General features: G+C 46.4%; 1 protein-coding gene across 3 annotated transcripts; it reads right to left on the reverse strand.

Annotated features, from left to right (window-relative positions):
* Positions 1-29,116: 29,116 nt before the first annotated feature.
* On the reverse strand, positions 29,117-85,224 carry C11H15orf40 (chromosome 11 C15orf40 homolog). Of its 3 annotated transcripts, none has more exons than XM_069624984.1 (4): positions 84,743-85,224; positions 50,593-50,719; positions 33,849-33,976; positions 29,117-29,992 (listed from the first exon to the last, which is right to left on the reverse strand). In XM_069624984.1, the coding sequence occupies exons 1-4, from the start codon at positions 84,764-84,766 to the stop codon at positions 29,894-29,896; spliced, it is 378 nt and encodes a 125-aa protein (XP_069481085.1). In that variant the 5' UTR covers positions 84,767-85,224; the 3' UTR covers positions 29,117-29,893. The 3 variants fall into 3 exon arrangements, with proteins under 3 accessions (XP_069481085.1, XP_069481084.1, XP_069481083.1); XM_069624983.1 differs by lacking the exon at positions 84,743-85,224 and adding an exon at positions 81,960-82,011; XM_069624982.1 differs by lacking the exon at positions 84,743-85,224 and adding an exon at positions 52,196-52,264.
* Between the last annotated feature and the right edge of the window lie 58,955 nt (positions 85,225-144,179).

Here is a 144,179-nt window from a genome sequence, read left to right on the forward strand (position 1 = left end):
CATTTAAGAACACTGGAAATGTTTATTCAAGTTTTCTGAATCAAATCTCAAAACTGGGCTTCCTTTCCCAGCATGACCAAAATACTGGGACGAGGAAGAGGAACCAAGCAATGCAGAGTGAAGGACGCAACAAGCCCACCAAGCACTCTAGTGGTTGCTGACATGCACCTGTGCCCGGGAAGTTTAATAGGCATGTGAAGTAGGGAATCAATGTCTGCTGCTTTCGGGTGAGAGCTGTGTCTCTCCGTGAGGTTGAAGAAATCGAAAGGCAATTACCAGCATGGTGGAGCCAGGCTGCTCACCAACGAACAAGGAAGAGGTTGCTGCATGAGAAGGACATGTTGTGGGAACACCAAGAGCTGATGAGACTCCTGGGCTTGTTTGTTTGTCTTCTGTCCTCCTCCACGGGTCCTTCTCCTTGTCCCAGGACAAGGGATGTCTTTTCTTTTAAAGGAATAATCCGTTTCCTGCTGGCAATAACACATGCTGGTATTATCTTCATACATTTCTTTACTGGATGTTTTTGAAGAGGTACTGATGGAATGTTTAAGGTGTTCCTCGCAGGAGTGGGAGTGATTGCCCAAAAGGGGGGTCGGGGGAGGCATCTCTCCCGGTGAGGTCACACTTGCCACGACCCCTGAGGAGGGGGTTGCAGAGCAGGCTCACCTGCCTAGACTCACAGAAGGAGGGGGGTGTGGCCTGCTCCTGCTGATCCTGCATGATCCGCCCGTGTACACGGAATATTAATGATGCACATGCCGAAATAACGAGTTGACAGATGTGCGAATATGGAACCTGGGTGGTGAGCCGGGCCTGGAGCCAATGGAAGGAACGACAAGGGAGAAATTGATGTATGAAAACGCAGTGAGGACCGCAAGAAATGGGGCAAGATGACGGCAGTCCCTGAACAATGGGCAGCGCTGGTTGGCCACAGTCGAGCACCTCAGATATTGGGGGACACACACACTACGGCAGCTACCCACAGTGATCTGCGAGAGTATACGAAGCCTGGACAATTACAAGTCTTTCCGCGTGCCCCAATAGATATAGGACCCAGGCAAAAGCGCTAGAAGCCTGGGAGACGTGCCGGGAGGAGGCAAAGGACCGGAGCTGGAACTTCGTCCCAAGCAGGGTATGGCCGCCGGGGAAGCTTATAGCCCACAGTCAACACCAATGGAGTGGGCAGGTGCCAGAGCAGGCACAAGTAATGAAGGGCACGGAGTCAAGATACCAAGCCAGAGATGAGGGACAGCAACAGGCAATGCAACAGATGGTGGTGCGGCTGATGAGACTCACGGTGTCACTGTGCCAGGAAGTTTTGGCGAACCGAGGACTCCACGGACGTAGCTGACGGCACTTGTCAAATACATTTGGCTGGCGACATAGTAACAGCGCCACTACTGGAAGAGCGTACCCAGATCAAACGCCTTGGGCAAGGGATACATGTATCCACTGAACAATAGCAGAGTTTACAAATGAGGAATTGGCCGGGCCTCGGACCACAGACGGCACAAGGACCCAGCAGCCAGCAAGCAACGGCAGCATATGTAACCCGCACAATAGAAGGCCAGATAAGACGTGGGGATCGAGGCGACCTACTGTACATGAACATTCAGCTTTAAAAGACACTCCAAGGACACGAGGCGAACCAGGTGAAGTGAGGCAGTGCCGGTGCCCAGGGGAAAGAGGCCTGTCAAACAGGAAGTGTGATAACACAATTAAGGACAAAAGAGGGCCCAAGGCAACATAGCCCTGCCATAGCAATTTCGGAGCCCTGGAGGATGAAGGGAGTTGAGGGCATGATTGGTAGGGTAAGGGCCACCCAGCTCCCTTGGTGAGGGGCTTTAACTAAGACCTGGACCACAGCTCATGAAGGCAACTGGAGAGTGTCCTGGACTAAGGTTAAAGGAAGAAGTCAGCCCGGCAATGCAAAAACCTTCGTGACTTGGGAACGAAGAACCAAGGCCAAACAACACTGTTACATGTGCCCAGTGAGATGGTAGGAACAAAGTGGTGCACAATGACCACATCAATCGGCCCACACACGGATGCAATAATTGGAGGCACTAGATCAGGGCCAAAAGACAAAAGAGCAAAACCAGACACTTACCAGGCCACAAGAAGACAAGCCTTGTATACGGAGTAGGAAGCTGTAACATGGCTGTAGCAGAACACATGGCATCCAAAACAAACTCAAGGGGAAGCAACCACCGATTGACATATTTATGAAATCGCCCCACGCAGGAGAGATGGCAAAACATCTAGAGCGCAATAAGCCGGAGGAAATCACACCTACGAGAGATGACCGACGGATCCTGGACGCGATTGTGGATTTGAAAGTGACGTGGGAATCCAACCTGGGATCTGCCATAGCAGACTTAAAGTCTTCTCTAGAAGGTAAAATAGACGCAGTCAGCATAGATGTGAAACTTGAGACAGGACGTGAGAGGCTTAGCCGAACACACAGGTAAACTGGAAGCTGAAGTAAAGACAAACACCAGCAGCTGCATCACCAGTGCCAAGGAGATCGCAACGCTCCAACAACAAGTGCGCAACCTGGAAAACAGGGCGGATGAAGCGGAAAGGATGGGCTCGTAGAAACAATGTCCTTATTGTCGATCTACCAGAGGGAACAGAAAATCCGGACCCGATCAATTACATTGAGAACCTACTGCTGCAAGAGATCGGAGTGGGCTTGCTCATACAAGGGTTCATAGTAGAGAGAGCACACATAGCCCAGACGAGGAAACAACCACCTGGAGCTCCCCCGAGACTGATCATTGCCACGATCCTAAACTATAAAGATAGAGAGAAAATCCTCGAATATTTCCACAAAGGAGGCACTATCAGTCGAGCATCGGCAACTATAACGGCATATCCAGACTACACTTTCCAAGTACAGAGGCAACATTTAAGCTACGTGGTGATCAAGAGACGGTTACTTGAATCCAGCCTGAAATACATGCTGATGTACCCAGCAAGATTGAAAGTGCTGCACAAGGATAAAGCACTTTTCTTTGAGTCTCCAGAGGATCCAACGAATTGGATGGACGCGCACAATTGCCCAGCGACAGAAGGGATGATCAGAAGGGAGGCTGCGGCGATAAGTGAACTTCCGGTTCATTTACCGTAACTATGTTGGGGACAGAGCTCAATTTTATACGTGTAAATGGGAGGGGGCAGTTGGATTAAACCAGACGAGCTCCTGTAATATGGACTTGCACTAAGCAAAGTGGGAGCTAAGATCCGAACTCTTGGTCTATAGTATAATTGCCTGAGAGGTGCGAGTAGTGCAGTGCTTAGAACACATGAACGGATAACATAGTGTGGCTTAAATGCAAGAGAAATGGAGGAGATGCATCCTCACCCCCAGTAGTTAGTTTAGTTGGGGATATTAGTAGTATAGTATCCCCCTGCTGGGTTCCGAGTATCGCCTAGGCCGCAGAAAAGGACTATATGCGTGGTAGCCTGAGATCCAGGGATGGAGCTGGGCAACTGTTTGGGGAGTTGAGAGGGAGGGGGGGTTGGGGTAGTTGAGGTTATAAACGAGGAAGAGAGGAGGGATGTTAGGAGTAACGGGAGGGGAAGAGCCTGCGATCACAAGCCAGTCCACAAGAAGAAGAGAGCAGAAGGGGCGTTGGGGGGGGGATGGGGTATGGCTGACATGGGGGACCTGAAGATAGTGACCTGTAATGTAAGGGGGTTAAATAGTTACATCAAACAAAATAAGGTTATGATGTACTTGAGAAGACAGAAAATAGACATTGCATTGCTACAAGAAACGAACCTAACTAAGGATAAGCTAGAAGTGCTGAAGAGGAAATGGAAAGCGACCACAATAGGTGCGATGTACTCTAGGTATACCAGAGGGGTTATCACGTGGATAGCACCACATGTTCCGTTCAAATTGTTACAACAGGTAGAGACAGATGACAGGATGATCCTACTGAAGGGTCTGGTGGGAAACAAGGAGGTGAATATTATCAACATTTATGCCCCGAATAATGATACCACAGTATATTTCAGGAACCTGTATGCTAAGATCATCCCATATATAGATGGAGCGGCTATCATGGGGGGGTTCAACTGTACAATAGACCCCAAGCTCGACAGATCAGAAAGTAGCGAAGCCTAATCCGGTGGCGAAAACCCTGAGAGCACTCGTGAACGATTTCCACGTGGTTGATGTGTGAGGAGACTTCACCCACAAAACAGAGAATACTCACATTACTCAGCTCCACACAACCTGTACACCAGGTTAGATTACATATTTGTAGACAATACAGTGGTTGAAAACATAATAAATGCAGAGTACAAGGCAGCAGTCCTCTCGGACCATGCACCATTGATAGGTCCACAGTCCCGACATGGAAGCTCAGAGGTGAAGCGCTGACGGACACGATATTCAGAGAGGACCTGAGGAAGATTATAAATAAATACTTTGAACATAATACGGGGAGTGTAAGGTCAGCCGGCACGCTGTGGGAAGCATTCAAGGTGGTAGTGAGAGGAGAAGCAATCTCGAAATCTAAAGGATTACAGGGTGGTATAGTGCGGGAACTGCTCGATGCAGAAAAAGAGATAAAAGCTAAAATGCAGCAAGGGGCGGATTCCCCGGGAGAGGCTGAGGCCATACATCAACTACAAAAGAATTGCAGAGCCCTCTGGGAAAGACCAAGTAACTTAAATGATAGGAAATACATAGAAAGGCAGCATGCAGAGGGCGATGAACCAGGCAGATTGCTAGCCTGGTTGTGCAAGATTGATGCCCCCAGACAGGCAATCATAGAAATACAAAGGGGGGTACGGGTTGGTGGAGGACACTCGGGAAGGGGTGAATTAAATGCTTCCATGGATATTATCAAGAATTATATGCAAACAAGATTGAATAGGAAATTGACATATGGGACACACTGGCGGAGATCAATCTACCTAAGCTTGGGGACACTGATAGGGAGGAATTAGAGGCCCCACTCACGGTGGAAGAACACTACCGACTAATAAGGCTCCGGGGGCAGATGGTCTCCCAAGTGAGTGCTATAAAATATATAAGGCGGACATACTACCACCGATGTTAGCCATGTTGAATGAAGAGTTTGACAAGGGCAGGCTGCCAGAGGCCCTTAGGTAAGCGATTATTGTCAGGCTCCTCAAGCCAGAAAAACCGAGCACGGACTGCGGATCTTACAGGCCGCTGTCGATGCTCAACCAGGATAGCTAGATACTCACTGCAGTGATAGCAAATAGACTGAAGCCAGTGATACATAAACTTATACATTATGACCGACAGGGTATGTCCCACGTAGGTGTATCTCTGACAACTTTAGGAGGCTTCACCACATCATAGACCAGACAGAGGGGAGCTCCCAAGAAAAAGCAATAGTCTCCCTGGACGCAGTAAAAGCCTTCAACTCAGTCAAATGGCTGTGGTTGAAGTCGGTCTTGGAGGAATGTGGGATAGGGCCAGTGTACCTGAAATGGGCTCAATTGCTGTAGATTGAGCCAGTGGCATGAGTCCGGACAGGACCAATCACTCCGGAACGATGGGCTCTAAGTAGAGGCACCAGGCAAGGGTGCCCCTGGTCCCCGATGCTCTTTATCCTGGCACTGGAACCTTTGGAAATATACCTAAGACAACAATATAGTAAAGTGGGAATCAGCATGAAAGGGGGACGGCATCTGATATCACTATATGCAGATGATATGTTGCTATATCTGCAATACCCTGAAGAAAACCTGCAATATATTCTAGAAGTGATGAAACTAAATGCAATACTCTCCGGCATAACGATTAATCCTAAAAAATCCACCATATTCCCCCTGGGCAGATATATGGGAATACCACGGCACGAACTACCAGTGCTACAGATAGGATGGACAACTGACACTTTCAGGTATCTGGGAGTGGATATATATCACAAAGTTGAAGATGAACATAAGCATAACACGGAAAAGGCGGTGGGATAAATCGAACAAAGCATGATATTCTGGGCCCGGCTACCCCTCACTATGATGGGCAGAGCAGCACTGCTGAAGATGATAGTGCTACCGAGGCTACTGCACTACTTCGCAAATGTCCCGTACATGATACACAAGCCGTTCTTTGCTAGGATGCAGAGCATATGCAGGGTGTTCATCTGGCACAGCTCCAGGAACAGGATAGCATTGTGGAAATTGCAGAACTCGTATTATTGAGCAGGGATTAGGCTGCCCAATTTCGAGGTATATTACCTGGCTAGCAATCCGGGGACCCCACACCGGAATCTAAACTGCTGAAGGCAGGGTGCACACCTCATTTCCTGAACGAATGGATGTGGTTGGCGGAGCCCCTGGGGGGAAAGGGGTCGGCATTACTGGACACGGGCAGGAAAATCTGGCGTAGAGCCTGCCAGGTGATGGGAAATCCTCTTTCGTGCTCCCCACAGGTTCCATTGGTGGCACTGAGGGGTGTGGATGAGCAATTAAGGAAGACTATTAGATATCACTGGGAACCAGTGGGGTTATCAATCATGGGAGATGTGTGGCAGGAGGGAGAGAGGATAGAATTTGATACACTGAGAGAAGATACAGGTTTACATAGTGGGCAATATATTACATACGCTAGGCTGGTGATAATGGTAAAGAAAACGTGGTCTGAGGTGGAGCTGACCCAGCAATCGGGTGCTGCCATAGAAACGTTTTAGGCGGTATCCGACGGGGGTCGTGAGGTCTCCCAAATCTACAAAATAATAATCTCCAAAGTTGTGGAGGAGGTGGTTCAGTTGAGGAGGGACTGGGAAGAAGACGGAAGGGAAACAATAGGCGACGGGTTGTGGGTGAGAATGCAAAGATATATTAAGAAGGTGTCAAGAAATGTGAGACTGCAACAAATTCAGTTATATGTCACCCATAGAGCATGTATGACCCCTAAGAAAATTGCTAACTTCACGAGCACCAATGCACAGAAATGCCGAGGTGTGGAGAGGTTGATGTGGGGATGGTACACATGTTTTGGACATGCCCGGAAATAGCTAGATATTGGGAGGAACTAGCACACCACCTGGCAGGCAAAGGGATCAAATTGGAAGTGGACTCTATGTGGGCGTGTATGGTGGGTGGATTCCCAAAAGCGTGTAAACTCAAACATGTGAGCAAACTTAAAGACCTGCAGTTTATTTTAGCTAAACGCAGGATAGCAATGAATTGGAAGGCAAGCAAGAGACCAAACGCAGAGGTATGGTGGCGGGACCTCCTGAAATGGGCAGATGCAGAAACAGTGCTGTGGAGGGAAGCGGCGGTCAAAGGCGGAGGGGGAGGGAGAGGAAGCAAGCACACTCACAGCCTGGCTATATTTGATAGTCTAATTGACAGGGTCTGGACCGGAAAAAATGGCTGCAGATAGCTCCTCGGACAGAGAAATAAGCGTAACACCTACAAATTAGGAGGTGGAAGCTGAGATTTGCAAGGCTCTAAGGGGAGGAGAAGGGAGTTGGGGGGAAATGTTGGGGGGGTATTGTTTTTATATACCGTGTTTTGGTGCACTGTATGTTGACTATTATAAAAACCATTAAAGTATGTTAAAAATAAACAGGAGGGGAGGCGGGCTCCCCCTTGGGGAGAAGGGACCAATTCCCACATTTAGTTAAAACTTACTGAGGGCTACATGTCAGATACTGGCAGTAACCAGACTTCCATAAGGAGGGCTATTCTTCAGAGACTAGGCAGAAATCAGACACCCAGATTCAGGTGAAAAAGACAAGATTTAGGGGATGCACCATGACCCAGCAAAGAGACCAAGAATCAATTGAGCGCTACCTCCATGGAACTTATGGAACCTCAAAAGCCAGCCGAGCAATATACCTTACACACCGGCAGAGAACAGATCCAGAGAGAAAGCTAGAAGCCTGCTTAAGGCTTTATCTCAGAAAATGAAGAGGACCAGAGTCAGAAAAGGTGGAGAAAAAATAAAAATGCTTACCGAGGACCACACCCCAGATAGTGGCAGAATTATTACCTGGAAAACAGGAAAGAGTGAGCAAATACATTACAGGTGGAGATCTCAGACCCCAGCCCAGATCCGACACAATTAGAAGCTTGGAGAAAAGCTCAGCCTTGGCGAGCAATCTCTGGCTTGTTGGTTGTAAAAATACTGCCTGAAAAAAACCAAAGGCAGGGGGAAAGGAATATTTAAGTTGTGGCGAGAGAGGATAGTTGCAGCCAGTTCACAATTGTAGTGTGGTATCCTACGGTTTGAAAGCTTCATTTCATTATCAGCGGTTTTCACTTAATTTACAAAATGTATTCATTCAATCATGGGGGATTTTCTTGTTCTTAAAATGTACGTCTATTGCCGGGAATTTCAAAATATGAACTTTCGGGGATGTTTACTCGCATGTGAAGCTGCCTTTTACCCATGGTTAATAATCAATATTTTAGGAATATCAGAGTTGGAAAGATTTTCCTAGAATTAGGACAACTTTAGTTGTCAGAATCCTAAAAATAACCTGTAACCCACTGGAAAAACCTGTTCCTACTCGACAAGATTCAAGGAAATCCTAAATTGTTGCACAGTTCATAAATTGCGGCACCCTGGGTCTGGATTCCACTTGCACAAACATAATGATGTGGGGAGCAAAAGAAACTGAAACAAATAGTTTTAAAGCAGAAAAGTAGAAGGAAAATACCCTCAATCGTGCCCATGGCCTCACTGCATTTCATCGGATGTGGGTTTCTCCAGAGAATTAATGCATATTCTGAGCTTTGGGTACATGGATTTTCACTGACAAACATCCTCTTTATAGTCAACAATATGAGATGTCGAGAACAAAGAAAAGGTAAAAATTGCTGCGGCGATTGACTGTAATCATCACCTTCTAGCTCTACCTGCCACCCAGACCGCAATATCCACTTGCACATGAACCCGATCCTTCCACTAAGGAGGGCAGCCCTTCTCCAATGGCCGTAAAAGTCTATTCTGAAAGAAGGTACCAACAGCAACCCCCGGATATTTCTGCCTCCTTGGGAGTCATCAATGAGGCGCTACGGGCATACAGCTGCCTCTCTAGACACAGGGGTCCACAACTGGATGCCACTGATCTTGGGAGGAAAGCCAGGGCGAATAAAAAATGGATCAATGCAAGACACATCGTGAGAAGAACGAACAAAAGCTCAAATAGCTGGTTCTATTGGCTGTGAACCCACACAGGTGATCTTAATCCGGTTTCAGCTCTTTGTGACGTAACGGGGGGAGACCATCCATTGGCATACCAGTCTGATCACTCCTATTGGGGAATTTGAAACCCGAACTGCTCCGCAAACCTCCTGTGAGAAAGAGTACCAACCCTGGACACTTTTCAGCCTCTTTCACTCCAAACAAAACCCTAACATATGTCAATCTATAATAAGGGCACATTAGACTGGACTTTTACAACTAAAAATCGCCATCTCCCAAAGAAATTCACAACAGAAAACCATCAACCGGTTTGTGACACGTCTGTGCGATGTGAAAAAAAGCTGTGGCTAATGGCGCATGATATCAGTGTACTCACCAGCAAAGCAGAGAAACATATTCAATTATAAGTCCCGTTTAGTTTCGTTAACCATCCAGAGGTATAACCAGCCTTTACCAAGCAAAATACAGCATTGATCAAACACAGGGGTCTGCAACCTGCAGCTCTCCTGATGTTTGGACTAGAAGATTGTGTAGATGGCGGTTGCACACTCCAGAAGGTTTCTCAACCCAATGTATTGGAACCAATGAGGCTAGCTGTTAAGACGGATTTCTGAACTCTGTCCCGGAGGGGCAGAGGTTCAGAAGGCCAGCGTAGTTTCTTGGAACAGGTTAACCTCTGGACAAGCCAGACCAATCAGGGTAGGGATCGCCGCGGTCAAGACTAGGTCTCAGGAGGGGTGACGGTGACTGAAAGCCCGCAATGAGCACACAAAGCAAGGACACTTACAAATTACTCCAAGCAGGTGTTATATTAAAAATATATATACATATTTATTACAAGTCCTTTGTAACATTGACCGTAGCGAGAAATCACAATAAAACTCAAGTAAACCAACACATACTAAACCAATACAATATATATACAAATACAAACAAGTCTAACGAGTTAGATGCACGAAATGTGTAGACCACCTAGATGGGGAGGAAAACAGGCAGTGCGAATAATAATTAGACCCAGTCCTCCTTCAGAGGCACCTAACTAAAAGGAAGTCCAAGCCCTACGAAGAGTGGAGTCTTGTGCTCAAAGGTACCTGCACACGCTGGGTCGCTGAGTCGCTTCGAGGGAATCAGGCAGTTTAGTTCGGTGAACAAACGAAGATGAACAAAGCTCCGCGACTCAAGCGCAGCCTCCACTGTGGGCAGAAGCAGAGCGCGAGTACCTAAAGGTGTGCTGTTAGACACAGCTGGGAAAAGCTATGGGCTCCTGCAGGACAGGCGACCAGTTCCTAGCGATGCTACTCACCGGTCCCCGATGCAAGCAGACCCAGGCTTCTCCGCGTCAGTTTCAGTGCTGGCAGGTTCAGATACGAGCAGGGGACGTCTCGGCGTCGTGTAGATTCTGCAGCAGCAGAAGTTGAGTTGGGGATGTCCCAAACGCAGTGAACCCGCACAGTTCGTTACCACAGCAGGGCAATGGAGCGGCCGTGTGCATTTCAGCCAAATGTACACTACTCACTTCAGACCTGGGAATGCCAAGTGTACGAATCGTGTGAGAGTGACAAGGACTCGTAATACAACACAACCTGACGGCGGTTACAGAGCAAGACTCCTGGGTAGGCTGGTCATTCTGCTGGATGGCCCAGAGACACTTCCGAAGGCTTACGTGCAGGAGATGGTGAAGATGCCGAGAATAGTTGTTCCCACTATTCCAAGAGTCGAAGTACCAATACAGGCCTTCTCGTTCGATCAGAGGTAGAAAGGGTTTCACCAAGCGACCGCAGTGCAGAGGAGCAGTCCTTCAGCGGATCACCAGCGATTCCTCGGTTCAGCCTCGTGGTTGCAGGATACTTGGCTCCTGTATTCCTTCGTTCGTGAGAACTCAGGAGATCGACATGGTAGTGGTGTTTCCAGCCCCCTCTTATCCACGGTTCCCTTCGCGCCAAAACGGTGGGGACCCAATGGGAGATCTGCTCACAAAACACGCACACCATACGTGGACCTATCACGGAGGTCCCAGGCATTCACACCACCGTAGACTCTCTGGCACCCAGGATGTGTATTGGGACCAGACATCCCAGCCCACATCAAAGCCTGTAGAAGCCAGCAAAAGCATCTGTGTTTCACGGGAAAGTATATGCCCAAATAAGGAAGGCCCCGGGTCGGCTCGACCTGGGAAAGGTGAATGGGGCAAGACGGTCAGCGGACAGGACAATGAGCCTCATGGTCTGGCCATTTTGGGAGCCAGGCCACCATTTTGGGCTAAGCGTGAGAAACGTGCTTAAATGCCAAAAGGAGCTCAAAAACACAAAGACACGATCGCTGCCACCAGTCCCGTCCGTGATTCACTTGCACCGTTCATGTACAATCCAAAGAGAGTATCTAGGGCCTGTAGAGGACTAGAGACCCAAAGAGAGCAGTAACTTAGTTTACAGTGCCCTCTTGTGCCATGTTGCGCGAAAGCTGCAGCATGATAAAGAAAGTACGGAAAACAACGTTTCCCGGTACTGACTGTCTTAAGGGCATGTCAGTTTCCCCGTAAGAATGGAGCGAAAGCCCAGAGGAGTGCGGCAGAAGGCTGCACTTCTCTGGCAAAGTCTAGATCCTGGTGAAAACAACAGCAAATAGTTTAGGGGTTGCCACATGGAAGGAAAATTACCCACAATTAAGAAATCTTTCCTAACACTAGCAGAAGGTGGCAATGTGGTCCGACAGGCAAGACCAATCAATCGAGTTAGGTTACCACAAATTTAGGAATATTGAAAATGGGCAAAGACATGTCAATACACTCTCACATTTTGAAAATGTACATCATAGGGCAATATTCTTTCGAAGATAAAAAAACAAAAAAGTGGTCAATTGCTAAAATAAATACTCAAGCATGATCCAAACAAGGCGTCTGCATAAAAATCAAATTGAATAGTTTGATGAAGCTGATGAACACCTCAAGCAGGTGAGGCTCACAGGGCTTAGGAAGGAGGAAGTGACAGCTTTCCAGAAGTAAATCTTTTGGGGTGGATCCGGGGGTAAGATTGGCATTGCAATTAAAGGGTTAAGCCCTGGGAATCCTGCGGGTTTGGATAGACTGGGAGTAGAGTTCTACAAGGCCCTCAGTAGCTACATGACACAGAGCTCGAATGTGAAAAGCATGGATGAAGTTACATTACCTGGTACTATAAAGGAGGTATTGAAAGTGGCACACCTGAAGCTGGGGAAGGAGGCAACGACATGTGGAAAATATAGACTACTATTGTTAATAAATGTAGACGTTACAATTCTAGCGAAGCAGATAGCAAACAGAATAGCAGCACTTACGAGGAAGCTTGTGCACCCAGATCATGCAAGCTTTATCCCGGGAACGTCCACTACAATGAAAAGATTAGCAGACGTGGTGTCCTTGTGCAGAGGCGTTGCTAGGGGGGGGGGGGCTGAGGGAGCTATAGCCCCGGATCTTTTGGTTGTAGCCCCGGATAGAAGCTCGAGTGTTACAACCAAAATGCTAGCTAGCCCTGACATTAGCTTAGCCCCTTATCTTTTCCAGACCTAGCAACACCCCTGTCCTTGTGTAAGAACCCGGGGGAAGCTGCGATAGTAGCCACCGATGCCAAGAAGATCTATCGACTCTGTTGTAGGGCTAATTCAAAACAACTCTTGCGCCATTTGGGATTTAATGATACATTGGACTGGTCTAGTATACAGTCCTCCACGAGCCGGATTGAGAACAAATAGATTAACATCAGAGCCATTTCTATTGCAGAAGGGTGCTCAACAGGGGTGCCCGGGATCTGCCTATTTGTGTTGGCCATGGAGCCGTTGGTCGTGTAGATGTGGGATAGTCAGAGGTGGGACAGAATAACTTAAGAAGACTGAATTGTTACAATGCATCTTAAGGACCCTGGGGGGACCTGAACGGAGCCCTTGATATCCTGCATCAGTTTGGAGGTGGGCAGGCTGCGGAACAACTGGACAAAGTCAGAGTACATCCTCCTGGTGGAGGCGGCCTTAATCAGTACAGTAGAACCGTCCAGGAAGAGTGCAGAGTAGAACATCAAACACTTGGTGATCTGGATTGATAGAATAGTAAAGGTTGGAGGGTGCGGGGGGGGGGGACACCTTCTGACAGATTACAGAAATGGTGTTGGAGCTGGGAAGGTTCATCTCAATGCTGATAGCAGAGGGGGGAGCAGAATCACACTGGCTAAAATGCTCATCATCCTAAAAGTCTTCTACTTGTTTACAAATCGAGCATACCCCCCCTCCCCTCACTAGGGTCTACTTTCAGAGATGCAAAAGCCTAGTGAATCGTTTGGTTGCTAAAGGGGCCAGAATAGCATTGAGCAAATGGAGTCTAACATACGAGGAGGGCAGACTTCAGGCCCCAGATTTGCAGATATTCTCTGGCGCCACAGCTGCAGTTTGCAGTGCACTCGGGGAGACTCCTAGAATAAGGAGACCCGGGTGGGCACACAGCGGACCATGTTCTGCGCACAATGATCAGAGGAGCGCTTCAAAAAGAGAACATCTACGAATCAGGTGAAGCCACTAGGCGAGCAAGGGGCGCTGCAATGAGACTGCTGGGTGTGGAGGCACCGTCAGTTACAGAACTCCTGTTCCATTCTGGGGTTCGATCACAGGGAGGGCAGAGCGATCACTGGAGAAAATATACGGAGGGGGTTGATGAAAGAATTCAAGTAACATGTGACCTGTGCAGCGGAGGCAGGTACAAAACAACTGAAGTGATATTAGGAGAAGGCAGCAGAACAGTCAATGGGATCCCGAAATACACCCAAGTGAGAAAAGCAATTAGGAATTGCTGGGTGGCCTTTCCGATAGCTTCACCGCACCGATGTCCAATAAACTCCTGGTTGGAGGTTGTACTTAAGATATTCACCAACGGAGGGTGTACGTAAGATCGTCACCAACATTTAGGTGAATATAATGCCAAAGCAGAGGTGTTGGGAGTTCGAGATGAGTGCAGTAGTTGGGGCAAGAGACCACAGAAGAGGAGTGTCGGGCTACGCGCAGCAGAACCAATCAGGTTTCACTAAATACAAGATATAGGCCGGAGGTGGGTACAAAAGAAGAGATAGGAAATTAGGGGAAGGCAGCTGAACGGCCGATGGGACATTGAAATGTAGACAAGTGAGAGAAACTATTAGGAATTCATGGGTGGGCTTTCTAATAGATTCCGTTGGGGTGCCAACGGAATCTATTAGAAAGCCCACTGGTGTCCAATATATTCCCTGCCGGGGGTGTACATAAGAGTCACCAACATGTACCTGAATTTAATGACACAGAGAGCAGAGGGGGTAGGCAGCTTTGGGCGCAGTAGTTGGAGAAAGCGATCACAGAGGAGAGTAGTGTCTGGCTGCGTGCGGCAGAACCAAGCAGGTCTTACTAAATAGCAGATATAGGCCATTCCATTTCAGAGCATTGTCCAGATCCTCCATCACGCCCCAATGCATACGCAAGTGTGATGAAAACTAAAGTGTGTGCTTTGGGGCATGTCAAGATCCTGATGTCAAGGTGTTACACCTAATCTGGGACATTAGTGCAGTTACTGGCTTCTGGCAGAAAGGAAACATGATATAGAAGGTTTGCTGGTGTTTGGTACCCGTTTGAATGCAAAGATGATGACACAAGGAGTAGCCCCAAAGTTATCCAGAGTGAAGACGCCATTCCATGATCTAGCAACGGGAGTAGCGAATCGTAGAATTGACCTATACAGGATGAGACGATCCCTCGTTGTCGACTCCCCGCCCCCAACACATGTTGGGTGACCGATGTGGTCTCCCTGCAATGGAAGGTGAGAATGTTATAGGGGATTAGATTAGCATTCCCAAAACAGAGGCCTCTTGACATATGGGATGCCTTTGGGGCATAGATGGCTGAAAAAGTCGGAGGCCCCGACTGGGGGGAATGAGAGGCATTGAATAGGTCCCATAACGACCAAAACAGTCATTGATAATGCAAAGACTAGTGGAGGGTAGTGATAGGCAACTGGCCCAGGAGAGTTGAGGCACTTGGGTACCTCTGCATGCGGAAAGGTGATTATCGGTGGCACATTGGGTGGGTGGACAAAGTTGGGGAGGGAAGTGGGTGGGTGGAAAGGTTATTTGTTAAGCTTATTATTATTAATAGCTATGGAGGGGAAACGAAAAGGTGTTTACCACAAGAGCAATTAACAGTAAAGAGAGATAAAATGGACTTACAGATCTACCGGTTGAGATGTGAATTTGGTTGTGGTTTTAGCGGGTTTGATCCATTTTCCCTGATGCCCTGTCCCCAAGAGACAGCCTTGCCCAAACAGTGTCTTGTTGAGAACAGCACATACCTGGAAGCGATGACCGCAGCGGCTGGTGTAAGCAGCGGATTGAAGGAGCAGGCCAGAAGGTGGGACAATGTGGAGGACGAAAACAGGGGTGATGTGAGAGAAAGGTGGAGGGGCAGGGAGTGGGGTGGCTGGTGGTGATCGGATGTATACATTTTGCCAGGAGGTGTGATGGCAATATGCAGATTAGCGTTATCCTGATCTCGTTCAGATGCCTCCCTGCACGCCGCCTTCCCTAAACTCAAGCAAGCTTTACAGGGGCTCAGATTCGCAGTAACTAGGGGGTGTTTGAGAGGACTGACAGTTTGTTTGTTTATTGATTTATAAAGCGCACCACACCCTAGGGTATCTGGGCGCATTACAAGACAGCTTAGATGCAAAAATTGATACATACAATAAGGTTATAACAGTGTAAACTGGGTACATGCATAAAAGACATGAAAGAGTGGAAGTAGGCTATAAGCAAGGCAGGTTAAGCAAAATAGCAAAAGAGCATATGCATAACACAGAATTTACAGAGGTCGAGGGACAAGTGCATAATCAAGAAAGACAGATCGCGGTATCTGGGAACTCTAGACACTCTGGTGATCGGTGCCATTCATGGATAGCCGTTTTTTGGTGTTGGACCTAAAGCTTTGAAAAGTCTGAGTGGAATGCAAGTGAAGGGGGAGAGTGTTCCATGCTTGAGCAGCTAAGACAGGGAAGCTATTGCCGCCAGATCTTTTTAGGTTGAACCTTGGGACTGTGATGCAGAAGGAGTTGGCAGTCCTAGTAGGTCGAGATTTTGTCTCTTAGGTACTGTGGAGTGGCATTATTGGGGCATTTGTGCGTGATTGCGACTATTTTGAAGTGAATCCTGTCCTTGATGGAGAGCCACTTAAGATTCCTTCTACTTTCAGAAATGTGAGCTCCGCTTGGAATGCCCAAGGCTGCTCTAAGAGCATTGTTTTGTGATATTTGGAGTTTATTTAGGATTTGGTTGTTTGCACCTGCATATAGTGCATTGCAGTAAACAAGTTTAAACAGGATTAACGCTCTTGCTAGTATAATGCAGCTATTTGTCGAGAGGTAAGGTTTGCAAGCATGTATAAGCTTGCATGTAAGACGTGGCTGAGGCTGTCGCATTAACTTGTTTTCGAAGGGTCAGAGTGGAATCTAGGTAAAAACCCAGAGTTTTAGTTTCCTTGGGTGTTTTGATAATGTTACCGTCAATGTTGAAGGAAGAGTATTGGGTGTCGAGCTTATTGAGGTTTGTGGGGGCACCTAGAATTAGGATTTCGGTCTTCTCATCATTCAAGCAGAGGCTGTGAACTGCCATCCATGCCTGGAGGATGAGATACATTTTGTTTAGAAGGGCATGGTCAGAGTCATAGTTCCCTGAGAGAGGTATAAGTATCTGAGGTATAAGTATCCAAGTGTCATCTGCGTAGTTTGTGTAGATGACACCCAGATGATACAATTTATCAAACAAAGGCTTGGGAAATACGTTATACATGGTTGTGGAGATGCAAGAACCTCACGGCACTCAGCATGTAATAGGGGTCGGGTCTGCAGCCGCAGAGGGAGAGAAGACTCTCATTGATCAGTTGCTTAGAAAGGATTTGATCCAGCCAGCAGCTTCATGAGAGAAGTTTGCTGCTGTTGAGAGGTGTTCACAAAGAATGTTATGGTCTACCAAGTCAAAGGCAACTGAAGGGTCTAGTAAAAGAAGTAGAGCACATTGTCTATATCTTTCATTTGGTTTATTTGCAATTTCAGATCGATCAAAGCAGTTTCAGTTCCGTGGAGCGGCCTGAAGCCCAATTGTCTAAGCCCTAAGAGATTGTTAATCTTGAGATATTGCTGAATTTGGAGGTAAGCCGCTTTATCGATAATTTTATGAAGGAAGGGGTACGGTCATTATAGGCCTGTAATTAGCAGGGCTAGTAGGGTCTAGTGAGGCTTTCTTGAGTAGGGGCAGAACCCATGCGTCCTTGAGGTTAGTTGGAACCAGACAGGTCCTGAATGAGGCATTTATAACTTTAGTGATGAATGGGGCAAGATCTCTAGTTGCTTCTTTGATTATTTGGGCAAGGCTTTACTTTAGTGAATTGTTTTATAACTGATGTGTAAATAAATGTATATTCTTTTACTCAGAAACCTTGAGTCACTGTTTGTTTCAACCGTAGTAGCTGCTGTCCTTTGTGTAACTACTGATACTGCTCACTTTACTCAGCCATCGCTACCACTTTACTGTGTAGTACATGAGTCGCCTTGGCATCTTGACGGTTTAAGGGAGGCAATGATCTTTTCGACCTCAGCAATAGTGACTTGGGCAAATTTGAATTCTTGTAGTTGTTAAGGGCAGGGTTTTTTTGGGGACTTGTAAGTATCTGATTTGAGAAGGTTAAGCTTTTTGTCTGCAATTTTATTTTGGAGGGTGGTGATTTTATTAGGGAGAGCATTTTGGATGTCCGTGCACCATTCTTTGGTTTTTGGGCAAGAATCATCAGGGGCTATAGGTGATTCTAATTCCCTCAGGATTACAAAAAGTTACTTGTTGTTAGTACTGGCCTTCTGAATCCTTTTGTTATAAGTTTCTTGTTTAGTCCTAATGATCTCAGCTTTGTAGTTGGTGGATAGTTCATTCACCTTATCTTTGTTTTCTTTTGAAGGTAGGATTTTCCAGTAGTTTAAGGTTCTGCCCCAAGGTGGGTCCGCTGTTGATCTTGTTCCCTAAGCATTCTTCTTAAGTCTAAAACCATGTGAATTTGACGGCTAAGGTAACCCCAAGGCTTTTATGAGCCTCCTGGCTCTGATCACCAAGATGGCAGTTTTCACCAGGTATTAGTAACTCGAAGGGTGAAACCAGGTGAATCTCAGGCTTCTGCAGGAAGTTCCGGGGCTACGCTGTCAGAACTGCCACGACTGGCTAGACTTTTGGTTGCAGAACCTGAGCTTCTATCCGGGGCTACAACCAAAAGACCCAAGACTATATCCCCCCAAGAGTCCCCCTAATAACACCTCTCAGGGAGACCTTGAATTTGCCAAATTGCTACATAAGGCATAAAGCACGATGTACTCATCAGCCAACTATTAAAACGAGAGTACAAAGAATAGCACCAATTGTGCCCTCCGGTCATTAACACATACAAAGATTCCACTGGCATTTTCTAAGCAATTAGTGTGGGTGGGGGCATTAGCTCATCCATTTCCACCCTCAGTCCTGCCCTGCCCGGTCCCCATAAGCTTCTTGTTACCAATTGTATAGGCTGTCCTGCATGTCCACTCTTGCTCCTCCCACCTAGGCAGAATCCATCAAACTAAGCATATTTAGAATTTCTCCTTGGCTTTATCGTAGCAAAATTTATATTTTATATATTCTTTTAAAGTACAATTATTAGGGTATTTATTGAGCGCTGACCTAGCTTCGGAAGCAAAAGGGTCGCCTTACAATAATAGGGGGAAGAACACAAAGAGGAAGGTCAAGAAAAAGGGAGTGGGAGCTAAGAGGGGTAGGTGGGCAATTGGCAGCATGGGGGTTGGTCATTGGAGAGCAGATCACCAAGTCTCAGGTAGGGTGTGGAATGCAGGGCGTGTGGATCTAGGTGTTAAGGAGGAACCATTCCTTGAAAAGGAAGGTCTTGAGCTCTTTCTTGAACTGTAGAAGTGATGGTGCAAGCCGGATGTTGACAGAGGGAGGCTCCATAGTCTTAGAACAGGACAGAGAAGGCTGGTCTTCTGTTTTATCCTTCCTGCACTGTCGTAATTCAAGTCTTCCTTCTGGTGCACTGCAGGACTCCAAATCCTACACAATAAAAAAAACACGATTCAGTGCATAATGGTCCTGTAGCATGTATGCTTCCTAACACATCTCAAACACCTAAGGTAAACCATCATATCACATCTCCACGCTTACTCTCTTCTTTACACCACCACTCAACTAGAACACAGCGGTACTATGACACCATTCCGTGTAGCTGTTCTCATTCCATCATCTGCCTCATACTCCCCATCACCCTAATTAAACACTGCTGGTTATACACCCGCCAGCCTAGGCGTTCTCCTTAGGCCTAACGCAGCCGGAATCGGTCTGGATAAAAACCTGCCAGAACGAACACATACTCTTGATCTCTCAACCACCACATCTACCGCTAAAAAGCAGCTACCACACGAATGCCACACCAGCTGCACACATATCCGGTGCTCACACGCACCAGTGACTCCCTCTACTCTCTCTGACTTGAACTTCGGTTCCCGAGGGCGTTCAACCTACCAGCGCCTTGAGACCATACCAATGGTACATAAGGTGCTATATAAATGCAAAATAACATAACATAACATCGTCACTCAGATCTGTGACATGCCCAGTGGTTTTCCAAATGACTCAGGATACATTGTAAAATGATATAGTGCTTGCCACCCGTGCAGATAAAGCACCACCTGAAAGGTCAGGCTTATCCCCCTAGCTCTTAAAAGCAGGGCTCCCTCTACCTCAGGTTTGCGCACTAGTACATTATGGTCCACATTGTCCGTTTGCTACAGTCCGCCCTTGCAAATACTTGTGAAATTACTGAGTGGGGCAGACTCCTGTTCATTAAAGGAATCCAGTGGTCTGGACTCCGCATTCCTACCACATACCACACTCACCCGGATCGAATCCTCCAAAATGTGCCTTCTTACACAGAACCTCCGGGCCCCTCGCCCCCACCACGGAATCATGATTGGTAATACTGCAGAAGGTTATCTTTAAAAGCTCCTATAAGAGAAGATCAAAGTGACCACTAGATGCCGCTGCTGTATCAGTATACACTGTAACAGTCTAGGGAATCCAAGTTCAAGGTAGCTCCTATTTTTTGACATTACTCGACCACCATCAGGGTTGGAGCACACTAGTAGCGAGACGGACTACACTGGACACGTCAGAGTAACTTTCTTCCAAAAGCATTCATATCGATGTTGTACTGACCCTGGACCAACATCTGGACGGGGTGTTTGCATGCGATAATATTCTGGACAGTGTATTTCACACACTCTCAGTCTGTGCAGTATAGTCATTAGGAATAATGTTGTGATTTTCGGGTTGGCTGAAATACTGCAGCCACGACTTTGCCCCCAGTCATGGGTATGGCAGCTTGCATTAGAAAATGGGGGTCGCGAGCCCTCTGCCTCAGACTGCTGAATTCCTTCTTTAGAAGTGTTGACGCCCCCCATTCTTGGGAATGATTGCTCGAGGGCGAAGGACAAAGCTCTCCTGGTCAAGACCAGGTATACAGTGCTGGACTGGCCCACCGGGAAACCGGGACTTTCCCCGGTAGGCCTCAGGGCGTCGGGCCTCTTTTGTTGCTTGGGGGCTTGGAGGAAAGGATACAGAAATCATAAACGTTGAACAAACATCCACGCCGGCCTGGATGGTTTGCTATCACAGTAGCTGTTGGCTGCTGCATTTCTCTTTGCTGTCTGGGGCCAACGGGCCAGGCTTGCACCTGCGCATTGCGAGGGGGCACCGCCCGGGAAACGCACATGCGCTGCAGTCCTACTGCAGGTCAGTGTGCTCAGGCCGTGGGCCGCCAGCTCTGCCACTTCTTGACTGATTTCTGGTGCGAATCGATTACAATTACTACTAAATATGTTTGTTGTTTTTGTGCTATAAAGTCAGCTCGTGCGTGACTGATTTCAGAATGCACACCGGTAAGTAACAGAGAAGTCAACATTAAAGTATTAAGTAGTGAACGTTGGATAGTGCTTAAATGAGTGGCATCGTTTGTAAAAGTCCTGTGCTCAAATCTCAGCATCCGTGTGTGATCCTGGGCACATTGCTTAATTTCCCTTCGTTTCAATGCTGAAATCTGCCCAGATCGGGTGCATTAGCTAATTACTGTGTCACGGGATTAGCTGGAAGTTCTGGCGGTTTCCTTGTCCTATGCATAGTCACATTGCAAATGTGTCATATGCAGTCACCTGGACGTGCAGGTCCAGCTATGCGTTTATGGTAATATACCATCAGATGTATTACACCATTAGTGTTCTTACATTAAGCGCTTCATTGCACAGTGAATTTGTAAACTTGCTCGTCTTGTCTGCTGTGTAAAGAAATTAATTAAAACAGCCTCGTTTGGGGTGGGTGTACTGAAGTTTGGCTTAACCATAATTCATATATTCGGCTTTGGAGAGATACTTTTTTGAGTACCTAATATGCCAAGGCAGAACTAAATCATTAAAATGTAGAGATTGTCAAATTCAGCTCAATCTATTTTGTGACGTTGATGCTTTATTTGCTTGGGCTTTGCTGAAACCCCAGATGTCACACAAGCCCTGAATCAGTTCGAGAAATGGGCAGAAGAGCAGCACAGTGGCAGTATCTAAAATGGTGCCCTCTCGACTGCTGCCCATAATTCAGGGCGTTCCCACATTAGTAACTGAGGGTGACTTCCAATGCAGATTATCGCATGAGGAGGGGGGATTGTCGCTCCTGATTGTAGACTTCACTATTCACCTGCACTCCTGCAATACGTTGCACTATGGATCGGGTAACGCCACTTACAGGGGCAACACTCGTGCCTCAAACTATTGCATACCCCCAACTGAGCAACTGCCAGTGAAAGTACAAGCGTTTCCTTAAATCTGTCATAAAAGCGGCAGAATCGAAGGGCACAAGTATATCTCGCAGGTGGCAGTATGGGGGGGTGGGATCTGTCCAATGCCCTGCACTGGCAAGCCCAGTGGCAAGGGGAACAGAACAATGTGGACAGCTAAATGAGGAGGACAGGTCTGTGAGTTTGAAAGTGCCCCTCTACCCTGGTATATGGGAAGAGCAGGTTTCCTAGTGTACGCCAAGATAGAGGCAAGTAGCCGGAGGACAGTGGGGTGTCTTGAATATTCTCCAAACACACCTATTAGGCATGAGAAGAGAGTTGTGGCACGGATACAGTCATGTATTAGAAGACAGAATGGAGCAGAGCTCAACTGTCGCAATATGTGATGCACTTTAAATGCTTGCAAGGAGCGTATCTCTAGCAGGTTATAGAGGATTTACAGTTTAGTGCTTACTGCCCTAAATGTGGCTGTCTAGGGTCCACATGTATACACATGTGCTGGGAGCGTCATCAAGTGCAAGGCAAGGCTGGTCGCTGTCGGCGACAATCAAAATGTGTCTGTTGGGCTTTATCCCCAGTAAAAGAACGAGCAGGTTGTTAATGAAATGTTTACATTTGCCAAGAGGCAGCATGCCATGAAGTGAGGGCAGTGACCGGGCTGGTTGCTAGGGAGTTGGGCCAAAGACAGGATGAAGTGGGCAACGGCCAAAAGGGATATTAGACTGAACCAGCCTGAGGTAACGGAACATGAGGGTATATACTCGGGATGGGATGAAAATCACTGCACGTGATGCAAGTCTAAGGTGGAAGACAGAAGTGGACAGTGTAAGTACTGGAAGTGATATGCCCAGGAGGAAGTGTCCATTACCTGTGATTTTAAGAATACTGCACCCCACATATGTAAAGGTCAGAAGTATTATTGCTGGGTTTTGGTCATTGGAATGCGCTGTAGATGGGATGAACCATTGATACTGTTTATCGACAGGTTATATGTTAAGGATTGTATGTCTTTTCTTTTGTAATAAAGAAATATGAAACAACAAAAACTTTTCCTGATAAACATAAGATGAAGAAAGATGGGGAAAAACGCAGGAGTGATTTCCATTTCTTTCATGAAGTGTTTTTGATCAAGTTTTGAAGCTTAGTAACAAAAAAGTGGCGGAATTAGGCACTTGGCAGCGGAGCACAGGGGCACTTATGTCCTTTTTTGAGCCTAAGAACTAGGACATTGCCACTGCACCCACAAAGCAACAGCTCTGTAAAAATAATCAAGCCTAGAGAGCTGGAAATTGTGAGTGCCAGATCCATCCTGTGGGATGCAGCACAGAAGGAAGAGGGACATTTTACTGGGGAGGACATGGAGTGGTTCACGAAGGAGTGGCACACTCATTTTCAGACATGCCGAGGTTGGCAACAATGTGTGATTGGGTGGCACCCAATAGCCAAGCTGCTGTTCAGGTAAAACTCAAATGTGGATTTCCATTAAAAATTCTGCGTTTGCTAACGGCGCAAATGGGCATGTAAAGTGTACTTTTAATGGTATGGTGGTTGGGCATATGTCTAGGGTCGGTTGTGCTGTAATTTGTGATGCAAGAATGCTCTGTCATTCATTTATCTACCCATCACCTTCCCGTAGTGGCGGCATTCTTGGTGTTTTCCTTATTGCAGGATTAATATTTTCTTGGCTGTGATGTTGAGTCAAATTGTAGGAATTCCACTAGTATTCTGTAGGATTAATCTGCACGGGGGTCATTTGTAATCCAGATCAATGGGGTAATCAGGGAGAAAGGAAGGAAGTAGTGAGTGGGAGGGTGGGGTAAGCAGATAAGAAAATCAGGCTTTGGAAGTTACAATGGAAGAAAAGTGTACGTGTGGGACGGTGGTCACAAATAAAGGGGCATTGTAATGTGGAGAACATTCAGGACAGAGTAGGATAGTTTGCAAGGAGCAGGATGGTAAGGGAGCAGTACTAATATAGAGAGAAAGAAGGAGAGGAAGAGACTAGCCATTGAGTGTGCAAGGATGGAAGGGAGGTATTAAAATGATGTTCAGAGCAGGGGAACACGTGTCAAATGAAGAGCAGAAAAACACCATCATCAATCGATGCTAAGTGTCCTAAATTTAATATGAAGAACATATGACTTTTCCGGTTGGATATGTTGCAAAACTGAGGTGAAAGGTGAAAGATGTGCAGCAAGAAAGTGAGGTGTAGGTGGTAGATACAGAAGAAAGCAAGAGGAAGGTGAGATATATGGGATGGCAGAGCGGGAAAGAAAAGGGTAGCAAGAGAACAGCATGGGAGGGAGATATGACAACAGAGGAGAGGAAAGAAGAGTTTTGTCTGGAGGGAGGGGTTGAACAGTGGATAAAAGGTTTAAGAGGAGAGTTGAGGGAACTGACAGAAGAGAAGGACTAAGGGAGGGTGGTGTGACAAAATGACGAGAAAGAATGAGTACTTACATTTTTTTTAAAAATGAGAATATGGTGGTATGACATATGTTGAGACTCAACTCATCACTCCTGTGACAGTGGTACTGCCAACAGGCTTGCCCAATGGGCGACAGAGGTGCCTCATTAAAGAGGGGAGACTGACTCTCCTTCAGTGGAATATAGGGCCACTTTTGAAAAAGATTCCAGGGACACTTTTGGTTCCCAGTCCAGCCCTGCAGGTATATGTAGGGGGGCGAGATTAAGGGGCCCTGCAATCCCTTGCCCAGGAGAGAGGGCCATGGACAGAAAGGCATCGAGATCCCTGGAGGCAGCCCCCATCCAGGGAGGCCGACAGACTCCGCAGGGCTTTCCCCGAGTTCTCGTGAGATGGTCTTATCTACAGGAAGTATGCATCAGGGTCAGGGTCCCCACGGCAGACGGGTTTGCCCTAAAATAGGGCTTGTGACGTATTTGTTATGAAGACATCAGAATAGCCAACAGATTGGATCCAGGCGCATGAGAAATGATATGAAACATGTATGGTAATCTAGGAAGTGTGCGCCCATCCTATAGAGATGGGCATGCTCGCCTCCCCAGAAATAGCACACGCGGAGCTTCGAGGATTCAAACAGAAGGGGGCCTAGGGAGTGGATGCAATGACCCGCGAGTGGCCTCAGGAGCTGGTCTATGAATTCCTTCCCGTTCCCATAATCAGGAGGCTCAAGGACAGCAGGGCGTCTGGGATTTCAGTGGTACCTTACTAGCCAAGCAGGGGTTGCTTTCCTACTCTGCTAGCCCTGCAGAGGTGGGATTTCAGTGGTACCTTACTAGCCAAGCAGGGGTTGCTTTCCTACTTTGCTAGCCCTGCAGAGGTGGGATTTCAGTGGTACCTTACTAGCCAAGCAGGGGTTGCTTTCCTACTTTGCTAGCCCTGCAGAGGTGGGATTTCAGTGGTACCTTACTAGCCAAGCAGGGGTTGCTTTCCTACTTTGCTAGCCCTGCAGAGGTGGGATTTCAGTGGTACCTTACTAGCCAAGCAGGGGTTGCTTTCCTACTTTGCTAGCCCTGCAGAGGTGGGATTTCAGTGGTACCTTACTAGCCGAGCAGGGGTTGCTTTCCTACTTTGCTAGCCCTGCAGAGGTGGGATTTCAGTGGTACCTTACTAGCCGAGCAGGGGTTGCTTTCCTACTTTGCTAGCCCTGCAGAGGTGGGATTTCAGTGGTACCTTACTAGCCGAGCAGGGGTTGCTTTCCTACTTTGCTAGCCCTGCAGAGGTGGGATTTCAGTGGTACCTTACTAGCCGAGCAGGGGTTGCTTTCCTACTTTGCTAGCCCTGCAGAGGTGGGATTTCAGTGGTACCTTACTAGCCGAGCAGGGGTTGCTTTCCTACTCTGCTAGCCCTGCAGAGGTGGGATTTCAGTGGTACCTTACTAGCCGAGCAGGGGTTGCTTTCCTACTCTGCTAGCCCTGCAGAGGTGGGATTTCAGTGGTACCTTACTAGCCGAGCAGGGGTTGCTTTCCTACTTTGCTAGCCCTGCAGAGGTGGGATTTCAGTGGTACCTTACTAGCCGAGCAGGGGTTGCTTTCCTACTTTGCTAGCCCTGCAGAGGTGGGATTTCAGTGGTACCTTACTAGCCGAGCAGGGGTTGCTTTCCTACTTTGCTAGCCCTGCAGAGGTGGGATTTCAGTGGTACCTTACTAGCCGAGCAGGGGTTGCTTTCCTACTTTGCTAGCCCTGCAGAGGTGGGATTTCAGTGGTACCTTACTAGCCAAGCAGGGGTTGCTTTCCTACTCTGCTAGCCCTGCAGAGGTGGGATTTCAGTGGTACCTTACTAGCCGAGCAGGGGTTGCTTTCCTACTTTGCTAGCCCTGCAGAGGTGGGATTTCAGTGGTACCTTACTAGCCGAGCAGGGGTTGCTTTCCTACTTTGCTAGCCCTGCAGAGGTGGGATTTCAGTGGTACCTTACTAGCCGAGCAGGGGTTGCTTTCCTACTTTGCTAGCCCTGCAGAGGTGGGATTTCAGTGGTACCTTACTAGCCAAGCAGGGGTTGCTTTCCTACTTTGCTAGCCCTGCAGAGGTGGGATTTCAGTGGTACCTTACTAGCCAAGCAGGGGTTGCTTTCCTACTTTGCTAGCCCTGCAGAGGTGGGATTTCAGTGGTACCTTACTAGCCAAGCAGGGGTTGCTTTCCTACTTTGCTAGCCCTGCAGAGGTGGGATTTCAGTGGTACCTTACTAGCCAAGCAGGGGTTGCTTTCCTACTTTGCTAGCCCTGCAGAGGTGGGATTTCAGTGGTACCTTACTAGCCAAGCAGAGGTTGCTTTCCTACTTTGCTAGCCCTGCAGAGGTGGGATTTCAGTGGTACCTTACTAGCCGAGCAGGGGTTGCTTTCCTACTTTGCTAGCCCTGCAGGGGCAGGAGGTGTGGAAAATTCCAAATTGGCCCTGCCCTTTGCAGAACAGCAAAGACCCTTGGGCCGGCAGGACTGAATAGACGGTCTGGATTCGGAAAGAAAGACGCTGTGGGAGTTTGGGGTTGCCAGATCAGGCCCCATCGCTGCGGCATAATTAAGCCACATGATGGACATTGGGCCAACAAATTTGTTGGTACAGTATGAATGACAACCCGCCTTTAGAATGCGCAATAGCTGCTATTTCTCTATTTCTTCAGGATGGGTTTCATAGAGGATTCTCTTTTTTGTCCATAAGGGCACAGTGGGCGGCTCTCACGGCTCTGCAGAGTGACCATGAAAGGAGAATTGGTGGGAAGACTCTGACGACCCCAGAACTCTGCCATCCAAGGGAGCCGCTTCTGGTGCCTCAATACCTCCAGGTGGCCGCCTTCGAGCCCGCTAAACCTATAGACATCAGCTCTTGTCCTTAAAAACAGTGTTCCTAATTGCTAGAAAATCAGCACGCAGATTTGGGCAGGTAGACCCCCTTCTTAGACTGCAAATAGGCTCTAATTCTGAGATGTGAGCCGACATTTGCACCAAAGTTGGTGCCAAAATTTCAGGGATCGCAAAGAGCGATTCTTACTGTTTTCTTTCAGAATCTGAAGTCCCTGGAGGAGGTGTGGCGCTGCAGTGCCATACGGAGAGCAGTCCTTGAATATGTGCGGGGGACTGAAAGGATCAGGGAATCGGACATGTGGGCTGTACCAACAATCAGTCAGTGGATCAAGCTGGTCATTTGCATGGCTTATGAGGCACCTAGGCGAGTCCTGCCCCAGCAGGTGCAGGAGAGGTCAATCAGGGGTATGGCAGCCACTTCGGTGGCCTCTACCGGCATACCATTGCAGGAAATGTACAGGGCCGCCACCTGGGTGGACTCAAAACCATGTATTAAACATTGCAGGCTGAATGTGGACAACCCTGAGGATGGGTCCTTTCAAGTGGTGATGCTTGCGACTAATCAGGAAGTAATTCTGTTAACCCAGAGTCATATAGGCTGTAAAAAAAATATAAAAAAAAATAAAAACAAAAAATAGATAATTGGTGAAGGAGTGCAGCAACAATGTTGGGTTTGCTGTGTGCATTATTAGTTCTCTTCACATGAAGTTGCTTGGGTATATCTCAGAGTTAAGGACTGAGGAGAGGCAGAGGTAAGTGGAGGTAACGTCTGGAGTACTTACTGGTAATCTTCCTTATTCCTTGGGCCTCGTCACAGTGCTGACATACCCCTTATGCCCCTGGGCGTGGAAGGGCACAATGATTCAGCTTGGAAAAAGCAGCAAGGGAATGTAGCTAAGTGGTGATATCATAACTCCCCTCGGTAAGGGGAGTGGGTACCTGTTGGGGTGGCGAGGCCTTAAAATTAAGTACTGTGACAAGGAAGAAGACCTAGGAGCAAGGAAGATTACCGTAACGCTCCAGACATGAATCCCTTCTATAAATGTAAGAAGCTTAGACATTCTAGACCTGTTTCTAGATGATGCTCGAAGCTCAAGTGCATTGATGTGCATCACTTGATGCGCAAACACAACCACACATCTACAGCACAACAAACCGCACAAACTTCACTACATTGCAACAACAAAACAAAAGCACACAGACTTGCACAACAGTACACGACGACTACTGGCCGCAAACACCCCGCCAACAGCACATCACTGTTCTCTTGCACTTTCCCTGCTTCCAACCACTAACTCACCCTCCCTCCCTCTTTCAGAGCCGCCAGGGCACCACTCCGGTGGCGATAGTGCACAGTACAAATGTCCTTTAAGATTAACATTAACTTCAGTGGCGTGGATCAGTCGCACTGCGTTCGGCTACGATGCCCCTTATGAGGTCATGGACGGGATATTTTGTCTTTCATTGGGTAAAACAGAAAATACTTTGTGAACGCATTCGATTTCATGAGCTTGACTGAGGTAGCAGCAGGCTTCCTGTAAATTGTCAAGTTGAAGACTAACTCGCAATTACATAACTGTACACTTTAAATGTTCACGAAATATAAAGCATTCCGGAGGAGAAAGGTTTTGCATGCGGATCCTATTGGCTTCTAGTGCCTCTATCTGTGGTAAACTGACAGCGATATATTCAAGTTATACATTGAGCATTTATACCCAAAGCAGCACTCCCTGGATTCAGAAATGCATCTGTCGATAATAGCAAGGAATACAAGCACGACAATAAGAAAATAAACTTTTATACTTTCAATATGAAAAACATGTAAAACTGATAAAGCTTGTGTTTGATACAATCCCACTACACACCTTGGGTTACATGCAATTTAGCAAAATACATTTTCTTGAAAGGTTTAACAAAAACCGTATGGATTAGGATTTCTGGGATTGAAATTTCAGTGAACAATGAATTTGGAGGCAAGTTAAAAGTAGCAACATTGGAACAGCTACTATATGTTGTAGCCCTTTCCATGACAGGTGATTACATTATTTTGGCCACTCTGTTCACTCTCCCAGGTCCATTCATCTGATCATTTCTGGAATAGGATCATGCCAAGCAATCACATTACACTTTTCTTTAGCTTCAGTAAAATATGGGTGCGACATTTTTCGGACTGAAAATTCAAATAATTTTAATAGAGCCTAGGTAAAACTCATCGTGGCTGCCAGATGCGATGATAGTTAAGTACTGCAAGAATCTCTTAAAAATGTTGCAAGGGAAATATTGTTCATGTTTTATATGTGGGTAATATGCAACGATCTAATCATTTATGATTCTAAAAATGTAAATCTATGTGAAAGGACTGATTGTAACCAAAGCACAACTAAACTGTTACAAGAACAGAAAAGGTTGATTTTGCTCCGAGCACACTATTCACAACTGAGCCGTACGTAAAATGGCGGTATAACCAGGCTTCTGTTATTCATAGACTCCCATTCATATTCATAACAGTTAGCCCTTCTTAAAATGGCGCATGAAGCCAGCTCTGCCTGGTGATGCGTTTCAACTCGTTGAAGCAGCTTCTGTCGTCAGTTTCTCCAAAATATCTTCCGGCTTCTTTGCTGCTAAAATCTTGATGATTTTTTCTCGAGATTTTCCACCCTGCAAACATTAAACATTGCTTTATTACATAGGGTAAGGTTTCATTGCTCGGCACAGTGAAGTCGTAAGTGTTGTTTGGCTGTATAACGCATGCCCGATTCAGTGCACATCCACCAGGACCAGAAGGTTATTCCAACACTAAACGCGCAGTCGACCACAAGTGATGATGGTGGACAGGACCTGGCAAAGATTCGTGGGCATTTGATCAAGCAGGTAAGACGCAGATTAACTTTTGAGGGAATTAATGACCATTATGATTTTCTCGGGGCGGGGCTCGGGGGGGGGGGTGTACTCCTATAGTCGTTGCAGGGTTAATTTCCCCTGAAAGGACTACAAAACGAAAGAAACACAAAACGACATAAGCCAAACACTCACTCAAAACTCAAACATGCGAGGGAAACGAGCAACTTTTTGGTATTGAAACAACATTTTTTGCAACCCATTTATACATTGTTTTAATCAAGGTTTGCTGTCTATACATATAGTCACAGACCATTTTATTAAACCATTTAAAACAAAATTCAGAACTAAAACAGGCTGCAGCTATATTTACATACAGGAAACTTGATAAAAACATTACATATTAAGTGTTCATGCAAAATTAGAACCAATGACCAAAATAAATGCTATGTTTCTCAAAGCACAGTTCACGAGTTAAGTGGTGGCCTCACATATGGGGCCAGCCCCCACTTCGTAATCTCGAATGCCATTGCCACGCAGACACAAGCCTTCATCTTTCAGGGGTTGATCAATCGGGTAACCATACCACCTTTGATTGTTACAGCACTGAGGAGCAGGATGGATCCTGTTTGAAGCACAATATAACAATCACGATATGTTATTCTCTGTCGAATTTCAGGATCACCAGATCGCGTCAACCTTCACCAATGTATGCATCACGCAAGGCGGTCCAAGACCAAGGACAGAGAAACGGATCCTAAAGTTCTTAAAGAGAAGCATGGTCCTAAACACTGCCTATTTAGGTAACCCTCTGCAGGAACGCTATTGGTTATCCTTGGTTTGTTCTCGCTAGAGAACTTCTGAGACCAAGAGGATGGATTAGATTGTAGCCCAAGGCTCTCAAAGGTTCTATGTGAAAAGACCTTTTTTTAAAGGTCTTAAGAGAAAAAGACCGATTTACATTGACCAATCTTTTAAAATCAGAAAACCGGCATTGTAGAGTTCTTTTTCTCTCGAGACCTTTAAAACGCGGTTCCACCCTTTTAAAAAAAAAAAAAATATTCAGCAGGTTTAACCTCCTCTCCCCCCGAGCTCCTATTGTTCCTCTCCAACCCCCACTACCCCAAACCAAAACACATGCATCGAACAAAACCCCATCTCTCAGCCCCCACACCGCCACCAGCCTAAACCAAAAACACATACATAGCAACACCCACACACTTACCCGTTCTCCAGGTCCTGCGCTTCCGGGTCCTGACTTGCCCGTCAGTCCCTTCACACACTCGTGTGCGACGCAGGGGCATGACAGTTGGTTTTAGAAAGACCACTCCATGCGGTCACAGAGCGGTCTTTAAGGGAGAAGATCTTTTTAAAAAGATCTTTTCACTTAGGACCCTCTCAAAAGACAGGCACGGTTATAAAGAGCGAACAGTTGGTTCTAGTGCGAGAACAGCGTTGTATCCGATTAAGTTCCATTCTCTAATTGCTTTCAATGTACAAGAGCATTCATCTGAAAAGAAAGGCTAACAGTTGCTAGGTTGAAAAGGATCCACTGCAACCAATCCACCATAAAAGACTAACCCACAAGCGGTTTCCTTATAGTAAGGATCTTCATCAGAGACATGCCTGTGGACCCACATCTCTGCTGTGTCAGTGAAACACAGTTACCACGTACAAAACAAGAGTATCCACGCTATGCAAAATAATAATGAACAATTCTCTAAAACAAGAACTCTTGAGCGTATACCACAGGACAGACACTCGGATTGGCACTGCAGGGATCTGTTTAGCTCCTGCTTGTACCACAGAAAAATCCACAACTGAAGGCTGATGGACGCATGGTTACGAAAACATCGTAACCATGGGCACTTCTCTGGGCAACCTTGTTCTCAGCCTGCTTTTCCAACAAAAAGGGGGAGGGACACCATATGCAAATCGGGCCTATTCCCACCCCTAATGGAGGGAATCGTCCAAAATGTCTGATTTAAAATTACAGAATGCGAAATTTGGCTGAATTTCGGCTGTTTGAGAATTTTGAATGCCGAAATGTATTCGGTGGTGGGGGTTGCAGGAGTGTCCCCTGCAGCTACCCCACCCACCCCAAAAAAAAGAAAAAAAGTGAAGGACCCTGCTGCGCCGGTTCCGGGGAACAGGCATTGCAGGGACACTGCGATCAGTGGCCGCAACGTAAGTAGGGGGGTGTGGGTAGGGGCCCAGGGGCCAAGTTGGAAATGTTCAGGGTAGAAAAGACTGAAGGTTATTTCAGAGAAATAATCTCAGTCTTTTCTCCCTCGAACATTTGGATCTCAGAACCCCGATCTTAATGGAGCAGTCATTACCGAGCTGCTATAGCACCCCCCTTCTGCACAAGCAACCCCAAACATGTTCCAGCTGCACTGGGCGCCATCAGTGCGATGTACATTAAGCATCTTGGAAAAGAAAGCATGGGGTGGCACCAGTTATGAAGAATGGTTTTTCACTTCTGTAATACCACAGCAGGCTGAAGAACAATGGCCTGGAGGGCTACCCGGAGCAACCGCAGTATTAAGAGTGCTTGGCCACTTTCCATCCATTACACCTCACCTGTAACATAGCCGATCCTGGTTAGCTTGACAGGACGAGCTGCACACAAGACTCCCCAAACCAGGTGGCTCATGCCAACATACCAATGCAGCATTAACTATGTGTGTGTGGGCATCTGTACATGGGAGCATGGGTGCACATCGAGAAGACAGCTGAAGCACAATGAGTGATAGACACATGGGGAAAAGGGGAGTGTGACCATACACTATGTACTAGCTCCTCGCTCAACAGAAGTAGCTCCTTCCTACTAGTTGTCACCAGAGATCTAGGGCCTGCTTTGGGCTCTTCTTTGTGAAATCTTTATTGAGGTCCCTGCGACAGCTTTGATAAAGTATGAAGCCTTAAAGTGAACTTAATCTGCTTCTATGAAGCAATGCGCATCAACAGGTGCTAGAAGAATACGCCCAAGAAGTTAACACATTAGGATGCAGGGCACCCAGCCCTGTGGATAAGCAGCATACCAGACACTTCTACTCCCTAAAAATAATAATGGGGGAAACCCCCACCCACCCCCAACAGCAAAATGAGGAAAAATACTTGCAGCACAAAACATACCCTTAATCGCCTGCGTGCCCAGATATAGTAGGAGAAGCAGTGCCATGAGAGCGCCTATAAGAATGATACTGCCTGACCGGAAGCCAACTCAAAAGGTAGACATTCATATTTTAATCTACAGGGAATTACTAGTTGCAAACAAGCATGGATTACAAAATGCTATCCAACCCGGTGTCAAGATACCCTCAAGGGGAAGAGGAATTAAGGAAATATAAGGTTACTCCCAACTTCAAAAAGAGGGAGTAAAACGCTCCCACTTCAACATCCTATGGAACTCTCGTCTTTCTTCTTACCATTAGGTCTGTCCGCTCACAAAAAACAGCATTATAATAGGCCCTATGCTAGCCTCGCTGTTAGCCAATGACAGCAGAGAGGCCAAGAATGTAATGAGCACAGACTCTGCCAATCCCACCACAGCCACTTCTAATCTAATGAAACAAGAACCCCCGCGCGATGCCCTCATCTATCCCAGAACATTATTGGCTGCATCAGCACTAACATGAATCGAATCAAGAGCAACCATAGGGACGGTCTTTACCTTATCCAAAACAACCTCACTCTTCTTCACTTCCAGAACCTTTGAAAGGTATCTGCACAGTTCTGCATTTGCCTCCCCCTCTGTGGGCGGCGCCGCAATCGCCACACCTACACCGTCCGTTGAAATATCTACAACAATGAGACAGGCATTTGGTTTAGTAATCTTACAAATTATTTCTCATCTACTATTTTATTTCACTAGATTAGGAGAAAGAAAAAGGCAAATTCCAACAATGATATAAAACAGTAAATAAAAGGCCTACTTGGCATATTAAGAGTTAGGTGTGGGTAGATGTATATCACATACACACATTTTACATTGGGCCATTTATAAAGTGTTTAATCATTTGTTTTTTTAAAAGTGTTCGTTTTATTTATTTACAATGGCCATAGAATGGATCACACATAAAACGATCACTTTAAGAACTTCATAGGCATGATATTGGGTAATATTCTCCCCACCAATAATATCACCATATATGTGGGCGTGGGGTAAAGCCATAGGTAATATTAGTGGGGATGATTTATGGGGTTATTTGGACCGTGGGTTGCGGGGGTGTCCCCCAGTCCATTAAAACAAATTATGGAGGTTGTAGGGGTGTCCCCCGCAAGTTCCATGGCTTAATATTGCCGCCATATTTTTGTATGGCAATATTTTTCGGGGATATTAACACATGGAACCATAGGAATACAATCGATGATCATGAAAGTTCCACCAACCTATCAGATTTGTGCTTGCAATAATGAGGTTGTTAAATGTACGTGCTTCTAAAATGCAGCATTTGTCCATTTTCTCAATTACCAGACACGCCCAGACCACGTCAACTTTACCACAGACTAGAAACAGACTACCTATGCTTTGAAGATTGGGAGACCCCAATGAAGAAAAATCTAAATGCCCATATGTGAATCTGAGGCTCCACATTTACCTGCTGGTGTGGTGAAAGTACAATAAAGAAAAAATCCTAGATACTGTAGACAAGATCAAAAGACTGATGTCAGCCAGAACATCTGGCCATATGTGAACAGAAAGTTACTTTAGATAGGAGAAAATAAAAAAATCCTACACTGTCTCTGAATTAAGAACAATTGGTCTCTGGACATCCCTAGTGACAGACTGCCAAAGAAGCTGGCCAATTCACATTGTAGACGGCCTGGGAATGACATTTGCGTGTTTGCTGGCCATTCCTGATCTACAAAGGGCAGATGTTAGTAGTCATGTTTGTCGTTACCCCATCACTTGAAAGAGTTCTTAGCCATTAAGGACACTCTGTGGGCCCAGATGGTTGTTCACCTCTGATCACAAGGGATGGGAGATCTTATATATGTGTCACTAGACGAGGCATTGGAGATATGGTGTGTTGTGATAATTTATGGGATCCCGTCACTTCCCCCAAGGGGGGGAGCCCTTCCCTCTGGAGGTTTGGGAGGTGAGGGCGCTACCTGATAGTTCCTGTAACCTGTGATAAAAAAAGTCAGAGGACCTCACAGGGAGAGACTTCCCCTATGGGGACAAGGACACCAGTTCCATGATGGAACTCCCTAATACTCTTTCTCTAAAAATTATGAAACCCTTAAAATCTGTCGAGGTTCAGGCTGACAGTACTATTGTGTAACATTGTGATACTCCTTCTCTTCTTCCTGTAAGATTATATACCTTTATTATGAATACTCAGTCTAAACAGGATTTGTACTATGAATGTACCGCAAAGAAGATCATTCACGAGTCATACAGAACACTCATGCGAAGGATACTGGGACAAGAAGATCCGAAGGAGGAAAGAGGAGTACTCCATTAAGCCAGACGACAGAATATGGCACTCGACTAGGGAGTCACTAAAAAGAGCAACAGGTGCGAAGCCTGGTCATCCCGGGAGATTCGAACTGGGAGAAAAGTTAAGACGTTGCCGGAGCAACTCCAATACAGGGAGGACACCAGCCACAGACCAGAGTCCTTCTGTGGCCGAGCAAGAGCAAACCGAACTGGAATCCGGTGGCGTGACCTCGAGGTGGTCGACCGAGTGGTCCCAGAATTATGCTGATACTGCCTGCCCAGAATCGCTGAAGTGACACAGCAGGATCAAAGAGAGAGAAGAGCCAAGTCAAACAAGGGTTGGCTGAGAACGCAGAAACCAGACATCCTAGGAAGAACCAGCAACGTGCTCCGACCAAAGTAAAGGGAATGGAAGCTACAGGAGACCCGATGGGAGAGTGGGGATGCATGAAGAATGTATCAGGAGGGATCTCCCTCGGCTCAGTCAACACATCAAGAATAAGAATTGTGAAGCCTCTGGATTGATCTCCCTCGCCCCAGTAATTGCATGAAGGATAGAAACAGCTGTTTAGAACGCCTTGGAAGGAATCTCCATTTCAGTAACTGTTCCAACAATAACCAAAGTGAACCGAGCCTCAGGAGCATTATCCCTCGTCTCAGCAAGTATAACAAGATTGTCAGAGATAAAGAGTGCGGTACATTCAAAGGAGCCTTCGGAGAGGCCTGGAGAGAACTAGAAGGGCTCATAAGACCTATTGTGAAAACCATAGAGAAGAGCATTTTGAGTCACGGTACCAGGAGGAGGCCTTCTCATGGGTTGCCTGTGCTGAAGCAGAAGCGAAATCCAAAGGTTGTAAAAGACGGTTGAACTTGTGGAGCCAGGAGAAGGGAGTCATTCTCCCGACATTCTTTTAAAGAAGAATTGAACTAAAACCAAAAAAACTCAACTTTGCCTCTAGGGCGGATCCCTAAAGAACCAAGAGACAGAAGTCATTCGCCTGGTACTATTTAGGTTTCCTTTTAGTGGCAGGGCTAGAGTAAAGGATATTTTTGGACAGAGGGACGATATTCATTTGGTCTTCCACCCTGATGACAAACACCCCAGTTATTCCTTGGTAAGGTAGGAACAGACTACCCTTCAGAACTAGGGAAAGGTAGGCGTTTTCTTCTTTGTTTGACTAAAATGATATCTAAATGCCACCTATGGCTCCGCCTCCTCACTCCAGCATGCCAGTGTACACTTAAAAGCACTTTATCCGATATCTGCTTTATAGTATTGAAATTAGGATCGAGAAACTGCAATGAATTCAGAGAAAGATGGTGCATCAGTAATGTTTATATATTGGAGATCAGCATGAACATGTAGCAGTTTTCTTTTTTTTTTTAATGGCACGCTCCACTACCTGAACCTAAAATCACAACCATTGTGTAGCTTCCCACAATATTAGCCAATTTAGAGATGGAGAAGTTGAACCTAGCAATAGTCCCAAGGGAACTAACCAATCTGAACAGGTAACCAATCAGAATTAATCTGCATCACATTACCTTAGAAAGGGGAGTGGTAAAGGTCTATCTAAAATGGCACCACATGTGTACAAAGTGGTCAGCCAGGATTACAGAAAAGGAAGTCCAATGCTACCATGGAGGTGAGACCAGGAACAGATCTCTCATGGGAAGCAGAAGCCATTTATCAAGGCCCTATCCAGATTGGAAAAAGAGCAGACGGAATCCAGTGCCTAAAAGTGGAGCTATTGTGCCTACAAGTGGATTTGGTTCTAGGAGCCCAGCTACTCTCCGTGCGTATGGCCCAAACAAGAGGGACCCAGGCTTAACTTGGGAGACCCACCAGCTTCTTGTGTGCGCCCCTATCCTGTATCCATCTACAAGAAACTACAAAGTAAGTAAACGAATGCCATTAAAAAATATTTACAAGCCACATCCCCATGTAATCTAAAATATACTGAAGGGAGCATGTGGATTAAAATAATTAAAATCAACTGCATATGGGGATTGCAGAAGCAAATATTCTAACTGAATCTGTGACCTACTGTGGCACTGATGGACAATGGAATTAAAGGTTTTAGCCCTGTGAAAACCACGGACAGATAACAATTTTAAAGGGGAGGGGGTCTGGAGGCTGGTGTCCTGAATGACCAATCGCAGTTTAGTCAATAACAGACCTGAAGCATCGGGCCACAGTGTTAGAGGAATGGGAGTCCAGTAATCCGTACATCCAGATAGAATCCCATTTAATTTTTCCCTGAGAAATTGACATTTTAAGACTACTCTTGATAATTGTTCTAAATTCTAAAGAATCACAAAATAAACGGTTTGGACAATATGTTAACAACTCAACTTAATAGTGGGAGAGTGCAGATCCTAAATACATGTGAGATTTCACAAAGGTATACGCATGTTAGGACTTCTGAAGAGTCTTTCACAGTTGCCTTTCTGGTATTTTGATTTTAAAACTTTATTTACAAGTTTCCAACGTTACAGAAATATCATGTAGAACATTGAAAAAAGCACAAAGTAGTTCTCTTTAAGCTAGAACAGATCTCAACTCAAGAGTGCAACGAGAACAGTAGGCTCACAATGTCATTGAAATAATAAGAGAAACAGCAGGATAAGTATTAAACATGTACTTCCCAAAAATAAAACCGAAAAATAAATCTATTGCAATTATTGCGCTTGCCAATTGCTGCATTATTCGAAAGAAATCATTCACATTTTGATTTAAAAAGGTAGGTATGTTTTAAATAAAGGATGCCAATTCGATTCTACATTCCTTATGCATTTTGAATGCAGAAAGCACTGTAGGTTGCACTGTTTATGCGTACATTTCACTGGGAGCTTGGATTTTCCATCAGCGTTTCAGGTGTACTTCCGTCACATTGTGAGGGAGGGGGAAATCACGAAGGAATTACATTACTCTATTTCAAATAAAATAAATATCAAAACAGCACGCTTCATAGTCAGATGTCCGGGGCTGCCTTCTCCAGCAGCAGGCGTTGCTCAGACTACTTTTAGTTTGAATCAGGTAAGCGCAGGTGTCCCTTCCAGGCCAGGGCTGCGTGAGCGTGGTGCCTGAGGACTGCCAAGCGGGCACATGAAAGATACCAGCAGACTGCAGACACTGTTTAAGCCAGGTTTGTCTATTCCAGTCCTGGGTTCTCTGGACATCGAGTCTGTGTCTTGCAGTCTTTATGATGGACCATTGTGGCTTTGATGGGCACAGTGTTACATTTCAATTGATGGAAGTTGCTCTCATTTTTCTCTCTTCTACTTTCTCGGGCTTCATGGGTGAAGGAGAGCTTTGACTTTTCCCTAACTTACACAAGGGTCATTTTCCCTGACCGGCAGAGAGCCTCCTGTGCTACAGGAAGTGTTGGTATATTTGTCTGCCTTGTAACGATCAGTGAACCATCTTGACGTTTTCTTTTATCTCATAATGAAGCAACCCAGAGTGCAGGCTTCCCTGAACATTAGTTTTTAATATATACAATCTTCCCAGTATAAAGCGGCAATCCCTTAGAAAGACCGCTCTGAGAACTGACGATTCACAGGACCTCGTCACTTCTCACCAGAGGGGAGCCCTATCCTGTGAGGCTAGGGAGGGCAGCCTGCTATGCAACATTCCCCCTAGGGGTAGTGGTCAGTGGGATCTCACAGGGAAGAAAGTCCCCTCTTGCGGACCAGGACTCCCGTTGCGTGAAGGAACTCCTTGCCCCACTTTCCCACAAAGCCCTCGTTCCATCACTGCCTCAGAAGACAACCTGAATAGACCACTGTGCGCTACTGTAATACCACTTCCAATATCGGAGGCTAATGCAAATCCACTATGAACAAAGATGGAGAAGTAATGCTGATTGCTCCTCTATTGCAAATAGGGAATACTGTGAAGAGTGGGAACTATGGGGTAACAACGATACTCCACTGCGGAGGACTCAGCCAAGATGCACAAAAACTAAAGAAGGACTTGCATTAGGGAATAGTGTTCACTGAGCAGGTGAAGCCTTAGAAGTTTGACCCGAGGTGTGAGAGAAGCCAGAGCATTCTGGGAGGTCCTCAGTCGAGAGGACGTGGATAACTAAGAGGAACCTAGGAGGTGCAGGAGCCAGCAGAAAACTGACTTGTTTGAGTGGCAAGCCTTGCCAGGTGGTGGCATGACCTCAGGGAGGTGGACGGCATGGTCCGATAATGACACCGAAACCATACAGAAGAACACACTGCAGAGCTGCGGAGACCGAACCATATAAGAAAAGGATGGCGCGGGAAGCCCTTGTAGACGGCGTGATCCTGATTGTACAGGAAGAACCAGTGATGCCAACCTGACAAACTAGAGGCAAAGGGAACGGTGGGAGACCCGGGAGGGGCCACGGGCAGGCGCTGAACAGCAGAGTATCCCGAATACTAAGAAATTCATCATACTCGGTCCTGTAACTGTAACAATAGCAAAGAGTATAACGAATACCAAGAGACTCATACTCGTCTCAGTAACGCAAAAGCAGCAAAGAGTGTAACAAAAACCGAGATACTCATACTAGTCTCATGAAAGAGAAAAGCAGTAGAGTAACAAATACAGAGAAAAATCATACTCATCCCAGTAACTGTGCAAGTCACAGAACACATAACGAATATCAAGGGAATTTATCATCCTCGTCCCAATCAGTGTGAAAGCAGCAGAGTACATATAAAAGACAGAGGGACTCCTCACTCTCATCCCAGTGATTTTAAAAGTAGAAATTACACTGAAAAAACTCAAAAGACTGTTAAGAATTGTCTCAGTGGTTGGGAAGGCCAAGAAAATAGCAAAGAGGAACAGAAGAACTTATATGGTGGTTCTGCTGAGTGGAGGTGTTTGGAAGATAGTGGTACAAGGGATCCGGGACACTGGTCTCTGTGGAATGAGAGACTAAAATAAGTATAAGTAAGAAAGATATTGAGGCAAAAGAACTTAAAGAGGCCGGTGATCCCAAGATGGCCGCGCTGCTTTAAGGTCTGCGTTGCCCGGGCTCCCGACCTGCAAGTTTTAAACTCCACTCATCGAGCGGTAACTACCCTCCGCGGCACCCGCAGCCGTCAGTGAGCATCCTTGGTGTGAATCGGAATAGCGTGGGAGAGTGGAGTGGCTCCCGGTTCCCTCTGGAGAGGTCTGGCAATCCAGCTCCGGCACTTCGGCCCTGGTGCGCCGCGACCCGCGTCGGGCTGCTCTCAAGAGTGAGCGGCTAGCAGAGCAGTGAGCCCGATGCGTGTGCCTGCGTCTTCTGGCGCCGTCCAGCTTCGGCCGACCCGGCGGGCTGGGCGCGTGGGGGCCTCATTTTCTCCCTCTTACCCCCCCAGAGAAACTGTGATGGGCAGATGTCCCCCCCGGGGGACGGAAGGTACAGAGTGTGGGGCAAGGGGAGTGGGGTGGGGTGCTTGTGTTGGGGCCTGGCTCCCCCCCCTCCCCGCCCTGGTGAGGAGCCCACCTGGAGGGGGAGCAGACCCTGCGGGGTTGAAGTGGATCTACAGTCTGGGTATCCGGGCCTGCCCCACAGCGGAAAGTGCGCTATTACTTTGAAACTGTTCGCAAAGGCGGTGGGAGCGTTCGGTTCCCGTCTTGTGCTGCACGCCTTCAGCGCTCTCGGCAGGGGGGGGGGGGGAACTAATAAAGGCACTTGAACCTTAATCTCTGGGGATGTTTCTACAGCACGCCCCCCCCCCCCCCCCGAGCACCTTGAATTATCTGGGCATCCCCCCTGGACGTTCTCTGGCTCTGCTGTAACCTTTACACCAGTCTCAGGGCATTAGCCCCCTGGCGAATTTGGGGAGGGGGGGAGGGGGTGGAGTGCCCAGCAGGGGAGGCCACGGGCTATCAATCGGGCAGCTGGCTGGTACTTCTGAAAGACTAAATTCAGCGGGAAGCGGTGTGGCCCTCTCTACGAGTGCACACTGAATTGACTTGAGTGTCCCTGCATCGGTCCCTCCCGCCCACCTTGTCCCCTCAACAACAACAAAGCCCTCACTCCATTTTAACGGCTGGGCCGCTAGATTTATCATACACTCAAAAGGACAGCTACTAGCACATAGAGCGAGGCAGCTGGGGATGTCAAGGAACAGAGGAAAAGAAGGGCCGGCCCCCTTGAAGGGCCCTAAAAACGGAATGGATGGCCCCCTTTCGAAGATGTGGGCGAAAGATCTCAAAATAACTGAAGCCCAAGAGAAGAGACCTGGGGAATGGTCCCATGAGCATCCCGCTCCCTCCGACCAGGATGAGCTGGACAGGCCTGTGTCCCAAGCTATGCTCACCCAATTTATGGGGGAGCTGGTCGACAAGATCACGGCTGCGGGAGGATGCAGATGGATAAGCTACGAGAGGATCTAGCAGAATGTCTAAGAGAGATTAAACAGGATATCAACAAAGGGGAGGAGAGAGTTGACACTAATGAGAAGGCTATCAAAGAACTCACAGAAGATGCAAGGAAAGTCGACAATCTACTGGAAACATTGGCCGCTGCTACGCAGAATCTCGAGTTACAAGTTGAAGACTTGGAGAATAGATCGCGGAGAGCGAAAATCAGAATTAAATCTCTGCCGGAGGATGTTCCGGACCTGGAGCTAAATCCAACCCTTAGATCAATTTTTGCGGACCTCCTTGAGTCTGACGCTGAATCGGAGTTGCAATTTGACAGAATTCACAGGGTGGGACCACGCAGATCGGAACCAGGGGTGAGACCGAGAGATGTTCTGGTGGCCTTTCATAATTACGCTATGAAAGAAAAAGTCCTGGAAAAGGCGAGCAAGGCTGCCTGCATCGCTTACAACGGCCACAAAATGTTCTTGTATCGAGATTTAGCACAAATAACTCTAATTAAAAGGCGGCAAATGGGCCCGGTCCTGAGCTATTTACGTTCTCATCAAGTCCGCTACAGATGATCCCACCCGTTTGGGCTGACCTTCACCTGGCAGGGTACCCATCATAAGATTACAACCTGCAATCAAGGTCTGGCCCTGTTGGGCCTGGAAGAGCAACTATCGGTTCCCCCCCGAGAGGTTGGAGGCTCACCAGGCTGCGCGCAAACCTTGGGAATGGTCTTCGGTCAGGCCTAAGAGGGCGAAGAAAAGCCAAAAAAATTCTACTCAGGAAAACTGTTAACAAATCAGTTGAGGGGCCCGTCGAGGTGGATGGGGGTACCTCCATTGCTATTTGATTATGTGAGATGTCATGGTGGTCGAAGGTTGAGGCCGGGGAGGGCACTCGCCAAAGCTGTTGTCTGTTATAGTTGAGTGGTTTACTTGAGTTTTTGTTAAGTGGCAGGGAAGGGGGGTGGGTTGGTGTCTTGGAATGGGATTGGGAAATCCTGCGTGGGGGGGTTCCGGGTTACTTATAGGGTCCGGTTCTCGTCTTAGGCTACAAGGGGGGGGGGGTCACGTACCAGCCAGATTCGCCCGGAGGGAGGGGGCGTGAGTGGTTGGGATGAGAGGGGTTTAGGGGAGCTGGGAGGTTCCAACAGCCCCAAACCAGGGGGTTTTCAGTAGCGTGTGCGGCCAGATGCGGCAACCTTCCAGGGTCGCCGAGGGGGGGGTTACCTCGCGGTGAGGCTAAAAGGATAACTTTAATCCATCTGAATGTCTAGCGCTGATTCCGTGAAGCTGCTCTCTCTAAACGTTAATGGGCTTAACTCTCAAATCAAAAGGAAAAAGGTGGAGCGGTTTCTGAGGAGAGAGCGGCCTCATATAGTTACGCTACAAGAGACCCATGTTCACTCTAAAGACATGCAGAGGATAAAATTCTGGGGGGTATTCAAGAATGGTTCAAGCTACACAACCAAGCAAAAAAGGGGGAGTTCTGATTGCTCTGCAGGATGGGTTAGACTTAGTCATCGCGGGGACACAGTAAGATGACCAAGGGAGGTACCTAGCGGTGATTCTGGAGGGAAGGGGAGAGACCTTTACGGTGGCAACCCTTTACGCACCAAACCAAGCTCAGGGCCCCTTCATTCAAAAAGCTCTCTCCCGTTTAGGGAAATTTGCCCGTGCCAACATTCTCCCAACGGGGGATTTTAACCTGGCTTGGGACCCCTCGAAAGATAGGAGCTCGAATTCTTGGGTTACTCATGGGAGACCCTCCGGGGACCTGGTTAAGAAGATGCAGGATTTGGCCATGGTTAACGCCTGGTGGGAGCTTCACGGGAATAGGGAGGGGTATACTTTTTACTCGCATGCACATAGGGTACACTCATGTATTGACTACATATGGAGAGTCACTGACTTAGAGATAGGTGCCATCTCCCTGGCTGATCACGCGCCACTTATGTTAATGTTAACTAGGGCAAGGGGTACCCCGGGTCTGTGGAGGTGGAGGTATCCGATTTCGCTCTTCAAAGATCCCATTTTAGTCAGGGAAATCGAGGAGGAAATAGTTGAGTTTTCCAACCACAACTGTTGGGACGATCCGTCCCCGCTGGTGTGTTGGGACGCCTTCAACGCAATGATCAGAGGGAGAATCATAACCATTAAGGCCAGAAGAGAGCGGGAATTAAGGCTAGAAGAGCAACAACTGAAAGTCAAACTCAAAGAAATTATGGCGCGAATGGGTTCCAAACAATCGGCAGCAATAAAAAGGGACTATAGAGCAGTCAGAGGACAGTTAAATCTCATACAAACAAGAGCGGCTGAGCGCAGTCTACTTAAGTTGCGCCAAAGACATTATATCAAAGCAAATAAATCTGATAGTCTTCTGGCCAGGCTGCTACGAAAAGAGTCAGGTGACAAATCCATTTTGAAAATCAAGGGGGTAGGAGGGCAAGTATACACAAACAATTTGGATATAGTAAGGGAATTCAGCAGTTTTTATGCATGCCTGTATACCTCTGGCGCTCCGTCTCTCCCTGAGCAGGCGGCATACCTAAATACGATACTTACCTCAGATCTCGTCCGAAGATAGAGACCTTCTGGATGCCGAGACGAAGTTAGAAAAGTCATCAATACCTTCCCGCCCAACAAGGCTCCTGGCCGGGATGGGTTCATGTCAGAGTGCTATAAAGCACATAAAGAATTCCTAATTCCCCTCCTCACTAAATTGTTTAATTTTATAGGCTCTGCCGTGGCCCTCCCCAAATCAATGGATGAAGCCAAAGTAATCCTAATTCATAAGAAAGGTAAAGAGCCGACAGATTGTGGATCCTATCGCCCCATAGCTTTAATTAATGCGTATGCTAAAATTCATGCCAAAGTTCTAGCGAATCGTCTGGTTAATATCCTTCCCAAATTGATCCACACAGACCAGTCCGGGTTCGTCAGCGGCAGGCAGACATCAGATAATGTAAAACGACTGACCCATCTCATTGAAAAGACCCAGAGGAGGGAAATACCGGCTCTCCCGCTAGCAATTGATGCCAAGAACGCATACGATAGGGTTGAGTGGGGATTCCTTTTTGCGGCTATGGCTAAGATGGGCTTTGGCCCGGGGTATGTCGACCGCATTAGGGCAAGCTAGCAACACCCTGTTATCAGATTAGCAATCAATGGCCAAACTTCTCCCCCTATTTTGATAAGCAGGGGCACTAAACAAGGCTACCCAATGACGCCTCTTCTTTATGCACTTCATCTGGAACCCTTTCTGGCAGCAGTGAGGGCAGCTGAGGATATAAAAAGGAATACCGTTTGGAGGCTCAGTTCATAAGGTGGCAGCTTTTGCTGATGACTTGATTCTTACGCTCACTCATCCCAAATCATCCTTACAGGCCGTGTCCAGGGAGCCACTTAGGTTTGGTCAGGTGGCGGGGTTAAGAGTCAACACCCACAAATCTGAAATCCTAACCCTCACAGATACCACTGTGCAAATCGTTAGTCAAAAGTATAACTATAGATGGGTCGGTAGATCCTTAAAGTATTTGGGTATATATCTGACTAAAACGGTAGAGGACCTTTACAAGGTAAATTATCTTCCTCTCCTTCAGAAGCTCAAATTAAAGTTGGTTGACTGGGGTCCCCTGGCAATATCCTGGCTGGGACGTGTTAACGTTTTAAAGATGGCGATCTTACCCAGTTTGCTTTATTGTTTTTCGACTCTTCCTGCGCCCGTCCCAGCATCCTTCTTTAAAGCGCTCCAGAAATTAACCAAGAGGTTCATCTGGTACCAGAAAAGACTGGGGGTGGCAGCTTCGTTAATGTGAGCTCTCCCAGCAGGGGGTGGCGTGGGCGAGCCAGACTTCAGGGCTTATTACTTAGCGGCACAGCTCCGCGTCATTAGGGATTGGCAGAGAGATGACAGGGAGAAGGTGTGGAGGCCGATGGACAGGGCAGTGGGAAACCTTGAGGGGATACTGTGGTTGCTGAGGCTCGATAGACCTATTCAAATGTACTGTAGTGTTATAACCGCGACAATTGGACAGGCTTGGGACCAAGCGATAAAAAGAGCGCACATCACCTCCTTCCCCTCCCCCTACACTCTCTTGCACGGCAACCCGCAGTTTACACCAGCATGTGCTTGTGAACCGGCCTTTGGTATCTGGCATCAAGGGGGTTGCAGAATGGTGAGAGATATGTTTGTCGGCGATGAGGTTAAATATTTTGAGCAGTGTAAAACCGACTTTGGCATAGGTGAGATGCAGAGGTTTTCCTACCTTCAGTTGAGACACTGGCTATCTCACCCTGTCGATCAAACATGCGGGGTCTCGCCCTCTCACCCCGTTCGAAAAAATACCTAGACACAGACTCGGGGGATAAAGGGGTTTTGGCTTCTATCTATAAACACATCAAGCTAGGAGAAGTCCCGTCGAGTAGAAGATATATGAAGAAATGGGAGGGCAACACTGGAACAGTGATCCCTGAGCCGCCTTGGTAAATATTTGGTCTCAGATTCCTAAACTTACAAGGACAATTCAAATTCAGGAAATCTGGCTGAAATTGATGTTCCAATGGCACCTGACCCCGGTCAGGTTAAATAAAATATTTCCCGATGCGTCTAGCATGTGCTGGAGGGAATGCGGGGCAGAGGGCTCCTGGGCCCATATCTGGTGGGAATGTCCAAAAATCGACAATTTCTGGGTCCAGGTTCAAAGGGCGGTTACCCAGGTCTTAGGAGTCAGGGTTGGCCAAAATAGAGGGTTGACTTGTTGGGCTTAAATGGGGTCTTAGCAGCCCTTACAGTGAAGGCAGATTGTAAGCTTTACGTGATGAGGATGATGATGATGGTGGCAGTTCTCGTTTTGGCTCGGAAATGGAAGTCTAAAGATCCGCCACAGGAACACGAATGGATGGTTAACCTCTGGTTGCTTGTAGCCTCGGAATGGCTTACCTACGCTATCTAGGGAGATCACTTGCGTTTTGTCTCAGTCTGGTCCAATTTATTGTCCTAACTAAAAGCGGGGGTCCGCCGGGCTTTGTGTCCCAAGGCTATGGAGCTCCTTGGCATAATTGCTCCGCAAGACGAATCAGACTTGTGAGGGACTGGCACAGAGGAGCCAATACCCGGACCTGTGAAGTTGATCTATTTTGCATTAGCTACGGCTGGTTTCATACGCAAAGTTGTAATCTGGGCGGCTCTTGGATGGGGGTTGGGTTGGAAGTGGGTGTGGGTGTGGGGGGGCCCTTGTTGGTTTGATGTATTTTGATTAAAACTGCTAATAAAAATGTACTTTAAAAAAAAAAAAAAAGGAAAAGAGGTCAAGACCCTGGAGAAGAGAAACAAGGAACTGTAAATAAGTCAAGACAGAGGATACCTGGGAGAAGGTGGAAGAATCTCCTTGAGGAATTAAAAGAGACGATTAACTATGTTACAAGGAACTATCTGAAGATAGATGATTAAGGCTCAGAAGGCCAGTCCAGGAGAAGGGAGTCGTTCTCCTGGAAGGCCTTTTTGTTTTGTTAGTTGATAATTAGTTGCCTTGTTAGAGTAGGGTCGTTTTTCTGGACAGAGGACTGATTATTTTGATTTGGACAACCTCACTGATGACGAGCACCCTAGTTAGATTCTGTTTGGTAGGGAAAACCACTGTTTGCTAGTGATAGATAGGCATTTTCTTTATTATTTGAATAACATTTCAGGTAGAAAGACCACCTCTTTGTCTGCCTCTTTTTCTGACCTACCACAGAACACTCTGAGCAGTCTTTCTAAAGTGAGCTGTCACAGCCCTACCAGACAAAAGTGCACGCAGGGGCTGATAGGCACGGCCAGGCCAGGCAGAAGACACTAGCCATAGATGCAGCAGGTAAGTGTGTGTGCACGTCTAATGGTGCTTCTGTGCATGTAGGTCTGTGAGGGGAGTGGAAGGTCAAGATGTGGTGGGCGGGGGAGAAAAAAGGGCTTGGGTTTAAGAGTGAGGGCATGGGTAGGTTGTAAGGGAGGGGAGCGGGGGAAATAGTGACATTTCAGAATATGGAGGCTGCACCAAAATCAACTGGAAAAAACTGTATTTTTCGTGTGTGGCCTTCAATGTTCAGAAATTTCACTTTGAGCCAACTCCCCTGGATGCCTTTATCTGCCACGCTATTGTGGATTGATCATGAGCTGGCAGAAGTACAGAACAGTACTTAAAGCTGGAGATCGCCTGGGGATCCTTCTTGAACTTACTCCAGGGTCTGCACCATGCAGTTGGTGGCTGCACTCCAAATCCTAGGGTCACCAATCCCAGCACCCGGTCCTTCACATGGGGTATTGTTACAGTTCCTCGGCCAAGAAAGCCTACATGATAGGAAGTGTTGCATGGCAAGACAATGGAAGAAACTGTAACGCTGCGCACACCATTTCTCAAATTGAAAAAAACAGATCTGTTAGCAACCCAGACATCATGCAAAGCTATTAATAGACCTAATTCCATTGCAGGGAGGTGAAGAGCACCACACAACTAGTTAAAGACACATGCTTCACTTGGTTCTTTAAATTGGTCTCCAACCTGTTACCGTCTGAAAAACCCCACCTGCAGAAGTATTGTTGCTCAAATAAAAAGGTATTACCCAAATTGACCTTTTACAATTGACCCTTTGTCCTAATTGACCTTCTGCACAATCAACCTTTATATTATTGTATATATGTATTGGGTTGGTTTTGGATTATAAATAATATAAGGGGATTGGGTGGGGGGGTTTGGATTGGGTGGGGTGTTGTGGGGTAGTTTCCCCCTGAATATATGTCCTAATTGACCTTTTAAATTAGGTTAATTCTCCCGAGGTCACTTCTCCCGAGGTCAATTAGTATACATCCAATCAAATATCTTACAAATTGCCAGCAGAAAAAAAGAAACACTAGTTTTTAAGTATTGGTTTTCATATTTAACAAGATGTACTCAGAATGGTAATGGGGCAAGTCCGTGGACAGATTCGAAGATACGGAACAGAAACATTTAGAGAGATAATTTGCATGGACAGCCCTCAGCAGGTTTTGGTATGTAGAAATGGCAGAGGGCCTGGGCGAGTTATATTCTGGTGTATGTAGCATAGTTCAGAACTTTGTTTAGGGAAAAGACAGACTAGAGGGGAGGAAGGCCAAGGAGTAGGCACGTGCTACATGCAGTTCGCTGAGCAAAAGGGTAGAGGTAAGAGTTTTAGCCAAGAATTGATTGTGGTAGGACACATCTTCCACATAGAGAGATGGTTAATTCTGGGAGCAGTGGAAGTGGCTGTAATTAATTAGGTCATTTTAAAAACTGACAATATGGTTATGATTTAAAAAAGGTAGAAATATTGGACTTGGCCAGTTCTAGTTACCAACTGAACCAAAACTTGCTATACCACCATCACTGTTCACGATGCCGCACAGCATTCCAAAAAAATTATCAGTGTTATGAATAGGATTCCTTTTTTTCAGAATACTTTACAAATACCAAGTAAACTACAGAAAATAAAGATCTGCCATTATCATCAATTCTCCATATCTGCCCATACAGGATTTAATCAAGCACCGCCATCAAAGAAAAAGTAGAACCATAATTCCTCCCTCCCCCCCTCCTTCTATTCTATTTCCCCCTTCTAATCTTCCTATTTCCAACCATGCTCGTAATCTTGGCATTCACTTTGACTCTTCCCTCTCCTTTACTCATCATATCTCCCTCGCCTCTCGGGCACGTCGCTACCATCTCATCCGTAAAATCTGTCCCTCTCTCACCTTTCATGCTACTAAACTCTTAATATCCTCCCTCTTTTTTTCCTCACCTCTTCTATTGTTCTGCTCTCTTCTTAGGTCTCCCCGCCTCCCATCTTGCCCCACTCAAATCCCTTTACCACTGCGCCATCCGCACCCTCTGTCTTCTCTCCCCTCACGACTCCATTTCCAATTCCCTTTCTCACTTAGGTTGGCTTCCTTGCCACTCCCAGCGTAAATTCCACTTCCTTTGACTTTTCTTTAAATCTCTTCACAATCTTACTCCTCCTTACCACTCCTCTCTCATTCTGCACACCCTCTCGCTCTCTTCGTTCTGCTGATCTTTTCTTACTCTCGGCCCCCCCCAACCCCATGGCCTCCTCTCGTTTCCGCTCTTTTCAGCTCCTTGCCCCCTTACATTGGAACTCCCTACCTTTTACTATACGCTCCTCCCTCACCTATTCCTCCTTCCGCTCCTCTTTGAAATCACTCCTTGATTCTTCTCCCGGACTTCCTTCCCCCCTCACACTTCTCTCCCTCCCTCCCTCTAGTACCCTTCCCTTTGTTCTCGTTATCTTTCCATTTCTCTTCTAAATTCTCCTTCCTCCTACTCTTCACTTTACTCACTACTTTCTCTCCCTCTTCCCTCCTTCCACACCCCCTTCCTTTCCTTTCCCCTTTTCTCATGCAAATTGTTCTACATGCCGATTTTCTGGTTTGGTTCACGTTTACTGTTATTGCTTCTACTGTTCCATGTTTATGTGTTCTTGTTGTTAACTGTAAAGTGCCTTGGATTAAGGCGCTATATAAAACCATAAATACAAATACAAATAATGGAAAGGATTACCAATGAATAACGTGAGAGAGGGTGGGGGCCAGGGGAACACAAAAAGAGCTATACCACACCTGTGATGCAGTTGAGTTTGGAGCCGGGTTTCGCGTGAATAGCTATGGTAACGCAACCATTTTTATCAATCCCAACAGGACCAGACACTTCAGGCTGCCCGACTGGAACTTTGCTTTTGTCTTTACCCTAAATGAAAAAACAAAGATTTAGACAATCCTAAAAAATGACAGTGTCAAGTTTGCATGTATTGCCATTTCAGGGGTGTGGTAATCCTTGAGCCCAATGACCAGGACAAGTTCTTTGTTATCATGAACAACAAGTTTACTTAAGTATTTTGTGCTCTGAATCACCAAGCCGAGAGGCACACATTCTACCAACTTCAAGTTACTTACCTCCTTTTAAGGAACGTGTAACCTCTAGTGGGTCGTTTAAGCCTACTAAAGCGTTCGGGCGTCTGTCTCGAATGCATGGCCGCAGCAACTGAGGGCATGGCCTTACCTTGCCTACTAAAGCGTTCGGGCGTCTGTCTCGAATGCATGGCCGCAGCAACTGAGGGCATGGCCTTACCTTGCCTACTAAAGCGTTCGGGCGTCTGTCTCGAATGCATGGCCGCAGCAACTGAGGGCATGGCCTTACCTTGCCTACTAAAGCGTTCGGGCGTCCGTCTCGAATGCATGGCCGCAGCAACTGAGGGCATGGCCTTACCTTGCCTACTAAAGCGTTCGGGCGTCTGTCTCGAATGCATGGCCGCAGCAACTGAGGGCATGGCCTTACCTTGCCTACTAAAGCGTTCGGGCGTCTGTCTCGAATGCATGGCCGCAGCAACTGAGGGCATGGCCTTTCTTTGAATTAGTCAAATGGTTTTGCTTCTGGGCGAGGCACGGTTGTCTGAATACGTTTTGACCAAGCCAACGTTTTTTGGATGCGACTGTCAAAAATACATATTTCTGTGTATACCATCCGGTACCCGAACTAGCAGTCACCGACATTAAAATGTTATGAAAAATGTTCGTTTCTTCAAAGCATCTTCGCGCTCTGCGTCGAACTCATGCCTCTGCTTTTTTCAGCTACAAGAGTTTTTTTACTTCCAGCACTCCGGGTCAACCCTAAGCTCGGTGTGACTCTTAATCACTCGTCCAACAGTTACAGAGATGACGTCAGACAGACACGTCAGCTAACCCAGGTTCTAAGAGCAGTAAAAATCACTGGTCGCCGTAATTTGTCAACATCGGAAGGATGATGGGCTGAGTCAGCTCAAACGGGATACCAACTTTGTAAGCGCCGGCTTGCCCTATGGCAAAAGGCAAGTACTTAACCCCAGCTATTTATTGCTGCCATATTTAATTCGGCAGCAAGGTGTAACACAGCAATCTAAGTTTGCACTCACATTAATTGCATTATCCCCTGCAAACGTGGAAACCTTTCTGCCCTCCAAACACCCTTAGCAAATCAACGGGGTGCGGCACGTTCCAACACATACTAGCCCTTTGGAGATTTTGAAGGTCTAAATGAATAACTAAATGTAATTGTGAAGGAAAAAATGGGTGCTCTTTAGGTTAAACGATTTACAATTTTACTTCGTTACAACTTTTAAAGGATTAAAAAGTCAAAAATGTAGTATAAGAAGAAATGGTGAAGCAGAGTTGTACAGTCTCATCTCACCCTGCAATTACAATCCATCAAAAAGTTAAACACTGAAAAACATCTTGTAGTCATCTGCGAACTCCTGCAGGCCATCCTGGTGGTCGTCTCTCGTTTCCCTGGTCACCCAAACAGATGTTTCTTCATTGGCAGGGCATACATTCAGCATTTCCTCCCTTTGGTCAAGGCCAGACTTGATTGAAAAAAAGCAAAATAATAATAGCACACATTTGCAGAAAGGCACTGATCAACTCTAGCACCCTTCTACCTTGCATCATTAATCTCTGTATTGGCCTGCTATTAATCTTGGATACGAAACATGCCTGAAGACAGCCTACTGCCCAAAAGTTATGCCATGACCCACACTCATCCCAAGGTGTGCATGAGCCCTACCCCATTGTTTGTCTCTACAATGAAATCATGTGAGATCGAGCAAGACTCCCATGGTGGCCATTCTGGATTGGGATCCTTAATCCTGAATTGGCTAGGTTTTATGGCGCAAAATTACATGATCTGTTTAACTCACTAAAAACAATTTACGCTGATCCTTCCAATCTTGAACCAATAAATAACCGGTTGCACTACCACTCTGCAACAAAGACCTGAATCTCATTACATTATTATACAGTGACAACAGTGGTGGAAATGGAAAAAATGTGGTGGGGGATCCCTCAAGGTCCGGGTGGGGGCGGAGTTTGGGGCGCAGTGCCAGAGGAGGCGGGTTTGGGGGCAGAGCTGGCAGTTGACCTCCGTCCAAAGGAAATGTCCAAAATAATAGTTTAAAACAGCGCAATTTCTTTATATATATTAATTCCACTTTAAACCACTTCCATGGCACTGTTGATGAGTTACTTCACTGTGCGGATAATAGTTTTGACCAGTGGTGCTGAGTAAATATTATTTAAAAGACACAATTTGCATCCTATTTTATTAAAAAAAACTCCCCATTGGGTACTATACAAACGGGGTGATTTCTGTTCGCCAGAAGCAACGTGTTATTTTACATGAACTGCATCCGCACAGCTCCTGCAGCTCCCCACTGAAACCATTTGGGTGGCTGCATGGCGTGTAATTGTTTCAATGTTAGTAGGGCTATTCATTTATTCATGCAATGTTTGAGGTTTCCTGTATATTTATTTATTTATGCAAGGTTTGTCTGATACAGGTATCAGACAAACCTTGCATAAATAAATAACCTGGGTCCATGGATCCGATAAATATTACATAAATAAACCGGGTCGTGGCCGACGACTGTAACTTCCACTGATGACCCCTCGCACAGGGTCATCAGAGGAAGTTACAGTTTGCTCGTCCTTCCTCATTGCCGCCATGAGCGCTCTGCTGTCGCGTGCGTTTTCTTTCCTTTTTTATTTAAAATTTGTTTTTTCTTGTAAGCCAGCGCAGAGCATGGGTTTGGGGTTTCTGGTTGGGTAACTCTGGCCGGATCCCGAGATCCGGCTACACATCTGGTGCCAGATCTCGGATCCGGCAAGAGCCGGCCCAATGACCAGCACTGAGTGACAACAGCTCACATGATTATCTTTTCAAGTTCCCCCATTTCAAACCCTTCTCACCGAGTGTAAGCTGCTGTATTTTCATCAACGCTACCAGCAATCAGATGCCGCTAAATTCAGACGTCCCTTCCATTTGTCATGAATACTTCACAACCACTTAGTCCCAGATGGGAACACTGAATCAAAGGATTTGAGAACCACTTAGAAGTACAACCAATTGTGAATAATAGGCTGACAGACTGTTCAACTACCTGGAAGGTGGCGAGGTGGAAGACCTTATACATTCCCTCAAGGCAAAGTCTAAAGCTTGCCTCAAAGTATATTTTAACCCTCAAAGAAATATTGACCAGAAGTGCCATACTTTTAACACTGCATGGCAAATACAGGGAATCAATAGACACATTCATCACGCGAGTACCAGCCCTGCAGATAAGGGCTGTATCAACCACTTTTACTCCCTAAATATAGGCAAATACTCCCCCCCAAAAAAAAAATACATTTAAAAAAAAGAAAATCGGAAACAGACACATAGAACCATGTGCCCTTGCTTTTCTCCCAGACAGCACCATGGATCTGTTTGGACAAGTAGTGCACGTAGTAGCACGGGAAGAAACTACTATTATTAATGCCGTATTGCCAGGAAAAGGCTGCAGTGTTGAACAATGCAGGTTCACAGGAGACGCTGCTCGATATCCACATAACACATTTGTTACGCTCGCGCTACCGAGCCTATAAAATCAGAGGTTCAGATCCTCTGCGGCAAAGCCCTCGCAGGACATGGCCGCAGTGTTGAATGACACAGGTGTTTGGCAATGTAGGTGTCTGCTGCATAGACAGCGAGTGCGGACAATTTACCTTCCTGTCTGCAGCCGAAAAGTAAGAAGTTGGGAAGTTTGCTTGCCTGCTCTTCTTAGCCCTTCCGACTGCGCCTCGTCTGATTGTGTCCCTCCCCGCCTGCTACACACGCCTGTCCCCTGTTCTTGCCTGGTGCTACCCTTCCCCTGCAAATCTTAACTTGCTGTCCCCTCCCACCCCTCCTGAGCCCCCCCTCTCGCCCTTCCTTCCTTCCTGTCCCTCGCTGTGCCCTTTGTTGCGTAGCCCCTTGCATTCCTTGTTGTGTACCCTTCCGTGCCCTCTATCCTGGCTAGTTAGGCACGTGCCCTACCCACCTCCATCCTCGCGCCTAGCCTCCCCTACCTGCGTGGCACCTCGCAATCTTCCACTGAACTGCCTGTGTGCGCGCTGCACGTCCCCCGACTGCGTGATCCCTCACAATCTTCGATTGCGCCAGCCTCCGTGCCCTCTCCTCCCCTGCCTTCATGCGCGCCCCTGACTTGCGTGGCTGCTAGAAATCCCGCGATCGTGTGTACTCTAGCGCCCCCTCCATCTTTGGCCACGCCAGTCAGTGCGTTCTTCGAACTACGTGATCGTATTGCGCGCTTCCATCCTTGGCCTCGTGCCTGAGTCCGCATGGTCCCTCGCAATCCCTGATCGCGTACTTCCTCACACTTCCTCCCTGGTTTCACTCGCAGTAGCGCGTCCGTGATCACATGGTTCCTCGCAACTCCCCGACTGCTTGTTCCGCTCAACTTCCCACTGCGTGTTGCTTGCAACTCCCATCCTTGGTTCGTCGCATCTTGGGTACCAGATCGCTGGTCCATCGCAACTCCTGACCGTGTGTGCCTCGTACCCCCACTTCGATCCTCGTGCACCCATGCGCCCCCATCTGCTCTTCCTCACTGGCTGCCCGTTTCATTGTTTTGTTCTGTGTTCTGTGTTCTACTGTATTCTTCCCTCCTCTAGGTTATCATGTTGACTGCTCTGCTCTTTGCATTTTTTTGTGTTTTTCCTCACTGACTGCCCTGTTTTTTTGTATTGCTGTGTGTTCTGCTGCATTTGTCGTCCTTCTAGGTCTATATTGTCGACTGCTTTGTCCTTTTGTATATAGTTCTGTGTTGCTGTGCTCCACCCTCCTCTAGGTTCTCGTTTTAGCTGCTGCTCTGTTCTTTATGCCCTGGTAACCTGATTTGTTACCAGACTGCCTGGTTTCTGCCCAATTCTTCCATCTGAGCGCTTGTCTTCTTAGTTAAATTGTCTACTATTGTCTGGTCCCTCTGCGTCTCGTCAGCTTTCACCCCTCCTTGTGTACTCCCCTATTGTCTCCCCTCCACCTTCCCCTCCACCCATCTCTCCTCTTCCCCCACCTACTCTATGGTGCTCTCTGTTTCTCCTATTTTTTTAAACTGCTTCTCTATCGACTATCCTGTTCTCCTCACTAAGTCTGCTAGGAAGAAGTTCAAAAAGGTTATCCTGGTCGCCAACCCAGGCCTCCCTATCGCTGACACCTATACCAGTGCTTTCACCAGACAGACACTCACCGACATCCTCTTTGCCGTTCCCTCGCCAGACCTATGGACTCTTCATATGCTCTGTGCCCTCTCCTTTCTCTTCTTGTCCCATTAATGGTGGCTCCCGTTGGGAGGCCTGCCTGGCCCTCATCCACCCCTCTAGGGTCATCATTAATGTTAACCTGAATGGCACCGTCTTGCTCTAAGGCCCCCAGGCCAACCTTCTCTGTGATAGACGCTTTCCGCGTCTCATCAATTACCTTTCTTCTCCTGCTGTCCCTTCTCTCCCTTCCTCAGCTTCCTTGCCTCCCCACTCTGCCTCCTCCCTGGCTACCTTGCCCTCTCCTCCTTCCTCTTCTGTCCCACCTCGGGCTCCTTCTACACCTTCGCAGAGCGTACCTCTGATTTGTACCCCTCCCCGGAAATCTTTCAAGGATGGCAACCTTCCCAATATTGCCACTCAAATCTCGCTCAGCTGTCAAACACTCCTCTGACATCTGCCGCCTCCTGGAAGAACCTGACCTCGATGTCCTCAGTCTCACGAGACGTGGTTCACGGCCAGCTCTGTCACAAGCTTTGACGTCTCCTCCACGATGTCTAGAAGATCCTCTCCGCACCCAGATCCAAATGTTCTGGAGGGGGGTGTAGCCTTGATCTTCCTGGAGTGGAGTCCTACCTCTGTCATTCCTATGCAGGCCTACTCCGCTTTCAAATGCCTTGTCTGCAGGGTCTCTCTCGCTCCTGGCCACCCTTACAGTGGCTACTATCTATCGGCTACCTGGTCAGATCACCTCCTTCCTCTCCGAGTGGGCGGACCTCTCCTCCTCCCTCCTGGCCTCGGCCACTCAACTCCTCCTTCTTGGAGATTAACATTCATCTGGATGCTTCCAGTCTATCCTCTGAACTCTTTTGCGACCGCCACGACTCTCCCTCTCTTTCTATTCTCACATCTAGCCCGACTCACTCTGCAGGGCACACTCTGGATGTTCTGATCTCCTCTGACCTCCCCCTCTCACCACTCCTCTCTCCTGGAGTGATCACTTTCTCCTTTCCTCCCATCTTCCCATCTCTCCCCCTGCCCCTCTCAGGCCAAACCAACTCCAGCATGGCCACCTACCTTCTCGGTCATCTGACCCATGAAACGTGTGTCAGTTGAGGCTTCGCCGCCACTTTCTCTCCTCCTCCTCCTCCTCCTCCTCCTCCTCCTCCTCCTCCCCCTCCTCCTCCTCTGGCTGACTCACATCCTGTCACAGCCCTTTCCATGCTCCCCTCTTCTATCTATGATACTCTTGATGCTCTTGCCCCTGTCATGAGGATCTGCTTGAAGCCCAAAGCCAAGTGTAACGCCTGGAACAACTCTGATCTGGTGACCCTCAAGCGCAAGTGCAGGGTGGCTGAAAGGAAATGGCTAGCTTCTTGTGCATTTTCTGACAAACTGGCCTGCCGCCTGCTCCAAAGGCAATACTGGCTCTCCATCCGCACCAAGAAGAGAGCCCACATCCAAGCCTGCATCTCCGCAGCATCTAACAACTCGGCCGAACTCTTTGAAATCTGCAAGGAGCTGACCAATCCTGCTGCAGTCTATACCTCTCCCTTCCCAGGCCCTCTGCATGCTTTGATTCTCATTTCATCTCTAAAACTCAGGACATCCTGTCCTCTCCCTCCTCTCCCCCTACTCACTCTACTCCCTGCTCTTTCTCTGGCCCTTCTTCGGCCACCTGTCCTCCCGCCTTCTCTGCCTTTCCCCTGTTCTCCTCAGACAAGATTTCTAGACAAGTCCGATCTATGAAAGTCTTGTCAAAACAGGTTCTTCCCTGTTCTTCCAAAAACCATCAAGGACCACATTGACACTCTTGCTCCTGCCCTGGCCGACTTCTGCAATCACTCCTTCGCCACTGGAGCCTTCCCTTCCCCCCATGAAGCACTCTCTTGTGCGCCCTCTTCTGAAGAAACCCAGAGCCGACCCCTCCCTTCCAGCTAATTATATCCTGATCTCTATCACTCCTTTCTTGGTCAAACTCCTGTAAAAGCTGGCCATCCCCCAGCTTAATCTTCACACTGAATCCGTTGGTTGTCTCCATGACCATCAGTCTGGCTTCAGAGCTGCCAGAAGCACAGAAACTGCTCTCCTGAACATCTGTAAAAACGTGTTCTCTAAACTTGATTCTAATCAAACTTCTGTCCTAATCTGACTCAATCTCTCTTCTGCCTTTGACACAGTCAACTATGTCATCCTGCTCAATCTTCTCCGTGATAACCTGGGTGTCACTGATCAGGCCCTGGCCTGGCTAACCGCTTTCCTCTGATCGACCTGCTCAGATCCAACTTGGGTCCTTCCTTTCCTCTATCACACTCTCTACCTGTGGTGTTCCTCAGGAGTCTAACTTCTCTCCCTGGCTGTTCAACCAATAACTGCCACCACTTGCCCACTGCATTCCCTCTCTCTGCTCCAACTTTTAGTGCTATGCGGATGACACTGAGCTCATTTTCAGGCTTCCCTCTGTCACCTCTTCTCCTTCTCTCATCTCTGACCGTCTGTCTGTCCGCTATCCAGGAGTGGTGTGCCGCCCAACGATCTCTGCCTTAATGGCAGTAAAACAGAGATTCTCCTCACCGTGAGGATTCCTGGTGTTCTCCTTAGACAAGCAAGAAAGATCATCAACTCTGGTACCACTGTCAATCACAAAAACACCCCTTCCACAACACTGACACGCTTTTCTCGTATTACGAGATCCGAACGACCCTCTTTCAGCCACCCACAGCAACGCACCAACTGCAGATATTCATGGAAAGGCAGAGGGTTAATACAGTATGTTAAGTATGGAAGGTTGCCATGGAAATTGTGGCATCCGTATCATAAAACTTGCATTCACGGTTTCACATCACGTCTGTCATGTGACTGGTAGTATTTAGGCTCCTCCACCTCCACACTCGTTGCTTCCGATTGAAGTACATTTGGTTCTTGTCGTGCTATGTACATTTCTGGACTTCCTTGTTATTGACTCTCGGATTGTTTTGCTGACCTTGCTTCTTTGTCTTGACCCTTGCCTGCACTTTGTTTCTTTGGAATTCTGCTATCCTGTTACCGACCAGGAACACTACACAGATCATTTGTGTCTGCTGTTTTCAACATTGGTACCGTCAGCCCATTAACTACTCTGATTTCTTTCGGACTGCCTTGATTGTGATTTTGTCTCTGGCAAGTTGCTGACCTGCATCTGTATTGACATCCTGCTGTCTTTCCTGAGTCTAGCAATATCCCTGAATTAACCCGCGCATGAACTAGAGACTGCCGCAGTGCTGGGTACCCGTTAGTTGTCCGCGTGCCGTCGGGGAAAGGGAATTGGACTTGAGACTTTGCCTTTCGCTAGATCACGTCCTCGTGCCATCGGGTGGACTTAGTGGATTTTGCTTACTCCTTTTCGGTATTTCCTCGCTGCTTTTCATAAAAAACACCTCCTGCTGGGTTAAACTACCTTAACACCTCGTCTCCTATCAACACATGGTAAGCCTTGATTAGTTAGGAGCACGATACCCATTGTTATCGGTATAATTCGGACATCTGAATATATCTACCATATTGCAGGTATTCCAGTGGTAACCGGTTTTCACCAAGCCTAGCCATTCTCCACTTATTTCCCGCTGGATTCAGGTTAGTGTACACACTATTTGGTTTCATTTCACAATCTATTTTCCATTGGTTTCGACGGATTCTTGTTATTCTTCCCAACAGCCTGGTATTTGCATCGCGTCCATATCTTCCAAACAATAGATCCCTCGGTTTTGTTCTGTTGTTCAGACAGAGGATTACATTGTTTGGAAGAATTCGTCCACTACACTACGGGGTCTGGTGTACGGCAAATTTCTAACACTCATCGGCACACCTGCACCCTCCTTTCCTGTCACTCTCTGGACGGCCTCCCGTGGTCCTCTTCCTGCTCCCACCTGTGAGGACAAGAACCTCAGGGTCATCTTTGACTCCACACTCTCCTTTGCTCCTCACATCTCCGACGTCTCTAAGAAGTCAAACTACCAACTGCACCTCCCCAGAGGTATTCTTCCTTTCTTCTCCTTCCACCAGAAGCTCACTATATCTAGAGTTCTGGTTCTCTCTAGGCTGCACTACTATAACAGCCTCTTCCTAAATCTGCCTGCTTCTACTCTCCGCCCTCTGCAACTCATCCAGGACAGGACTACGAGACTGGTCATTGGCCTGAAGCACAGGGATCGCATCCCTCCAGCACTGAAATCTTTGCATTAGCTCCCAGTGGCTGCGAGGATTAAGTTCAAGAACCTCTGCATTGTCCACAAGGCCTTCTGGAGCCCGGGTCCTCAATACCTCCAACTCTCTCTTCGTAAATACCTTACTGCTCGAGCTCTTCGCTCCTCCACCTCCAAATCCCTCAGGGTCAGTCGCTTCTCCAAGCAACAAGTTGGTGGTAGATCTCTTTCTTCAGCTGTGGCCACCCTCTGGAACAGCCTCGCTGCCTCTCAAACTTGAGGAGAGCCATCTCTGGTTCCGGAAGCCCCTCAAGACCTTCCTCTTTGCTTCTGCCTTCCCTCTTCCTCTCCCCAGCTAATTTCCTGTCTGATACTGCACTGGTCACATGGCTACCCTCTGATTTTGGGCCCAGGTCCCTGCCCGCCCAGTTGCACACCTGCACTGCCTCCTGGCAATCCTTGCACTTGGAAGAGAGACACAAGGAACTGGAGCGGGCAACGCTTTGTTTCTGCTTGTTTTAAGCACAGGTATGTGAATACTACTGTATTTTGGGGTGCAGCCCACTAAATCATGCTACCATGCGTCAGCACGATACGAGTGAACTATGTGAAGGAAGACCTAGGCTAACTTGCCTGAGGTGTGGGCCGCACACCCTTAGATCCCAATTGGATTTCAAAAAAAGTTTAATATTTTGTTGGTTCACATTAACGACTCATTAATTCTTTGAACTTGGTGGTTTATTTAAAGTAATTGTAAGCAATCGCTTTTCTGATGGGCAACATAACCCAAAATGGCCAATGCATTTCGGACTCAACAGTCCTTCATCGGGGCCTATCTAATCAAACAAATTGTGGCCAAACATTAGATATCGGTAACAATTAAACCAGTTATGTAAAAGACAGCATAATCAAAAGCAAATAACAAAAAAACATACCATATTACATCACATAAAATGGAAAATCAACAGGGTCCCACATACAGAGACATAAACACGACAAAAAATAATAAATGAAAAAGAGTCAACAAGTTAATAGATTTTACAATTTAACATCACATTTTTCAGCCTCTTATTAATATACTTTATCTGTGCCCAGCTTCCCGTTCTGTTGTTAATTTTTTTTGCTGCACCTTATGTGTAAACGGTAATATTGGCCAGTGATATCATTGCTGTAGTGCCTGATGTTAATAGTATTCCAATTGGGCTGGTATGGTGTGAGTTTACAAATCAATTGCTAATAACTCGCTCAAACCCTGTGCTTGCTTTATCCCTTGGTGACCACGTTAAACATGCATGCAGAATGCTGTTGTGTTAACGTCAAAAATGGCTGACCTTAGCCAGTAAATCGCTGGCGTGTTCAAACTTAAATGTTTGTCTTTCAATGTGCGGCTCCACCGCTTTGCATTAAATTCACAAGTTGACCTGTGTTGAAAAATAGCATTCATTAAAGCGTGCTGCTAGCCCGCTTTACCGCCGTACACTTAACATCTACGAGACCGTCTGCACGATAATCTGTCATCAAACCCCTACCTTGTGTGGAATGTTTCAGCACAGGATACGTGTCTCGCTGAGTCACGATTCTGTGTCAGACTGCTTTGCTAAGTAAACGATCTGTTCTGTTCAGAGTGAGGCTGCGGTTACCACGGCAATGCCTCCTACAAGATGGTGGCTGCTTGTCCATGTGTATGCCGCCATCTTGCTTGGGGCTGATTTGAAATGTGAACATATATATTGAGGCTGCTTGCTCGCAAACTCATGTAGCTTTGTATGACATAACATAGACTAAATGAAAGGCAAACATGTTTTATGTATACTCTAATAATACCCTTATCTTGCCTTTTATGGTTCAAGTAACGGCCTTGATATGATATGATAGTTTATTTATATAGCGCCTATACACAATGTGTTTCAAAGTGCTTCAAGGAGGGAGGGGAACAAAGGAAAATACAGTTACATTCAGCAAAAGTCCTTGAAGCAGTACAGAATGTAAAAATAACTATCATAATAGGCCTGTCGACTTTTCTGATAGTGCAAGTGCATTGAACAAGTAAGGCAAAAGGTAATGGATAGAAGGAGAACAAAGCAAGCAGTAACATTACTATGTCTGACGACAATTTACGCAGTGCAGGTGGTAACAAGAGGAGGGGTGGGAGGGGGGCAAGGGTACGGAGGGGAAAGGAGAACAAGGCACGATACTGAACAAAAATGTCGGTGACAAATTTGAAAGTAGGGGAGGGGGGGAGGAAGAGAACAAGGGGGGAGGAGGGGGGACAGACAAGCTGCTATCGAGAGTCACGAAACAAACGATAGGAGTAAGTGCTAGGAGGGGGAAGTCTGAGAGGAGGAGAATGAGTGGGGAGTAGGAAGGTAGTAGAAGAGGATGGATGTGAGGAGGTGGGAAGGGAAGGAGGCAGGAAGGGGGGTGGAACGCAGAGCAAAGAGGGTGGAGCAGGCAACTCGGGGGGGAAGTGGGGACACAGGCACTCACGGAGGGGCAGGGGAGGGCACACGGGCAGTCACGGAGGGGCAGGGGGGCACACAGGCACTCACGGAGGGGCAGGGGGGCACACAGGCACTCACGGAGGGGTCAGGGGGGCACACGGGCACTCACGGAGGGGCAGGGGGCACACGGGCACTCACAGAGGGGTAGAGGGGCACACAGGCACTCACAGAGGGGCAGGGGGGCACACAGGCACTCACAGAGGGGTAGAGGGGCACACAGGCACTCACGGAGGGGCAGGGGGGCACACAGGCACTCACGGAACTGTAACCACAAATAAAATAAAATATCACCATGACAATAAACAATTAAAAATTAAAAATAGAAAACATCTAAAGTAAAGAAAAATGCTTTACAACAATAACTTGCTCATGTAAACACTTAACAATGCTATGCTATGTGGCTAAACATGCATAAACAATGTGAGGTTGGAATAAGAATAATGTTGGTTATAGCGATCAAAAATGAAATTCCATCCATAGGATATATTTTCAACACAGTTATAATGCGCAGCATGCGCTGGTCAGGTTAGATAAGTCACTTGTGCTCTGATTTTAATATCGAGCCAATAACCTCATAGAAGACAGTACAAATCGACCAACTCGTAGGAAATAGTTCATAGAAAACAGTTTAAATCGAACTCTTCGTTCATTCCCCTGGGTGATAAGCTGTCCAGCCGATCTATCCAGTACGCCTCTCTTTGTTGGCGTCTCTTTTGTTGATCTATACCTGGTTGTTGGTTACTCAGTACTTCCAATTCTTGGAACCTCAACTGAGCTTCTGTATGCTGTTTTTGATTGAAGTGTCTTGCCACAGCTGAATTTGGATTTTTGTTACGTATGCACGACTTGTGTTCACTCATTCTAGTTTTAAGCTTCCGTCCTGTTTCTCCCACGTAACAAAGTCCACAAGGACAACGTATACAGTATATGCAGTTCTCAGAGTCACATGTCCCAAAATCTCTGAGAGGGATTTTTTCTCCTGTGTGAGGGTGTGATACTGTGTTCCCTTTAATAATACTGTTGCAATTATTGCAGTTCAGACATGGCTAGGTACCTTGTTTTTTCTGTTTTTGTTTTTTACTTGCAATGTCTCTTGTGTTGACCAGTAAATCTCGTAAATTGTTTGAGCGTTGATATGCAAATACTGGTTTGGTTTGGAATAAAGACGTTGTGCGTTCATCGCTGGTGAGTATTGCCCAGTGTTTAGTGATGCATTTCTTTATACGTGCACTCTGAGTCGAAAATTTAGACACATATACTATTGTTGGGGTTGCTCTTTTGGGTTTCTCTTCCAATGTACTAGCTCTGGTTCTGGCTTTCACTTTAGAGGATGCTTCAGCCAACTCCTCTCGATGGTATCCTCGACTGGATAACTTATTTTCTAATTTTTGTAATTCTTGGTGAAGTTCTTCTGGATCACCGATGATCCTTTTCAGCCGTAGCATCTGCCCATAGGGTAAGTTCCATAACGTATTCTGGGGATGAAAGCTCATACGATGTAGCAAGTTGTTCCGATCAGTGGGTTTAGTGTACAGCGAAGTCGTGATCTGTAATTGATTTACTTTCACTTCAACGTCAAGGTAATGGATATTAGGCTTTCCTATTTCTGCGGTGATCTGTATTCGCGAATCGATCCGATTCAGATATGTCAAAAATTCTTTTAATGTGTCAATGGATCTTTTCCATATCCCAAAAATATCATCTATGTACCTCACCCACACTTTCAGTTGATCATTCCATTTGTTTATGTCCAAAATGTGTCCGGTTTCAAATTGGTGCATGAATGCGTTGGCATACGCTGGTGCCATTGTGGCTCCCATGGCCGTTCCTGATGTCTGTAGATAGTTACACGATACCAAGTACGGACAACCTCGTAATTAACCTCTCTGACAGGGTCCTGAGCAACCAAGAGAACGGAGTGTTACAGAAGGGGCTTATGTTTGTACCAACTTATGGAACTAGTTTATTCAACACCAAGATTGAACTACATAAGCTCACACGCAAACTCAAATTGAAGGTATTTTTTGCAGAAATGGAAAACGAACAGCAATCTGACAGAGACACACCAGATTTAGTGGAATGTAGACCTAAAAGTACTTTTGTGGCTCCTATCACAGTTCCTGCAGTTGACATCTTTGAAAAAATGGTTCCCGCAGATCTGAAAAAATACATTTTTTTTTACACCCAAATATAAGAATCTAAGTAGAGGTGAAATGTCCATCATCAAAGGCTTGTACATGGATGAAAAAATCACTATCAGGCCGGCTGATAAAGGAGGGGCGTTAGTCATTCAAAACACAGTTGACTATAAAAGAGAATGTTTACGCCAATTAAGTGAGCACAACACCTATGCTAAAATAGATCATGATCTGACAAAATTAAAATGGACCTTGAAGCAGTGCTCACAAGAGCGGAAGAGTTGGGCATGATTACGCACAAAACCAAACAATTTCTGCAGAATTCAAGACCTAAAACCCCACATTTCTACTCACTCCCTAAGATACATAAAAATCTTAACAACCCGCCCGGAAGACCAATTGTCGCAGCAACAGGAGGGATTTTACAACCTTTGGGAACTTACATCGATTACTTCCTGCAACCAATTATACAAAAACCTCCACATATGTCAAAAGACAGTAATCATTTTTTGAACATTTTGGAACAGATTCACCTGGAAGAACAAGATATTTTGTTCACCATTGACGTGAACAGCCTTTACACGAGCATACCCCACGATTTAGGACAGGCAGCAGTGGAATGGCTTTTGCTAAAGGAAGATAACATATGAGCTCACAAAGAATTCATTTTGACATTACTGACCTTTATTTCCATTAATTCTTACTTCACTTATGAGAAAGAATACTATCTACAGACATCAGGAACGGCCATGGGAGCCACAATGGCACCAGCGTATGCCAACGCATTCATGCACCAATTTGAAACCGGACACATTTTGGACATGCACAAATGGAATGATCAACTAAAAGTGTGGGTGAGGTACATAGATGATATTTTCGGGATATGGAAAAGATCCATTGACACATTAAAAGAATTTTTGACATATCTGAATCAGATCGATTCGCGAATACAGTTAACCGCAGAAATAGGAAATCCTAATATCCATTACCTTGACGTTGAAGTGAAAGTAAATCAACTACAGATCACGACTTCCCTGTACACTAAACCCACTGATAGGAACAACTTGCTACATCGTATGAGCTTTCATCCCCAGAACACGTTGCGGAACTTACCCTATGGGCAGATGCTACGGCTGAAAAGGATCATCAGTGATCCAGAAGAACTTCACCAAGAATTACAAAAATTAGAATATAAGTTATCCAGTCGAGGATACCATCGAGAGGAGTTGGATGAAGCAGCCTCTAAAGTGACAGCCAGAACCAGAGCTAGTACATTGGAAGAGAAACTCAAAAGAGCAACCCCAACAATAGTATATGTGTCTAACTTTTCGACTCAGAGTGCACGTATAAAGAAATGCATCACTAAACACTGGGCAATACTCACCAGCGATGAACGCACAACGTCTTTATTCCAAACCAGTATTTGCATATCAACGCTCAAACAATTTACGAGATTTACTGGTCAACACAAGAGACATTGCAAGTAAAAAACAAAAACAGAAAAAACAAGGTACCTACCCATGTCTGAACTGCAATAATTGCAACAGTATTATTAAAGGGAACATAGTATCACACCCTCACACAGGAGAAAAAATCCCTCTCAGAGATTTTGGGACATGTGATTCTGAGAACTGCATATGCTGTATACGTTGTCCTTGTGGACTTTGTTACGTGGGAGAAACAGGACGGAAGCTTAAAACTAGAATGAGTGAACACAAGTCGTGCATACGTAACAAAAATCCAAATTCAGCTGTGGCAAGACACTTCAATCAAAAACAGCATACAGAAGCTCAGTTGAGGTTCCAAGTATTGGAAGTACTGAGTAACCAACAACCAGGTATAGATCCACGAAAGAGACGCCAACAAAGAGAGGCGTACTGGATAGATCGGCTGGACAGCTTATCACCCAGGGGAATGAACGAAGAGTTCGATTTAAACTGTTTTCTATGAACTATTTCCTATGAGTTGGTCGATTTGAACTGTTTTCTATGTACTGTCTTCTATGAGGTTATTGGTTCGATATTAAAATCAGAGCACAAGTGACTTATCTAACCTGACCACCGCATGCTGCGCATTATAACTGTGTTGAAAATATATCCTATGGACGGAATTCCATTTTTGATCGCTATAACCAACATTATTCTTATTCCAACCTCACATTGTTTATACATGTTTAGCCACATAGCATTGTTAAGTGTTTACATGAGCAAGTTATTGTTGTAAAGCATTTTTCTTTACTTTAGATGTTTTCTATTTTTAATTGTTTATCGTCATGGTGATATTCCTTTTTATTTTATTTGTGGTTACAGTTTCGGGTAAGGCCGTTACTTGAACAATACAAGGCAAGATAAGGGTATTATTGGAGTATACATAATGCATGTTTGCCTTTCATTAAGTCTATGTTATGTCATACAAAGCTACATGAGTTTGTGAGCAATCAGCATCAATATATATGTTCACATTTCAAATCAGCCCCAAGCAAGATGGTGGCATACACATGGACAAGCCACCATCTTGTAGGAGGCATTGCCGTGGTAACCGCAGCCTCACTCTGAACAGAACCGATCATTTACTTTGCAAAGCAGTCTGACACAGAATCGTGACTCAGCGAGACACGTATCCTGAGCTGAAACATTCCACACAAGGTTGGGGTTTGATGACAGATTATCGTGCAGACGGTCTCATAGATGTTAAGTGTACGGCGGTAAAGCGGGCTAGCAGCACGCTTTAGTGAATGCTATTTTTCAACACAGGTCAACTTGTGAATTTAATGCAAAGCGGTGGAGCCGCACATTGAAAGACAAACTTTTAAGTTTGAACACGCCAGCGATTTACTGGCTAAGGTCAGCCATTTTTGACGTTGACACAACAGCATTCTGCATGCATGTTTAACGTGGTCACCAAGGGATAAAGCACGGGGTTTGAGCGAGTTATTAGCAATTGATTTGTAAACTCACACAATACCAGCTCAATTGGAATACTATTAACATCAGGCACTACAGCAATGATATCACTGGCCAGTATTACCGTTTACACATAAGGTGCAGTAAAACATTAACAACAGAACGGGAAGCTGGGCACAGATAAAGTAAATTAATAAGAGGCTGAAAAATGTGATGTTAAATTGTTATCTATTAACTTGTTGACTTTTTCTTTTATTATTTTTTGTCGTGTTTATGTCTCTGTGTATGTGGGACCCTGTTGATTTTCCATTTTATGTGATGTAATATGGTATGCTTTTTCGTTGTTTTGTTTGTTGCTTTTGATTATGCTGTCTTTTACATAACTGGTTTAATTGTTACCGATATCTAATGTTTGGCCACAATTTGTTTGATTAGATAGGCCCCGATGAAGGACTGTTGAGTCCGAAATGCATTGGCCATTTTGGGTTCTGATGCCCATCAGAAAAGCGATTGCTTACAATTACTTTAAATAAACCACCAAGTTCAAAGAATTAATGAGTCATTAATGTGAACCAACAAAATATTAAACTTTTTTTGAAATCCAATTGGGATCTAAGGGTGTGCGGCCCACACCACAGGCAAGTTAGCCTAGGTCTTCCTTCACATAATCCTTGCACTTGGGTCTGAATCTGTAATCCTGCAGTCCCCCTACCTGCACTTTTGTACACCTGATGTCTGCACTTAACATTGCGCCTGCTGGCTGCACTTCCTGTTATTATTTTGATCCCATCTACAGCACTGCCCCCTCGCCTTTCCCCTGGCATTTTTTCGCTTCGCCCTCCCCTGCACTTACGCAATCTTAATGTCACATGGCCTAGTAAGATCGATGTCTCTGTCCTCCCTTTGTTCCTACCTTGCCATGAAACACTTGTGTATAGGCACGTTATAAATGCCATATCATTTAAATTAGTAAACATGTATATTTTAATGTGCAAAAATAACTGCGTGCAAAGAAAATACATTTCCATTTTCCAGTTAAAACATTTTTACTCGCTTCTAAAATGCTCCCATTGGGAAATGGACTTACTATTTACTCCAAAAAATCATTTACTGCCAGCTTTAAAAAAAGGGAGTAAAATACTCATGGTTCCAAATCTTATCTGGAGCACTGACGACTACGCAAACTAGTAGCTTACTGGACTTTTCATAAGCTCTCTAGTGAGGATGCCATACAGATAATTCTTCCGAAATAAAAATAAGCAAATAATCCTTTCATCTGCTCACAATGCCGACTTACCATAAAAGAAGCGACAGTAGAAGGACAATCAGCCCAGAACGAGCCCAACAAACAAGAAGTTTCCTACAACATGACTTATGCCAAATGCAGATACGCAGATAATTGAATAAGCCCCTAAGAAACAAAACACCTGCCAGTAAACTCTGCTGTAGATGTGGTCTACCGTTCCCACATGAGGAACCCAACCACAGGACAAACCTGTGGCAAAATAAAATTGCTTTGCCAAAGTATGTCAAGTCAAACTCAGGCCCAGAATGTGAATAGATCTTGAACACAAAAGGCGCAGTAGCAACCTTACCATGGAGGAGCAAGTCACATTAGAACATGAACAGCCTTGCTCATCTGATGAATGTATCTACATGATGAACCATGCCAGATTCATCATCGACAGAGCACTCTGAAAAATCATGTGCATCGCTGAAAACAACAACATGGACACCAAACTTACACTTCCACCGTCAGACCTCAGAGCATTACCCTGAGCCACCAAAGGCCCTCTTCTGATCTATGGTAAATTCAGTGCACAATTATGTTACAAAGACAAGTCCATGACTGATGGCATTCATGTCCCAGAAGGAGAAGTTCCCAAAAGCAATCTTCTAAAAAGACCATTATCACAATTCACGTGCATTGTTGCCATCAACTTCTCCATTTCAACAACGAATACAATCATCAAGAAATATGCTCTACTATTGCAAGGACTAAGGAAGCTCAAAATACACAAGCGAAGCACTTCAAAATGATGAATCAGTAACTCCTATTGCACATCAGAGACAACCTACAATCCAAAGTTCACAAAGAAATCGAACATGTATTCCGGTCCAATTAATCGAACCTGCAAAGAGTGAGACTGTGGGTTTTCTACATAGTGGCGATTCCCAAGAAAAACCACAGCAAAGAAAACAGCATCTGTGTTGATATGCGTCAAGCTATCAAAGCCATACAAAGAGGACATTATCCTGCCATGCACATATATTACACCGTCAGCTATCTGACTGGAGCGCACAACTTTTCCAAATTGGAACTTTGAAAAGTCTTCCCCCAAACTGAGCGGGACCAACAGTCTACATAAATTACGACTTCAATCCATAGACTGCTTAGGTACTGTTGCCTAAACTTCAGCATTTCCACAACACAGACATATTTCAGGAAAATATCTGCAAGACAATAAGGAATACCAAACATTGCTTCAAATACAGTGATGATATAATATTTGGTTTATTATAAGAGCAAGCACACCGCAAAGCCCTGGAACACGTATGAACTGTTATAGAATAAGCTGTACTGATGCTGAAACAAGACTAATGTACATTTGCAAAGCACTAACTCAAGTTCTTCGGGCACATTTATTCTAGTACAGGTACACAGCCTGATCCAGACAAAGTCACAGCCATTGAATCCACTCCAAACCCCAGCAGATATGTCAACTTTGCTTGTTTCTAGGTATAGCCAGCTACAATGGTTGCTACACACGAGACAGACTGCCTGCATGCTCCTCAAAGAACACAGCAAACAGGGTATCCCCCCCCCCCCCCCGAGTGGTCTTAAACCAGTAGGATAGCACTTGTACGGATCAAACAAAGTTTTGCTTCAGAAGAGTTCCTATTGTACTTCGATCCATCCCTCTGGAATGAAACAGTGGTCGATGCCAGTCCAATGGGAGTAGGGGCTATATTAGCTGAACACCTTCCAGGCAGCGAATCAGCAAGACACATCGTCTCACATGCCAGCAAAAGCTTACATGATAGGAGAGAGACTACTATCAGCCAGCAAGCACATTTCTGTCATTTGTCCAGGCATGCAAACATTTTCACAAGTTCATCTTTGGAAAACGATCAATCATAACCGATCGCTAAGCCTTGGTGACTAAATATAGCAGCCCCAGACGCAAGATGCTGCTTAGAATTGAAATTGTGAGTGCAAGGGTGTGGAAGGAGGAAGAGGACACAAAAGTGGCATCGTGTTGGTCATACACTTTTATTTCTTAAGTAAAAGACCTCACTATCCCCATCTCTAACAGGGGTTTCCCTGCCTTGAACTAAAACTAAAGTAATTGTCAGTATGTCTGTCAAATCAAAGTTCCATCATCCTGTGTCAAATACTGCTCTAACACTCAAACTGAAAGTGGAGTAAACTAACAAAGTTCTGTCTCCAGGAGAAGGGCTCTCTTCTCCTGCTTCTTAACGAGTGTCCAGTCGCTGTTTCCTCTCAACAAGAAATACCAGGGGGAATGCCTCCCTTCCCCTGGCTTACGGGCCTCACCCAGTCTTTATCCAATGTACAGGAGAATGACTCCCTTCTCTTGATGTACAATTATGCAGTTCCCTATGCAACAGTGGGAATGACTCCCTTCCCCTGGTGTCTCCGGTACAGGTCTTAGCCTACTCAGTTCACCACAAGGCCAGGGGGAATGACAACCTTCCCCTGACGTCTTTAGCACAAGTTTTGGGCCTGCATCAGGAGAATGACTCACTTCGCCTGGTGTTATTTGGTTCACTTCACAATATAGCCACGGGGAATGGCTTGCTTCTCCTGGTGTCTTTATCACAGCTCTTTGTCAAATACCAGGAGAATTACTCCCTTCTCCTGGTATTGTTTGATGCAGTGCTTTCTCAGTGCTGGGATTCCAAACCTTTCTCGGGAGGCCAGTGGTTCCTCACTACCACTGCGCTGAGGGAAATGTCCTCTGATGCTTTACTTTTCACTCTAGGGGCCCCAGACTCTTCTCTCGTGGCAGGTGGCTTCCTCGCTACCACTGCACCGATGAAGATTACATCTGATGTTTTTCATGTTGTTGTTGGGGTCCCAGACCCTTCTCTGGTAGCCAGTGGTGTCCTCGCTACCTCTGCACCGAGGAGGATTGTCTCTAATGCTTGGCGTCCCATACCCTTCTCTCGTTATGTCCATTAACTTCCTTGCTAGTACTAGGGTGGGAAAAAGTAACCTTAGCCTCTGTGGCAACCCCTGGGTCCCCTCTGATTTTCATGTACCTCCCCTTACCTCTCACAGGGCTTTGATACCTTGCCAGGACTTCCTGGGACAAGGGCACACCTCTCCGACTCCATGGAATTTTCACCTCTGCATTCCAAGCTTCTCTGGAACTTCCCGGCTTCGGGATGCAGTCCGCCTTCACTCGGCGGGCAGAGAACTTCCTTTGCATTCTCCTGCTGTTCTCTACAGCTTTTCGGTCGGCGTTCAAATCTCCCGCACTGGAGAGTTCAGGTGCCGGCTGCTTTCCCCAACAGGAGTAGATAACACAGCTCCTGGCACCACTTTGCTTCTTGTTACAGCTGCGTTCAGCTCCGCTGCCAAGCTTCTCTGATCTAGTTCATTGTTATACTTTGTATCCCGTTCCTCCCATGCAGATTCCATAAGTCCTTCATTGTTGATTTGTGACTGATCCTCATGCCTCATGTGGCCACCTCATACTAGTGTTAGCACAGTTCAATTATTTAGGTCTCCTGTGTTCTTCCTCATCCTACTACTTTTGGTCTTAGGCCCTATGTTACAAAAATACATAGGCTTGTTCACAATGTAGTGGTTCTGGCTATTAGGAAGGGCTAAGGAATGTTGGTTAGTGGCAACATTCATTGGGCTGTACCTCAGGTGCTCGTCCTTATCCCCAGAGGTGGAGTACCTCCCCATGGGGCCTCCCGCATTAAACCATCTCTAGGGGGATTATTGTGTAGAGGCCGCACCTCCCTAGCCTCACGGAAAAGGGCTCCGGCCTGGGGAGAAGTGGCAACACCTTGTGAACCGTCACATGGCGCATATGCCTGCAGAAATAGGACTTTCAAATAATACACAAACCAGCTTGTGAATTTAACCCTGCAGATTACATGTCAAGACACTTCTTGGATGAAGGGAACTCGCCATCAAAACTGGAGGAATAGATCAACTTCATCACTGGATACTTGCTGGCAGGACCCATCTCGTTTCAACAGCTAGTCGAGCACACTAAATATGAACATACACTCAAAGTGGCAGACCGAATTGTGACAAAAAGGTAGAACTCTCCATATTCAAGTAAGGTGCGATTATGGGAGGTCAGCAACGTCATTCCCAACAGATTGTCAACAACATGCATGAAAGTCACCCGAGTGTTGTGGCAATTAAGACACAGAAGACACATTGGGGGTCATTACGAGTGAGGCGGTAAGGGGTTAACGGCGCCGGTAAAGATGCCGGAGCCGTCAACCCCTTACCGCCCCATTGCGAGTCTGCTCGCGGGAACCCACTAAGGACGCCTGGTTTTACCAGGTGCCCTTAGCAGGTCCCGTGAACAAACCAGGGTGCTAACAACGGGCCCTATGGGGGCTCGAATGGGAATGGGTTCCTTTGAGGAATTATCGGGCCCTCCAAGGTCGGAATGGCCCGGTAATTCCTCATTCAAGGAACCCAGACCCGGTAATGGGTTAGCCATGCCGCTAATAGAGGAATGGTTACCCCCTAACTCGTAATGACCCCCATTGTGTTGGTCCCTTGGCTAGACACTATGGTAGAGGACAGAGGTGGGCCATGGCATATCTGCCAGTGCATTAGATGGTCGCAAAGGCTTCCACCTCTATAAAGATCTCGGATTCTGAACTCTGTGAAGGAGTATATGGATATTGACTTCTTTAGGCCACTCCTACAAAAATTAGTTGTTAGTGCTAATGGATGAATGCTCCAGCTTTCCGCTAGTTTATGCGTCATCAAACACGTTGGCATCCGCTACAATCCCTCTTCTTGACAGAATACCCCATCCTTCTCGGCATGGGGTATACTATTGGTACTGAAATCAGAAAATGGACAACCCTTTTACAGAGATGAATTTGTGGGCTGCATGGAATTATCGCACAGTAAAATTCCCCCCCCACCTCTACCCAGCCATGAACTAATGCCATGACTGAAAGACTCCTGAACACTTTAAAAAAAGATAGTTCAGCAACAAGAGCCAAGTCATCAATGCCTGAACCAGGCACAATGCACAGGTCTACGATATGACAGAAACTCCCCTCACAGCAGCACGGCAATCCGTAGCTGAACTTATGTTTGGCCGAAAGCCTTGCGCCCCCTCTCTAAATGTGTAGCCTAAGGCATTGGAACACGATACCCTGGCAGTGGTAGACAGAGCCAAGAAAGACCAGAGACAAAGACCAGATTAAATCATATGCCAACTACCTTAGGAGAACAAGTATTGGTAGAACATTGGCAAGTAAAGAAATCAGGCACACACTGACACTTCACTGTTGATGGTCAGTAACACAAACGCAGCAATGACAAGGAACGGTCCCATTTCCAAACATGCAGAAAACCTGAAGATCAACACCTGAAAAGCCCCAGAAATCCCTAGAGAGGCCCTCGGATTTTGTAAAGCAAGATGAAGGAGGTCAACATGCAATCTGTGAAGGAGCGTAATCCAACTGTGGAATCCGCGCATCACGAACCAGGAGCGAAACCCCCAGGATATTTCAAGCAGAAAGCCAACCCCTGGATGGGAGACTTAACGCCTCATAAATTGGCCAAAGAGGCTCATGGAAGAAATGTAACCCCCATGCCTTCTCAAGTAAGAAGAGTCAATTGATAGCTTTAGTGTCACTGCGATGGGTTAAGCAGTTAATGGGTCATGGTGGTACGTCACCATGATACAGAAACATGAGGCTGCTAGAGTGAGCGGCGGGGAGTCTAGCACCAGAAAGAACAAAAGAACACAGAGGTTGCAAGATACAAGGCTCCCTCATATTAATATCCGAGAATCTCAACTGAGAAATATCCGAGAATCTCAGCTGAGAAATTATTTGAATTGCCTAACAGTGTAATAATATCTTATCACACTTGCCTCTCGCTTCTGTCCGTAACTGCTGCATTACTTGGTTCTATGTCTGTACGCCGCGCACAAAATGTCACACCCACGATTGCAGTACATATGTACGCAATCCTACGGGTGTGATCTTTTGTGCCTGGCCCTCTCCCCTTCCTTGTCGGTAGTCGCAGGCCCACCCAAACTCCTGCCCACTATGTGGCACCCTCTTCCCCCCTCCATATGCTCCCGCTACCTCCCTTCCCCCATTTACCTTCTGCGGGCCCCAACCTCCAGCTGATTACTTCCCGGCTCCTTCGGGGCTCTACAGAGCACGTACCCGGAATCCCAGGGCACAGGACAGCGTGCTTTTTGTGATGTGTGACCCTCCCATGTGTATTGCCCTTTTAAGCTGTGGGTCCCTCCCAATGTGTAACTCCCTTTTAAGATGGGCCATGACTGTGTCATGGCCCACGCTAATAAAAGGAGCCCCTTCCGGCATGTGCTGCAGAACAGCAGCAGACTCCAACCATGGAACATCTGTTGTCTCGGTCTCTCATTCTGGGCCTCCATGCTTGCAGGCCTACACCGTGTGATCATGTCCCTGCAGACCCGCACTGTATGATCATGGCCCTACAGGTCCCTGCTGGTTTGGACTCCTCAGACCAGCCTGGTGCCCTGGATCCAGCTCAGGAACCCACCACCCAGGTCGCTGCTGGCATCTGAGGTGCTCCGGCACCCAGGCTATGCCCCCTACAGCATCACAGGGCCCTGCCCTACAACAACTATAAGTCTGCGTGACCCCAGCACCAGTGAGGCTGGCCACGTGCCTGCCGCCGGCCCCACAATATCTTTGTGCGTGACCTTTTGAGACCTGGCTTCCGGGTACACCCTCTGCAGACTGTGAGCCCATTACTTTGTGGGGTCCTGTGAATGGATGTGATCTTACTCCACACAATGCTACCACAACAAGGTGTACAAAGGTTGGACAAGCCCGCTTTAGGGAAATTATTCGCTAGCTGCTGATATAAAAGAGAAAAGTGACACATCTAGTGCCGCACCCCCAGGAAGGCAGATACAGGAAGATGTAAAATTACAGAATTGAGGAGATTGGGGCTTTAAATGGGCCTTGGCTAGCCAGGAACAGACCTAGCAGTCTCCAAATGTTGCTGTTGTGCAGGGCCTCTTGAACAGACTTATGTTATTTGTCATTTATATAGCGCCCTATATATCATTGGTATGATCTCAAAGCGCTTGTAGGTTGAACGCCCTTGGGGCAGTAGTCCAAGTCAGTCGAGAGAGTAGGGTAGAGTACAGTTCTTGGGTGCACTCAATATGTGTGCAGCTAATGTGATTTGCGCGATGGTGGCTGCATCCTGACAATAGGTGCAGTGGTAGTGAGAGATCAGTGGAATGTGTGCAGTCAGGTGGTCGGTCTCCAAAACTGCATTCTGGCGGCATTAGGCCTGTGCAGGATGTTCATGTGTACAGCTAGGCCAATTTGTTAGTGGGTTATACCAGCAATCTAACAGGTTGTTGAGGTGTTCATGGAGAATTGTTCGTAGGTGTCCAGCTAGGTCGAAATTGATCGAGCGGTATAGCTGCGCTCTATTGTTTGTTGGTGTAAAATGGAGAGTGAGCACAGTGGTAGGAGAGGCGAGTGTCTGGAGTGTATGGTGTACTCTTAGGATCCTACTGTTCCTGGTTACCTTCTGGGCCTGGATGAGCTGGCAGTGATCGTCCTCATGTTTCACGGTAGTGGGAGTCGGGTAGATTCACAGGTTGGACCGGATGATTTGCACGATCAGAGGGTCATTATTCTTAGGCTCAGCACTATGTGTCAGAGAGCCCATTTTCCGGGTCCCTGGATGAGGTTTATGGTTGGTTACAGGGTATGTCTTGCCAGGATACTGGTTATAGGTCAGGATATATCTTGCTGCAACAAATTCCTGTCAAGGCAGTGGTGCTAAGGGACAGGCAGGACAGAGACATTGTAGGGCCCTGTTGTTTGAAGCCTTGGGAAGAGTTATTTTCTTTGGTATGCAGTCGAGTAAAGTAGGGGGTGAATGGGTATGATCGACTTGATGGCACGAGAGGCTGCTAGGCTTGTCTAGTACTACCAGGAAGCCAAAAGTCGGCAGATGCATATTTTAGAGTCTGCAGGAAAGTATAGGTACGAACTGTGGTCTCACAGTTTCTAAATCCTCCTTGATGTCTTATTGGTCTGTTTCTGTGGTACCTTCCCTCGGTATCCCTAGGAACACTTGTTGGCCGACTGCAATTATTTGCCAATTTAAAGTCATTGAACACGTGGGTCTATAATAACAGCGAGTTTCAGTGGCCTTACTCATGGTTTACGGAAAAGGCCAGGTTTTTAGAGCTTTACAGAAGGCCATGTAGTCATGGGTGAGTCAAATGTGAAGAGGGAGTGAGTGCCACAGAGAAGTAGGCAGACCCTCCAATCCTGGTTGAATTGGAGGCTGGAATCACTAGTAAGAGGGTAGTGCTTGACCTTAGGGTACATGCTGGGTGGTAGGGTATGCTGGGCTGGTTTTGTGCACTGCTCAGTGGGTAATTGATAGGTTTTTGAATGAAAGTGGCTCTTCGTCCAACAGGCAGCCAGTGAAGGGTGCGGAGAGCAGGGAGATGTGATCCCTGTGTCCCAGTGCAAGGAGGAGTCTGGTGGAAGAGTTTTGGGCTCTTTGGAGTTTAAGTTGGTATGCCGGTGTACCATATATAAGGAGCTGACATAATAGCAGTGAGTCTGTTGGGGTAGGTGAGGTCATCACCATGATCTCAGTTTTATCAGGGTTCAGAAGGAGGTGGTTTCTTTGTCATCCATCGGTCAATGTCTCTCAGGCAAGCTTCAAGATCGGGTTGTGGTTTGAGGCTTGTTTTCGGAATTCTCAGGATCATTTGGGTATCATCAGCGTAGTTGTAGCAGGTGATGTTGTGCATGCAGATGATCTCTGGTAGAGTGGTCAGATAGAGGTTGAAAAGGAGAGCAGAGAGGCAGGCGCCTTGTGGTACTCGTATTCACAGTGCAAGCGATTGAGAGAAAAGGGGAGACATAAGTGATTTGTTTCCTGATGTTGAGGAATGAGATAATCCATTTGAGCGCCGAGCCTCAGATTCCAAGCGAGTGCAGTTGGTTAAGGAGGATAGTAAGGTTAACTGTGTCAAAGGCAGCTGATAAATCAAGCAGAACTAGCGCTGCACAGCTCTCCGAGTCTGCAGAGACCTTGAGATCATCCCAGATCGAGATCAGAGTGGTTTCTGTTCCATGGCGTGGCCTGAAGCCGGGTTCGAGTAGGTTGTTGGATTCTACGAAATGGTTGAGCTGAGAGTACGCAGCGTGGTCAATGAGTTTCGCCAAGAATCGGGTGTTGGAAATCAGCCTGTAATTCTTATGCTCAAGGGGGTCAAGGGAATGCCTTTTTTAGAAGTGGTTTGACATGTGCTATTTTAAAGGCCTCTGAAAAGATGCCAGAAGTGAGGGAGTCATTTATTATGGACTTTGCTTGTTCTCCTGCACATGTGGAGGAGAATACTTCTTTCAGAAGAGAGGCCGGACATGCGTCAAGGGGGGGATCCGGAGGGTCTGCTGCCGGATAGTAGATCAAGGAACTAGTCTCTCGAGATGGGGTTGACAGAAGATGGTGTGGCAGTTGGAGCAGTGGAGTTAGGAGGAGCAATATTGTGGCAGGGTAGAAAGTTTGGTATTAAAGGTTGCCATCCGGTCTAGAGATGTGTTGTAGAAATGAAGGGAGAAGTCGTCGCAGAGCGTTTGCGTGGTCAGTGCAGGAGGGTTTCACGAATTTGGAGGTGATCCTGTGGAGCTCTTTGCTGCTTTTGCCACAGTTCAGGATATCTTTATTTAAATAGGCCTTTTGGGCCTCGGATTTGTAATTACGGTGGTGGCGGGCAAACACAGATCTGCTGAGAGGGGTTTTAGATGTTCGCCATTTGAGCTCAAGACAGATATTTTTGCTTTTGAAGGTCTTCAGGTAGGGCGTGAACCATTTGGGGAATGGCCCGATGCGAGAGGCTGCAGGGCGTGAGGGGCTGAGAAGAAGCAGTGATTCATTAAGCCAGGAATCAAAGGATTCAATGGTTAATGGTCTATCGGAGGTTGGCGTGCCGGGAGACTGTGTAGCAGGGCTTCAGCCAGATCAGGGAGTACCTTGACTTTGTTCCAGCATTTGTGATCATGTGTGCAGCAGGATGAGTCTTGGGAGGAGTGTGGGCAGAGAAAGGGATGGCAGAGTTGTCTGTACAGATGAGCAGTATGGGACTAGATACAGAGACAAGGTCATAGGAGCTTGCATCAACGGCATGGCCTCCCGAGTGAGTTGGACCTGTGGTATGTCAGGAGAGATGGAGTGCCTCTAGACTGTTGACCAGTGGGCGGGTCATGGAGTTGTTTGGCACATCAAACCAGATACTGAAGTCCTCCAGTAGTGTGAGTGGGCAGGACAAATACTGATATGCAGGGATATTTCTCCTCTGTGAAAGGGACAGTGAGCTAATGACTTGGTTGAGACTCTCCTGGGGTCCATCCACCCAAGAACAGGTCAATGGGCTGTGTTCGTGCCGGTTGAGAGACTCCCCGAACCTCCTTTGTTTTGCATATTAAGAAACTTTGGGTCTCACCCTAAATTACCAAGGGAATCCAGACGTGGGCCCCTTGCTCACTGTTCTCAGAGAGGCAGAGCTCCACCTCACTGATGATGCCCAACAAGGCTGAAACACGTGTATGGGGTTGCTGTTGGTACTCTTGTTCAGAGGAGAATTGCCTAGCATTTCAGTGATGGACTGCCCCTGGGCAGGACAAAGACTCATAAACAGGGATATTTCTCCTCTGTGAAGGGACAGTGACCCAAAGACTTGACTGAGACTCTCGCGGGGGCCATCCACCCAAGAACAGGTCAATCTGCTGTTTTCGTGCCGGTAGAGAGACTCCCAGAACCACCTTTGTTTTGCATCTCTTGCAATGAGAACAGTTTTATTTCCCAAAAAACTAAGAACGCACCAGCAAACAGCCCTTCTGTCGCTGAACGTTCTGCATGAAATCAGGATATGCAACACCCTAAGAAGGCATACAGCGTCAACAATGACCTAATCACAAAGAGTGTGAATTTGTGCGTCTGGTTGGAGACACCCTACACATAGGCTACCTGCTCCATGGCAGACCCTTGGCCCCAGCCTCTTCTGTCCATCTTCTTCCACGTGGGCTCTTAAACACTCATCATCGGCCATGAAGCCCTAACTAATTGATCATTATGCAAAATAAAAATATATCTCAATGTTACGGTGCACTTGGTACTGCAGACAATGGCCCAGCGGAGGCGTCAAGGTCACTATAATTCACACCCGTCACTCAATTCCAGACACATCAGCGACCTTCCAATGTTTTCAATCCTTGTTTTAGGTTTTTTGTTTTGCCCTTCCCTGCACCTCGCAGCACAAATCACGCGACACAAGAGTGAAGGCAGCACAACCCTGCTTTCTGATCCTGTCTGATTAATTGGGGGCGGTGGGGGCAGAAGGGGTTTAACAGTTTCATGGTCATTGGTCTGAGGTGGACAGGTACCTTGGAATTCATGGGTCTTGGGACAGGGTCATTTCAGTGCCATAACTTAGAACGTTGTAGCCAGTGCTTGACTGACTGCATGATCATGATGTCTCCTTGGGACCACCTCGTACCAGTACTTGGCTGATCAGTGAGCTTCGTGCCTCTTGTGATCTTCTCTGTCATGGCATTTTCAAGTTTAGTCTTATTCAAGGGGTTACAATAGTACATAGATGTATCCTCAAGGAAAAGGTTAGGTTTGGCAGAACGGGCTGGGTACAGTTAGGGTGTGATGTGGTTCAAGAGCCTATAACCTAGATGGTGGTCCTTGTCCCCATGAGCTACTCCGCATTTCACCACCCCAAGGGGGACTATTGGGTAGCAGCCTCAGGACCCTATCCTCATGGAAAGGGACTCCCCTCCGGAGAGAAGTGACGAGTGTAGGTGAATCATTACAGTATGTAAGCACTGAGAACAGATAAGAGACAATAAGACAGGGTGGCTTTTATTTTTTTTAGGAAAAGTCATCAAGGAGTCAGTATTGTCACTCTCGAACAACAGAGTTTGAGTTCCACAGAGTTGGGGCGAATACCTGAAAGAACCGCCTATAGCTTTTTGCCCTTTGCAAACAAGCACAACAACTAAAAATGTATTGGCTGCCCTTAGGTTCCAGCCCAGCACATGCCACAAGATATTTTCCTTTAAATATCTCAGAGGATTTTACGAGTGAGGAACAGTGCCTTAACTATGTGATCATTGTGCTGCCCGTAACTGCGCTGACGTAAATGTCCACGCTAATTACAGTGCAGTGATCAAATAGGTCACTTTACCCACGCCCCCCACCCCGCATACCCCTACACTACCCCCCCCCCCCACTCCACTTACCTTTACAGCAGCACACTTCTGTCTGCAACGCCGATGCCCGGCTATCCCTGTGGCGTTGGTTCCTTCCACGTGCGTGGGTCGGAGCCAACGCCGCAAGGTGTTTTTTTTTTTTTACTTTCTTGTCCCCTGCTTACCACAATGGTAAGTGGGGGACACACCCCCACAGAATCCGACTTCTGTTACTGCCCCCAAGGAGAGCAGAGGACACCCCCGCAACCCCTGCTCTACTTGGGCACAGTAATTAGAGTATTTTGTGCGCCCCCAGAGTCGCATTGACTGTGGGGGTGCACAAATGATGAGGCCGACATTTTTGTATATTTCCGCTTAACTTTAATCCTGGCCCTCACTGGGAGCCAGTGACGTCTGATGAGAACAGGAAAGGTGTGAGCCCGTCTAGGAGTATCCGTTAGTCGCACCCTGGGAAGGGCGCTCAGCCAATCAGGTGGCTAAAACAGCAAGTCAAGAATGCACATTCTTCGCCTGCTGTTCCAGCCTCCCGAGGTCCTTTCCAAGTGGCGCCATTTTTTTTGTGATGTGGAGAGGAAACAGGCATCATCTCCCCGTTACCTCCTGACCCGCCCGCCCCCCCAAAACCAACCAAACCCCTTTCCCCTCCCCACTTACCTGCTGGACTGGAGCTTTGTGCTCCAGTCCTAGCTCTCCTACCATCTGCCAAAGAAATGGAAAAAGGACTTCGTCCCTTCTCCGTATCGGGTGCCATTTTATTCCCCTCCCACCCCCCTCGAGAGATTGGCTGCTCAAGCAACGCCAGTCTCCCGAAGGGGGAAAAATAACATTCATGGTGCAAATGGCTTTCACCCCCACCGTGGGGGGGAGCAGACATGGCTGGCTGGTAATGGCCCACAGCCCTCGCCGAGGCCCGGGCTGGCAGGCCATTACCGGCCATGTCCGCCGCACACAGAGGGGGAGACGGTCATATAAAAAGCAGTGTTGAGAAGGAACTGGATCTGTTAGGAAATCACCTTCATGGTGCAGAGAAACAGATTACTACCATGGTCTAGCTTGGCGCTGATTGCCCGAGCAATGGCGGTGGAGTTTTCTTCAGATAAAAATGGACGTTGTTTGTTTAAACCGCATGAGAAAAATAAGTGGATGAGCTTATAATAGCAATCACCCAATGTAGCATGGACAAGGTGGTATCAGAAAAGATGCAGAGTGAGTTAACTATCATATTTTTTCGTTTTTTTCATGGGGCTTGGATTAGAAGGATAAATAGAAGACACCTTGGATTTTGGATATTCAGTGTAAAGAAGACTTTTTGGGATAAAGTTATTTCTCATCCAGGTCTTAAAAAAAAAAAAAAAAAGAGTAAAATGCCTACCAAGCTTAACATAATATTGGTGTAGTCTGCATAGATGGGAAAGGTCACTTCTGCATAGAACAATAGGTCAGGAATAGGCTTCGCACAAATGCACGAAACTAGTAATAATCAGGAGCCATGGGGTAACATCGCTATTCATGGTGGAAGTGAAAGAGTCATAAATCTTCGCTCCGAATTGCCCAAGCTGATTTAATAGCTCTCTAAACTAAATGAAAAGATAAGGAGTGGCAATCCTGCTCTTCCCAGACAGATGTCACAATCAGCCATGTTTAGCATCACATCATCAGCTACATACATCGGGAATTCATTGCCAATACTGAACGGAAGGGAAAATATACATGTTTAGTCCATTTTTTAACTGTACATTAATCATATTTAACACACCCTTTAAAATAGATTAAGCTATAACTTTTACGTGTCATGATAATCCTTGGACTACGAGGCCCAAGACGAGAAGGGAAATAGAACTGGATAAGCTACTAGCACCTGCCTCACGTCACTCAGCAAGGTCTAGGAAAGGTGCATAAACCTCTCTCCAACTGAGTCCGAGCAGTAGTCAACTTTCTCGTGGCCATGTGTGAAAAGGCCATCCGGTGCCGTTTTGCCCTTTCGGTTCTGGGACTTCTTTCCTTTTCCATCAGAAATTTAAGAAAACTACAAATCACAGAACTCCAAGCAAACACCGGTCTGGGTGGCCTTCTCAAGCATGGCCAAGGGAAACTCGACAGCTCTGCAAAGTTCACTGCCCAATGTATCATCCAGATATTGCGAGGGCTTTCTAAACATTTTTTTTTAAAAACATTCTAAAAAACATAATTGATGGGAAATAAGTTATTTACTAAATATAAAATGGTGTCAGTTGTATGTTAACTTGTAAATAACTTGTGACACAAGCAAATAACATACTTGCCAACCCTACTGATTTAGGCAGTAGGCTACTGCTTTTTAAGCAGTCCTACCGCCTATAGATTTGGGTGTCAGATCCTGCTGCTTTTTTACAGTGGCAGGTAATTTATGTGACTCTAAGGCAATTAATCTGTCTGTGCGGTGGGCGGCGGGTAAGTGATACATTTGAGTGATGGCTCAGATCACTCCACTAACCTGACAGCTACATGACTCTGCCCTGCACTCTTGTCCGGACAGACCTTAGGTGAACCACCAGTGAAGGCAAGTGGCAGAGCATGCCACTCACACGGCATCTGCCTATCAGACTGAGGAGGGTAACACTCTCCATGTTTTTCAGTGTTCAACCTGCACTACTGCCCGGGCTGCTGCTACAGAGCAGTGGCAAATGTTACCTACCAGTTCTGTGTGATTATTTTTTGTGAAGTTAGGTTATTGAATTCTGCAGTAACTTACCATTCACAAGTATACATTTTAAACATTTGAGCAGCTTTCCCTGTTCATGCTGTTTGATCGGTTGTGCATTTTAGAATTCTCCAGTGGTGCCAACAATGTATGTTGGGTAATTTCTTGTGATGTCATTGTTATGCTAAGTATTATTTTTGAAACTTGAAAAATCCTACATCTTTTTGGTCACAGAACGTTGGCAAGTATGAAATAACGTTACCACAACAATGAAACACAAGACAAGTGCAGTGCTTTCAATTTTCCTGTGGACATCCAGACTTGCAACCCACACCCATTCTTTGGATTATGGGACTTGTAGTTTTGTTTATTTCCCATTTAAAATTTAGGAAAACTAAAAATCCCACATCCCCGAGCATAAAGGGGCTAGGTGGCCGTCCCACGCATTGTCACATGAAACTTTAAAGCTCTGAGTTTGAGAAAGAAAGTTGACATTCACGATGGCGACAAAAAACATAATTTACAAAATAACTATTAAAAAAAAAAGTTTACAAATTAAAATTCACAAAAAATATCGTCTATACCGCACCCGGATAATCGAATTGAACTTATTGTGGAAGCAACATGATGCATCGTATTCAGTGAGGGGGGGGGGCGGTAATTACGCACACATCTCGGTTATTCCTAAACATAGTGCAAGGTTTTTGCACGGGGGTCTTTTACACACACTACACTAGCAGCCCGCCGGGGTCCGTACCGTTTTTTTGTCCTTTTTCGGCATTGCTCCTCCGCCGAGTGGCGCGCTGAGCGCCCGGGCGGAAGCCGCCCGGAAGAGGCGGTGCAGCGGTAGCGTGATCACGAGAGGCCGGGGAGGCGCCCAGGCCGGCAGGCCCGAGAGGCCGGCTTCACAGGGGGGCGAGGGGCGCCAAGGGCCAGTGCATGAGCGTTACCAGAGCCGTGACTGCTCCCGGTGCAATTCCCAGCCGCCACTAGGTGCAGAAATCCCTCCCCTACCAGACACGGGGCAATACTCAGGACGTCATCATGCATGAGGACACTTATCATTGGCATGCAACTTTCTATTGACATTTGCAAACCCCTGGGCGGCAAAAGACGCGCAGGGCACACATATGCATGTCATGCACTGCTGCCCCTGCCATTAATCACAGAGCTCTGGACCCGTGGCGATGCGAGACGGGCTAAGAGCACCGCCACAGTCCTGGTTTTGTTTGGAATTCTGGGACGTGTAGTTTCCCCAGAGTGCAAATGGAAAAGAAAAAACGACAACCCCCAGAATCCAATGGGGGGGGGCGGGAAACAGGAAGGAGTGGCCTTCTCACACATGGCAACAGGAAACTTAAGATAAACCACGAGATAACGGTCTGGAATATCATATCCAGACATTTCATTGATATACTTTGTCCATAGAGATTTAAGTTCTTCTAGAAAAGAAAGCCCTCCTGAAGATCTGCCAAAATAATGGTAGAGAAACACGTGTAGAGGCATCTCATTTTGGTTTCTATAAGGTCATTATGTGGAGTAAAACAAAAAAAAACGTTTTGAACGAAAATGATTCAAATTGAGACTTGTTATATATAGGCTTGTAATGCTGGCAGTTGAATATAGCAAACAGCAATGATACGCGTTAAATGAAACGCGGAGGCTTGGATGATGGCTGTATTCTCTTTAATGACTAGGTGCGAACTGGCGCACAGGCGGGCGCTCCACCTTCAACAACACGTGGGTCACAACCCACAACACAGTAACAGAAAGGGGACAGGGCTAGGCCTTCCCAAACATTAACAATGAAATAGGACGTTACATCTCCCCCTTGCTTAGCAAAGAGCATGGGTCATCAGCCCATTTCTTCTATACAACGAGATGGCTTGCGAACTACCCTTTTGGAAGGCCTTCACAGGCAGGGGGTGTCTTCTATGTTGCAATCACTATCAATGTCATCAGCGTCCATGTCACCTCTGCATACATGCCATCCCTCCCGATTTAGGCGGGAGACTCCCGATTTTTCGGTGAAAAATATTGGTATTTTTCACAGTCTCCCGCCTAAAATAACTGTACCCCCAATGCATTTCTATGGGGAAATGTATGGGTCCCGATTTCCCTGTGGAAATCTCCCTGCCAGGTGCATCTGAATGTTGGCATGTATGCCTCTGTATTCAGAGTCCACGTCAGACGAGTCATCATTGCCTGTTGAGTCACGGCTCTCATGAACCACTTTTCCTTCTAAAGACCGAAAGAATGAGGAGTTCCGAGTGACAGTGCCAGTAGGACTAGCGGCTGTCACCTTGGATCCTTGAAGGGAAAGAGCTGTTAGGATTATGTGGCAGGGTGGTTCTTACTACACACCCAAACATGAGCCATAGCTCTCACCCATTTGAGTCGCAAAAGCGGGTGAAAACACCCGATTTTGTTTTTGGCGGGTGAGAGGCCCATTGAAATGAATGAGCCTGCAGGAGGCTTGGCGGGTGAGTCCACTCTTTTCAAGGCGGGTGACACCCGCCAAAAGCGTGTGAGTTGAGAGCTATGCATGAGCGCTGATGGACATGTCTCTGTAGAGCTATGTGGCGTATTTCTGTAATCCCGTAGTAGTGTGCAGTTGGCCTGCATAAAGGATCTCTTTGTGATGGAACAGACTTGCTAGGTGCGCTTTAGATTACCCATACATCTCTCCACTGTTCCATTTGCTTGTGCCCAGAGGGGTGTGATTTTGCGATGTTGGAACCTAAGATGCTCAGCAAACATGGCAAAATCATGTCTGGGTCCATTGTCGAACTTCACGATGGAGGGAATCCCATAATCAGCAAATGTTTTGTCCAACACCGGTATCACTGCCTTAGCACTGGTGGAATGAATCAGATGAACCTCTGGGAACCGGGACATTTAGTCAATTATTACAAGTACATATTTGCCATTGGCTAGTGGGCCAAACAAGTCGACGGCAACCTCATCCTATACCTGTAGTGGCATCGTTGTCATCTTGAGAGGTTTAGGAAATGTGCGCGGGGCGTCCGCCTTGCATGCTACGCACTTTCCAAGTGTCTGTCCCACCCTCTGGTCCATCTGTGGGAACCATACCTTGGTCCTTAACTGTCTTTTTGTGGACACAATTCTTCGATGTCCCGTGTGTGCCAAAGCGAGTATTTGCTCTTGTAAACTCACAGGTATCACAATCCTATTTTCTTTTAACAGCAGTCCTTCTGGGGAGATGGACAATGGGTGTCTAATGAGTCGAAAAGTTTGAAAGTGTCTCTCTTCAACTGCTGACAGTGGCTGATCGTATTTGGTTTTGAGGTACCACTGGACCGATCTCACACATCTTTGTATCTTCTGGAGCAGCTGGTCATTTTTCAGTCCTTGTAGGAGTTGTGCACTTGTGACTGATTTGGGCAGTGCATTACTCACCAGATAGTTTATGTATTGGGTGGCCTTGATAGATTGTCTCTCATCCTTGGCAGGTAATGGGTATCGAGATATGAAGTCCGCCGGGTTATTGTCTTTTCCTGGGCGGTGTATGATTTGAAAGAGTACTCTTGCAAACGGAGCCCCCACCTCGCAATGGGTGGAGGCATCTTAGCCAGTGGCTTTCCATAGATGGTTGTGAGGGCTTGATGATCCGTGTTGATGGTAAATGGACGCCCATAGAGGAACAGATGGTAGTGTTCACATGCCCATACAACAGCAAGACTCTTTTTCTCTGGTTGCGAGTACATGCATTCTGTTGTAGTGAGGCTGCGGCTAGCTTATGCTACCATGCGTCTTGCTGAGTTGGGCGAGGTTCCTGGTTTCGTTTGTGCTAATATTGCCCACAGTACAACGGGGCTGGCATCGACTCTCACTTCTGTGTTAAGTTCAGTGCCGTAGTACGCCTTGCAGGAGGCAGATGCAATTAGTTTCTTGATTTCTTGAAAGGCCTCTTTACATCCAGTTGACCAGGAGAACTCTTGTCCTTTTCCGGTGAATAGCTGGAGGGTCGTGCTAACTGAGGCGAAGTCCTGAATGTATCTAGTGCAGTAGCTCGCCATTCCTAGAAATGATCTGACTGCGGACACTGAAGTGGGCGTAGCGGCTTTCACTAATGCTTGCACTTTATCCGGGTCTGGTTGTAAACCGTTGTGTGAGAATATGTACCCAAAGAATTTGAGCGTCGATTTTCCGAGTTCACACTTCTCAACATTTAGGGTCAAGTTTGCTTCTTCTAGAGCCATGCACACTCTCCGGAGCATATCGTCATGTGCATCTTGTATAGCCCCAAAGATTAAGAGGTCATCGCTATAGTTTAGACAGTGGGGGATTTGCTTGATAACTTGGTGAATTTCATTCAGAAAAATGTCGGCGGCTGACGATACCTCAAAGCTGAGGCGCTTGTACCTAAAGAGCCTCAGATGTGTAGAGAATGTTGTTATATACCTGGAATCAGGATGTAGCTCTAGCTGATGGTATCCTTTGTTTAAATCAAGTTTTGAGAATACTTTTGCTCTGTGCAGCAGATGCATCATGTCAGTCATTCGGGAGGCCAGGTGTTGTTCTCTCTCTATTGCCACCTTGGGGGCTCTCATATCTACACAGATATAAATGCTTGTGTTGTTTTCCTTCTTTGGCCCAGGTACTATGGGGGACAACCAGGGTGTGGGTCCTGAAGCTGGCTGAATGATGTCTTGTTCTAGTAACAACTGTATTTCATCCTCCATGTGCCTTTGAATGTTAAGGGGTATGCCCCAATAGTGTTGAGCCGTCGGCTGTACCTGAGGGTTTATGTGCAACTTGATTTGCTTGCCTTTGAGTTTCCCCATATCTTTGAATAATGCCAGGAACATCTTCTGTATCATTTACTTCGCGCTGATCATGTACACGGACACGATCTGGTACATCACATGTATTAGACCCATCTGGATGGCTGACCGAAAACTGAGAATGCTTCCTCCTGGAACATTTCCTCTCACCACATATTACTTGATTTTTAGACTCTTGTCCTTGTACGTACATGTGGCTCTAAACATTCCTGTGCAGTCAAGAGGTTTGTTAGTGCCATATGGGTATATATCAGTGTCTGCCTTGAGTAAATCCTTCCTTTTGCTGAGGGACTTTTATGTGTCTTTGCTGATGACATTTACTGTGGCTCCAGTGTCTAGGAGGAATTTGCGGCTCTGACCATTAATTTGCAGCAGCAGGGTCTGGCTGTTTTCGATGGCTGCGTTGTTCCCCATAGCATGTACATATCCTCTTTTCCGGTCACCACTCGATAAGGAGGAAATGGATTCACGTCTACGCCATGGCGATGCTTCCAGGTATCTGATTTTCTGTTGTGATGTTCTCTGTGATTCATTTCGGTGTCTGTGTTGCTCCGAGTCCTCTCTTCTGTCATCACGCTGCCTGTCGCTGCAAGACGACTCTCGCGTTCTGCTGTGTGAGGTGTGTCTGCTGGTTGATGGAGATTGCCACGTGCTCGCTTGATGACTTTCCTGCCTCGGGCGATGGCTTTCCCACTTCCTGTGCTCTCTGCTGATCTCTGTCGACTGGAAACATTTGATATTCTTGCAGACTGATTGGAAGTGGTTTTCTCCTCCACATTTATCACAATGATGATTGTAAAGACTGGAGGGGGGTTATCTGTACTCCTGCCCTTTATATGGCAGAGTAGACACACAGAGCAACCCAGCCAAGATTCTCTAAGCGGTAGCAATGGACGAGCAGTCAAGGCTTAAGCTCTCAGGAGGTGATGTGGGCTGGTTCTTCAGTACAGTGTAGTCCCCAAGCCCCCACAAAGGAATATGCACACACTATGTTAGTGATAACCCAGTTCTTTATATAAATAAGGTTCAAGTTACATTCATACACAATAACACACTTTGTGCTCAGGCAATACTATAATGATAATTATGTACAATATCTATTTGGTACCGCAATTCACTCTTGACTCCTTTAAAATGCACCAACTGCTGACAGTTGCAATGACATACAACTCTAATAGCAATGTGAACCAACACCAGACATAAGAGGAAAACAAGTTGGGTTAAACAATGGCAGAATACTGGCTCCTGTTACCTAGATACAGTTCTGTGTGAGGATCCCCTCACCTGGGCAACCTGTAAATAAAGTATATTGACAAGCCCAGCCCATATATTGTTTAGCAGAGTCTTGTTCCCTTCTAAAAATGTTCTACTACCCCAATGTACCTGGTTTAGCAGAGTTCGTTGACAGGTCATCTATGGGTCCTTCTTGAGTGAACTCCCTTTAAGGCAGGCGCCACGGATCGTCGAGATCCCTCGAAGAAAGGGTGAACGATGTTGTCGAGGCGGGAGCTTTGGCATTCGCGGTGCTCGTCATCGATCGTGGATGTCCTGCGAAGATGAGGTGTGCGGTGCACCTTGACGATGAGAGTTTGTTGCACCAAAGAGTCAATGAAGAACATAGGCCCAGCAATGGCGTCGGGTCGTCGGCGGGTGCCGTCGGCAACCAGGACTCGACCATGGCTGGCTTTCGGATCTTCGTCAGCGTCTTTGTGGACTTCGGGTGGTGGGAAACCCACCGGCGGATTCTCCTCGGTTCATCGGCGACCTGGACTTTCTCCGGCGGGACAAAGCAGTCGGCGTGATGAGCAAAGGAGTCCTTGATTTCAAAGTGTCTTAAGCAGTGGAGCGTTGCAGCTCCGGTCGTGAGGTTTCAGCGGTCCTCCGAACCTCGGTCAACGGTGATGGTCTTCGATGGCCTCGATGTCCTGGTGCTTCACTTCAGATTCCTTGGCGGTCCCCGTCTCCAGTCGGCAGCTTTTTGAGGACTGACTTCAAGAGAACCTTGGTGAAGGTTAGCTGGTGCACAATGTTCCCTCGTAACTCACAAAGAGGTCTCCTAGCCAGGTGCTCTCTTGAATCAGTTCTTGGAGACACAAAAGCTTTCAGAATGCGTCGAAGGAAAGCAGCAGCAAAGACTTCTTCTTCCAGCTGGGCTTCAAGATTAAGCATCAAGTTTCGACTTCATCTTCTGAACAATTCCGGTGAGTGAGAGGTCCCCAGATATACTGTTCTGTCTCTCATTCACACTGCTGGTCCAGGCCCAGGCAGCCAATCATTCAGCGGGGCATTAATGCAAGCAGGCAGCCAATCAGGCTCACAATGCATTCAGGTCATTCTTCTCCATACAGACACTCACAACAAGGAATGTGGATTGGGACAAGTACCCAGCCATTCAGCACTCTACACTGCATTCGTACCAGTTTCGGGCAGGGCTGTCTCAGTCATTGTGTCACACACCAGAAACCAGACACCCATAGTATGAAATGTATATTGGTCACACACTCCATTCACCCAGGTCCCACCCCAAGGGCATACCCACAACATACAGTCACTGGGAAGGCTCCACCCAGTCTGGACATCCCCATAATACCATATATGGAACTTCCACCCAACAGCCAGTCAGGGGAAGGAACAGGGTCAGGGGTTCCCTGGACTTTGGGAAAACAAGGTAACAGGCAATAGAAGGCAAGAGGCCACAGGGGCCATCTTGTCTCCTATCAGGAATCAACTGATCCCAATGGCAGGGCCCGGGTATCCCAAAATGGAGGATACTCAGAGCACCTGCCAAATTAATTATGGCGCTGCCACCAGCCCATACCCTGCTCTGTGGGCCACACACAGGTGCCCAAAAACATACACTAGGGGTACAGGGTTGTTCCGCCACCCATGGGTGCCATAAGGGTATTCCAAGGGTCTGTTCACCATGACCAAAAAGAGGAAGAGCTGCACTGCCAGGAGTCCCGCATGGACTCCTGTGCAGAAAGTAACAATGAACACACATGATAAAAGGAGTACAGGACAATGACATGGAGCCCCTGTCCCTCCAATGCATTTCCAGCATAACAGTGCCCCCCACCCAGACTGAGGTTATGGTTGTCTAATTTCCCACGAGATTGACACCCTCATCCAGACGGTCAACATACCTTCTAGAAAGGCCATCCGCATTATCATGACTCTTCCCTGGTCTCTGCTCAATACTGAAGTCTAGCCCTTGCAGGCTAATGGACCTCCTGAGCAGTTTCGGATTTTCACACTTCATCTGCATAAGCCATTTTAAGGGCTTATGGTCTGTTTGGACCTTGATTGTAGACCCCATAATGTAGGGCCTAAAACGCCTAAGGCTCCAAACTATGCTAAAAGATTCCTTTTCAACAGTAGCCCACCTAAGTTCTCTAACCTTGAGTTGCATACTGATGAATATAATAGGATGTTCCCTCCCTTTGTCATCTAACTGGGACAAGACGTCTCCAATGCCGGTGTCGCAGGCATCAGTCTGAACGATAAAGGGTTTGCTGTAGTCAGGCACACACAACACAGGTGCCCTACACAGACTTTCCTTCAAACCAATAAAGGACCTCTGACAGTCTTCTGTCCAATTAACCTTCCTTGGTTGTTTGGGTCGAAGTCAGAGCTGTCAGGGGGCAGCTATGGTTCCATAGTCACCATGAAGTTGCGGTAATACCCAGCGAGGCCCAAAAAGGCTCTCACCTGGGTTTGAGTAGTGGGAGTCTCCCAGTCATGTACGTCCTGTACCTTACTGGGGAGAGGTTGGATTCAACCCTCTCCTACCTCATGACCAAGATAAGTGACTTTCCCCTGAGCTATCTGGCACTTGGTGGCCTTGATAGTGAGGTTATCCCTTTTCAAGACCTGCAACACCTTATCCAAATGAGTCAAATGCTCTCCCCAGGTGGAACTGTAGACAGCAATGTCGACTAGGTAGGCCACACAAAAGGCCTTCAGCCCACTGAACGCATGGTTGACTATAGCTGGAAGGTGGCAGGTTTATTCTTCAACCCGAAAGGCATGACTCTAAACTGGTAGAGTCCCTCAGGTGTTGAGAGGGCAGTCTTTTCCTTGGCATGGTCCATCAGAGCTTCTTGCCAATAGCCTGAGATAAGGTCAAAGGTGCTCCCAAATTTGGCAACACCTATGGTGTTCACAAGCTCATCAGCCCTGGGCAATGGGTGCGCGTCAGTTTTGGTGACGGCATTGACCCCTCTGTAGTCCACACATAATGGCCAATCCTTGGTACCTGCCTGGGAACTTGCCTTGGGGACAAGTACCACTGGAGTGGACCAGGGACTGGTTGAGGGTTCAATTACACCCAGAACCAACATCTTGGCGACCTCAGCCTGGATGTGGTTCTTAACCGTGTCTGACATTCGGTAGCACCTGCTTTTGACAGGTACACTGTCACCAGTGTCAATTTCGTGCCTGCACCATGGGGTGAGGCCTGGTGTCAGTGAGAACAGACTGGCATACTGTCAGAGCAAAGCCCACAGGCCCTCCGCTGCTCCGGTGGCAGATCTGGAGAGAGTTACTCTCCCTCTACTGAACCATCCTGGGGATTGCTATGCAGCAAATCAGGAAAGTGCTCACTCTCCTCCTCTTCTTGCTCTGAAGCCAGCAAGAGACATGAGACATCTGCTCGCCTACGGAAAGGCATGAGCCTGTTGACATGGAATAGCTGAGGGGCTACCCCAGGGACTCCCATGTCAACCAGATAATTGACTTTGCCCATCTTGGAGATTATCCTGAAGGGTCCAGTCCCTTTATCTGCCAAAGCTCTAGGCTTGGTAGGCTCCATCACACGGATCGCCTGACCTGGAGTCCAATCTACTTGTGATGCTTTAAGGTCATGCCTGTATTTGCTCAACTCCTGGCTTGCCTTAAGGTTCACTGTCGCCTGGCCCATCATCTGTGTCATCCTCTGTCTGAGGCCTAAAACATAGTCCCCCACTTGCTTGGCAGGACCTGGAGGGGTGGCCTCCAAACCTTCTCTGATCAAGGCAAGGGGCCCCCTCACGGGATGTCCAAAGAGCAACTCAAAGTGGCTGAAACCAACCCCCTCTTGAGGTACTTCTCTGTAAGCGAACAGCAGGCATAGCAGGAGTAGATCCCATTTCCTCCTTAGGGGCTCTTCCAAAGCACCCAGCATGCCCTTGAGAGTTTTATTAAATCCCTCAACCAGACCGTTGGTCTGGGGATGGTAGGAAGTGGAGAACTTGTAGGTAACTCCGCACTCTTTCCACATCGCTTTAATGTAACTAGACATGAAGTTGGATCCTCTGCCGGAGACCACCTATTTAGGGAATCCAATTCTGGTGAAAATGCCTAGGAGAGCCCTGGCAACCACATTGGCTGTAATGGTCCGAAGGGGTATAGCCTCAGGGTACCTAGTGGCATGATCAACCAAGACCAGGATGAACCGATGTCCACCTGAAGAGGGAGGGTCAAGGGGACCGACAATGTCGATTTCCACCCTCTCAAATGGTGTGCCAACCACTGGCAAAGGCTGCAGTGGGGCAATGACACTGCCTCCAGTCTTGCCAGACAACTGACAAGTGGGGCGGGTCCTGCAGTGGGACTCCACTTCTACTCCAATCCGGGGCCTGTGAGAAATGGGCAGAGAGCCTCTGCTTAGTCTTCTTGGTCCCAAGATGGCCAGCTAAGGGCAACTCATGCGCCAATTTCAGTAGGGGCCTATAAACCTGGGGTACCACCAACCGCCTGAGGGCACCAGGTTCAGGCTTAGTGGGCTCACTATAAAGGAGCTCTCCCTCCCAATAAATCTGGAATGACCGAGGCACTTCACCTTGTGCCTGGGCCAGGTCCTGTTTCCTCAGACCCTTGAGAGAGTGGCACTCTCTATGACCCTTGCAGAAGTCACCCCTAGAGGGCCCCCTTTCAGCCAGCAGGCATTGAAGGTCAAGGTGATGCTCTGGGTTGAGCACGTCCCCCGCAGGAAGGTCTTCTGGCTCTTCTCCCTCAGGAGTTCAGTCTCGGGTTACCACTGGACCCAGCCCGCCCGGAGCATGAATCCCAGTGGGTGCTGCTGAAGCAGCAGGAAGAGAAGGAACCCCCTTCACAGAGGTGGCCTTCTTACTCTTCCATCTTGCCTTGGGTTTCCCCTTCAGCTTGGGCACCTGACTCACAGTAAGACCCAGTGTTACCTGTGACCTAGTGACTGCAGCAGCAGTCAGGGGGAGACCATCAGCGAACAACCCCAAGTCCACTAGATCATTTCCTAACAAAATGTTAGCAGGTACATTGTCCTGTACCAGGACAAAAAGCTTTGCTGTCTTGTCACCAGTCATGAGGGTGACTAGGGCTACAGGAGATAATTTGGGAGACCCACCAGCTAACCTGGTAGATCCCAGAGGAGCACCTACATAGTCCTCTGGCATGAGCAGGGTCCTGTCCACCACTGTCATGCTTGCCCCTGTGTCTCTCAAACCAGTAGAAGGCTGGCCATTCAGCAGGACACTTCTAAAAAATCGGCAGGTGTTTTGTGGGATTGTAGCCAGTACTTCTGCATACTGGTCCCAGGCACCAAGGGACACTAGGAAAATCTCTGCAGGAGCACCAAATGTGATACCTGTAGAGGAAGGGAGGACAGTGGCCTCCACCTCAGGCATAAAGTAAGGGTAGGTCAGGCTGACAGCCTGGACTCCAAGTGCTTTAGCTTTACACTTGGGATCACCCTTCTTGTGGTCCAGAGCCCCACAGTCCCAACAAGTACCAGGAATGCCAGGTACAGTACTGGAGCCACTGGGAGCCTGCTTTGCAGCAGGAGGACCACCACTCTTACTCCCACCCACATAGGACTTATCCCCACTAGAATGTTGGGGCTTAGGAGGGGAAGGTTTAGATTTACCCATTTGTGACTGCTTTTGGGACTCCTCAGACTTCGGAGAGGTCCCCTTTTCTTTGTCCTTGTCCTTCCCACTGGGCTCCTTAGGGGACACCCGGTGGGAGACCCACTTTTCAACCAGCCTGGCCAGCCTAAAGGGATCTAAAATGTTATGGTTAGCAACATACTGACGCAGCTCTGGTGAACAGGCTTCAGGAAAATGCTCAAAAAATAAAAGGTGGGACAATTCAACAACAGTTTTCACCTTGTATCCATCAATCCACCCCATAATGTTCATATGTGTAGCACTCATCCAGTCAATCCAAGACACATTATCTCTTTTCTTATATTCCCTGAACCTTTTAAGGTATTGGGTAGGTGTCTTGCCAAACCTGGCAATCAAAGAATATTTCATGCACTCATACTGACTCCTTTCTTCCACACTCCGTTTCAGAATAGTCATAACCAGTCTGAGGCACTCTGCTTAACAAACACCTAGCCCAATCTCTTTTAATCATCATCATGGATTCCACAAGCCATTTCAAATGCCTCAATCCATTGGAGGTTATCAGAACCCTCCACATGCACACCAACCAAATCTTTCATAAACTTGATGGCAGGGGAACTGACACTCTCAACTGGTTTGGCTGAAGTCTCCACTCTAGCTTTCTCCAACTGGATTTGGTGACATTCAGTTCCCCAATCCTTGAGTATCACTTGATGTGCCAACTCCTCTTTCTTAAGTTCAGCTTCAGTTTCCATCTTTTTATATTCAAAGGCCAATTTCATCCTCAATAATTCAAGTTCCAAGGAATTCCCTGAAGAAACCTTGCTGGGTTTCGGAATAGAGGCAACAGGAGTGATGGCACTCCCAGAAACTGTTACGCTCATCTGGTATCCACAGGGACGCCACCCAGCCGGGTTACTCGCTGGTATGCTTCTCAGCTTTGCCCTGATGTGGTCTGCGGGGAAGGTTCTGCCTTGTGGTAGAATTAGACATGCTCTCCGTCCTGCCTTCTTTGCAGGGGCGCGTTGTCTTTCATGGACGAGTGCGGTCCAGTTACTTCACTGACGCCGGCCCGTTTGATATTGTTCAGGTAGGCCTTATTGCTGTTCTGTAGTTTTGATGCTATCCTGCATGCCTTTCTTTGTTTAAAATGTCTCTTTTGTCTCCCTTAGGTATGCAGAGCTTGAGCGCGGCGAACTGGCTTGGTTGTGCCCCGCTGGTAAATGATAGCGCAATAAGAGCGCTATGATGCAGTAAGTAAGCGCTATGTGCAGCGCTGTGAAGTCTTGCCTTTGCTAACCTGTGTTTTCCTTCCTTGTAGGTTGCGGTGTTCTTCAGCACGAGTGGAATGTCCGGAGTGGTGCCAGCCGAGAGGCGACCAGCCAGGTAAGCCTTTTGAGCAGTTCGTAATTTGTAAATGTCTCTACTGCTTTCTTTAATGTTGCCTCTATCTTCCTCTTTCAGGTCGTTCTGTCCGGGAGGCGTGCAGATTCGAGGAAGCTGTTCTCAGTAGCTGCAAATGTTTAAAGATGAAGACTGCAGGTAAGATGCTGCTGCTAATGATGTTCCTTTTGTCTCCTTGCAGGTTCTGCTTCTCCGAGGTTCGAGGGAATAGCTGGACTTGGTGAGCGTCACGTTGCAAGCTGCAAAGTAACGCGAAGCGTGTTGTCTTGCTCGGGTGTGGTTTAAATAGCCCAGACAAAATAGTCCAGGTAAAGTAGTCCCTAGGCTACCACACCCAAAACACTAGACCGCATATCTTGGTTCTTAGGAACCAAGCTATGTGGATGCCTCCATGTTGGCTGACAATACAATAAATTAGTTCCCAAGCACATTGTTTTTCATGGTGTATGAGCCTGGTGCCGTAGGTGCCAGGACTGGCCCCATGAGGGCTTTTGAAGAGGATGCCAGGCTCTAGAGGCCTGAGTCCTGACTCCACCTGGCAAATGGGTTTGCCAGAGGGGGTTTTGGGCGAAGGTCGTGACAGAAACAGATTCAATAACAACCCTAGGGGTAGGGTCCTCAATAGTTGCATCCCCCCTCCATCAAGAGCTTCACAATCAGTCTGGTAGTCCACCAGGGCAGCTATCAGCACAGCACTAAACTTATCTTCAAAGTCTAACTCTCTGGCTTCACAACCACTCTGGAGAGCCTCTAAGCTCATCATAGTCAATTTACCATTTGCAATAGATTTCATTGATTGTCATGTAGTTAGCATAGTACACAACTAAACCTCAAATTCATAAAGTGTGGATGGTTTGTAAGTGGCAATGTAACACACTGATTCTTAAAACCATAAGCATCCCACCACTGCCCCCAGTGTAAAGACTGGAGGGGGGTTATATGTACCCCTGCCCTCTATATGGCAGAGTAGAAGCACAGAGCACCCCAGCCAAGATTCTCTAAGCGGTAGCAATGTACGAGCAATCAAGGCTTAAGCTCCCAGGAAGTGATGCAGGCTGGTTCTTAAGTACAGTGTAGTCCCCAAGCCCCCACAAAGGAATGTCCACACCCTATGTTAGTGATAACACAGTTCTTTTTATAAATAAGGTTCAAGTTATATACACACACAATAACACACTTTGTGCTCAGGCAATACTATAATGATACTATAATGATAAATATGTACAATGTCTATGTGGTACTACAATTCACTCTTGACTCCTTTAAAATGCACCAACTGCTGACAGTTGCAATGACATACAAGTCTAATAGCAATGTGAACCAAAACCAGACATAGGAGGAAAAGAAGTTGGGTTCAACAATGGCAGAATACTGGTTCCCGTTACCTAGACACAGTTCTGTGTGAGGATCCCCCCACCTGAGCAACCTGTAAATAAAGTATATTGACAAGCCCAGTCTATATATTGTTTAGCAGAGTCTTGTTCCCTTCTAAAAATGTTCTACTACCAATATGTGCCTGGTTTACCAGAGCTTGTCGATGGGTCGTCAAAGGATCCTTCTTGAGTGAACTCCCTTTAAGGCAGGAGCCACCAATCGACGTCCTGCGAAGATGGGGCGTGCAGTGTACCTCAACGATGAGAGTTAGTTGCTGCAAAGAGTCAATGAAGAACGTAGGCCCAGCAAGGGCGTTGAGTCGTCAGCGGTTGGCATCTGCAATCAGGAGTCGACCATGGCTGGCTTGCGGATCTTTGTCGGCGTCTTTGTAGACTTCGGGTGGTGGGAAACCCACCGGCGGATTCTCCTTGGTTCTTCAGTGACCTTGACTTTCTCCAGCGGGACAAAGCAGTCGACAGTGATGAGCAAAGGAGTCCTTGATTTTAAAGTGTCTTAGGCAATGGAGTGTTGTGGCTCCGGTCGGCGATGTTACAGCGGTCCTCCGTACCTCGGTCGACAGTGATGGTCATCAATGGCCTCGATGTCCTGGTGTTTCGCTTCAGATTCCTCGGCGGTCCCCGTGTCGGATATGTCTGTTATATCCTCTTCCACTTGTGAAGAGTCTGATTCCCTGTCCTCCCCCTCCACCTCACCTCTGATTTTCCGATGTAAAGCAAACTTTGGGTTATCCTGAGTTCGAGTCTTCACCTTTTTGTAGATAAGGACGACCGTGAAAGGACGCCGCAGTGACACCCAATGGGTGAACTGTGGCTACCCTCCTCAGCCGTTGATCAGTGGGGTAAAAGCCAGTGGCATAAAAAACCCCAGTAAGGTATTCCTCTGCTGAAGAGATGAGTGGATCAGGAAATTCCAGGGGTAGTAAACTTTGGCATATAAACAGCAGTAGAGTGCCTTAGAAACACGGGTAGAGAGTTCCAGTAGCAACAAATCAATTCAGGAAGAGGCAGGCAATCCGTAGGACAGGCAGGAGTCGGTACACTAGAAGTAAGAAAATGCCAATCGGGAAGAGGCTAGGCAGTCCGTTGTACAGAAGGAGGTCGATACACAGAATGGCAAGGCAGAAGGAAAAGGGGGGGAGGGCGGAGTAGGAAGGAATGAAAAAAGACAAGCCTGAGGGGAAAATAACACAAGACGGGAGGAAGGGACCGGCGGTAGATGGGAGCGGATTTGTAGAAGGAGGAAGGGCGAGGATACAGAGACGAGAGGAAAAGCTGGAAATCAGAAAGGGAGGAAAAAATAGGACAGGGAGACTGGAGGAGGTAAGGAGACAAAAACTCAGAGGAGCGAAGTACAAGGAGTACGGCAGCGCAGGCGATCAGAGATACTGTTCGTTGCAACGCATCCGACACCGGAAGTGAGAGGCTAAAGAACTGGCGTCGGAATGCATAGAAGAAAAGACTAGACCTGTACTCTGCGCTTCGTTGTACATGAAGGAACCAGCAATGGAGGACGCAGCTTCCATTTAGACCAAAGCCGCCAGGTTCCCTGAGGTGTGACACCCCATCTCCGGTCGGCAGCCTTTCGAGGACTGACTTCCAGGGAGCCTTGGTGAAGGTTAGCTGGTGGACAATGTTCCCTCGTAGCTCGGAAAGAGGTCCCCTAGCCAGGTTCTCTCTTGGATCAGTTCTTGGAGACACGACAGCTTTCAGATTGCATCAAAGGAAAGTATCAAAAGAAAGCAGCAGCAAATCCTTCTTTTTCCAGCTGAGCTTCAAGGTTAAGCATCAAGTTTCGACTTCAGCTTCTGAACAAATCCAATGAGTGAGCAGTCCCCAGATATACTGTTTTGTCTCTCATTCACACTGCTGGGCCAGGCCGAGGGAGCCAATCATTCAGCTGGGCATTCATGCAAGCAGGCAGCCAATCAGGCTCACAGTGCATTCAGGCCATTCTTCTCCATCCAGACACTCACAACAAGGAATGTGGATTGGGACAAGTAACCAGCCATTCAGCACTCCACACTGCATTCGTACCAGTTTCAGGCAGGGCTGTCTCAGTCATTATGTCACACACCAGAAACCAGACACCCATAACATGAAATGCATATTGGTCACACTGTCCATTCACCCAGGTCCCACCACAAGGGCGTACCCACAACATACAGTCACTGGGAAGGCTCCAGCCAGTCTGGCCTGGACTTCCCCACAATACCATATATGGAATTTCCCCAACAGCCAGTCAGGGGAAGGGGCAGAGTCAGGGCTTCCCGGGACATTTGGGAAAACAAGGTAACAGACAATAGAAGGCAAGAGGCCACAGGGGCCATCTTGTCTCCTATCAGGAATCAACTGATCCCAATGGCAGGGCCTGGGTATCCCAAAATGGAGTTTTCTCAGAGCACCTGACTAATTCAGCATGGAGCTGCCACCAGCCCATACCCTGCACTGTGGGCCACACACAGGTGCCCAAAAACATACACTAGGGGTACAGCGTTGTACTGTCACCCATGGGTGCCATAAGGGTATCCCAAGGGTCTGTTAATCACAACCAAAAAGAGGAAGAGCTGCACTGTGCAGAAAATAACACTGAACACACATGATAAAAGGAGTACAGGACAAGGACATGGAGGCCCTGTTCCTCCAATGCATTTCCAGCATCACAATGACCTACAGCCGGGCATGGGCCAACATATGGGAAATAGTAGCCACATCTGTAACATTTCTTTTGATCTGGAGTGCGTTCAGATGTGCGTATGGGGCACAGCACTGCTGATGACGCAGTTTGTGTGATTTTAATATTGCTGAGTGATTCTGTTTGCAGAGACAGGGCAGAGTCCGCCCTTGCAAATTGAAGGATTTCATCAAGGGTTCTGCTTTTCTGTAACAGTTTTTTCCAGAATTCAGGTAATTCGCACCCTGTGATGGCCTGAGATTTTAAAGCCTCCTTTGTGGAGTATCTGTCAAAATCATAATATGTTGCCCTTTTCCGCAGTCTCATGACAAAATTGTCCATGTTCTCTCGCTTTTCTTGTGTGGACGTATGGAAAATATGTTGTTCATAGACCACGTTCTTCAGTGGCGCAAAATAATTATTCAGCGAGTCAATTATGCCTTGAAATGTATCAGTAGCGTTTTCCGGCATTTCAAACACGTCTCTCCCTATTGGGCCTAGTGAGTGCAATAATATGCCTCTAAGACGGCGCTCCTCCCTAACACCCGTCGCATCAATTTAGAGGTGTAATTCCTTGAGCCACCTGGTCCATCTTGGCGCCAGAATGCTGGTGTCGGAGATATCAAAATGTTGCATGGCTTGTAGCTGCAATGATTCATGACCTCCCTCCTCCCTATGTGTGGGATTGCGAGGGGTTGAATTTGACTGCAGACTCTGTGAGCTACTGCCCATTTCATTATCAGACATGATGGCTTGGGCACGTGGGGTTACAAAAGCTCACCCTTGCGGTCTGTTGAGCTGCTTGTGGGTGCTGTGTATGCAGCCACAGTCTGGATGAAACAGTAGAAGCAGGAGATCTCCCAGAGCACGTGTACTCCTGTGCCTGGTGTCTGAGGTGTGAATAGGTTCTTATTTGTACACACGTTGTGGGCTTATGACTGGCTCTCCTCATGAACTTTTCTCTGTGGCGGCAAAACGTTGGAGCTAATTTAAAGCTCTTCTGGTACGGCACGTACCATGTGCTGCAAGCGCGTGGGATGAATTATTTCCTCTGTGGCGGTGAATTGTTTGCAGGCCCTGGGCTCGTGGGCCACGTCGCTCAGGCACGCTGAGTGATCTGAAGGATGGGCCAGAGAGTAGCTTGCCCCAACTCTGCAATGAGGCAGGAGACAGCCGGTGGCAGTGCGCACCCAAGGGGGGACCGCTGGCGAAAGCTTGTGCAGCACACCCTGAGAAAAGACCTTGTCGCCAGTGTTATATATAGGCTTGTAATGCTGGAAGTTGAATATAGCAAACAGCAATCATACGCATTAAATGACATGCTGAGGCTTGGACGATAGCTGTATTCTCTTTAATGACAAGGTGCGAACTGGCGCACAGGCGGGCGCTCCACCTTCAACAACACGTGGGTCACAACCCACAACGCAGTAACAGAAAAGGGACAGGGCTAGCTAGGCCATCCCAAACATTAAAAATGAAAGAGGAAGTTACAACACTGCAGGGGTGTTGCTAGGTCTGAAAAAGATCAGGGGCTATGCTAATATCAGGGCTGTTGGGACCCGAGGCTAGCTAGTCTTTCAGTTGTAGCCCCTGAGCTTCTATCAGGGACTACAAACAAAAGACCCGGGGCTATGGCCCCCCTAACCCCCCCCCCCCCTAGCAACGCCTCTGCAACACTGTTCAACAAACTTGTATTACTTGGCACATCCTTTAAAAACTATTTTCAATAAGATTAGGAAACTTAAGATCTCTACATTACAGAAAAATATGTCAAATGGACTAGTGATAGGAGAATGTGATCGTTGACGGGATCATGGAAAGTACAGCAAGTTGCCATCAGTGAACCCAAGTGACAAATACATTGTGTGATGTGCAATATATGAATCTTTATTATTCTTCTTTATGAAGCAATACCTTGAGTTAGGCTTCAGTTGAATAGCGTTTTCTACAGATCCTGCGCAACAAGATAATATGATTTGTATGGGATCACACCCTTCAGTTGCAACTTAAGGCACTTGATCACATATGTTTGCACGTCTAGTTCTTTAACATATGTCTGCTGACACACCCTGACAAGATCACAACACGCAGACCTCTCAAGTTTCCTGGGGCCATACCTGGGAAGGCCATGATCCAATCCTGTTTTTGCTTTGAATTCTGGGACTAGTAGTTTTTCAACATTTTAAATGGGAAGAAAAACACTACAAGACCCTGGTCCAAAGAAAAACTAAACAGGACTGGATGGTCTTCCAAAACATAACCACAGAAAACTTGACAGCTTGGAATACGACACTACTCGGACAAGGTCAGGCACCATAAAACCACAGTAGTAGTAATGGGTGTAGTCAAAATATTGAATAACGTGTTTTTTGGCATTCAAGAATACAAAATGACTTGAAAAGGACATTAATCATAATAAATATTCAACTGTTGGCAAATTTATAAATCCTTATAGAAATACAATAAGCAAAAATAGTTTTATTTTTGATTTTTCTCTATTTTGAATGGGAAGACTACATATCCCAGAATGCAAAGAAGTCTGACGATAAATAGGTCTTTGGGCTTTATAAATATACGTACAACACCTAAAGACAAACAAAAAAATAATATGTGATAAGGTCACCTGGTTGTAGTCATTGTTCAACACAGGCGTGCATATGATGTGAAGAAAACATGAAGCTCACCTAAAACAAGGTGTCATGTAAGCATACATGAAAAGATAGGAGACATATTAAAACTGTTTTGTGTGATACATTTTATTTGTCTTGAAAGAGTGTAAATTTGGGCAGTGAACTTTAACTTTTTGTGTACTTTTATAAGAAAATTGCACCCATCACAAGCAGTTCTTATCATCTGAATGTTATGACTGATTAGGGTTGTTTGTAATAGTGGTTACTCGAATGAACCATTATCTTCTTATTAAAAATGTATTCCCATGACAAAGAGTTCTAAGAGTGACTTTGTGAGGATCCAGTGAGGACATGCGTGCCAAGTCTTGTGGAGTGTGTGGAATTTGGGGGAAGAGGAGTTGACAGCAGAGCCTCAAAGGATAAGGGCATGAAGAAAGGCCTTACCGGGTATTCAGGTGGTAGCTGCTGCCTGAGAGGTCCCCATTGGCAAGGGGCCCTGGGTGATTGCACAGATAGCCCATGCTTAGCACCTGTCCTGGGGTAGATACCTCCTATTGCATACACAATTTGAAAATGAGTGTTTGTTCAGTTGATCAAAGACCAGGAAAAGTGGTGCTGAGAGCGAAATGAGGTATGCAGTGCTTTAAAAAGGAGGGTGGGTGGCAACAAAACACATTCAGTATTTTCTACAATTCAGTATATATCCATGTCCCCAACCTTCCAGACTCATCAGAACACAAAGTCCCTTTCCTTGCATACACAGTATTGAAATATCTTGTGATAACATACAGACACATTCTCCCTATTTTGTGGGAACATTCACAATTTTTTCACTCCAAATTGTTGATATTCTACAACATTTTTAAACTCATGTATTGTGCTCTAATGCAAGTCAGTGTGAAAAAAACAGGCTCCTTCATGGTGAAAAATCGCTCACTTAGGGTCAAGATGGCTTCTACTAAGGAATCCAAGGACAAGGACTCTGGATCAAGCACAAGGTCTCTCAGTAGTCAACAAATGGGTATGGGGGTCAACTAAAAGTCTCAGGGTCAACAGGAAGCCTCTGGTTTCTGTTATCCCCAATCCAGGGTCCCATCCTGAGATTCAGAATAAATTATCAGTCACTCACAATCTGGGCTATTTGAGTGTCCCCAAAATTCTTTCTTGGCTGCTGGTCCTGTTGATTCCAGGTCTTCTGCATGGTTCTGGACATGGGTCTGGAAAGACCGCTTCGCCGGGGACCCAGGCATTATGTTCACCTGCAAGTTAGGATGCAATGATGGCCAAAGCTACTGCTGGATGCCACCAGTATAAGGTCCAGAAATTCCACCACAGAGCTGGCCGAATGAGTTTTTCAAACATTTGCCTGAGGAACTGATGATATGGCAGAAATCCCCACCCGAAAGCTAGCCAATTTGACAAAGTCACAGTGCCAATATCTCATCCAGTCCACTGTCTGCCAGAAAGTAGGTCTGACAGGAACAACCCTGAACTAGTCATGAATCCTTTAGGAAAACAGCTAGTTGGGAATTAACAGGTTCCAAAGAAACAGGGTAGATTCTGGAATGGTTTTCAGGGATTCTGAAAAGGATATGCCATGGGGTAACACTAGCAAAGCCATAGAGGCCCCCTCAGTCAACTGGTGTAGACCCTCAAAAGAAAAAACAAACCTCTCTCAAAATCCCCACTTAGAAGTGCTGGTGACGGAGAATCTTGTTCTCCCTCCTATACAGTTGAAGCACGTAAGGAGAGAAAGACTTCCTAACCCTTCCCCATAGGAAAACTGTTTTGGCACAGGTGGGAACTTACTAGAGGCTTTCCTGTCCCTTGAAAGGGCCCTTTAACACCAGAAACCAACAAAAAGAACTTATGTGCAGGAGGAGAGCCAGGAGGCAAGGCAGGAGCCAAACATCAGGGAAAAACCAGCTCCTGCATGCAAAGCAAACTGAAAGAAATCCCAAATGGCAGCAAATCTTTTAAAGACTTCCATGTCCTGGCTTGGAATAGGAAGCCAATGAACCAATCAATTCATAAGCTTGCCTCAGCCAAATTGAGGATGCTGGGGGCTTTAAAACAGAGCCCAAGATTCACAGGCAGTGAGTGTCTCTGAGATGGGAGCTGGGAAAGATGAGGATGTTGTGAAATCTGGAGAGCAACACAAAAGGGGAACCCATGGACCCCAGAAGAGGGACATGCTCCAGAGATGGGGGAAAAAGAACCCCTTGAACTCCAGAAGAGGAGTTGTCTCCAGTGAGGGGAAGAAGAGCCCCTTGAAACTCAGAAGGGATGTGTGCTCCTGTGAGAAAGAGGTGAGCACCTGGGACACAAGAAGAGGGATGTGCTCCAGTGAGGGGGCGGAGAGGACTGTTGAGACCGGAAGAAAGAAACCCCTGACCCAAGAGGAAGGGGGGTGACAAGTAGTAAGAGAGAGAGTGACTTGGATTCCTAGAAGTGGAGATGTGTAGCAGAAGAGAGGCCCTTGAACCCCACAGGCGGGTGTACTATATTGAGCGGGAAGAGAGCCTGATGAGGGGTATGCTTCAGAGAAGAAAAGAGTGATTTTGATCCTTAGGAGAGGGGATGTGTAAGAGCAGGGGGCTTTGCCTGCTGAAAGGGAGTAAGTAACAGAGAGAATAAAGACAGCAGATAAATGAGGGTCATTGTGGTGCAAACGAAAAAGCAATATTTGACAATGGTGATGGCACTCCTAAATCAAAGAGAAAGCTACCTCCCACTGGATAGGGATCCTAGCCCGACAATAAAACAGTTGATACAGGAGACCAATCTGCTAGGGAGGGAAAGAGAATGGATATCACAAAAGGAATATGATTTTATGAATAATCCCAAAGGGAGGATGCCCCTGTTTTATGTCATCCCTAAAATCCACAAGGACCCCAATGATCCACCAGGCTGCCCGATAGTATCACGGTGTGGTTATATATTGGAACCGGTCAATAGATTCATGGACTGCTTCGTCAATCCAGTGAGTATTTTAGCTCAGTCATACCCAATAGACACCATGGCATTTATTGCATGCTTTGAGGAATAACCATCTAACCCTGCACAAGAGATGTTAGTGACTAGTACACTAGCATCCCACATGATCATGCTCTGGAATGTGTCCGAAATCAACTAAATATACATTATCTGCAACAAAGAGTACCAACTGAGTTTATAACAGACTTATTACACACAACGCTCACAAAACAATTCTTTAAATTTGATAACAAGTGTTACCAGCAGGTGAATAGAACAGCAATAGGGGCAATGTTTGCACCCAGACTTGCAATAATCTTTATGGCATGCTTTGAGGAGAGACATTTTTTCTCGAACACTAACCCCTACATTGAATGCATCCACAAATAGAAACGCTTTATAGATGATATTATCTTCATCTGCAGGGGCAGCAGGGAGAACTTGCTGGAATTTCTGGACTGGCCAACAATTGAGACCCACACATCAAGTTTTCAATGAATATGAGTCACCAGGAGATCCACTCTCTGGATCTAAACATTAGCACCAACAATGCAAAGTTGAAATGCACACTGTTAAAAAAAAACACAACATAAATATGTTGTTACAGTACGGCAGTTATCACCCTCTGACCTCAAAGCAAAATCTTCCTTATGGACAGTTTCTGAGGGTACGCCGTAACTGCACTTCCTTGAATGACTACCAGGTATATGCAGAGGACCTTACAGATAGATGATACCCCTCAAAACTACTCTGCCATGCCAAAAAGAGATCCAGATACACCCCAAGGGAAGAACTTCAGACACCTAGGGTTAGACCAGAACAACAAAGCGACCAGAAATTGACATTTGTCACCACATACTGCCAAAATACCCCCCAGATTAAAACAGCCATCAAACAATTCTGGCCACTAGTGAAATTGGTCCTACTAGATGAACCATGTACCATGTAGAATGGCATTAAAAGAATTGAAACATCTCAAAGAACACCTCACGCATGCCTTATTTAAACAAACAGCCACTGAAAACATCATTATGTAACCTGGGAAAGATTGTGGCACATCATTCATGTGGAATGTGCACAGTGTGCAGATTCACACGCAAAATTAACACATTTGCAGTGGAAGGCAGACCATGAGTCCTGAATCAATTTACTAACTGCAAAACATCCAACGCAGTTTACTGCATACAGTGCCCATGTGGTATGAAATACATTGGACACACGTCAAGACCATTTGTAAGGAAGGCATGGTATCAAAATAAGACAGACACAAGTGATCACAATTCAAGGGTGTTTATTGAACTTTATTAGGGGTGTGAAAAACACCTATCTACACCTAAATCTAAGATTGGAGCAAGCTACAACATCAAATAATAATAATACAGTCCTAGTGGAGTCTAGTCAAATAAAAAGGGCCTATACTAAAAAAAAAACGATTGCCAATCCTTACCGCTATGCTACAAATAGTGTGGGATAATGTTCACAAAAAGAAAGAAATGTTCACAAAATGATAAGTCAGGATGTTCAGGCAGTTGGCCTCCCTTCTCCACCTTTTTAGCACGGGATAAGGCAGCTCACTCGAGCACAGCACACTCTTGGACTTCTTCGGCACGAGGTCACAGTTCCTTTTAGCAACATCAGGACCTTCTGTGCCCAAGTCTGTTACGTTCAAAGTCTCTTGCTTCAGAGGATCTGATGTACCAGAAACAACAAAAAAGTTCCTTTCCAAATATTCAAGTCAGGCTATTCACTATTCACCCTGGATCCCCCTTTATCCGGGCTCAGATAATTTTTCCTATAATTAGCTTCTATCAGTGGGGTTCAGACCAACTTTAGTTCACAGGCATCCTTCAGTTGGGTTCACACTTGTCAAAGCAATATCTTCTTGGGTTACGATGGTTCACCCCGGATCCTCCTCCTCCGTGCCCAGATCCCCTTTTATACAATTAGTCCCCCTCAGCTGGGGTCAGACCAATTTCAGTTTTAGCTTGCAGGCATTACTCAGTCAGGTTCACACTTGCCTGAACAATATCTTCTTGGGTGACTTACGATTCACCCGGGACTGGGCTCAGATCCCCTTTTCAACAATTAGTCCCCCTCAGCGAGGCTCAGACCAATTTCCATTCACAGGCAATCGAAGACTTTCGAAAGTGAACAGGATTCAACCTAACCCGCTGCAGGACTGCTACGATTTCACAGTTCAATAATTCTTACAAGCTCAGTTGATACCAAACAGAGACCTTCGAGTGAGCATCCACTTGGCGCCGGACTACTTTGTATCTCTTAATCATTTCGGTTTCATAAAGTTCAATCGAATACAAGTTCTCTTTCTTCATACAATGTTGCCGCTTGCAACCTTGAGCGTAACACAGTCCGGTCTGCTATCAGTTTCTCCAACCCACTGGCTGTGCTGAATTCGCTGGCGTTCCTTTGCTGTCAGAGTCAAGGACAGTACCACAGTGGCAATTACTTCTCCCCGCTTTGGCTATCAATGTGTGAGGGCTCCGTGTACTTTTGACACACACTGCACTGTTCATTAGCTGCAATTCCAGGAGTTATGTTTCTTGTCCTCGAGGCCTCCTTAAAGTCACCGTCCTTCCCCAAAAAGGGCAAGGGTAGTTCCCTCCTTGTCGTCCTCTCTGGTCTCATCGCCTTTCTCCTCGGTTTAAACTGCCATCTCAGAATTGCTGCTTCCTCGTGTGTTTTGTCTTGCTCAGAGTGTGCTTTCATGCTCCGACTTTTATCTGTGTGGGGAAGTGTGATGGAAGTCAGGAGTGTGTAATTATCAGTAATTGCCGGACTCTGCCTAACCCTTGTGTTGGGACATGTCAGGTATACAGCTCTAGTGTTAGCATGCTGTCGCTCACAATGAACTGTCCTTGAGAACATGTTCATGTCGGGAAAGGGGGGGGAGTTGAGTTTCTAGGTATCCTACCTGGTAGGATGGGGAAAAGGTGTTAGAAGGAAGGAGATACTGTGTCTCACCCTTCGGTGTCCCACTTCCACCCCCTGAAGACCCCTCATCCAGGTGGTCTTCCTACACTGGTTCACCCCAGGAACTCGATCCAATAGTGATGGCCGTGTCCTGGCCACCTGGATGACAGATCCACGGGGACTAGCGGGTGAGGCACCTTCAGGTTTCTCACATAGTACACAAAAGAATAGGGGAGCATCGTTCTTGTATTAGATGCAAAACATAAACAGCCCCCCTTGTAGCACATTACATAGGTCATCAGCACACACCTGATGATATGCCATGGTGAATCATAAACACAGTAAGAAACTCTGCAAACAGCACAACGGCCCTCCTACATAAAGAGTCCTGGTGGATCCATAAACTGGGCACAAATGTGACAGGTCTTAATGAAGAACTAACCTTTATGTGAACCCATGCGGGGAACCACAACCCACCATGCTATAGCTTGACAGCCCTAAACTCCAATGCATAGTTTGGGCATATCAGTATAGAATACATGCAACACATAGTTAAGGGTGACAGCTCTCACTCAGGGATATTCGGGACACAAGTAGATCTGGAATAGTTTGAGCACTGCAAGACATGACAATGGCATGCACTGGGATGCAACAGAAATGAAGAGCCAGACCACCACCATCTCTGTGACTTTAGGCTAACAATATGCACTGGAGAGATGCATTTAATCCAAAACCTAATTATATGGGGCTGGGCCGGCAGGCTCATTAGCACGAGACACGTAGTGTTGTAATTCAGATGTAAGTATAGATTACTCACTGCAGGATATAATGTAAGGAACTGACAGAGTGCCCGCCGTCAAAATTAGTGTTTATAACTACCAACACAATCAGCAAACCCTAATGCCTCCCAAAGCAAAAGCACAGAATTAAATACAAGGCGCTTCACAGGTACTTTGTTTACGATAGACACGCCGATCACAGGAAATTAGGGACACCGGTGCAGCAATTCAGAACTGATCACTAGGCAACGCAACGCAATCTTCACGTCGTGGCAAAGGTCGATAGGCACAAAACAGACGTGTACATTTAGCAGCACGTCCCGAAGAACTCAACCAAATGGAGCCAGCAAGGAAGATTTTGTTTGGTATGAACGTTCATCAGACAAAAGTAAGTACCAACATATGTCGGGTAGCCTTCAATCAAAACATATTTTCATTGCACAAGACCACAGCTGCCAGGAGGTTAACCCTTCTAATCCTCCCACATTTGGATCTTTTTATCTTTCCCCGCTGCCGCCGCACGCAAGAGTTCCATTTGGAAAAGGGATCAGTCACAGAAAAGGAAGGAAAACCACCTGATGCATTGCAGCCTATACAATCATGCTTAATGTACTCTCCTTAAATATAAATGTAAAGAATATGTATATTTTTGCATGCCAGTCACAAATGGACCCTCATTGTGTGACCAATGGCGACATATAAGCAATGCCTTCAGGAAATGTGTTTGTGTCATAAAGTACATAAATACAAATTAAATACAACACATTTCCATTTTTCAGATTAAACGCTAACAGGCTTGAAGAGAGGGTCCCTGAAATGCCCCTCCTCACCCCAGGAACATGACAGACCGAAGATTTAAGAATGCACAGAGCAACTCACTATTCCGACAGCCCCCAGGAGGGCCAGTGACATCCACATATGAGGACAGATACTCTCTTAGACAACCATTCAAACATTTTCCACTGAATGTGTTTTTGGAAACAGGTGCCTCAACACTGGTCATGGACCCAAATGCCTTGATGGATGACGTTGACTAACGGCGGGAAACTAGTGTGCTGACGTCATTATTGACACCACGAAATAGCAATGTTAGTCACAAAGTAAACTCACAGCATTACATAAAGTTACACGAACATACACGTGCACACACGAAGAACATGCTTATGAACCCAATCTGTAACATGTCATGCTCAGGATGGTATGCAGAATAACTCTTACACCAAATAATCAGACCGACTCAGGAAGTTTTCAAAGTCTCATCCGACTGTTTTATTATCAATTGTCTAAAACAGGGAGTTACAATGGACATCGACAGACATTCGCTCGAGCGCTCAAACATTCTACATAAAAACATCTTTATGTGCAAAACATACATCAGACGTGACATAATACGTGGCAAAAAAAGAGAAACCTACGGGGTGTTGTGGTTGGATTAAGGGGAACATCTACGTATACTTTCTATAAGGGATCGGGTTGTGATTGGGTTACTATAGTAAGGTGGACATGTTATGCCCAGCCCTAGTCCAAGTCATCTTTAACAGTTTCTAGATACACAGTATATCATTGGCTCAAACTATAAGGCCCTTTGTTATGTAGCCTCCTACAATTGGTTGGCACGCTCGTGCCCTTCTTGAACATTCAACTCACTAGCAGCACGTAAGCTAGCACCCCAGGTGCCAGTGGGTGGACTTGACCGTGTCTTCCCACCTAATTAGCCCCACATCCATCATCACCCATGCCTTCTGACATGTAAATTGTCTTTGAACTTGGCCTTGCAAAGTAGCCTTGCTCCTGAGAATATACAGGAGTGTGAGCATGCGCTTATCTCAAGTCTAGAGCTGCATGCCCAATTTCTATTTCCATCCATATCCCATGTGACAGGAGAGCGCAATTCGACTCCTTTCCTAACATTTAATTGTATTAAATGAATAAAACTTGGCACTCATGGTGCTCTTTCCTCGCACCTTAACACAGAATGATTCGGCTTCTCACGTTCACTGTTCTTCAAGGATAACCAGTTTCTTGGCAGCTCCAGCATTTGACACCAGCCCAGACAGCCTTCTCTGTCTTTCCACGATTTCCAGCTGCGTTCTTGCTGCAACACAGCTGTCAATCCTTCTTTCTCTGTGGGTCTGAGCTTACTAAAATTGGGACATCGAATGTCCAGTTTCTTTACAATGGCGGCACCGCCTGCAGTCTATTCACTACGTATAGCCAGCCTTTATAATTACTTAGTCTACTTGCTTTGCTGCATCTGTACAGTTATAAAACGGGCTTGCATTTTCTGCAGTGCTTGTCACACGTGTGATCTTCTCTTCTCACATGAAAGTTACTCGACTCTTTTACTTCGTCATCAGATTCTATAAAGCCTATACATTCTCTTCTTCAGTCACACTTCTCAGTGTGCCACGCTTGCTTCTTGTGATGTGACCAACTTCTCCTTCTCTCATTTTCATATTCCTTCGGGGATCTCCTCCAAGAATCTCTACGGGGATACATCAGATAAGGTTTTCTCAATGGATACCTTTTCTCAAAGACTCTTCGTGGGATAGGTACGATCACTGGTGTTGTGCATTTTCGTGATTTCTAGCTTCCAACATATAGGAAGGATGGGGGTAGGACTTACTGCAGAGGTATTCAGCTGCTCCTCTACACTCCCCCCTCTGGTTGATTAATCGACCACTCCTTCACCAGTTTTCACATCTTGGAATCCTCTCTTGAAGAATTGGTTCTTTGGAGTCCAGATCTTTATCACTCTTTTCAGGGATCCTGCTGATTTTACATGTTCATCAACACTCCAGGTCATGTAGCTGCACTGTCCATTTGGGCTAAAAAATACCCATCGTCCTTCATACTTCTTGTGATTTTTTTGGATGCAGGAACTTTGTTCCTTCAGGTGCTAAGATGCTGGTTTCTACATATTTCCTGATTTCTTCATCTGTCAACCCCTTGGGTACAAACCCTGATTCGACATTGATCATGATCTTCATTCCTACTACCTTCTTTGCTGTCTTCTTGCACTGTGTAATTATTGTCCTGATCTCACAGAATCCAAACATCATCATCACTAATACTGCTCCAAGAAACTTGAAGATGTTCGCCATCCATTGTGGAACCCATGAAAAGATAGACGCGAACCAACTGTCATCTGCAATGTCTTCTGTCTCATCTCCCATCTGGTTGTGCAGTTTCGTCAGCAACATTATGGCCTCTGTCAAGGTCCCATTCCCGCCAGCATGAGAAGGTATGAACATGCAACATGATTCCCCGATTTTGGCACAAATTCCTCCACCCATGGCTGTGATCATACCAAGGACATATCTGTTTTGGATGGTCATCAGTCTTATGGCCCTAAATTCTACCTTGATAGCATTAAATCCCTTTATGGTAGTGTTGATTGTCTGCAGGAGTTCCCAGCGAGTGATTTGCAACCACTTTGCTTTCGCCATCATCTGGATTCATGGCATAAAGATATTCGTGAATATCGCTGAAGTCTGGCCGAACAACATGTGCTCATATGGAACAGCATCAAAGGCTTCTATTGATTTAGCTGAAAAGTAATTCTCCCTCTTTGTCCGGTTGACAAATTCGAGTGATCTTCTCCTCCTCAAAGGGGCATCTGCTTTTGGAAACTCTCCAATATTCAGGTCACTCTTAGGAATCACTAATGCTGGAACATGGATTAGCACTATACAGCATATCCCCCCCAATCGTTGGGCAGCTTCATGTAGGCTCTAGACCCACAAGCCAAATCGTGATCAATTAAGACAACCTTTCCATCGTTCATGCCTGGTACATCAAATATTTGGCCACACTGGCGATTTTCTCCAACTTTCCTCATGCCATTATTTCTGAAACATAAGGACGCACACTTTAGAGGTATTATCTGCAATGGTCCTCTTTTATCATCGACCCATGTCAACAACTTTGTAATCTTTGGCCATTGATCCCTGCATTCTTGTTCTGCAGTTAACACAACTTCTTCTCACTGTCCGTTTATCGCTGCTGTTTTGAACACAACCAATCCTTCAGCCCACCCTTCATGAGTGAGCAATGTTCCTTTGATTTGTAGTTGGCCTCTTTCCCAACATATCCGTATCTCTTCTTTATCCTTGCCTTGGCAGTTTAACATCTTGTTTTCTTCTACCCTGATTCCTGCTCCATTCATTCCAGGCAGTTCGTATCTTATTGCCAGATGCCGTGTTTCTGGCTTCTCGCGTCTTCAAATCTTGCACATAATTATCTTCTCTTTGATTTGTCGCTTTATTCATCCACACTAGGGATGCTGTTCTACCCTGCAAGTGTCCTCTTAACTGGCAGAGTGCGAGATGCGTTAGGCAGTGGGCTTTTTTCACTGGTACTTCTGTAGCTATGACTAATTTGGAAGTTCCCATGGCATAAGGTATGAGAGCACAGACGTAGCAACTCTCCTTAGACGTTCTTTCTCCCACGTTTTTCATGTGCTGATACCACATGTTATTACCCAGGTGTGCTGTACTATCTAAATACGTTTTCATCCCATCATTGTCTTCCTCTGCACTCCTCCTGTGTCTCCCTAACAAAATATTTGCAGCCCATGGAAACAACTCTAAAGAAACAACTGTAAAGCAGCTTTACTCTGGGGGGACAACACAAGGGGCTTTGGCTCATCAGTAATGGGCAAATCTACAAGAGTTCCTGGAGTGGGGAGAATCAAAGGGTCATCTGTCTTGTTCAGATCAATGTGACAAAAAAAGCGAATCAGAAAAAAAACAGAAGGGAACAAAGCATAATTGTGCATATGTATATCATGAACCAACATATTAATCCCCACCACTCGTGCCATTCTGGTGTTGGCTGGGCTTGCTCATTCCCCGAAATCGTATCAATTTCAACATTCTTCATCTTTACTTCAATTGTTTAGGGAAGGAAAAACACAATCAATCAGGTAACTGCAATAGATCTGGCAGTAATAATATTTCTTCTACTATTGCTACAAATAGCCTTCTGATCACAGGGCCATTTTTAGGATCCTGTAAAAAAGTGCGAACGTCGGTGTGTCTTCTGACAAGAGCAGGATAAGCTTGAAGGATAAATACAAAACCAGCAAGTAGAAGTCTGTGGGCATCTCCGTCTGACAATACCATGGATTTAACCAAATAGGAACTCAGTGACAAAATGAGTCTGGAAACTGTTTGCGTTTCCAGCCATCAAACTCGAATTCTAGATCAGGCATATTCGTGATACATCAATGTCATTCTAAAGTTGTCACGGGCCATGGGTACAGGTGATCATTGTGGCAGCGTTGGAGGAAGATTGGGCTGATGGCTTATGGCTCTCCCAAGATGGCGCTGTGGAGGTGGAGTGGTGTTTCAGTCTCCAGCAGTGCCTCAAGGATGCAAGCTCCGTCCCTGTTGTCAAGGAACACATATATGGCAGCACTGACAGAGCAACTTCGCGTTGCTACTGTTTCTGTAGTTGTGCGCCCCTCTGCCATAACCAGCATTCATATCACCCTCGGGGACTATTCTGAACGAGTTACTTCATTCCCTGCTCCCGATCTGTTGTCACTTCTCCTCCGAGCCGCAGCTAATGTTTGCCGATGCTAAGGAAACTGCGACTGGTGTCCGCAGACCCGGAAGCAAGAGTACGCCTTTCACACACTTGCTGTACGGCTCAATCTGAATCCACCGCTTCCGCGGAGAAGGGTATGGAGACGTTATGATTCTCAAGCTATTGCTAAGCCTTTCCTTTTCTTCCACTTGTTCATAACTTTTCACATATCTCTCTCTTATGTTTAGCAGCTCATTCCCATCTCTCCAGATTATATTTGCCTTGCATGAGAGCTACAATCTATGAACCCACACCTATCCTTCCTGGTTTTTGGGGTAAGAGAGGTTTCACTAGAGTGCAACTTCCCAAGTACTTTAGGATCCAAATCCATATCTTGTGTTGACAGACTCTAGAGGTCTGTCTGCCAGAAACAAGAACCTTCCTGTTAGAGGATAACTGCACAGCAATCCGGATGACCCTTTTGCTGAAGACCTGCCCAGGGGTGTCGTCCCATCTGTTTTGAACTACAGGATTTTTTCCCCAGAGGGTTTCCCTGGAGACCCCATCTCTACTTTTTGCAGTTTTCTCTGCAAGTGGTGGCGGGGGACTAGGGGAATTCATCTCCTTCTGCAACGTCTGATCCAGGTAGGAGTTTTTTTCTGTTATATGTGGAATTTCTCTAGTGTGTCATGACAAGTTTACCAGTAATTTAACAGTTAGCAATGCCTGAAAAGGAAATACAGGCAGCTCCAACATGGTTCAGACACAATAGTTGGTAGCCGCTGTTCAATCCCTAACTGCTGAAGTACAACAGCTCAAACAGGAAAACTCTGCATTGAGACACAACTTGTTAGAACCCCTTGTTGTTCTAAGTTACCTCTGGGGCCTTTGCCCGGAGGTAAATTCAACGGAAACCCCCATAGATTGAAAGAATTCCTTGAGGGCTGCACTATTTAGTTCACTTTCAAGGCAGCCTTTTTTCCTTCGGACAGAGACAAAGTGGGCCATATGATCTCAAATCTTTCAGGAGCAGCACTTGCATGCGCTACTCTGTTAGTTACTAGTAACAACCCGATCCTGGACTCCTATCCTGCCTTTTCGAATAATCTATGGTCAATGTTTGGAAGGTAAGAAGTTACTGTTTCCGCGCAGGAACATTTATTGGACTTCAAACAGGGCTTTTAAGACCTATCAACTTATATTATGGGATTTCAACAAATGGCAGCCGATACCGTCTGGCCCGATGATGCCTTAATCATGTTGTTTCGGCGTGGATTAACAGAAGACCTGAAGGATGAGGTTTCACAAGTCCCTTGTCCGGGGAATCTAGCGGAAATTGTAGCGTTAGTAATGCAGCTGGATTATCGGCTTCAGGAACAGCAACAGGAGAAAAAGAGGAACAGATCCCACCGGTATCTGCCAGAATCTATACCCCAACCTTTGAAGAGCTTAGCCCCGGATAAACCTAAGCAATTAGGAACCGCTTGAGGCCTGTTATCAGCCGAGGAAAGAACGCGTAGAAGAACTCTTGGCCTATGTATGTATTGCGGGTCCAAGGAGCATTCCATACAGAATTACCTGATCGCACCTTCACGGCGTCAGGGAAATGCAAATGCCCGGTCGTAGGGGGAACCACAACCAGAGACCCCACCATAGGTTCCCCATATTCTTCTCTTTCCTCTCATCATACTGAAATCCTAGAAGCACCCATGGTGGTGTTATGGATCTCCTTCATATGGAACAATCAGAACTTAACCAACGTACCGGCTTTTGTAGATAGTGGGTCTACCGGGAATTTTATTGATGATACTTGGGCTCGTTCCCGAAGTCTGTGTCGACTCCGGTAGAATACGTGGACAGAAGTCCATTGATTTCAGGCCCTATTTGTGAACAGACTCTTCACTTAGAGATGAAGATTCAGACACATGTGGAAGAAATCGCCTTAGACATTATAAAGACAGCCCACTACCCAGTTATATTGGGACTCCCTTGGTTAAGGGTGCATAACCCTCATATCAACTGGGCTGCAGGAACCTTGTTTTTGTGCTCTGAACACTGCATCACCCACTGTCTAGTTTATGGGGCAATAGGGCTTCATACTCCTTCCGAGGTTCATTCTTGGGGACCCGACACGACTATTGTACACCATACCCAGGGTCTTCTGGAACCTTATCAGTCCTACCAGGACATTTTTTCCACCTCCGAATATTCTGAACTTCCTCCTCATAGAAGGGACGATTGTTCAATCAGTTTAATGCCTGACCAACCAATCCCCTTCGGCCACATGTCCATTTTGTCTGCCAGAGAAAAGGAGGTGCTGAAGGAGTACCTTCAGAATAACCCATGGAATGGCCTAATTACGGAATCCTCTTCCCCTTCTGGTGCCTCCCTTTTCTTTATCCCCAAGAAAAACATAACGGAACTCCGTCCGTGCATTGATTTCAGAGGTCTGAACAAGATCACAATCCCTCATAGATATCCTATGCCTCTGATTCCTGACATCCTGGAGGCAGTCAAAGGTTCTACCATCTATACCAAGTTGGATTTACGGGGCGCTTACCATCTGATACGGATACGACCAAGCGACGAGTGGAAGATGGCGTTCCGAACCCAGTTTGGGCATTTCGAGTACCGAGTGATGGCCTTCGGTCTGTCCAATGTCCCTGCCGTATTTCAGCAGTTCATGGACCATCTCTTTGCTGATATCCTGTTGCATTTCGTGGTCATCTACCTTGATGACATTCTGGTTTATTCTGCTACCCTAGAAGAACACATCCATCATGTTCAAGAGGTTTTACGCCGGCTACACCGCAATTGTCTATTTTGCACATTTCAGAAATGTGAATTCAATCTCCCTAGTGTGTCTTATCTTGGTTACATCCTGATCTCTGGAGGGGTTGCCATGGACCCTGCTAAGGTGAAAGCAGTGATGGAGTGGCCCGCACCAATCTCAGAAAAAGATATCCAACGGTTCCTGGGTTTGCAAATTTTTATAGACAGTTCATTCTGGGATTTTCCGACATTATTCTTTCCCTCACCTCTCTTCTGAAGAAAGGAGTACCGTTCTTTTGGTCTGCCGATGCTCAACAGGCCTTTCATAACTTAAAGACCCGATTCACCACATCTCCGGTTCTAATCTCACCCAATTAGAATAAGAGGTTTATAGTGGAATCAGATGATTTACATCAAGCACTAGGAGCTGTCCTGTTGCAAGAAGATGATCAGGTAGTGGAAAAAACAGTGGGTTACCTTTCTAAAACACTATCTCCTTCGGAACTCAATTAAACTATGTTAGAGAAGGAGCTGCTGGCCATTAAGCGTTCCTTCAAAGAGTGGAGGCATCTCTTACTGGAAGCTTGACATCCAAACGAGGTCCGCACGGACCATCACAATCTACGATCTCTTCAGTACGCACATACTCAGAACAGTAGGCAGGCCCACTGGGCTCATTTCTTCTCCCCCTACAACATCCTGTTTACTTATATTCCAGGCAGAGTCAATCTTCGAGCAGATGCTTTATCCCGCAAAGAACCGATTAGGTATTCGCAATTCCATTCAGAACCATTGTTTCCAAAGGCCATATTCATTCATACGGTTACTGACTTTCTTCATCGTATCAGACAAGAGTTCCGGAACCCTGTGGTGGATTATCCTCATATGTCCTCCCACTATACTCTCACCAAGAAAGACGGATATCTCTTTCAGAACAATAGACTATTCATTCCTAACGCCATCCTCCAGAAAGAAGTCTTGCGGTTGCGTCATGACTCCCCATTGGCAGGACACAGAGGTGTTCGGAACACCACTGAACTCTTACAAAGAGACTTTTGGTGACCCGGGTTGATGGGCGATGTTAGAGACTATGTGGCTTCTTGAACAGTATGTCTGCAGTTGAAGATCCCACGGTCTGTTCCCTTAGGGAGTGTGACCAGAATGCCTATCCCGGACAGGCCCTGGCAAATAATTTCCACGAATTTCATTGTCGATCTGCCCCGTCTCAAGGATACACAAGAATAATGGTAACCATAGACTCTTTTACTAAGAAGGCACACTTTGTACAACTCAAGCGTGTCCCTTCGGCCGTCATCATGGCACAAGTGTTTTTGGAACGCATTCTTTCCCTACATAGTGTCCCGGGCGCAATCATATCTGACCGGTGTTCACAATATACATCATAGTATTGTAAGGAACTCTGCTCTATCCTGCAAATCAACCGCGCAATGAGTTCCAGTTTCCATCCTCCGATGAACGGTCAAACTGAACGTCTAAATCAGACCCTAGAAGGTTTTCTACGGTATTACACTTCTGCAGCACAAAACATTTGGGCAGACCTGCCCTCTTTGGCAGAGTTTGCATATAATAACGCCTCACATGCGTCTTTGGGTGTCAGTCCTTTTTACTGCTCTGCCGAATTTCACCCTAGTGTTCTCCCATCGGCTTCTGTCTCTGCCTCATTGTTCCCAGATGTGGATTCTCTACTCCAGACTATTCAGCAGGGACACAGGTCTGCCTGACTCTCCTTATTTGCTGCTCAGGAGCATGCCAAACGATTTGCCGACCATCACTGTATTGTGATCTCCGTTGGGGACAAGATGTTGCTGGCATCACGGTTTCTTCCTCATCATCTCATCCCTTCTAAATTGTCACCTCGTTATTGTGGCCCCTTCCCGGTGCTTGCTTTACTCTGCAGCTTTTAGACTTCATTTTCCTCCTTCACGGTCAAGGATCCATCCAGTCTTTCATGTCTCCCAACTAAAGAAGGATGTGCATGATTGTTTTGCCAGGGGTGCCTTGGCCAAACCTCCCCCTGTTGTGACTTTTTCTGGCCCTGAATTTGAAGTTTCTGGCATATGTGATTCTCGTTACTGTCAGGGCACGTTGCAGTATTTGGTTGATTGGAAGGGATATTCTCGTGCTGACCACTCCTGGGAACCTGCTTCTGCGATCCATGCTCCTCAACTGGTCCGTCGTTTTCATTTGCTTCACCCGGGGAAGCCCAGCACATCCGCCCTTCAGAGGGAGCATACTGTCATGGGACATGGGCACAGGTGGTCATTGTGGCAGCGTTGGAGGAGGATCGGGCTGATTGCTTATGGCTCTCCCAAGATGGCGTTGTGGAGGTGGAGTGGTGTTTCAGTCTCCAGCAGTGCCTCTCGAGTGCAAGCTATGCCCCTCTTGTCAAGGAACGCATATACGGAAGCACTGAACAAGCAACGTCGCATTGCTACTCTCTCTGTAGTCACACTCCCCTCTGCCGTATCCGGCATTCATATCACCCACCGCAACTGTTCTGATCGAGTTACTTCCTTCCCTGCTCCCGATCCGTCGTCCCTTCTCCTCCGAGCCACAGCTAATGTTTTGCCATTGCTAGGGAAACCGGAAAGCGAGAGTACGCCTTTTGCACACTTGCTGTACGGCTCAATCTGAATCCATCACATCCTCAGAGAAGTGTAGGGAGACGTTACGATTCTCAAGCTATTACTAAGCCTTTCTTTTCCTTTGACTTGTTCATAACCTGTCACGACCCTCGCGAAAAAAACCTCTGGCAAACCCATTGGCCAGGTGGAGTCAGGACCCGGGCCTCTAGAGCCTGGCATCCTCTTCAAAAGCCCTCATGGGGCCAGTCCTGGTGCCTATGGCGCCAGGCTCATACACCATGAAAAACAATGTGCTTGGGAACTACTTTCTTGTATTGTCAGCCAACATGGAGGCATCCACATAGCTTGGTTCCTAAGAGCCAAGCTATGTGGTCTAGTGTTTTGGATGTCGTAGCCTAGGGACTACTTTACCTGGACTATTTTGTTGGGGCTATTTAAACCACACCCGAGCAAGCAACATGCTTCGCGTTACTTTGCAGCTTGCAACGTGATGCTCACCGTGTCCAGCTTTTCCCTCGAACCTCGGAGAAGCAGAACCTGCAAGGAGACAAAATGAACATCATTAGCAGCAGCATCTTACCTGCAGTTTTCATCTTTAAACACTCGCAGCTACTGAGAACAGCTTCCTCGAATCTGCACGCCTCCCGGACAGAACGACTTGAAAGAGGAAGATAGAGGCAACATTAAAGAAAGCAGTAGAGACATTTACAAATTACGAACGGCTGAAAAGGCTTACCTGGCTGGTCGTCTCTCGGCTGGCACCACTCCGGACATTCCACTCGCGTTGAAGAACACAGCGTCCTACAAGGAAGGAAAACACAGGTTAGCAAAGGCAAGACTTTGCAGCGCTGCGCATAGCGCTTACTTACCACATCATAGCGCTCTTAATGCGCCATCATTTACCAGCGGTGCTTAACCAAGCCAGTTCGCCGCGCTGAAGCTCCGCATACGTAAGGGAGAAAAAACAGACATTTTAAACAAAGAAAGGCATGCAGGATAGCAACAAAACTAAAGAACAGCAATAAGACCTACCTAAACAATATCAAACGGGCCGGCGTCAGTGAAGTAACTGGACCGCACTCGTCGCGTGAAAGACAACGCGCCCCTGCAAAGAAGGCAGGATGGAGAGCACGCCTAATTCTACCACAAGGTGAGGAGAGGGCGCCAGAGGGACTGAAATCATACGGGGGTGGAGGGAGGATACTTACCACAGTCGGTCAGTCTTGAACACAGTCCTCCTGTATTTCCAGGCAGAACCTTCCCCGCAGACCACATCAGGGCAAAGCTGAGAAGCATACCAGCGAGTAACCTGGCTGGGTGGCATCCCTGTGGATACCAGGTGAGCGTAACAGAACGCGAAGCCTACCATAACAAAACCACCTGGGCGCCATGGAGACATCAGAAATGGACCAATTGGCCCAATTACTAGGAGAACTTCATGCTGAGGTTCATTCTGCCCGACAAGAGACTAATGCCCTCCGGAGAGACCTAATAGTGACCAAAGAACACACTGAAGAGATTAGCAGGCAATACTTGCAATCACAGGCAAGACAGACGCCTCTACCTGGAAGCAATCCAACGATGCAAAACCCTGCCATACCACCCACTCCGATACCGATCACGTTACCTGGAACAGTGCCCCTGGCACCACCAGAAAGGTTCTCAGGCGACCCACGGAAGTATGCGGCATTCATCAATCAGTGCTGCCTTCATTTTCTTTGTAGGCCTGGAGCATTTCCAAACGACCAAGCTCGGGTAGCTTTTGTCTTATCATACCTGAGTGGTAGTGCAGCAGATTGGTTGGTGCCATTGGTAACCCATGACGATCCTCTATTACATGACTTTGGGGGTTCCAGAGAGAAATGGAAAAACATTTTGCTCGCCATAACCAGGAACAAGCAGTAGACGTTGAACTCTTGTCTCTCCGACAGGGGAATCAGGACTTGTTAACGTACATTGCTACCTTCAACAGACTGGTTGCCGAAGCTAGGTGGCCAGAAAACAAAAGAACCACGTTATTCCATCGAGGCTTATGAGGCAAATTAAAGGACGACTTAGCCCAGGTGGTTGATCCACCCAGAGACTGTGCAGAATTCATAAATCTGGTCGTGCAGCTAGACCACCGGTTGCGAACCGAACCGGACCGAAAGGCAGACCGGTCTAAAACGGACCCTCAGACCGTGTATGTTCGACCAAGGGAAAACACACCCCGTGTACCTGAAAATGCTGTACAACCCATGCAGATTGGAGGGATACAGCCTCCATTAACAAAACAAGAGCAGGACAAAAGAAGACAACAACAGCTTTGTTTGTATTGTGGGAAACCAGGACATTTCCCGAAGGACTGTCCAGTAAAACCCCCAAGAAGAACAGTCGGGGCCATAGAGAAGGATGAAGCTAAGGAATCGGAAAACTACCAAGCTCGACAAACGTAGAGGTCAGTTTGTCGAGTGAGAAGAAAGAGTTGCTGACCTCGTACTTTGCAATACCAGTGATCTTAATTAACCACCAACAGTCGTCAAGAATGCATGCCGTTGAAGCATACATCGATAGCGGAGCATTTGGAAATTATATTGATCAAGAACTGGCAGCAGAGATGGATTTTCCTTTGTGTTCTAAGCCAACTATGGACAAGGTAACCACCGTGGATGGGACAGAAATCGCTTCCGGACAAGTAACCCAGTGCACAGCCAGGGTAACCCTGCTGTGCCAGGATGGGCATTGGGAGTCTATTTCATTCGATCTCATCAAGGCACCTCAGTTCAGGCTAATACTAGGGATGACATGGTTGGTTGCTTACAACCCTTTGATAGACTGGCGGGCATGAAATAACCTTCCCCGGTAACTGCTCCCCTGCCTGCTATTACCAATAGGGGAAACCCGACGTCTGTATCCCCATGACTCCAGGAGCAACAGTATCAACCCTGAGAGCAACTAATACCTTGCCAAGTGAATACCATGATTTCCAGGATGTTTTCCGAAAGGACCAAGCCAATACATTGCCGCCGCACAGGCCCTATGGCTGTCAGATCGACCTTGTTCCTGGTGCACAAATCCCTTGCGGCAGGATCTACACTTTCACAGAACCAGAAAACCTTCATTTGAAATCCTATTTAGACCAGTACCTTGCAAACGGATTTATCTGTCCTTCGAAGTCCCCCGCAGCCAGTCCTTTGTTCTTCGTACCGAAAAAGGAAGGAGACTTGAGAACCTGTATGGACTACCGCGCAATGAACCAGATCACTGTGAAGACCCGCTACTCCTTGCCACTTATCCCTGAGATGCTAGACGAAGTTAAAGATGCCCAGATTTATACCAAATTGGACCTTCGAGGAGCATACCTCCTGGTCCGAGTCAGAAAAGGAGATGAATGGAAAACCGCCTTCCGTACTAAGTACGGCTTGTTTGAATATCAAGTCATGCCCTCTGGGTTATGCAACGTTCCTGCGGCATTCCAGTATTTCATGAATGACATCTTAAGGGAGTTAATTGATGTGTGCGCTTTAGTGTACATAGATGACATCTTAGTATACTCAGCCTCGGAACAAGATCATGTCAGGCACTTTCGTTCAGTCCTCACCAAGCTCCGTCAACATCGCTTGTTTGCAAAGCTTGAAAAATGCCTTTTTCACATCACAGAAGTACAATTTCTTGGTTTTATCCTTACTCCAGGAGGCATCAGAATGGACGTACACAAGGTAGATGCCATTCTGAAATGACCTTCACCGACGTCTCTGAAAGGGCTACAAAGCATGCTGGGCTTTGCAAACTTCTACCCCCTCTGGAAAACCCATTGGCCAGATGCCTCTAGAGCCTGGCATCCTCTTCAAAAGCCCTCATGGGGCCAGTCCTGGTGCCTATGGCGCCAGGCTCATACACCATGAAAAACAATGTGCTTGGGTACTACTTTCTTGTATTGTCAGCCAACATGGAGGCATCCACATAACTTGGTTCCTAAGAACCAAGCTATGCGGTCTAGTGTTTTGGGTGTGGTAGCCTAGGGTCTACTTTACCTGGACTATTTTGTTGGGGCTATTTAAACCACACCCGAGCAAGACAACACGCTTCGCATTACTTTGCAGCTTGCAATGTGACGCTCACCGTGTCCAGCTATTCCCTCGAACCTTGGAGAAGCAGAACCTGCAAGGTGACAAAAGCAACATCATTAGCAGCAGCATCTTACCTGCAGACTTCATCTTTAAACACTCGCAGCTACTGAGAACAGCTTCCTCGAATCTGCACACCTCCCGGACAGAACAACCTGAAAGAGGAAGATAGATGCAACATTAAAGAAAGCAGTAGAGACATTTACAAATTACGAACTGCTCAAAAGGCTTACCATAGCGCTTACTTACCGCATCATAGCACTCTTAATGCGCCATCATTTACCAGCGGTGCTCAACCAAGCCAGTTCGCCGCGCTGAAGCTCCGCATACCTAAGGGAGAAAAAAGAGACATTTTAAACAAAGAAAGGCATGCAGGATAGCAACAAAACTAAAGAACAGCAATAAGACCTACCTGAACAATATCAAACGGGCCGGCGTCAGTGAAGTAACTGGACCGCACTCGCCCATGAAAGACAACGCGCCCCTGTAAAGAAGGCAGGACAGAGAGCATGCCTAATTCTACCACAAGGTGAGGAGAGGGCGCCAGAGGGACTGAAATCATACGGGGGTGAAGGGAGGAAACTTACCCCAGTCGGTCAGTCTTGAACACAGTCCTCCTGTATTTCCAGGCAGAACCTTCCCCGCAGACCACATCAGGGCAAAGCTGAGAAGCATACCAGCGAGTAACCCAGCTGGGTGGCGTCCCTGTGGATACCAGGTGAGCGTAACATAACCTTTCACATATCTCTCTTTTATATTTAACAGCTCAATCCCATCCCTTCAGATTATCTTTGTCTCACATGAGAGCTACAATCTATGAACACACACCTATCCTTCCTGTTTTTTGGGGTGAGAGTGGTTTCACTAGCGTGCAACTTCCCAAGTATTTTAGGATCTGAATCCATATCTTGTGTTTAGAGATCCCAGAGGTCTGCCAGAAACAAGAACTGTCCTGTGAGAGGATAACTGCTCAGCAATCTGGACGACCCTTCTGCTGAAGACCTGCCCAGGGCTGAGGCCCCATCTGATTTGGACTACAGGGTTTTTTCCCCCGTAGTGTTTCCCTGGAAACCCATCTCTTCTTGTCAGAGTTTTCTCTGCAAGTGGCGGCGGGGCGACTAGGGGTATTCTCCTTTCATCTCCTTCTGCAACTTCTGATCCAGGTAGGAGTTCTCCTGTTATATGTGGAAATTATCTAGTGTGTCAAGACAAGTTTAACAGTAATTTAACAAAAGTCCCCTTTTCAAATATTCCTGTAACTCTAGCAAAGAATTGCATGCCTGCATAATATCTACAAGAAGTGTCCAGGGTGAGCCACAGTCCAAATGCAAATCTGCATTTATCAGTTATTAGCCTTATCGTCCTTCTTCTTTGCATTGATTGAGTCTGCACTACTGACATTCTTCTTCATGTCTTCCCTCTTGATCGTTAGCTGGGGGTGCTGCGGTCTCAACGGCGTATATCTTGATGTCATTCAAGTGGTTCCAAGCTCACCTGTCTTGGACTTTTACTGCTGAGGGAGTAACATATTCAACAATGAATGGGCCGTCAAACCTTGGCTTATACCACTTCCTAGTGAAGTTTTTAATTAGCACGGTGTCGCCAACAAAGAGTATAGGTGCTGATAATAGTTCACTTGATCCGTTTGATGAATTGAATGGTTTTCATCTGTGTTCTGAGACCGACCCCCCTGGTGCTTGAGTTGATCTGAAATGAGAGAGATGCTAGAGGTCATTCACATCAAATACTCATGTTACTCATTTCCTAATTACTAATTTCCTAACATTTTCACTGTACTCTCACTACTACTTCTCAATGGAGGAGTCAAAGGCGTTCTCATTCTCTTTCCCGTCATTAGTTCATGTTGTGTGAGGTGATGGCCCGAACCAGGGCGATTCCTTAGGGCATATAAAGTTTAGGGCAGGCAATATAGCCATCCCTTTTTCAATGTTAGCTTGAGCTTGGCAATCATTTCTTTAAGGAGGCAGTTGAGTCACCCACATTTTCTGTTCACTTGCGGGTGATAAGCAGAAGAAAACGTATGTTTAATACTCAGCAATAGTCATATTTGTTCAAATACTTAATTAACAAAATGTGGCCCATTATCGGATCTCAGCACTTCACACACACCCCATCTTGGAAAGACATCACGTACCAAAAACTTCACTGCGCAAGTGGCATCAGGGTGTGTACACGGACCTGCTTCAATCCACCTGGAGAAGGGACACACCACCACTACCAGATACCTGTATCCATTACACACCCGCAGCATATCATATGTATATTGGCAGCACCGTCTGCAGTCTATTCACTATGTATGGCCAGCCTTTATGATTCTTTAGTCTACTTGCGTTTCAACGTATGTACACTTATAAAAACGGCTTGCATTTTCTTCAGTGCCTTTCACACATGCAATCTTCATTCCACATATTAAATGTTACTTGTTTCTTTACTTCATCACCAGATTCTATAAGGTCTATTCACCTTCTTCCTTGGCACATCTTCTTGGTGTGTCCTCTCTGCTTCATGTGACGTCACCAGCCTTCTCTTTCATCCATCTTTACACTTCTTCAGGGATTTCCCCTAAGAGACTGCCATCTCTTCGTGGATACATCATGTAGGGCTTTCTCAATGGATACCTTGTTTTGAGGATTCTTCGTGGGATAGGTACCATTACTGGCGTCGGGCATGTCGCAATTTCCGGCTTCCAACATATAGGCAAAATAGGGGGGGGGGGGTAGTCATTTGGCTCCTCCTCTACACTCCGCCCTCTGGTTGATTCATCGACTACTCTCTCACCAGTTTCCCTATCTAGACATCCTCTTCTGAAAAGGTGCTTCTTTGGAGTCCATACCTTCACTACTCATTTCAGAGATCCTGCTGATTTACCATGTTCATCATCACTCTCAGGTCATGTGGTTACATTGTCCATATGGGATGCAATAGACACATCTTCCCACATACATTTTATGGTTTCTCTGATACAGGAACTTCATTCCCTCAGGTACTAGAATGCTTGCTTCTACATATTTTCTGATTTCTTCATCTGTCAGTTCTTTGGGTCCGAACCCAGACTCAACATCGATCATGATCTTCATTCCTACTGTTTTCTTTGCTGTCTTTTTGCACTGTGTGATTATTATTCTGATCACACAGAATTCAAACATGATCATCACCAATAATGCTCCAAAACACTTGAAAATATTTGCCATTCACTGTGGAACCCACGAGAAGATTGATGCATGCCAGCTGTCATCTGTGATAGCTTCTGTTTCATCTTCCATCTTAATGTGCAGGTTTGTTAGCAACATTATGGCCTTGGTCAAGGTCCCATTTTCGTCAACATGATTCTCTGATTTTGGCACAAACACCTCCATCCATTGCTTTGATCATGTCCAAGACATATCTGTTCTGAAGAGTCATCAGCCTTATGGCTCTCAATTATGGATCTCAATTCTTCCTTGATAGCATTGAATCCCTTTATAGTAGTGTTGATCGACTGCAGGAGCTCCCAGTGAGTGAATTGCAACCACTTCGCATTTGCCATGTTCATATGGAATAGAATCAAAGGCTTCTATGGACTTCGCTGAAAAGTAATTCTCTCACTTCGTTCAATTGAGGAATCCAATTTATCTCCTCTTCCTCATATGAGCATCTGCTTTTGGAAACTCCTCAATGTTCAGGTCACTCTTCAGAATCACCAATGTGGAACGTGAATGAGAACTATGGAACACAGCCCTCCACAGTCTTTGGGCAACTTCATATACGCTCTGGATCCATAGGCCCAGTAGTGTTCCACTATCACTACTGTTCCATCCTTCATGCCTGGTACATCAAAATGTCATCCGCACTGGTGATTCATACCAACCTTCCTTGTGCCATTGTTTCTGAAGCACAGCTCTGCACTTGCTAGAGGTACTATCTGTAAAGGTCCTCCTTTATCATCGACCCATGTCAGCAATTTTACAATATTCGACCAACGATGCTTGAATTCATTCTCTGCGGTATGTATGACTGGTTCATAGTATCCGGTAAGTGCTAATGCGTTACATAAAATCAGGCCTTCCGCCCATCCTTCTATAGTCAGCCCCATTCCCTTGATTTGCAGCTGACCGATCTCTTTGCATCTTTGTATTTCTTCATAGTTCTTTCCTTGACAATTGAGCATTTTGTTTTCTTCTCTTCTGATTCCTGCTCCATTTATTCCAGGCTGCTCATATCTTATCACTTGATTTTTCGTTTCAGATTTCCCTTTTGTCTTTAAATCTTGCACATCTTCTATTGGAGCCGTTTTCTCAGTCACTCATACCAAGGATGCTGTTCGACCCTGGAACTGACCTCTCATATGGCAGAGTGCAAGGTGTGTCAGGCAATGAGCTTTCCGGACTGCTACTTCTATAGCTATAAATATCTTGGAAGTCACTATAGCATAAGGTATGAGCGCACAAACATAGCAACTCTCTTTGGACGTTCTCTCACCCACCTTTTTCATGTGCTGATATCATCATTACCCAAGTGTGCTGTACTGTCTAAATAATTATTTAATTCATAATTGTCTTCCTTCATGCTTCTCCTGCGTCTCCCTTGCAAATTGAGTGGTAGCATAATGTCCAGAAGGATATCAGTAATAGTCCTCCTTACAAGGGGAATCATAGGAACACTTGTCATAGAAATGGGCAACCTCACACAAGCTACTGGTCTAGAGAAAATCACAAAAGGTCTTGGTCTTTCAGTAATAGACAATTCTGTGAGAGTCACTGGAGTGGGAAGAATCAAAGGGACTTCTGCCTTACTTGGACTAATAAAGTAAACAGTATGGATTAACAGAATCAGGAAAACAACAATAAATGCAGTGCATGCATATATTATTCAACAATACATTAATCCCCACCATCTATGATTCTCCACACTTTATTGAGTTTTCTCACTTTCCAGAACTGTACCATTCTCGACAGTTCTCATGTTGCCCATATACTGCTTTAATGAAGGAAAAATCTTATTAATCAGGCAATTCTTTTAAATGGCCAGGTAACTATCAGGATCTCTACAACTATTGCCACAAGCAGATTCCTGATTGCAGGGCCGTTTTTAAAAATGCAGGAAAGTGCGAACACTTTCTAAAGTCCAATTCAAAAGATTCCTGTGACTCAAGAACAGAGTTTGCACTCCTGCTATAATATCTATAAAGAGGGTCCGTGGTGCACCATAGTCCAAATGCACTTTTAGTCAGCAATCTTAGCGTCCTTCTTTGTCATCGATCGGGTCTGCAAATGCTGAACTTCTTCCCCTTGTCTTGCATCCGAATCGATAGTCGGGGGTGTATTGGTCTCACCAGCATATGGTTTTACATCAATTAAGTGGATCCAAGCGTGTCTCTCTTTGACCTTTACTGCTGAGGGAGTAATATTTTCCACAATATAGGGACCACTAAAGCGTGGCTTGTACCACTTCCTGGTAAAATTACGTATTAGGACTGGATCTCCAATAAAAAGTCTAGGTATAGGTAATAGTTCTTGAGCTCTGGTTGCTGAATGATCTTCATCTGTGTCCTGAGACTGACCCCCCTTTCATTTGAGTTGATCTGAAATGACAGAGATACTAGTGGTCATACATGTCAAATAAGCACATAACTAATTTCCTAACATTTCTTCAGACTTCTGGGCATCACTTCTGCTCCTTGATGGAGGAGACAAAGGCGTTCTCATTCGCCTCCCTGTCACTAACTCGTGGGGTGTGAGGTAGTGGTCCGACCCGGGCGGATTCCTTAATGCATATAATTCAAGAGGCGGGCAATATAGCCATCCCTTCTTCAGTGTCAATTTGAGTTTTGCAATTCCCTCCTTAAGGAGACGGTTGAGTCTCTCAGGTATCCTATTCGCTTGCAGGTGATAAGCAGAAGATAACATATGTTTAATATTTAGCAATAAACTAATCTGTTCAAATATTTCATTAACAAAACGGGGCCCATTGTCAGATCTCAACCCCTCACACACTCCCCATCTGGGAAATACTTCTCGGACAAAAGACTTTGCTCCGCAAGTGGCATCATTATGTGTGGAAGGACCCGCTTCGTTCCACCTGGAAAAGGGACACACCACCACTATCATATACTTAGTCACAAGAGGATAGCTCAGGGATAACATGCTTGCCTTGGAAGCAAGACAACACTGAGCAACACAGGTTCGATCCCCAGATCCGCGCTCAGAAACCTCTGGGTATTAAGCATGTTATAAATAATCAATCATATCATTTCATACCTGTATCCACTACATAATTGCAGAATATCAACATAATCGATATGCAAATGCTGAAAAGGACTGGTCGGTCGAGGAAACACTCCTCTGCACGTTCTCAGTGTGTGCCCAGTGGTAAACTGTTGACATACGATGCAATTTACTACATAAAATGCAACGTGTTCTAACAGGTTTGGTACAAACCAGTCCTCTGCAATAGCTGCTGCCAGGCTCTCCCTAATTACATGTGCAGGGCAGTGCAGCTGTTCAAGCGCTACCTTAACAATGCTACAGGTATCACTGGCTTTCCAGTGCTGTCCTGTCACCATAATGCTTCAGAGGGGTGTAAAGAACACCCTCTTCGTTTCCACAGCTCTTGCTCTTCCTGTGGTGCACTGTTTTGAACTTCCATCTACTGCGTTCTCGATAAATTATTAAACCCTTCATTTACTATCATAGTCATGACTACTTTTTCCTTTATAGCTGGAGTATCAAAACTTGAAATATCTGACGAATATGCCTACCCTTTTGGCCTCTAAGTCTGTGGCTTTGTTCCCACGAGAGATAAAGTCATTTCGCTTAGTGTGTGCTGCGCATTTAACTATTGCAATGGCTACTAGGAGTTGTAGTGCCTTAATAAGTCTGTCCAATAATGCTGCATGTTGCACATGAGTGCCATCTGCTGGGAGGTAGCCCTCCTTTCCCAACTTGCTAACCCTCCGTGCATGGTAGACGTCACATAGGCGGAGTCACGGAACACTGTCACTTCCAGCCCTGCATGATTTTCGAGCGTGACAATAAGCGCCACTAATACTGCTGCTTGTGCTGAAAAGTGAGACGGTAGTCTTGCACTTGCTACCACCTCAAATTCACCATTTGCTCTGTGTCTCGCCACAACTTAACCAGAATACCTTTCCCCACTAGTCTGATCAATTTTTGAAGACCATCAATAAAGAGAATCTCTTCCCTTGATAATGCATTTTCCTTTATGTGCGGGATGTTATCGTAGAATTCCTTGTAGTTTGCGTAGTCATGCACATGCTCGCCGTCTACCATGGGTTCGCCTACAAACGTGGCAGGGTTCTATATTTTACACCTGACTATTTTAATTGCTGGATTCAATATAACCACCTCATATGCAGAATCTCTCTGAGATGTCAATGTGCCCTTAGGTTTTTCCAAAATGGTAAATAATGCATGCTCAACAAACAATGTCGTAGAACACCCCATCACAATTCTGGTAGACTTCTTGATTGCGGACGCAGCTCCTGCCAGCAACTGTTTGCAAGGAAAGTACCCTTTCATAGCTGGATCTAAAATCCCACTGTAATATGCAAGATGTTTATACCCTCTGTGTAAGCACTGCTGTCATGACTGTTCCATTCATCATAATTGGGAATTCCTAAAACTGGAGCTGTACAAATTGCTTTCTTTAGTTCTTCAAACCCTTCCTCCATTTCCGCGTTCATTCTATTTTTTCCTTATTCACTTGTGCTTTCTTTAGAGCCTGCAAAACGAACTATAATCAAACACCCATGATCTAACATAACTACATAATCACAAAAACTGTTGCATGTGTTTTACCGTGTGTGGTTTTGCTGTTTTCAGGATTGCCTCAGCTCTCTCAGGTGTGACCCTCTTCCCCTCATGTGATATTAACTTGCCTATATACAACGCTTCTTCTTGACAATATTGCAACTTCTCTTTGTCTACCTTATATCCCTTATCTGCTAGGATAGTCATTAACTGAATCAAGTCTTGTCTACACTCATCTTCTGTTGTGCTGCAAACCAAAACATCATCTATGTGCTGTATCACAACCCTTTTCAAATCAATATTGCCCAAGTCCATCTGGAGGACCCTATTAAAGATCGATGGTGACTCAAAGTACCCTAGGGGAAAAGGAGTGTTTTTTAGTCTAGTTTGGTGAAACGTAAATGATGTAAGGTCTTGGGAGTCCTGATGCAACGGGATTGAGAAAAATACATTTTTCAAGTCAATCACCATAACATATCGTGCTTCTGCTGGGAAACTACACAATATTCTCGCCGGATTCAGAACGAAAGGAAACTCTGCCTCTACAATCTGGTTAATCATTCTCATATCTTGAATAAATCTCCACGACCCTCCCTTTGATTTCCTAATTGGATACACCCTGGTATTACCCAGTGCCTCTGACTTCACTAAGATACCTTGTTCCATCAGGGCTGAAATAGTCTTAAAAATACCTTCATCCGCCTCTCGAGACATGGGGCACTGTCTTGCTTGAGGTAAAATTGCTCCTGGCTTCAGCTTAGTATTAAACTACCCTACCCCCTTCAATAATCCTACATCATAGGGCCTGTAGTCCATAAAGAGTTTGGTACCTTTTCCAAGTCTTTATCAAAAAATGCTGGACGCTGCCACACTATCACCATTCACTGTGGGATCTCACATTTCGCTTTTCTGATGCAATATGTAATACCTTGAATATCACTTCATCATCTGATGGATCATCTCTAAACATATCCTCATCAGTGATGTCAGTCAATCTCTACCCTTCTACAATGGTAATCACTGTTCTCCATGGCCTGCGCTCATCATCGGTTCCTTCGAGTATGGCCATTTCCCCTCACACTATGACTGCATTTAACTCTAGGGGAATAGTTTGTCCCCTGTCTTCGTCCATAGGTATCTGTGGCCTGAACAAAAATTCACCAGGTATTCTCAATCTTTCCCACTAAGCCGGGTAGCCATGTGAACAGAGTGCATACTCCATAAAGAAAAACTTCTGGCTCTAGTGGCATTCCTTGCAGAGCCATTTGCACTGTAAATGCCAATATAAATTTGCCCACATTCATATAATGTATCCCTGCAGTAGAACACACTATGCCTTCATCAGTAAAAGAAATTGTCATGGTAAGCGTCGTCATTAAATATTGTCCTAAAATGTTTACCGGTGTCTGCCTTGAATACAATAATGGAACAGACATGTCACACTCTCCTATGGAGACTGGTAATTCATCAGTAAAAGGAACTTGACTTGTAGCTCCAGAGAATTCTTGAGCATTCATGGCATTTCCCGACATTGGATATTTTCCCTCTCATATACATGAACGAGTAGCCCCAGTGCCTACTAAAAAAGAAATATATTTGCCTCCTATCATCACATCAATCCTTTGTTCCTCTTGGGGGTCTGGTGTCACAGATCGTACTGAACACATCAAGTCACCCTGTGAGCTGTCCTATTGTGAATACATGCATGTCCCTGTACCTGTGAAAATACTTCCTCCCACCACAGGTGGTCCTTGCAGTGGATTCATTTGCGGTTGCTGTGCCTATTGCATTTACGGTGCTTGTGTCTAATACATTGTCTGATCTTGGGCGAACCCTCCCCTAGCTTGTGAGCTACATGCTGGAGCATAAGCTGTCCCCCTTCTTGAGAATTGGCCATTCTGTGTACACCCTTGGCTCCCACATACACATGCAATGTTCCCTGTCATCCCACAAGTCCAACATACAGGAGGAGCCTGTCTGGCTAGTCCCCCTTGGTTGAACTCTCCTTGCACATTCTGATTCTCATTCTGTGCATTCTGAAACCCACCTTGATTGCTTTGGAATCCACCCCTTCCTCTTTAGCCCATGCCTCTACCTTGCGGCATGAACTCATTCTCTCCTTGGTCCATCGGATGCTGACTATCTGCCTGCGATGTACCCACTGCTTGCTATATTCCCAATCCTTCTCCACTCGTCAATACCGCCCCTTCTATGGCATATTTTGACAATTTCTTCTGAACTAATTTAGCTTCTTCAAATATCCTAGCCTCATCTTATTTCTTATTTTCCTCCTGCATCAGCCGACAGTGATAGACTATCATCAACTGCATTTCAGCCCATGGCTTTGCTTCCATTCCCACTTGCGTTTTCATTTGCCTCTGCACTTGCTCGGGCAACCCCTGACATAAAATGTGGTAAAATAATGCCACTGTTTTTTCCCACGGTTCCCTCGTTTCAAGGGTCCACCGCTCTTAAATGTCCTGAATGCAAGCAATAGTGTCCTCGTCTTCTTTCATCTTATGTGTCAAGAATTCACCCAATCCTGATGTGTCAAGAATCTGTACCCTGAGAGTCCTCCAAACATCTGCTTTGCAATTAATGAACGGCGCTTCATTGTGTGCTGTGTTCTGTGCTGTCACACTTGAATAGCCTGCTCTCCTCCATATGTCATCAGCTCTTTCCCCAAGAATGGCTTCTAGGAGACCCTTAATGTCTCCTACTGCAAAGGTATTCCCGCCTGTCATTTTTAGAATTCATAAATCCATTTTCCCGCACCCGATGTCAAACTCAGGAGTTTGCATCTTAAATTATCCTTATCCATCTGCGGCCAAGGAATATACTGTGGTCTTGCCCCCCCTTTTTCCAATCAGCAAACTATGTAAACCCTAACCCGCTATCGGAACCCATCGTCTGCCTATGCATAGTAGGGACTATGGGTCCTGACCGCCACCACGATGGTAACGATCTTAACCTGCTCACATATGGCAGTGATTCTCCCTTCTCACTATACAATCGTCCTCTGGGACACTCTGGATATGCTATGGGATCTGGTGTCCTATGCTTAAGTTTCTCCAGATCAGACCATTTTACTTCCTTGTCCGCTTGCAGGCTTCCCTCGGAGGGAACATGCACCTCCTTCCTCTTCCCCACGGAAGGATTCTCTCTCCTTATCTGACATGTCTAGTCCCCAACCAGTGTGACTCTCATCCCCTTCACCCTTATCTAAGGTCAGTCTGCTTAAGGATAAGGCTCTATGCTTTAGGCTGAAGAGATTTTCCTCTTCGCTTCATGATTAGAAGACCAGGTTTGATCTCCCTTCCCTTGGCTTCCTGATTTGCTACCTTCCTTTAATTCTTGATAGGCTTTATCGATCCTGTCTCCGATACTTCTTTTATCAATGTTCTCTACTAATGCAACTCTAGATGGCCCTGTCGTCACTCCCTTTAACAGACGGAACTCTTCCATTCTGTCCCATCGTATTGTAGGACTTCGCTCCTTTAGCTCCTTTTGAATGAGGTTAATATCAAGCTCCCAATGTCTCCTCTTACGTTCTAATTCTTCATCTAATTCTCTTCACTTTCTCGCTTCCCATCTAACGCTCTCCTCTTCTGCTCTCCTTTCTTCCTCTCCTCTTTGTCTCTGGATTCTTCTATCCCTTAATTTCTGCACTTCCTCCTCTTCTCTTTTCCTTTCTTGCCTATCACATTCTTCCATTGCTCTCTACCTGTTGTCATACTTTCCTTGCTCCTCTGCCCTTTCTTTTTTCTTTTGCTGCTCCTCCTGATACATCTGTTCTCCCTGCTGTCTGCTCTTTGTTTTATGATCATCTTCCTTCAATCTTTTTTCTTGTTCCCTGTCTTTTCTGTCCTGTTCGTCCTGGTCTTCCTTTTGCCTTACTTCCTCAATGCTTTTCCCTTCCAGCTTCAGTAATATCTGTCCTCCCATCCATTTGTTCTGTATGAGTGTTACCTCGTCAGCTTTATCCTTCTTTCCTTTCCCTCTATTAATCTCTCATTCTATTTCTGTCGAAACATTAGATCGCTCACTTTTCTCCTCTTTGTCCTGCAAGATCTTCTCTTACTCTCCTCTGGACTATCATCACTGCTATAAGCGGGCGGTTCGTATATCGGATTACAATACCCCGTCGCAGCTTTCAATTCCCTTCCGGGATATCACCCTTCATCTTCCGCACTAGCACCTTTTGCTTCAGGCGAAGTAAGGGGAACAGAAGGCTCGACAACTTCCTCCTTACACTGGTTAAGCATCCACTCCACAGGTGGCAGATCCTCTCTCTCTTCCTGGTACATTTTTGGAAAACTTTAAAATAGCCAACCTTGTCTCCAATTTCTTTCCCGTGTACGCAGCGTGCAATACTGCTTTTGACAATGATCCCCTTTTTGGCCACGGCATTAACATATTATCTGCTGTACCTTTCACCCATTCCGCACTATTCTGTTTGAGCTTGGGCATGTGCTTTGGCAATGCCTTACATAAATGCATCAGAGGGGTAATATCACCCAGTGTGACCAGTCCCAATTGACTGTCAATACTTAAAAGACCTTATAAAATAACTTTTCAAAAACAACAAATATGAGTGCGCTCCAAAAATCGCTGCTCCGAACCTCTATTTTTCAATAATCTCTGTCTACCTCTGGATTGGTATCAACCACTTCCCTAGATAAACAATATAACTCCTTGACTTTTTCTCTTAATTCCTTCAGAACTGTTTGTGTCGCTCCTTGCCATCTTAATTCAACACAAATACATAACCAGACAGACTAGTCGAGTTTTCACATTTAAACCACAGTGATCACCATTATTCTTCTCGCCCCTAATTAATACTCGGATCAAAGAGTTTAGATTGTCTCCTTATGCAGACCTGTCTGGCACGTAGCCTAATTTACTCTGATTGGAGTGTGAGGTGACTTCTTCTGACCCCCTTGGGTCAGGTTTCTGGCTGCTATATCTCTCTCTTTTCACACAATATTTTGTGTTACTACTGTTACTCTTGTTACTTAAGTTACTTTAAAATTACCACAACTCAGTTTCAATGGCATACAAGTTAAAAAGCAATGTGAATCAACATTAGACATAGGAAGGAAGACAAGTTAGGTTAAAGAATGTCAGAATACTTTGTCCCGTTCTGTGTGAGTATCTCCCCATCTGGGCAACCTGTAAATAAAGTGTATCAACAAGCCGAGTCCATTCATGTTTAAAATAGTTTTGTTTCCTGCTAAAATGATCTACTACCCCAATGTACCCGAGTTTAGCAGAGTTTCTTCGACGGTTCATCGACGGATCCCTCGTGGGTGAACTCCCTTTAAAGCAGGAGCCACAGGGTATCGAGATTTCTCGAAGAAATGTGAACACTGTTGTTGAGATAGCAGCTTCGACCTTTGCGGTGCTCGTCGACGATCGGTCCTGGACGTCCTATGAAGATGAGGCATGCGGTGCACCTTGATGACAAGAGTTTGTTGCCGTAAAGATGACTTGATGAAGAACGTAGGCCTTGCAACATTTATCGGCGTTTACGATCAGAACTCGACCACGGCTGTCTTTTCAAATCTTTGTCAGCATCTTTGTGGACTTTGGATGGCGGGAAACCCACCGGCAGATTCTCCTCGATTCGTCGGCGACCGTGACTTTCTCCGGCGGGACAAAGCGATCGACGGTGATGGCAAGGGAGTCCTTCATTTCAAATGTCTTAGTCAAAGGTGGAACAGTGCGGTTCCAGTCGTGGAGCAGCACAGCGTCAAGCTGTCCCCGCTTCTGGCCAACCCAACTCGACTGGCTTCTAGCGGGTACAGTAATCCTAAGAATCCTGGCCGACGACGATGGACTTCGATGTCCGGGTGCTTAACTTCAGGATTCCTCGGCGGACCCAGTCTCCGGTCGGCAGCCTTTCGGCATGGACTTCCAGGGTGCCTTAGTGAAGATTAGCTTTTGCACAATGTTCCCTCGTAGCTCGAGAAGCGGTCTCGTAGCCAGGTCCTCTCTTGGATCAGTCCTTGACAGACATGACAGCTTTCGGATTTAGATGATGGCAAGCAGCAGCAAAACCTTCTTCTTCCAGCTTGGCTTCAATGTTAAGCATCACGTTTCGACTTCAGCTTCTGAACAATTCTGGTAACTGAGAGATCCCCAGATATACTGTTCTATCTCTCATTCACACTGCTGCGCCAAGCTCAGGCAGCCAATCATTCAGAAGCTCATTCATGCAAGCAGGCAGCCAGTCAGGCTCACAGTGCATTCAGGCCATTCTCTTCCATCTAGACACCCATAAGAAGGAATGTGGATTGGGGCAAGCACCCAGGCCTGTCAGCACACCACAGTTCATTCATGTCAGTTTCGGGCAGTGCTGTCTCATTTTTTGTGTCACACACCCAGACACCCATAACATGAAGTACATATTGGTCCCACACTCCATTCACAGAGGTCCCACTCCAAGGGTGTACCCACAACATACATTCACTGGGAAGGCTCCAGCCAGTCTGGCATGGACTTCCCCCACAATACCATATATAGTTCTTCCACCCAACAGCCAGTCAGGGGAAGGGACAGAGTCAGGGCTTCCCAGGACTTTGGGTAAAACAAGGCAAGAGGTAATAGAAAGCTAGCGGCCACAGGGACCATCTTGTCTCCTATCAGGAATCCATTGATTCCTATGGCAGGGCCTAGGTATCCCAAAACGGAGGATACTCAGAACACCTGTCAAATTCAGCATGGATCTGCCACCAGCCCATACCCTGCTCTGTGGGCCACACACAGGTGCCCAAAAACATTCACAAGGGGTAAAGGGTTGTACCCCCACTCATGTGTGCCATAAGGGTATCTCAAGGGTCTCTGTCCACCATAACCTATAAAGAGGAAGAGCTGCACTTCCAGGAGTCCCACATGGACTCCTGTACAGAAAACAACAGAGAACACACACAATAAGGGAGTACAGGACAAGGACATTGAGGCCCTGTCCCCCCAATGCATTTCCAGCATCACAGTCTGATCATCCGAAACACTGGAGTTAACAGGTCGATTGGTCTTTTTAACAATCCAACATTGCTACCACGTGAACCCAGGGGTCCTTAATAAGTAACATGTCATGCTCAGGATGGGATGCAGAATAACTCTTACATCAAATCAGACCAACTCAGGATGTTGGCAAAGTCTCATCTGACTGTTGTATTATCAATAGTCTAAAACAGGGAGTTACAACAGACATCTCAAACATTTTACATAAAAACATCCTTATATGCAAAAAATGTATCAGACGTGACGTCGTAAAATGTGGCAAATAAGAGAAACCTACGGGGTGATGTGGTTGGATTAAGGGGAACATCTAAGTATACTTTCTATAAAGGATCGGGTTGTGATTGGGTCTCTACAGTCAGGTGGACAACCTATGCCCACCCCTAGTGCAAGCCATCTTCAATAGTTATTAGATACACAGTATATCATTGGCTCTTCAAACTATAAGGTCCTTTGTTTTATGGCCTCCTACAATTGGTTGGCACGCTCGTGACCTTCTGGAACATTCGACTCACTAGCAGCATGTAAGCTAGCACCCCAGGTGCCAGTGGGCGGACTTGACCGTGCCTCCCCACCTAATTAGCCCCACATCCATCATCACCCATGCCTCTGACATGCAGATTGTCTTTGAATTTGGCCTTGCAAAGTATCCTTGCTCCTGAAAATATACGGGAGTGTGAGCACGCATTTATCTTAAATCTAGAGCTGCATGCCCAATTTCTATTTCCATCCATAGCCCATGTGACCGGAGAGTGCAATTCGGCTCCTTTCCTAACATTTAATTGTATTAAATAAATAAAACATGCCACTCATGATGTTCTTTCCTCGCACCTTAACAAGGGATGATTTGGCTTCTCACGTTCACTGTTTTTCAAGGATAGATAACCAGTTCTTGGCCGCTCCAGCCTTGGACACCAGGCCAGACAGCCTTCTCGGCCTTTCCACGATTTCTAACTGCTTTCTTGCTACGACACAGCTTTCAATCCTTCTTTCTCTGTGGGTCTGAGCTTACTAAAATTGTACCATAGAATGTCCAGATTCTATATAATGGGGGCACTGCCTGCAGTCTATTTACTATGTATAGATAGCCTTTATGATTATTTAGTCTACTTGCGTTGCTGCATCTGTACAGTTATAAAACGGCTTGCCTTTTCTGCAGTGCTTTTCACATGTGTAATCTTCACTTCGCACATGAAAGTTACTCGATTCTTTTACTTCGTCATCAGATTCTATAAGGTCTGTACATTCTCTTCTTCAGCCACTCTTCTCAGTGCACCATTTTTGCTTCTTGTGATGTCACCAACTTCTCCTTCTCTCATTTTCATATTCCTTCGGGGATCTCCTCCAAGAGATTGTCATCTCTACGGAGATACATCAGATAGGGTTTTTCTCAATGGATACCTTTCTCAAAGACTCTTCATGGGATAGGCACGATCACTGGTGTTGTGCATGTAATGATTTCTGACTTCCAACATATAGGAAGGATGGGGGCGGGACTTTTTGCAGAGGCATTCAGCTTTTCCTCTACACTTACACAGTTCTATAGATATAGGACTGATACATACTGTCAAAAGCTTTTAATTTTTTCCTCATTAACCAAGTGCAGAAACGCTGAACGCAAGGCAAACAAAGAGATGCAGAGCAAGTTTGCAACCACTTATCACAACTAACCCTATGGAACTACAGGGTAATGTAAGGAGCCTGCAGGACCAAATATGACTAAGCTATAGGAAACATAGCACGGTATAGATATGTAGAAATGATAGCATAATTATAATGAGCATTACATGAGGCTACAGGTGACAGGACGAGAGACAAGGAAACGCAGAACCAGGCTGCACAGAACAGCAGGCCAGGGCTTGCAGCCAAGGTCAGAGACAAGCAGCACATTCCAAACCTAAAACCACAAGTGGCCATCTGCAGAAAAACAGAATAAATCCTCATGAATTGAAAACTAGAGAGTTTGATTTTGGGGTCCCCAACTACGTGATGCAGCCGATCCAGACAATGGCCATTCACCCACGGTGGGAAGATGAACTGTTCTCAGCAACACAGACATGAAGTGAAACATGGAATCGTTAACAACGTTGCAACACTGAGGGCACTCTCACCGGCAAAAGTGGTAGTGCTAACATTTACATTGGGAACACATAGTCATTCTCATCAACATGTGAAGGCGCACATAGCGCTGAGAACAGAGCTGGGTCCCAGGCCTCGGGAGATTAGCTCCAGCCAATCAGGGAACAGAAATCAAGGGGTAGATGGCTGTCAGTGGTCATCCTTCTAGGAGACTGTGGCACAGATGAATCCTGCAGCACGTTCACTCATCAGAACGTGCTAGCCCGGTCTAGTCTTTTCCAAGATGGCCACTGCCTGTGCCTGCCCTGCACGTTGCAAAAACACATCTCTTTGTGGTAAAACGTTGCTTTCCACCTCGAGTGCCTTTGCTCCCTCCTGTATTGTCTTTTCCTTTGACCTTTCTTGTTCGTGCCTCCCTGGCGCTACTTACACTGCTCGTTCTTCTTGGATTGCCTTGTCTCTCTGCCACGCCGCCATTGCCTATTCCTTCTTGTTCCACTCTGAAAGGTGACTCTACTTCCTTTCGTCCATTTTTGCAAGCAGCATCCATGGGATCCTTGTTCCTCTCTTCTCTTCAGACGCCGGAGTACTGTGGACCTCCTGTTTATTGAAATTCACCAGCAACATCTATTGAGACAGAAGTTTTTTTTTATGTCTATCAGCTTTTTCCCTTTGCTTAGTTGTTTCGGGCTGGGGCCTCCTGCCTTAGCTGTCACAAACAGCAGGCATAGTGGCTTCCCCTTGAGGTAGACCACACCTCTACACGGACAGACGTTCGTCACGGAAAAAAGGATCTTCCCCACTACCAGACGAGTCACCAGACCTCTCCAGTAACGAAGACTCAGGGTAGGAAGAACTAGCTGCCAGTGACAATGGCAGAGGGCAAGGGCCAATCATAACCGTGCGACCCTGCAACAATGTAATATATAGTTTCTTGGGGAAGGGGCAGGCTAGCCACCTCACATGCGAGGACCAATAACACAATATCTATAGGTGCAGTCCATAAGTGATACCACCCATTTTAGCTTTGCTACCTAGTTGCCGCCTCACGTTCAAGGAAAGCTTTTGTTTTACTGCTGCTAGATGAACTTTTAGATTAATTGTTGTTTCTTCCTTTAGACCTCATTTTCAAGTGTTTTTAGCTGCGTGCATTAGTTCACTTAAAATTTGTGTTGATAATTTTCTTGGTTAGAACTACATCCCCCATCAGCTTTTGTAGTTCTCTGCCTTATTAACTCTGCAACCAGGTGCGTGAGCACTGGCGTCTGAGAGAGGCTGGTGTGAGAAACCTGAGGGTATTCTCCCAAGTATATCCTGGGAATCCCTTATTCAGGTGGCCCGGGACAAATTTACCCTCTCAGATCCCAACCCGAGGGGTAGACGAGCGAGGGAGGATCACCTGAGTAGGGAACCCATGATTATGCTCGGGGGAATGCACAAAGGGAGACACAGTATTATACCAATGAAGACGATGAGGGGGACGAAGTCCCTGAGGTTTTCTTTGGTTATTCCACTTCTACCTCCCTTCCGCCAAAGAGGCTCCCTAAATAAAATCCAATCACCCCTACACCTCTGGTAAACCAACTAGGAGCCCAAACCCCATTACAGTCGGAAACTACCTCCCCCAGAATCCCTGTTTTCCTATGTCCTACCCGAATACTCCTAGTCATTCTCCTTACCGTGCCTCCGATTATTATTTCCTGCACCCCCAACCCGCTCAGAATAAACACTACCATTCTCACAATCCACCTTCTTGCAACACCTTTTCCCCAACCTACCACATAGGATATTCCGAAACACTGCCCCACCTTCTTCATACAAACACTTTTGCACACCACGAAAGACAACAGA

This window comes from Ambystoma mexicanum, chromosome 11 (assembly GCF_040938575.1).
Source record: "Ambystoma mexicanum isolate Mex_15411 chromosome 11, UKY_AmexF1_1, whole genome shotgun sequence".
Lineage (NCBI taxonomy): Eukaryota > Metazoa > Chordata > Amphibia > Caudata > Ambystomatidae > Ambystoma > Ambystoma mexicanum.

Coding starts and splice junctions, on each gene's coding strand:
- C11H15orf40 (XM_069624982.1), bottom strand. CDS start 52,249: ATGACTACAAGATGTTTTTCAGTGTTTAACTTTTTGATGGATTGTAAT. Junction 50,720..52,195: donor TGATGGATTGTAATTGCAGG/GTGAGATGAGAC, acceptor TTTTTCATTTAG/GGTAAAGACAAAAGCAAAGT. Junction 33,977..50,592: donor CAAACTCAACTGCATCACAG/GTGTGGTATAGC, acceptor TCATTGTTGTAG/ATATTTCAACGGACGGTGTA.